The sequence below is a fragment of the Scomber japonicus genome, chromosome 18 (assembly GCF_027409825.1).
Source record: "Scomber japonicus isolate fScoJap1 chromosome 18, fScoJap1.pri, whole genome shotgun sequence".
Classification (NCBI taxonomy): domain Eukaryota; kingdom Metazoa; phylum Chordata; class Actinopteri; order Scombriformes; family Scombridae; genus Scomber; species Scomber japonicus.
In genome coordinates, this window is record NC_070595.1 from 879,036 (window position 1) to 1,023,214 (window position 144,179).

Here is a 144,179-nt window from a genome sequence, read left to right on the forward strand (position 1 = left end):
CTGTGGGAGACGGAGCTGATCAGCCGCATCGAGCTGCGTATTATTAACAAACAGAATGACGTCAGCGTCTGTCAGTGACGCTGCCGTGTTGCTTTCTCGTTTGTGCAGCAGTGTGATTTCTCTCTGCTTTTTAAATGAGGTATTTTCTGTGTTTTGCTGTTGTTTTTCTGATTGCAACTCATTACACGTTTCTATGCCTCCTAATGTTAGCCTAAATATAGTGACTTAACCCTTTAACACACTCCTGAAGTAGCTGTAAGGATGGAGAGATGTAATCCCAACTTTTGACATGTTCATTGAGAATGAGCTTGTTCCAAATCTTAATTGAAGCTATATGATAAGAGCATTTTATGCATGAAATATTGTTCGAACATATAGCTCGAACATCATTTTATACACACATCCATAAAACATAGCCTTCTATGAAAAATGTGGGATTACTTTCCAATGACTGGCTGTACAGCATGACTTCTGAGTTATTAATGACAGACGTACAGCATGAGTTTTGACTGACAAACTCATGCTGTTAGCTTGATAGTGCATGTGGCCTTGTATTCTCCCATTTTAACTCCAAATAAACTACACATAGCGGATTCATCACCAAAAGTTGTCCTGGTAACTTGGGTAATCCAGCTTTGGTGTGGCTGAAAGGATTAACAGTGCTCCACTGATTGCACTTCCTCAAACTTAAAAACAAATAGTCCGCTCAAAGGAGGAGAGGAGACCTATCCTGACTGCAGTATGTGTCAAGCTCTAAAAACTGGAGAGTAAACTTCCAATAATGTAATTCAATAGATGACATCACTATGATATCATTAGGGTTTTTTTCTTAAACTTGACAAAGCATCTCCAGGGTATACAACAGCTGAGTGTTAACCATGACTAGTAAAGTGACTTGTTTTATTGTTGGAGTGTCCCTTTAACTTTTCCCATGTGTAGTTTTCTAATTAAAAAATACTTTTTTTTTTACATTGTATGACACTATCCAATTTTTTAAAACTCTTCACTGAGACATTATGAGTAAAATAATCACCATTGCACAGAATTCCAACCATTTAATATGTTTTAGTTGCGTCATTACATGGAAAAACAATCACAGATGTGACAGACGTTTTGTTTAGTAGCAATCACTTAAAATTGACATCATGCTTTCTTTCATTTTTATACTTTTAGGATGTCTAATGGTCAAAGCTCCAAAACATGAGGTGAATGTACTGTATGTGAAAATGCTGCCTGTGAGTCAAAAGCCAGGGCTGCAGTCTGCTCTGGATGATTCATTTGTAACATTACCTCTACTTCCTCCTCGTGATAATGTGATGATGCATACATCTGCAACAAGTACAATTGTTTCTTGGTCAGTGTCACAGCAAAGCCTAAACTTCATTGAATTATCTCCATAAATTATATGAGTTTATATAAGCTCAATAAAAAACAAACAAATGATGAGGAGTGAATCCTGTCCTTGTTCTTCTCTGGCAAGCTGTTTTAACATTTAATAGCTAGACTGGATATGTACTGTATTGCCGATATCCATAATTCAATCATTCCTAGTTAAAATGGAACATTATGTAATTGTTGATATCTGAAATGAAAGGGCAGTACACATGAAAGGCAAAGGTGATGTCATTTATGCCAGGAAGATTGATATTATAGATAACTGAAATGTTCTGACTCTGAAGAATCAAATTATGGACATCTGCAATATACATCCAGTCTAGATATTAAATGTTAAAATGAGTACTTATACTTTCTAATGATATTTGGATATCCTACATTTATTATTTGGCTAGCACAACTAAAGAAGACAATTTCTACTAGTTAGAATGTGGACATGTTTAATTGCCATTCTGAGAATACAGTTTTGACTGGTAGAAATGCTATTGTGCATATCTACAATGTAAAGACAGATATGTGTGTATGATGTGGGGTTAGATGAAATGCTCTCCTGCATGTAGGGCTGGGTGTAAGAAGAAACCCTTTTTTCACAAAAGAAGCATGTGTTCCATAAGACAATCTTACACTATCCTTAAAGGGTCATTTCACTTAAACTACAGAAGCACATGTCCATATGTTATGGTGTCAGATAGTTTTGCTTGTATTTATCCAGGATTTGAGATATCTGCCTCCACCACAATGTGATGGATGTAAATGGAATTTTATTTTTGCTCAGAGAAAATAACTTAATCACTCTGGATACGTTCATATTGGATCATTTTGCAGTGCATTATTTACACCCGGCGCCAATGTTCAGTGCTGCTGCTGCTGCTGCAAGAGACAGAGATATTTTGAGTTGCGGAGTGGAGCATAAGGGTGTGGAGGGCAGGCTGGATGTGCTAAAGAAAGTGGCAGCAGAGGTCTGGATGGCCTCCACTTCCATCTCTTATACACTCTGACTTAAGGTCAATAGACTACCAAGTTGACATGATCCAAGCCTACACAAGGTACTGGTCTAGCTTTCAAGAAGCTTCAGTGTTGTGTTGTTCTCTCTGTGAGATTGATTGATTGATTCTGGATCCAGCAGACAGAAAATACACTCTATAACTGTTGTGTGTGGTTGGTTTTCAGTGTTTTTGTTCAGAGTAACATTTTTAATGAATATTTGGGAACATGAACGCATATAAAAACTGGGAGGAAAATGTAGTACAATTGTTTTGAATGACCATCATTTTGACTTCATGGATAAAATAATACTACCTAAATACTAAAAATAGAGAGATATAAAATAATAAATACTGCCTATAAAAAACTACATGCAGTCACTGATACCATTTACAGAGATATAAAATAATAAATACTACCTATGAAAATAATTATATGGTGTAACTGATACTAAGTAAAGAGATAAAAAAGGATAAAAGGATCAGGTAATTGGATGAGAATTACATTTCAGGTGTAGTCTAACATGTAATTTTCACCATTTAAAACCACGAAGGGGAGAAAAAGCAAAAACAAACCAAAACCCCCCCAAACAAACCAAAAGGGATGACGCTTGAGTCAAATCTATTCTATTAAACTATTAAAACAAACTGAAAAATAAGGATGAAGTTTTGCTGGTATGTAAACAGCTGATTAAAGGTGTGCACATGCAACAGACCCATGTGTACACACAGCTTTATAAATCTGACAGAAAGAAAGTATATGCATATTTCTTTCTTTTTTTCATGAGTCTCCAGAAGTTATGCCTCATCTTACAGAGTGTAGTTTAAAATAGTTACAATATGGGCTGGAGTTTGATTCCATACTAAAGCTTTAGTGGAACCTACAGAAGTTTCTTAGGTATAGTTTTGTGTCCTCATGATCATATGTGACCTAAGCTGGTATACTGTATGATGCTAGGTTACTTGTTAGGAGGTCTAACAGGCTACAAAGTGTGTGAGCTGTAGCCTGCAGACAGAGCAGGAGCAGGAGCAGCTGCAGTGAACACAGCACAAATGGCTGATTTTCCAGAGAGCGCTGTTCATCTCACATAATATTTAATCCTTACCAATATCATTTCAGGTTATCATGACATATTATTGCCTTGCTGACACAGATAAGCCCAGCGGGGGAAGACTATGTCTCAGTCTGTCATGATGATCATGATCAATTGTAGCATCAGACACACTAATAAAACTGTGTGGGTCATGTTGGCCTGCGCTTCACTGTGCCTTCACTTTACTACCTCAGACACAAGTTGTCTTAACATGGATCCTCTCTCTCTCTTCTAACATCATGTATCTGTGGAGTGCTCTTACTATGACAGCTTGTTTGTAGGCTTTTCTCAATACTGAGTATGCCAAGTTCTAACCATTGTTCTTGGCAGTTCGAACTTGCAAGAATGAGAGGACAACAACAATAATATCTTTCTGATATCAGCAGCTCAGCTCAGGTGATGACATTTTAACACACCTGTACATCTGTTATCCTCAATAATAATAATAGATGCAGTACTTTCACCAAACCTCAATCTAATATCACACACTATTGGCTTTTTAATATATTTTATAATGTATAATGTATGTATGTACTAGCTGGGAAGGTCATTGGAGCTGATTTGAGATGCATTTGAGTTTTAATGTTTAACATTAAAACTAATATTAAATGTAACTGCCACTTAAAGTTAGCAGTTCTGTTAAAATTCAGTGGCTGTAATATATCAGAGAAACATTTACAGTACATTTAAAACATGGAAAGCCTGTTTCTCTTGTTTGTTGTGTTCCGCAAGCCAGTAATAACAAAAGTTACACAATGTATGAGAACTTTCAGCCATATGGTCTACATTCAGACAATAATCTGAGATTGACCTGAGAATAGAACTTAAAGGACAGGTTCATACATTTTGAAGTGTGTGTTAAACCATCAGTCAGGTGTTCATATGAACAGTAAAGAGTTTGTCCTCTCTGTAATCATTCCTCCTGTTCATACTGAATATTAAAAGATCTCCTTCAAATGTGCTTTCAATGGAAGTGATGGAGGACTAAATCCACAGTGTGTCCACACACTCATTTCAAAGTAGATGATCAGAATCACTCTGAAGCTTCATATTAGCTTCAGATCTACTTTTAAATCCATGTTTACACAGAAGGAGGACTGTGGATTTAGTCCTCCATCACTTCCATTGTAAGAGTATTATGAAGAGATCTTCTAATGGTCAGTATGAACAGGAGGAATCATTACAGTAAGAAAAAATGTCAGTGTTCATTTGGGCTCTTGGCTGTTGTTTCATAACACACTGGAAAAATAGTGAACCTGTCCTGTAAGCATGTAACGACAGGTTTATGTACATATATGGGGCAGATGATAACATCTGTATCTCTTTAAAGTTGAATGTTTTTTCTCTGGTGTTCACTGACAGCTGATGTGTTCATTTAGTCTCTTACTGTTTCATTGATGTAGTTTTCTACACAGCTCACATGTGATGTCATGATGATGCCATATAGCACTCCTGTCTTCCTCTCAGAGGGTTTATGTCTTTAGGGTGTAACAGAGAGATATTAAGTTGTTGAATGGTTTATGATAAGTGCTGACTCCATATGACTTGAAGACTCTGGCTGTAGATGTTCAGACAGTTTATCCACATCAGGGTCCTCATTAGATCTTTCTGGTGGTCCTCATCGAGTTAGCAGTCTCAAAATCTATGAATATCACATGAATATTTTAATATCTAAATTCTTGAGATCTCATCACAGCTCAATTTTGCCCTACTCCAGCCCTGGGTGTAGTTCAGCTGGTAGAGTAGGTGGATTATTAATTTAAGGTGTGGTTCAACCCCTGGCTCTACAAGTGCAAGATACTGAACCCCAAACTGTTCGTATGAGAAACTGTTAACACGAGGAAAAGCCAAAACATCTGTATGAACTAAGCTAATGATGATTGAGTTACTTGCACTTGGGGGGGGGGCATCCTGGAGGTGATGAATTCTTCAGTGACTCACAACAACATTTCATTAAACACCAAACCCGAAAACACACTAACCTCTCAGAAAACACATGATATGATATGAGTTTTGTAACCTCTCGGTACTGTCAGTGCACACATTTTAAGCTGACTGTGAATAGATGTCAGAGAAGGTTAAAAAATAATCGACTCTATCAACAAAGACTATTCATAGGATGCTATTCTCCATATGCTTTCATCATAAATTATTGGCAGTTATTTGCAATAATTATTGGTGTAGATTATTGGCAAATACAGAGCTGAACTGACTAGGATTTAGTCCAATCTGAAACATTTTTTGTTTTGCTTTCAATTTTGTTAATATGTCTTAAAATGCTGTGTTTTATGTTTTTGTTGTGTTTTTAAAAAAAAAAGGTTTCACATTTTATAAAACATGTATTTTCTGATTTGTGAATTTCTTTGCCGGTAATGTCATTTTGTTTTGGCACCTCAGGGACACCGTATTCAGTCTTACCAGCAGTTCTATGAATCAGATGGACTATGGGGAAAATGGAACTCAGTGATTCATGCAGATCTTTTTCACAGCATGTGTTGACTTTGCCTAATTTGCATCAAGATCAATCATACATCATTATTTGTAGTAAGACAGTGTTGGAGAGTCCATGTTGTTGTGGTGGCCATCTTTAGGCTCTGTTGGATAAACAATAATACTGATTCTCCACACAGTTTTATTTAGTCCAGTGAGAGTGATTCATCAGGGGAACAGGACTGTAAGCTCAGTCTAAAGTACAGTAGTGTGTGTGTGAATGTCAGTGTGTTCAGGGTGTTTGCTGGATAGGTTTTAGCACCTCATGACAGAGTAGCCAGTTTTGAAAAATGACTATGTCCTAGCCAGCATCTGAATGTGGGGCCCATGTGGGTTAAATGTGGGCCACATGGGTTCTGAGTGGGCATGGGCTTGAACTGGACATATTTTGCAGGTCCCACATGGTTTTAGTAATATGGGCTCCACATGTGAAGCCCATGTGGGCTGACTGTATGAGCCCCATAAGTGATGTAAGTGGGCTGAGAGGGTATGGGCATGAACAGGTCAGATGTATGGGCTCCATATTGTTTCAGAAACATAGGCCCCACATGTGTAACGTGCGCCAGTGGGCCCCACCTGAAACCCTGTCAGAACCCACTTGAAGCCCATATGGGCAAACACAGGTGGGATCACCATGGAAACTGCAGACCAACCCATTTGGGACCCTAATTGAACCCTTATGGGGCCCACCTGGACATGCTGATCTATAAAAGGATATAATGTTACATTTGAGTAAGTACTCTTTACAAAGATACTAAACTAATAGCTGACAGCACAGATTTACTGTGACTGAGAATCTACAGAATTCATTCACGAGAATAAATGACTGCATTCCAAAATAAACCAATCAAATCTACCAGGTAGAGGAAACGTTGATATAATGCCAAAAACAGTCAGTGCCATAAAGAATATACGTTTTATGACATATTTTATTAATGTTGCACTGACTGTGAATTGACTGCAGTTGTAACCTGCTGTTCTGTTTACAGGCTGGGATTGAATACATTGTTAGGATCTGAAAACAAGTTTGCTTCAAACCTACACAGTGATGTGTCAGTCTTCCTGCACCGCACTTTATCCTCACACTCTTCTTATTATCTATGGCTCATAGTTGTTATTCCATAGTGTGTGTGAAGGAGTATAATGGAAGAAGTATATAGAGTGATTTACAGTTATAATCAAGGAGAAATTACAGTAGACACTTTTCTAAAATAAAATGTTACCACTGTTCAGTGTGTAACTTGCTTTGAGGATCTGTAGTTTCAAACAACTCTTCACACAATTATGTACATACACATTTTTCATTTTAGATACTCTTAAAGAATCTATGTAGACAATAAATTCTGTCAAGAACAGACTGATCCATTCAAATTACAATATTAATGATGCAACATGTAAAGAGTTTGGTTGTAATATCTTTACTACCAAATTATAACAACAGACTGCCTTGTTTATGAACACATTCCTAAAAACATTTATTTTTTAGACTGTAAGTTAATACAAAGTCAACAGTCAAAAGTAACACAGAACATTTACTCAGGTACAGTACTTACAGTACTACTCCACTACATTTATGTGACAGCTTTACTTACTTTTCAGATGAAGATTGATGTACTTTTACTGTAAAACTGCATACTACAACACTCATAATACTGCAGTACTTTTACTGTAATACTGCATACTACATCACTATAATACTGCAGTACTTTTACTGTAATACTGCATACTACATCACTCATATATTGCAGTACTTTTACTGTAATACTGCATACTACATCACTCATAATACTGCAGTACTTTTACTGTAATACTGCATACTACATCACTATAATACTGCAGTACTTTTACTGTAATACTGCATACTACATCACTATAATACTGCAGTACTTTTACTGTAATACTGCATACTACATCACTCATAATACTGCAGTACTTTTACTGTGATACTGCATACTACATCACTCATAATACTGCAGTACTTTTACTGTAATACTGCATACTACATCACTCATATATTGCAGTACTTTTACTGTAATACTGCATACTACATCACTAATAATACTGCAGTACTTTTACTGTAATACTGCATACTACATCACTCATAATACTGCAGTACTTTTACTGTGATACTGCATACTACATCACTCATAATACTGCAGTACTTTTACTGTAATACCGCATACTACATCACTCATAATACTGCAGTACTTTTACTGTAATACTGCATACTACATCACTATCATACTGCAGTACTTTTATTGTAATACTGCATACTACATCACTATAATACTGCAGTACTTTTACTGTGATACTGCATACTACATCACTCATAATACTGCAGTACTTTTACTGTAATACTGCATACTACATCACTCATAATACTGCAGTACTTTTATTGTAATACTGCATACTACATCACTCATAATACTGCAGTACTTTTACTGTAATACTGCATACTACATCACTCATAATACTGCAGTACTTTTACTGTAATACTGCATACTACATCACTCATAATACTGCAGTACTTTTACTGTAATACTGCATACTACATCACTCATAATACTGCAGTACTTTTACTGTAATACTGCATACTACATCACTCATAATACTGCAGTACTTTTACTGTAATACTGCATACTACATCACTCATAATACCGCAGTACTTTTACTGTAATACTGCATACTACATCACTCATAATACTGCAGTACTTTTACTGTGATACTGCATACTACATCACTCATAATACTGCAGTACTTTTACTGTAATACCGCATACTACATCACTCATAATACTGCAGTACTTTTACTGTAATACTGCATACTACATCACTATCATACTGCAGTACTTTTATTGTAATACTGCATACTACATCACTATAATACTGCAGTACTTTTACTGTGATACTGCATACTACATCACTCATAATACTGCAGTACTTTTACTGTAATACTGCATACTACATCACTATCATACTGCAGTACTTTTATTGTAATACTGCATACTACATCACTATAATACTGCAGTACTTTTACTGTGATACTGCATACTACATCACTCATAATACTGCAGTACTTTTACTGTAATACTGCATACTACATCACTCATAATACTGCAGTACTTTTATTGTAATACTGCATACTACATCACTCATAATACTGCAGTACTTTTACTGTAATACTGCATACTACATCACTCATAATACTGCAGTACTTTTACTGTAATACTGCATACTACATCACTCATAATACTGCAGTACTTTTACTGTAATACTGCATACTACATCACTCATAATACTGCAGTACTTTTATTGTAATACTGCATACTACATCACTCATAATACTGCAGTACTTTTACTGTAATACTGCATACCACATCACTCATAATACTGCAGTACTTTTACTGTAATACTGCATACTACATCACTCATAATACTGCAGTACTTTTACTGTAATACTGCATACTACATCACTCATAATACTGCAGTACTTTTACTGTAATACTGCATACTACATCACTCATAATACCGCAGTACTTTTACTGTAATACTGCATACTACATCACTCATAATACTGCAGTACTTTTACTGTGATACTGCATACTACATCACTCATAATACTGCAGCACTTTTACTGTAATACCGCATACTACATCACTCATAATACTGCAGTACTTTTACTGTAATACTGCATACTACATCACTATCATACTGCAGTACTTTTATTGTAATACTGCATACTACATCACTATAATACTGCAGTACTTTTACTGTGATACTGCATACTACATCACTCATAATACTGCAGTACTTTTACTGTAATACTGCATACTACATCACTCATAATACTGCAGTACTTTTATTGTAATACTGCATACTACATCACTCATAATACTGCAGTACTTTTACTGTAATACTGCATACTACATCACTCATAATACTGCAGTACTTTTACTGTAATACTGCATACTACATCACTCATAATACTGCAGTACTTTTACTGTAATACTGCATACTACATCACTCATAATACTGCAGTACTTTTATTGTAATACTGCATACTACATCACTCATAATACTGCAGTACTTTTACTGTAATACTGCATACCACATCACTCATAATACTGCAGTACTTTTACTGTAATACTGCATACTACATCACTCATAATACTGCAGTACTTTTACTGTAATACTGCATACTACATCACTCATAATACTGCAGTACTTTTACTGTAATACTGCATACTACATCACTCATAATACCGCAGTACTTTTACTGTAATACTGCATACTACATCACTCATAATACCGCAGTACTTTTACTGTAATACTGCATACTACATCACTCATAATACCGCAGTACTTTTACTGTAATACTGTATACTACATCACTCATAATACCGCAGTACTTTTACTGTAATACTGTATACTACATCACTCATAATACTGCAGTACTTTTACTGTAATGCTACATACTACATCACTCATAATACTGCAGTACTTTTACTGTAATACTGCATACTACATCACTCATAATACTGCAGTAATTTTACTGTAATACTGCATACTACATCACTCATAATACTGCAGTACTTTTACTGTAATACTGCATACTACATCATTCATAATACTGCAGTACTTTTACTGTAATACTGCATACTACATCACTTTAATACTGCAGTACTTTTACTGTAATACTGCATACTACATCACTTTAATACTGCAGTACTTTTACTGTAATACTGCATACTACATCACTCATAATACTGCAGTACTTTTACTGTAATACTGCATACTACATCACTCATAATACTGCAGTACTTTTACTGTAATACCGCATACTACATCACTCATAATACTGCAGTACTTTTACTGTAATACTGCATACTACATCACTCATAATACTGCAGTACTTTTACTGTAATACTGCATACTACATCACTCATAATACTGCAGTACTTTTACTGTAATACTGCATACTACATCACTATAATACTGCAGTACTTTTACTGTGATACTGCATACTACATCACTCATAATACTGCAGTACTTTTACTGTAATACTGCATACTACATCACTCATAATACTGCAGTACTTTTACTGTAATACTGCATACTACATCACTTTAATACTGCAGTACTTTTACTGTAATACTGCATACTACATCACTTTAATACTGCAGTACTTTTACTGTAATACTGCATACTACATCACTTTAATACTGCAGTACTTTTACTGTAATACTGCATACTACATCACTATAATACTGCAGTACTTTTACTGTAATACTGCATACTACATCACTATAATACTGCAGTACTTTTACTGTAATACTGCATACTACATCAAGCTGATTCTTTTATGTCACATGTTTGGAAAGGAGTATTTTCACATTGCTGTGCTGGTACTTTAACTTAAGTATACGATGGGAATATTTCTTCCACCTCTACAATTCTAAGACAGCTGACATCAATGCATTTTTCAGTTTTCAGATGCACAAATGAAGAATACTTTTTGTCTTTTTCAAGCTTTTGTTTTTACAGTGTAGTCACTTAGATGATGGTTTTATTGTGAAGTGCCGGATACGCTATTATTGTTGGCTGTGGTGGATCACAGGCATCAGAGCCTGCAGATGCTTCAGCATCCCTACCTCCTGACAGAGACAGCACCATAGCCACATGACGGAGGAATGGTAAATATAGATTTTGCTGTGACTGTGCATTTGTTACCTTGGGATTTGGCCAAATCTTAATAAATATTATAGCCTGACCTCTGACATTTGAGTGAATATTTTTTTCATCTCTAATGGGTTTGCTCGTCTTTGTTCTGAAATATGTCTGCCTTTTTAAATGCTTCACGGGTGCTCGCTTTAGCCGGCTTAGTTGACAACATTGCTGTATTATGTAATGAAGGAACCTCAGTGATGCGACAGGGGAGGCAGAGCCAGTCTCCATCTGCTAAGGGACCGACAACAAATACTTTAAAATGATGAAATGTAAAATTCTGCCAAATGTGGTCTTATTGAAAAGTACTCTTGATAACTTGTAGACGCTGTGTATAGATACGCAGACGTATGTGTATGTTTATGGATGTAGCAGGTGTAAATAACACAGCTGGTTGTTTCAGTAGAGTGGGACAGAAGGATGCTGTTGTGTGTGAAGCCCTATAGTCAGGGTGTTGCATAACTGAGCGGTTTGAGCCTGTGAGCTGTCCTCCTGCTGCTGATACAGTGAGATCACAGAGAACAGGCTAGATGGGGCCATGAGCCACAGCTTTCATTTACACTATGATGTGTTTTCACTTGAATACACCGTTCAGCTCTGTCAAATGCAAACAACAAAGGAGAAGCAGCCTATTCAAACCGCATGCTGATGATAGCTGCAACATTTTGACTCAGCTGACTGAAAACTGCTTCTCTTAATTGTTTTATGATAGTAATCTATCAAATGAAAGTTATTAGTTACAGTTATAGAAATCAAATTAGATCACAGTTTTATCATTAATTATAAAGCTTTGTCAAAAGATAGATATTTTGTCATCTGGCCTGCTCAACTGAAAGGATCTGCTGCTTTTCTCTGTTTTATATAATCATAAATGTAAAACCTCTTTTCATTATTATTCAAACAGAATACATACAAACTGTATTGCTATCATAATTGATATAATACATATGCAATTTCATATCATTATATATATATATATATATATATATATATATTTATATATAAAACACCATATAGTACATTTTCTGAGAAATCAAACATGAGATTTAAATGTCTTTCTCGACCTTAAATACATAATTTGACAGTATACATCTTAACTCAAGGTCCAATTATTTTCATTCATTTTATTTATTGACAGGAATGAGCCAGTTTAGTTTAACTCATCTCATTAACCATTAACTGTATCTCACAATCTTCATCAGTAAATAATGTTTTCTCAGTTGTCATGCAGGCAGTGTTATAAATATAATGTATAAAGTAGGAAGTTTAGTGATGTGAAACAATTCCTGGAAAACGTTTATTTTGAGTTAATTTGTTTGAAATTGACAAATTATTTATAGAAGAAATAAATAGCTGGGCAATGTCTGCTTTTCACTAAACCAGTGAATAAAAAAACTGAGAAATCAAGGTATGTCAGATTAATGCAAAAATCATATCAATTAAGTTTCTCATTGATTTGCAAAATCTGTCACAATGATCTAATACAAGAACAGATTTAAAATGAAGACATTAAGTATTAACAGTGTGTCAAAATCTCTGACAGTTGACAAACATTTCATATATTATGCTGTTCATCTCATTTTCAGGTAGATGCAGGTTATGGACATTCATTTCACTACCATTATAAATGATACAGTGTCTGCCTTTTTAAAAAGAGCTGATTAGACATATTTGATATGTAATGGATTTCATACTGGATTTAGAGTTTGATGAAATGCTATCAACACCACCCCTATTTTTCACTTAACCCTAATTTCAGCAGTAATACTGCTTCTTTAAGTTGGATGGCAGCTGGAGTCAGCTTAAATTCACAACAGAACTGATTCCTATAGCAAAAACAAATGAATAAAAACAGACAACACTACAAAAAGAAATGACGAAAACTCCCTTAGATACTTCTCAAACGTGCCCTGCAGTAAAACACACCAGATTTTTTCACTGTTTTATCTGATGTTCTGTATGTCAGCTTACTTTGAAGTCTGATATTCAGCTGCTGGACTTGTATTAAACATCAGTAGCCCTATACATTATTCTTACACTACTTTCATCAGTTCTACTAGAAAACTGTAAGGATATTTGATGTGTGCAGGAAGGGGACTTGGTGCTTTGTTGTTCATCATATCAGTTTCCTGGGGACATCCTGGTCTACAAAAACATGTAGTAGAGATCCCAATGACAACATTTGTATGCCAGTGTATGTGGAAACATGTATACAATCATCCTCTGTCGTCCTACATTGCAGTGTGTTAGCGTGTTTGCTAAACGCACTTCACGTAAAATCTCAGTAAACATCTGATTTCAGTTTACTATGGAGGACCTGTGTAGCTACTTATTGTTAGTTTATAATGAATGTTGTCGTTGTCTTAAAGCAGTTAAATGTTTATTAAAGACCATGTAAAGTGAATTCAGACATTTTCTTCTAAACACATTAAATAGGTCATAAATGTATTTCTAAAAAATGTGTAAACTGTGTTTCAACATTTCTGTGTTCAGGATTTAGTGGGCGGGTCTGAAAATCACCTCTGCGTTAGCATAAACCCGCCCCTGCTGCTGTAGAGGTATAAATACATTCAGCACACACTACTACTACTACAGTCTACAGTTAGCCAGTTAACTGAATCAGCCACCGAGCTAGCCCCCGAGCTAGCCGCTGAGTTAGTAGCAGAAAGCTCTCAGACGTAGCGTCCATGTTTCTGGTAGAGGTGGTGACTTTGATTGACAGGTGACACTTGGTAGGGGGCGGGGTTTCAGCAAACTCGGGGACCACTCCCACAGCGTTTGGTAGCAGAGAAAAAGGTTGCTTTTTACGCAACTTTGAAGCCTAATTTCATATATTTGGCGATTTTTTTAATCATTCAAATTTGGCAGGGTGGTTAACAACACACTTTTCTGTGGTATGTCAAACTCAGAACACATATTTATTCTTACTTTACACAGACTTTAAATGAATGAATGATTCATTCTTTTCACACTGGTCCTCTTCACCTTTCTCCAACAAGTTTAACAGTTCTGGCAATCTGTCTTCTTTCACCAGGTTCCCAATGTTGAACATGTCCACTCCCAGCGAGCTGAAGTCTCCCTGCGTGACTCGCAACGGTATGGTGAAGTTGCCCCCCAGCCAGCCCAACGGTCTGGGCAGCGCAAGTATCACCAAGGGCACGCCTGCTGCCAAGAACCGTCTGTGCCAGTCATCCTCGGTGCCCTCCATCCTTCCTCCCCCACCATCCTCCCTTCCCTACCACCACCACCACCACCTGGATGGCCCTGTCATGCCCCATTCAGCAGCCTCTCTCTTGGGCCCTGACCTGGAGCCTGGGAAGCCTCTGATGGGCCTGAAGCCGTCCCTTCGTCAACTACCCCCCCTTACTCTACCTAAACCCATGCTGCTGGAGCGCCAGCTTGTCCTGGATGAGAAGCTGCTTAACCGACTGCTCTGGTACTTCACCACAGCTGAAAAATGTGTGCTGGCGCAGGTATGCAAGACATGGCGTAAGGTGCTGTATCAGCCCAAGTTTTGGGAGGGCGTGACACCTATCTTGCATGCCAAGGAGTTATACACCTTGTTGCCCAATGGGGAGAAGGAGTTTGTCAGTCTACAGGCCTTCGCACTGCGTGGTTTCCAGTCTTTCTGCTTAGTGGGCGTGTCAGACCTGGACATTTGTGAGTTCATTGACAACTACCCACTCTCCAAGAAAGGTGTTCGCTCAGTCAGCCTCAAGAGGTCCACCATCACAGATGCCGGATTGGAGGTAAGTCTAGATGTGTTTGGAAAAGAAAGAGTTTACTGGATGAAAAAATGTCCCTGATCTTGGAGATGATATTGAATTGCACATGGTGCGTAGTTCAGTGTCTGGGAGATTCCTAGTTATACTCAGATCTGATCAGATACTCTCCACCTGTTGAGAAAGCTTACAGTCTGAGCAGCCATTTAGGTTACAAAGGTCAGCAACAATTAAAACCAACAATTAATATGTTATGATTATTTGTGAAGTATGACTTATTTCTCCTGTTTTGTGTTATATTTGACCTTATATTAGAAGTCTCCCTGTTTTTGATCTGCTCCCGTTTTAATTTGCTGTTGATAATAACATCTACATTTCCCCTGCACTAATTACATCAGTACAACATGAGAGTCATACCATACTCTCCACTCTACTGCTCTCACTTTCTGTTTTTAGTACACATTCAGTGGCCTTCCAGTTGCCTTTTTTTGCTCTCCATGCTATAGTCAGTGAAACTAAGCACATCAACTTCCGGCACAGATGTTTCACATTAAAACATTCCAGTGACTCAAAGCATTGATTCTGTTGTTGTGGTAGGCTTTTAGTTTGAAAATTAAAAGTTGAATTTCATTAACACCATTTGAAAAAAAAAAGTGTACAAGAAATGTGATTGGAAATAATAAGCGAATGAAACTGCTCTTAGTGTTATAAAGAGAAAGTGAGAGCAGCAGAGTAGTGAGTTGCTCTGTTGGACTGCTGGTGCTGTTAAAAAAAATTGACGTTATGTTGAATTTACCCTTTGAGCCATTAAAGTACATGTTATTTCACTCCTCCTCCATGGTTTTTTATTAGTCTTTATTAGTGGTCAACTATTTGATACATTTTCATTTTTTGAATACTGGCTTTTATTAGAGAATACTCAGGTCAGTGCCATCACTACTGGGATGACACACAGGAGAGGACCTGCAAACCCACAAAAATGATTAGATTAGATTAGAGAAGATGAATACTTTTCTGCTTTTGGTTGTCAATCTGTTTATAAGTGGATTTGATTGGACATTATGTACCTTTGTTGTTTGTATTATGGTGTTATGGTATTCTAGACAGTAATAACAAGGATTGATGTGAAGACATTTGTGAAGACACTCTGATTTTCTTTTACTTCAGTTTGTATTAGCTCTGCATTTATGCTGTCATATTCCACTGCTAGGACCAAGAAGAGGCATAATACTGGCAGAGTGTTTCTCAGATGGCTCTTCATACCTGCTAGGCTAGGCTGCTATTCTGGGATGAGTGGATAGTTGCTATGGAGAATGCTAGAATTGGTGGCTGCATGATCTATATATGGACTTTCCTGTTGTGGGGTGCTGATTTGTGCATAACCATTTTGCTGCACCTTAAATGGAAGATTTCAATTTGAAAAAAGAAAATGGTGTTTTTTAAATACATGTAGGTTTTAGTTTGTCAGCAAAATATTGTAGAATAGAGTCAAGGGTATGTATACCCACAGGCTGTAATATATTTAGAGATTTAAAATGTTTTTACACTGCTGTCTGTCATGCTGTGACCATAACAAGTATATTACCAAATAATAACCAAAATCAGACTAAAGGGTTATAATATCTATATATCTGCTATTTATGTGTGAATAGAACATTTATATAATATGGATCCCTCATCATCTTTTAAAAAGTTCTTCAGACACAGACACAGAAACAGAAATAACAACAAATTATGTAACTGGAACAGAAATAACAGCTGTAGGACACAAGCTCCGAAAATGTAGCTGGTCCAAGGTAAAATCTCTCTGTGGCCAAGAATGATCCTCCACCTCCAACCTCCTCACAGTCCCACGCAACAAACTGTCCACTTTGCGCCACGGCCCCCAAGCTCTGGAATGCTCTTCAATGAACACTTCTCCTCCTCTTCTTCTGTTCAGTCTTGATTTTTTTGTTTTGTTTATTTGTTTGTTTGTTTTATCCATTGTAAAGCGTCCTTGGGTTTGTGAAAGGCGCTATATAAATCAAACCTATTATTATTATTACCAAGGCTGGATAAAATGCCTAAAATGAATCAACCAGTATCTCATAAGAGATGGGTCAAGTCAGTTGAGTGAAGCTCAGCAGCAGGATATGACCCATAGTCCACTGAACATCAATAGCCCATTCGTAGAGGAAGATAATTCATCCATGACATCTGGAATCAATCCACACACAACATGTGATGGAGAAAAAAGATATGCCTGTATCCATATGTGAAGTCCTGCAGCATAAAAGAGTGGGAAACAGTCAATGTGATTCTGAGCAAGATCCTGGAAGGACTTCAAGGAACAGCAGAGAAGAAGCTGGAGAGACTTATTTATTTTATGAATGCGGGCGGGAAAAGTTTGCACCAAGAGACCCAAGGAAGAATAGAACAACAGCAATACACCCAAGTCCAGAAGGCAACAAGAAATCGAGCGCCCAGAATGAACATGATGAAGCAAATAAAACAAAACAACTATCTCAACTATCCCTGGTAAGACTATACAGCGGAGAGAAAATCTCACAATACAATGTCAGAAGGAAAGGGCAAGAACATTTTTCTACAAAGATCCATTTTATTTGTGAAAGAAGAGAGAAGAGCAGAGCACTCCAAGTGTCAAAGAAGCTAACTTGAGGATCATTTGAAAACAATATACAAAGACAACCAGAGACATGACAGAGGAACATTCTTGACACCCATTCCTCAACCAGAACACCAGCAGGCGACAGATAACAGACAGATTTGCTCCTACATGGAACAACGTTGAAAAAGCTGTGAAGAAGGCAAGTATGGCATCAGCTCCAAGAGGAAATAGGCTGTATCAGAATGCGCCACATGTTCTTATGTTTCTGTGGAAGAAGAAAAACATAACATGGAGAAGATTTTAGATATTACTCCCCAAAGAGAAGAATGCCTTGAATATTGATCAATCCTGACAAAGAAATCTTCTAAATGGTGAAGATAATTTCTTTCGCCATTGTTGCTCAAAGGATGGCAACTTACCTGAAAGACAACACCTTGATTAACATCTTGGTACAGAAAGCCAGTTTATCAGGTTTCTCAGGATGCCTAGAACATTCAACCATAATATGGCATCAGATTCAAGCTGCAAAAAAACAAAGACAGAGATCCTCAGGTCGCATTGCTCAACCTGGCCAATGCTTTTGGATCTATCCTCTGGACAGTCTTTCACTTTTTTGTGTTCCAGTGACCATCACAAAGTGGTCAGAAGCTGTTTTCAAGATCTGCAGTTTTGCCTCACAACATCAGAGTATACCACTTCTTGGCAATCCCTGGAAATAGGAATAACGGCAAGTTGCTCCCCACTAGCCTTTACCATGGTCAGATGGGTGGTGGGAGGAGAACACCTGCATTCCAGACTATGACTACCTCCATCTGCTCTTATATGGATTACCTGACAGCTCTGACCACAACCATCACATGTATAAAGCGACTCCTGGAAAAACTTGGATGAAGTTTAAGCACAGCGAGTCCAGGACCATCTGTGTTATCAAAGGAAAGCTCAAAGATCAGAGATTCTACATTGACGGTGCACCCATACCAATGGTTTCAAAGATTCAAATCAAGAGCTTAGGACAGTGGTACAATGCAAGCTTTAAGGACTTAGAGCAGAGCAAGCAGTTGAAGGAAAAACCATAGCCTTGCTAACATAGATAAGACTACTTCCAAGTAAGCTGAAACTTTGGTGACTGAAGTTTGGATTGCTCACCAAAGTGAAGAAGCTGGTTAGAACAGTCAGTACATACATCAAGAAATGGCTCAAACTGCAATGATACCTCAGCAATATCGGCTTGGGGGACGGGGCTCTGGAACTGCCCTAGCCTTACTGAAGAATACAAACGCACCAATGTAATGCTGGACATGATACTGAGAGAAATCATATCACTGGTAGAGGGTGTTGAGCAAAACAGCAACTGGCTCTGGCTGAAAAGAAATGACAAGAACTGGGTGGCAAGATAACCATTATCCAGCAGGAGGGGTAAAAGTGGTTGAAGTGATGTGAGCCTATCAACAAAAGACCAAGGAACAAGGGTGCTCACCTGATGACCTCTGTGAAGCTTTCTAACCTCATCCCCCACTGCTGGTTATGATTTACAGTCTGAATAAACAACAGTGAATCACTGACAGAAGAAACCTAGACTTAACTGATCCTCTTGAAGTTCTGTTGCTACATGGTCCTATCAGCAAATCACTAAGGAAGGACGGTACCCACCTGATGATGTTAGGTTAAGTTAAGTGTTTACCCCTACAATATGGGATTGTAAAACAAAGTCCTATAGTTCAACATAACTTTAGTAATGGTGCTGACTTGAGTAGCCTACTATAAATTCTTAAATAAAAGCTAGTATTCAAACAATGACAGATCCAGGGCCATGGAGGCCATGGGCCAGGATGAACAAATTAAGGCTGGTTGTTAATAAAGTTATTGATCACCACAGCTCACTTCTTAAATTCAGCATAATGTACATGCACAGCACTATGTTGATCAATACAACAGAGTCATGTCATAATCACCACTCAACAGCTGTCACTCTCTCTAGAAATTTTGTTTTTATTATTGAATTATTTCAAGTTGCTTTCACTTTCTATTTTTGTAGTTGACAAAGAAAAGGGAGGCAATATGACCGTTAGTATGTAGTGTGAAACATATGTGCAGGGATGTAATAGTCAGTTACACCAGAGATGCTCACTTTGTATCTACTGATAATCTATGTTTACCCTTTTTAGATGTTACCCATAGATAGCCATCTTTAAAATAAATTATTCAGTGCCAACATACATGAATCAGAACAAGTTATGGATTTTCAAGATTGGATAAGTAACTCAAAGATGGACAACTTTATTAACTTGAAATGCAAGGTCATTGAACATGAAGTATTTTGACTACCAACAGACTACTCCAAGATAGCTTCAGTGACCAGTGTTAATGACTTCTGAACAGAGTCCTGGACAAGATTCGCACTAGACACCAAAATTATTTGCTATGTAAAAATGCCCAATGGTCAAAATGCATATAAATGTTTGGGTATGCATATGATTGAAAATGAATCAGATATAGGCAGGCTGCAGTCCAAATTAAACAGGAGAATGTTTATTTTCATCTGTAGTAGTATAAATGTATCCATGGTATTGATATTTAAAGTGTTAGTACTGGTTTTGTGTTGTATATAGGTGGTAGTGGTGGGTTTGGAATTGATTTAGAGATAAGAGCAGGTATCTAGTTGGTTCTGGTAGGTCGATAGATGGATCACTCATTCTGATCTGCCTAGACCAAAAGTTGGGTTCTGGCCCTCAGTGACAGCACATGATGTCAAATATACACCCACCTTTTCACTGATGTTTACACTGTAACTAATATGACATCAAGTGTATTCACAGATATGCTGACTCATACTACTCAGGGCATTTCAACTCAGTTAAATTAGATAGTGGGCGGAAAAAATGCTGTTGGATTGCTGAATAGAACATTGTACAAGTGTGGACACTAACTTTAGATGGAGATGGATTCAAATTGTTTACTTTTATTTTGCAGGTCATGTTGGAGCAAATGCAAGGCCTGATGCACCTTGAACTGTCAGGCTGCAATGACTTCACAGAGGCCGGCCTGTGGTCCAGTCTGAATGCAAGGTTAACTTCACTCAGCGTCAGTGACTGCATCAATGTGGCGGATGACGCCATCGCTGCTATCTCACAGCTACTGCCCAACCTATCAGAGTTGAGCCTGCAGGCCTATCATGTCACTGACACAGCCATGGCCTACTTCACCGCCAAACAGGTAGGTTGTCAGAATAATAGAAACCAAGGTATTTGATTGTTTTCAAATTGATGCACAGTGTATGTATTCTTTATGAAGTAAGAGTTCTATTTTTTATCTCTATTATTAATGAGCTAAGTATAACCCCTGTAATGAGAAAGGACCATAAAAACAAAATGCTGGTTGGTTTGGTAGAGTCAAAACAAATTAACCTGTGGACCATCTCTTATTATTTAAAGCTGCTGGAATATAATCATAGTAACAGAGAATCACAGAGAATCATCACCAATTCTGCAGAGCTTTTAGCTTATTTTAACTCAGTCTTGGTTTTGGAGCAAACTAAACTCTCATCAATCTGTGAAACTGTTTTAAGTGAAAATGCTCCACTAAACCCACTGTACACTACCTGCCCAGCACCACACAATTGCTGGTGTACATTTAGCTGCTAGTCCTCAGTAGTTGGTGGAGACCAAAACAAAACTGACAGGAGAGTGAATAGAAATAATAACAATAATAATAATAATAACTTTTACAAAGTGCTTTGACAGACCAGGCAAGCAGAAGCATTATAATAAAAAACAAGACACACAACACAGGGAGTGGTAACAAGACTGAGGACAATGGAATACAGTTGGAGATAATGAGAATATAAAAATATATTAAATAAATAAGACAAAGTAAAAATAAGATAAAATAAAAGACAGTAGCAATAAGCAAAATGAACAAACAAGCAGATGACATCACATAAAAGCTAGTCTGTAGAAATTGGTTTTGAGAAGTGATTTAAAAGAAATTGGGTTAACATAGACACTAAGTTGTAGAGTTTATATGGTGATAATGTCAATATCATTAGTGTGTTCCCAAGTGGCCAATACATCAATGATGTAACTTTAAGGCTGTAGTGTGGGGTGCTGTCTTACATGATATTGTAAGGTAACGTGTGTAAAGGAGATGCAATAACTGTTAGCAGAACATAATATGTTGATCAGTGATCTAACACCAACTATAAGTATTAAGAGTGTCAGGGTCTAAGCTGAGATTCAAAAGTTAAAGGATCTCTGATGTTTGGTATCAAGCCTGTATCTAGGAAATGTTCTGAATTGATACACCAATGTATCAATGTGGCTGGTTTGTAAATGAAAATATATATTTTCCACAAGTAGTTTAGACCATTCCCAATGCAAAAAAGAAGCTAGAAACTTTGCCTGGTGCCGCAAATGCAGCATATTTCAAACTTAAAAGAGCCCACAAAACAGGAAGTCAATTTATACAATGCCATCTTTTATAATAATGAACCTGTTATTAGTATCTTGTTATTCACTTACTTAATCAAATACCCTAAAATGATCCTCCATCCACAGGGCTACACCACCCACACTCTGCGGCTTCACTCCTGCTGGGAGATCACAAATCATGGTGTAGTCAACATGGTGCACAGCCTCCCCAACCTGACTGCCCTCAGCCTCTCTGGCTGCTCCAAGATCACTGATGATGGTGTGGAGCTGGTGGCTGAGAACCTGCGTAAGCTCCGCAGCCTGGACTTGTCTTGGTGCCCTCGGATCACTGACATGGCCCTGGAGTACATTGCCTGTGACCTACATAAACTGGAAGAACTGGTGCTTGACAGGTCAGAGTCTGTTTGTGGTCCTGTGGTTTTGGTGATACTGATTCAGTCCATCTGATCTACATCCTGGCAGGTTTATCTATAATTTTTAACAGTGAAAGATTTTAGTTATTGTTCAGATCTTGAGCTGTAAGTCTTCTGGTTGGGATAGCATACCACAAATGGATCTCCTGCTGGTTTAACCCTGTTTATTGGATGGTCCTTTGATGCTGTCTACACTGTCCACTACTATGATCTCATTGGTTTAGACCTCCAAGAACCCTCCCCCTGCTCCTCCTGCTTCACTGACTATCAGTGATTCCATAATTAGGACATGATCCACCACATCCAACCTCTTTTAAGTAAACATCTGTAAACCATAAATGTTATTATCCATGTAGGACGTAATGACCTATCTGTCTATTCCACCTATCCTCTCTCTCTCTCTCTCTCTCTCTCTCTCTCTCTCTCTCTCTCTCTCTCTCTGTATTCAGAAAGTTACTAACACAACTTAGTTATAATTGATCATTTTAATTTTTTTCTTCCTTTATTAACAGAGATGGCACTCACTAGCTCCACCAAACAGTGTATAAAACACACACTTCCATGCACAGCCTCTAGAATGCTTCGCCCACCCCCAGCTACAACTGTCAACACCTTGTCCACACCCTCCACACCCCACACGCCCCCTCAAACTGTACCCCCAACACTGCCAACACTGTCTTTCAAACTGCTCTAAGTGTACATTCTATCATCTGCTTTACTAAACAAATAGTCTTAAACATGTATTGTAAATACAGTCTAATGCAGTCCCTCAACATTCCATTGTGTTCCTACACTCTATCATTAAAACCATTAAAGCAACACTACTTAATGTAAGATCACAATCAAATAAATAATCAGTCTTAATCAGTGACCTGATTATTAGCCATAAATTAGATTTCATCTTCTTTACTCAAACTTGGCTTGATTTGAATAACGCAGCAGCTGTTCTTACTGAACCAGCACCCCTGAATTTTCATTCCATTGATGCTTCCATAGTTGATAAGAAGTAAGGAAGAGTAGCTGTTCATTTTTTAGACATTCAGTGTAGACAGAAATGATTTAGAGACTTTTATTTTGCTTCTGTACTGTAATGTTCCCCTCCTGTGTTATCCCTGGCTGTATAGACCATCAAAATATTCCAGTATCCAGTAACTAAATCTCTATGGACTATCTAACTGTCTATTTACATCAGGAGATATTAACATCCACATTGACACCCCCATTGATAACAATGGAAAAGAAGTAAACAACTTACTTACATATGGACTGTCTCAGCATGTCTCTGGGCCCATGCACGCAAATCAAGGGCGTACCTTGGATATATTTATCACAAGGGTTTTTAAATTATAATTAGTTATAGCTAATTTACTCTGTCTGATCACATCTTTGCATTTTCTTCTACTTGTGACTTTCATTTTAGACTGAAAACTGTTTTTTTAAATATAAATGAGAATACTAGTGCACTCTTAATGGAGACCTCAGCCTCTGTTAATGATCTCTTAGATAATTTCAGTTCTAAGACTGAGTGTCATTGATGTCATTGCTGCTGTAAGGATGAAATCAACTTCTGTTAAACACTGCAACTGTAAAGATTCAGAAAAAGAGTCCTGGACAGAACATCAGAAAAACTATGCGTCACATTCATTCATTGTGGCAGCTATAAAACGAGACTTCTATCCTACAATGTAGAAATGAAAAGTGCTAGACAATCATTCTTCTCTGACATCATCACCAAAAACATTAATAATGCAGACAGTATTTGCCAGTGTAGACCAACCCCCTGGCCTAAATAGCTCCTGCACTCCTATCTGCTGATACATGCAATGAGTTTGCGTCCTTCTTTAGGGATTCAATTCAAAACATTAGAGAAACTATCATTTGTTCTACATCTCACAAAAATGTGTCACCACTACATTTACATCAAATTAACTTGATGAACATGACCCACTTTAATGCCATTAACTACAAAACTCTTCAGAAATTGGTCGATGGTAAGCCTTGTTTATACTGCTTGATGATATACTTACTGGAAATAGTTAGCAGCTCAATCTTATCGGGTGTTCTTCTAAAGGCCTTAAAAACTTCAAGTATTAAGCCTCTAATAAAAAAGTAGCCTGGACACTGCTGTTAGCTAATTAGCAACTACAGACCAATATCAAATCTATACTCATGTAAAAGAATTCAAAAGTTGTCTAACAACAATTTAACAACTTTTTAACTTAATATAATGTCTTGAATTCCCAAATGAATTCCAATTGGGATTTTGACCCAGTCACAACACCAAAACTATTTTAATAAGGTTCTAAAGGACAATGAACAATATTCTGGCAAAAATTCAATCCTTAACCCTTACATACTGTTTGGGTCACATTTGACCTGTTTGACAGCTGTAATTTGATGACTTTCCCTAAAGACGTAAAGTGGCCCAAAATGCACAAAAATGATATTTTAAATGTTATACTTTTGTAAAGATGCTACAAACTTTTGTCCATTGAGGCTGTTCTGGGTCAAATGATCTCTGTATCTATTGCCATGTGTTTTAGTGAAATGAATAGTTCATAGTTTTAATAAGATAGTAGTTTTTATGATGTAGCAGTGAAGACTGATGGCTCTAGGTTCTACAATAAACCCCACACTTCCATAAAGTTCTGCTCATTTTACCTTTACATTAAATACATTTACATCATTATTGCTATGTTATATTTTCATATCTTAGGTCAAATAGGACATGATATTGTGGAGAGTAGCTGTTTTTTCTCCAACAATGAAAAAATACACTCTCTCTGCTCTCTGAAACATGAATTAAGGTTTAATTACATTTATTGATCAGTATAGAAAACTTTTTATGACCCAGAACAAACTGCAATGGTGTAGAATATAAACAGTATGTAAAGATTAAGTATCTTGAACTTAGTGCTGCGTTTCACACTGTCCACCATACTACTTACCAAGCTATAGTTGAAGCTATTGAAGAAGGCTAAAAGTTGTTGATTATGTTGATTTCCTTTCTTTAAGTCAGTACACATGTAAAATGTTTAGGGTCAGATAGCTCAAATCATGGGTCCTGATTAGTTTGACTCCCTCAGTTTCAGCCTTGCAGATTGGTACCACATCTTACACATGTGATATGTCTTCTTAACGCTGGAAAGATCACATAGTAATCTCAAACTGTATGGTGTTTCTATAAATGCATAACAGCTTGTTTTAGCACATAGTTTTAATCACAGGTGTTTTCTCCCCATCACTGACATCGTATTATGACATTTATCCACAACATCAGTTTTTTGTGAATGTTGAGTCAGAGTGTGTGAATGGCAAATGGACTGTACTTATATAGTGCTTTTTTCACATTCACCCATTCACACACATTCATACACTGATGACAGGAGCTACCACACAGGATACCAACCTGTTCACCAGGAGGAGACTTAACATTCACCCACACATTCATAGACATCAGGAGCAATTTGGGGTTAAGTATCTTATCCAAGACACATGGACATGCTGACATCATTTCTCATTGTAGCAGTTAAGGAAAAGTGAAGTTTTACCCCTCCTGTCGTCCTCGAGTCAAGGAAGGAAGGGAGGAAGAAGGAAGGAAGGGAGGAAGAAGGAAGGAAAGGAGGGAGGGAGGAAGGAAGGAGGGAAGGAAGGAAAGGAAAGAAGGAAAGAAGGAAGGCGGGAGGAAGGAAAGGAAAGAACGAAGGACGGAATGTAGGAGTGAGGGAGGAAACAAGGAAGGAAGGAGGGAGGGAGAAAGGAAAAGGGGAAGGGAGGAAGGAAGGAAAGAAGGACAGAGGAAAGAAGGAAGGGAGGAAGGAAAGGAAAGAAAGAAGGACAAAGGAAAGAAGGAAGGAAGGAAGGTAGGAGTGAGGGAGGAAACAAGGAAGGAGGGAGGGAGGGAGAAAGGAAAAGGAAAAGGGAGGAAGGAAGGAAAGAAGTACAGAGGAAAGAAGGAAGGGAGGAAGGTGGGGAAGGAAAGAAAGAGAGAAGGAGGTAGGGAGGAAGGAAAGATGGAAGGGAAGGAAAGAAAGGAAGGAAGGAGGGTGGGTGGAGGGAAGGACAAAAGGAAGGGAGGAAAGGAGGAAAAAAGGAACAGTCAAAACAGAAGGGGTCAATTTGACCCGGGAGGACGACACAAAGGTTAACTTGGCTGTGTTATGTGTTTTTTTTAGGTGTGTGCGGATCACAGACACTGGCTTGGGATACTTGTCCACCATGTCATCATTAAGGAGTCTCTATCTGCGCTGGTGCTGTCAGGTAACACAAAACATACACACAACAAGATGTGGAGTCAAATTGTAAGTCACAAATCCTGGATCCTCATAGGCTGCAGCTCAAACATTCCAGGCAGCCATTCTTTTTTTATTAATTTCTGTTTGGTATGAAACTCCATTAGCTCAATGTTATATCCTGTGATGCTTTACAGTGAACAGACGTGAGTAATGCAGTTTCAGCAGGATAAAGGCTGCACTGCATTACCTCACAACAATACTGTCAACAGAGACCACGCCAACTCCAATATGAGTTTAAAGATTTATTGTGACAATGGTAGAAGGGTTAGTGGTGGAGGGATGAAGGGAGGGATAAAGGAATGAGGGTAGAGGGTTGAAGGGATGAAAGGTGTAGTGTAAGGGATGAAAAAATGAGGTCAGAATCAGGATCCCAGTTGGATGGAAAGAGGCACGGGGTGCTGTACTGATTTTGTGGGGTGAGGTTCCTGAAATCAAACAAAAGAGAGAATGTTAGAAAGGGTTTAAATAGTTCTTGTGTGGAAATGAGGCGTGGCCAAACTTAGTTATAAAACTTCATTTAATGCAGACTTGATGTTCACTATGAGAGATTATAACAAGTTAAGAGATTACTAATTGAACATTTGTTTGATTGAAAAACTAAAGACTACAAAATGTAAGGAAGTGGCTCCTTCCCTCCCATCATATTTTTAAAAATGCAGTGTGACATGGGAGGTAAGAGGACACTGACTGACAGCACTCAGTGTAGTATGAATACATGTAGAGCTGCTAATAAGAGCTAACAGCTATGAGCAGCTGCTGTCTGTGATTAAGATTTCTCATACAGTGGTCTTTATTTGGAATGCTTGTGTGTGTGTGTGTGTGTGTGTGTGTGTGTGTGTGTGTGTGTGTGTGTGTGTGTGTGTGTGTGTGTGTGTGTGTGTGTGTGTGTGTGTGTGTGTGCAGGTGCAGGATTTTGGACTGCAGCATTTGTTTGGAATGAGGAGCCTTCGTCTACTGTCTCTAGCAGGTATGATCTGTAGCTTCATCTTTCCTCACAGAAAGTCCTTAAACATTAAAATGTGACCTGACTGACAGTATTGTATCCACACTGAGACACATATAAACTTGCAAACACGTACATAAACCTTTGGTGTTCTTGCATGGATAGGAAAATACACAATGAGTGAAGAAGCAAGAACAACTGAGTCCAAATGAGTCAAATCTAGTCTTCTGTGTTTCAATGTTACAGTGTTTTTAGTATCAAAGTCTTTTTGTTACTATACTTCCACCATAGCTCAACAGTAAAAACAGGAGGAATGATTACAGAGAGGAAAACCTCTTTCACTCTTCATATTGAGACAGAGTTGAAAAATTGTGAATCTATCCTTTAACTCACTCACAGCTCCTTTCTGGACCCCATAGTGCCATCTAGTGGCCGCTCCACTACTAACAAATGGATCTGTAGATGGCCACAACAAAAAGAACAGTTGTATCAGCTTAGTACAGAATATATTTTATGATCTAATAAGCAGTTTTTGTTTCATATAGACAGTGAAAATGAATGAATTAGTCAATAAACAACTGTTACTACTTTTTTTGGATTTAGTCTGACAAACACAAAGACATGATGTTGTGTTTTAGGAAAGTGTGATTTGTATTTTTATTATCTTTGGTCTATAATATATCAATCATGTAATTGAGAGCATCATTTAAAAGGAATTAGTTGACTAATCAATAGTTTAAATAATCATCTGTATCAGCAGCATTCTTAGCTATCAGCCAGCCCACAGCTGATTGTCCTTCCTGCTGTGTTCCTCCAGGTTGCCCCCTGCTGACCACCACCGGTCTGTCAGGCCTCATTCAGCTGCAGGAGCTAGAGGAGCTGGAGCTGACCAACTGTCCCGGTGCCACTGCTGAGCTCTTCAAATACTACTCGCAGCACTTGCCCCACTGCATGGTCATCGAGTAAAGACCACTGACCCACCCCGCCGACTGACCGACCGACCGCCATACTTCAAATCTTCCTCCTCTTAATTCTTCCTCACTCTTTTCTCAAATGCCAGCCCGGGAGACTGAACTGCTCCTACTGTACCACACCGTTCCTCATTACCGGGCCCCCCCACCCCGCCCGTCTTCCTCCACATCCCATTGAATAGACTGAACCAACAGGCGGACTGAGGCAGGAAGGCAGCTGATGCTACATGCCAGACCCAGACGATGATGGGATGGCGTTTGAGCTTCATTTAAGATGATGCTGGAGTGGAAAGCTTGGTGTGACGTCTTGTCTGACAGCAAGTTTCTTTTTTGGGAATAAACAAAAGGGTTTAGCTTATGGAGAGCTTCTTTGAAGACTTTATTGATTTTTTTTAGCTGTTCGGATACTAAAGGGAGTGACATGCACAGATCCAGCTGCAGCGCTGAAGAATAAGGAAAGGGGAAACAAAGACTCTTGTGTTTGAGCTGCTATGGTGGAACTCACACATGTGCTCATACACTGTAAACACACTCACACACATACTGTATATGGTCAGTGAAACAAATTAAGTCCTGAAGACCATCAGTACTGACGTTTCTATTTCCATCACTCTGTGTAATATAACTGCTGTTATTCTTTTCCTCTGAAGGTATCAAAGCTTCAGTTTTCTCTTGTTTAGAGAGAGACACCATACTCCAGCTGGTGAAACAGGAATCAGAGAGAAGAAAAATGCAGTTGAGGAAGTGAATGACAGGGATGGAACTTCTCTCTCTCTTTTTCTCCCTCCCTCTGTGTGTGAAGGGTGTTTCATGGACTCACAGGTTCCTGTCTTTTTGGGATACCACTACCTTTTTCCATTTCTGTGTCTTATCAGAAATCAAAAAAGGGAGAAAAATTTGAAAAACAATTGTTTACATTGTTTGTTTTTTGTGTTGGAGTTGCACGCTTGATTGGCTCATTGTTTCATAGTTTTACCCTGCTCTTCTTCATTTTTTTAAATACACATTTAATTTACAGATCTGGAGGAGAAACTGTTGTAAACTGTGAATGTTGTGTTTTTAAAGGGGAATTGTGTTGTTGAGGCAGTGCAACATGAACAAGCAGTCAATTCAATGGAAAGCAGAGTGTGCAGAAATAATTTGATGCTGGAGAGTTTTTCTCTCCACAAAGTTTCATGAATTCATACAAGGCAACTGTGGGGCTCATACTGACTTATTTATGGACTCAACCTTAGAAATAACTTCAGTCAATTAGCAGCTTCGTGCAAGCAATCTTGCAAGGTAGATCTAAAGTATTGTCAAAATTGGGGTACATCTAATTTTTGAATTAAACTGTACTTCACTCTTCTTCTCATATTTTAAATGATAACAGAAACACATGTTGGCTAGTCTATCAACTTTCATTTATGTGGTTCTGAAGCTGCACATGCATTGTGATGTCAGGTTACTTCAAAGACAAAAGGAAAGGCTGGGAGATTTCAGTGTATAGATTCAGGGGACACACAATATTTTTAGTTTCTGTGAATTTTCAAATATTTCTATTAACCCAGAGTCAGACAGATGTATCATATTTCTGTGCACATAGCATAACTTAGTTCAATGTATGAATGAATGACTCCAACAATCCATGGCTACCAATACTAAATGTTTTAATTGCAATTGGTCATTGATAGAGTAATATCCCTAACATCGAAGCCAGAGAAATGAGCTCATGTCAAGGAACTTCTGTTGCTTTTCAGCCTGTGCTGACTTGTCAGATTGGATAGATTTCTCATTCATCATTTCTTGTTGAATGATATGTTTTCTTTCCACAGTGTGCAATGTTTGGCAGCAGCCTTTAAGATGTGTTTATTTCCCTTTTCTTGAGCAAGCTGGGAGGAAACGAATGCATCCAGAGCCGATATAGAGAAACGCCATGGCTGCACCATGGAGAGCAGTTTGAAAATTAATGGAACCTGAAAAGCTGATAGGCACTAATGCAGCATAAACCACCTCTAAATCCAAATGTAATGATAATCTGATTTATTTCAACTTTTGACCTTAGATTCCCATGTTTCCATAACGTGAGCTAAGCTAAGTTAAGCTTGGTATTCAACATGCCTTTGTACTGCCAAACAGATACAAAAAGGCATCTTGAAGTGTCTGACTCTGAGTTTGAGGGAAAAATAGTAAAACGCCCCATAAACCAAAGTATATGTTTAACATGGAAAGATGTTATCGATGTTATAAAGGAAAAAACTAATCATTACAAAGCCAGTAGTCATTTTTTTCCAGCTCTTATCTGATATTAAAAGGAGATGGATGAGTCCAACAGTGAGCCACTGTGCTGCTTTCTGCCTCTTGTGTGTCCTCAGATGTGCTGACTGCCAACTGAAGGGATTGGCTCAGTGACAGCCAGTATTAGGTTGTGCCAAATGCATCCGCAGCAGCGCATAAAGTGTAGCTGCTTGCCTCTAGCTAATCGCTGACTACACTGAAATGAAGTGTACAGTACTCTGAACTGTACTGACATGGCAGACCATGCATGTTTTAGTTGGTCTGCCTTTTTATTTTTAAGGCTCATTTTAGAGGTTGTCCTGCATCTGTTCATTGTATATAAGTATATTTATTTATTTATCTATTTATTTTAATTAATTTGTGTCTTATTTACGTGATTTATTTATTGAAGAGACATTGCTTCAAATTTGGGCCTGAATAAGCTTATGCATTGATTGCTGGTTTTGTTTTTTTATTCTTTTCTGACATTTCAGACCCCTAAACGAAATAATCTACTTTGTGCTGGCAAGATATATTTACCGTCATTGTCTTGAATGTGGCAGCAAAATACAGAGTATGGTATACATAAGAACATTTTATGTCTGAGATTTACCTCTGTCATGGCTAAACAATGTTTACACTGTACTACTAAGATGACAAAGGGCAAAATTTCTGATTTGATTACGCAAGATGAGGATACTGTGGAAGCTTATTAATGACAAAACTATTGAGTGCCCTAAAACAAATTTAAACAAGTTTTAAGCATGATCCAGCAAGCTAGCTTTAGCACTAGCTTTGCTCACTAAAGCTTTGGCTTGGCAGAGTTCTAAGACTTTATTGGAACTCTATCGTGGCATGTTTTAAACAAAACAACCTGGGGACGGCAAGTGTGCCGATATGCACTGGTGTATTTTTATAATTATTAGCCCATTATAAGTATTACACTATATTTATTAAAGGATTTTTGTTATTAACTATCCACTTGAGTGTTTGGAATTTGATTTTTATGCCACTCTTACTTGACAGGTTTGCACTACTGTATTCGTGGGAAACAACTTGCTACTAGTAACTCATGACTTTCATTTGTCTAGGTCATGGAATTATTATTAATTGGCTGCAACACTTCTTTAAAATTAGTATGTATTAATTATTATTGTTTAAATAATATTATTTCTTCTCTTATTTTACAGTGAACATGCAAATGTTTTTTCATGTGCAAAAATCAAGTCATTTTAAATATTATATTTGCAAATTTGCAAACTTGTCAATAATGAATTTATAAGTGGATAATCTGGTTCAACTGAATTCCCCTGAAAACACATTTCAGCACAAACAGCCTGTTCCTGACTCACATGATTACTGATTAACTTAAATATGTTTTGTGCTCTTTCTGTAGTTTTGTCTGTAATGAGCTTCCAGAGATTAAAGTGTAAGTTTACATATCATGAACTCTGACATGCATTTCTCAACTACAAACCACTAACATCAAACCCTCTTAGGTACATCATCTAAGATACATTTTCTAAGGTAAATAATTCCTGTCACTTCTATTACTGTCTATAGTCTTTGGTCTACATCTGTCACCATTTTGTTACAACCCTTGTACAGCACAACTTTAAGTAAGCAGTAAAATAAATACTGACAGTTTACTGATAATGTTGAAATTGACAGAATTTGTGTGCTCTTTCATTTTCAGTGTATTTTGGCCACTGGTGCCTATAGTGATCATACTCTGACTGAAGACCATCTTTGCACTGATTGTGCTTTGGTAGATGCTCTGGAACATTTTATAAAATCATTGACTCATACCAACATCAAGTCTGTTGACAACTGCCAGATCCAGATGTGGTCAGCAAATGATTTGTATTTCTGGTAACAGTGGAAATGAACCTGTGCTGCTCACACATGCATAAGTCACATTTTCAATGGCAAGGTGAAATCATGCAAAGAAGGATTGATGTGGACAGATATGATATTAGTTTCCTGCAGCTCTAAAATAATAAAGTGTAACATTGAAATGTATGGGGTGGACTAAATAACAAACACCACATGAAAAAACACTAACTTATGATTAGTTACACATCTACTGACAACATTTGACAAAATCTACTTCACTCAAGGTCCACTTACTATACAAGCTTATTTTTGAGCTCATCATCATCTGCCAGCACCTAGAACATGAAAGATCAAAGCTGAGGAGAGAGGGAGGTGAAGCAGGCGCCTGGTGCACTCTAGGCCAATATGTGTATAATGAGATGATGAAGACAATCCTGACCTGACTTAAGAATGTACACTGCTAACTCAAAAAGGAACCACCAGGATCCTCCCACTAACCCTTACATGGCTTTTACTGTTACAACATCCAACCAGAGGAGTCAGCAGTTACCATAAACCATTCAACACTCTGCTGGTACACCCAAAGACAGGATCACTGAAGTGTTGTATGATATCCAACCCAACCTAATCCATCATTTTTACAATGGACACTTCTGTAACCCCCCCCCCCCTCCTCCAAATTTGTTCAGTGACAAAGGCTTCTTCAACATCCAACAGAAACCCTTTTAGAAATGCTTGCTTTCAACAATATATTTACATTGGCAACAGCAGTATAGTTATAGTTAGAGAAAGATGGCAAATAGACTGTAGCTAGGGTTCAATGAATGTAATGCAACTAAACACACACTTTATTAAGATAAAGTCAAAGGATAGGTTCACATTTACAGTCTTTTTAGCATCAAATTCCCTCTTAGTGTTTCCTGTTTCTCTGTGGTGGAAGTATAGTAACAAAAAGACTTTGACACTAAAAACACTGTAACGTTGAAACATAGAAGATGAAGATTTGACTCATTTGGACTCTGAAGCTTCATATTAGCTTCACATCTACTTTTAAATCCATGTTTACACAGAAGGAGGACTGTGGATTTAGTCCTCCATCACTTCCATTGTAAGAGCATTATGAAGAGATCTTCTAATTTTCTAAGAAAGACTTGTAAACTGTTAACCCTTCCTAAAACATTTGATAAAGTTAAGGTTTGGTTCACAAAAGGCCAATATTAAAAGATCATGGTTTCTAAACTCTGTTCACATGCATGACAGTCAAATGTGCAACACACACACAGGTACCATCTCTACCTACACAACCTTACTTTCCACTCCACTAAGGATACTTCCTGTATTGGCACTAAACCTGGGGTTTGGATATAGACCATGAGTTGCAGAAACATCCAATATGGAATTTATTGAAAGGGCTACTGTGACAGCTGAAGGAAATATTACTGCACAGTCAATCAATGAAACAATGACTCTGGCGAAGATACTGAATGAACAACAGAGATAGACATGCATCACCTGTCTGTGAATATTAGACCACAATTAGTCGCAGCATCCTCTAGGAAGAGGTAAATGATCATTGATTAACAGTCAGTGGATGGCTGGAGAAAGACAGAAGAGGGGGTTCCCATCTGAGACACTTTGCACATGCACACTGGAAGTCTTGTGTGCTTCACTCAGTCAGGTTCACTCAGTCACATTTAAATTCACAGTAAATTGAATCATAAAGGAGTCTGATATTTCCTAATTTAGGCATACTGTACATCCAATTCATAACTAACAACTATATCATTGGCTGTTATGTGTCAGGAAAACGATGACATCAGATATTGCATCAATTCAATTCAAAGTACTTTATACATCTGTCAATGGGCAATTTTAGGCAAGTGAGTTTGAAAACAAGTACACATTACATTAATTCACACACATAAAAAATATAAAAATACAAGTATGACAATGATAGAGTTGAAGTACACAAGGAATAATGGCAGTTGTCAGTCTATACCTGACCAATAATATCCAACACCACAAAGGCACATGTTACTGTATAAACTGGTAAATAAGCAGCTTTGATACAATCTTTTTCTCATTTAAAAGTGGTGTGTTTCTTATAAACTGGTGTGTCCTATACACCAGTAAAATGCAGAGAGATGCCAGATCTGGATCTGGAACTGGATCTGGTTATAGGTCATTCCACACCACTCATTACTTGCAGCCAGTAGATAGGGTTCTGTTTAAGAGCCTTAAACATCACTGGAGGCTAGAAGACTGGACAGGGCATTGCTCTCCTCTTTCTGTTCAGTCAATCTTCGAGTGAGATGATCAGCGACTCCTCCAGCAGACCAAACCTCTGATCATCTAGACCTACACTCAAGGCATGTGATGGTGCAGAAATTATGCCATTCAGTAATTCTACCCCCTCATCAGACTCAGCCCTCTGTCATCCTGCATCATAACCCCATCACCTCTGGAACGCCAGCCAGAAACAATCTCATTCAAATCTTATTTCAATTCAATTTCTTATTTCTCATTCAAATTTTATTACATTTCCAGTGAGAGAGTGACCCATGACCGGCCGCTAGTGCCAAGCCTCCAACTTGGAATTTAACCAGCGAGGAACATTTCTAGTTTTAAGGACAGGGGAATATGCCAAAAAACAAAAATACAACAAAGCAGGATCAGGGGCCATGCATCATCTGCAGATATGTATATGGTAACAAGGATGACCCCAGGAGCCAATCTTATCTTCTCTCTTCTCTATTACAATATGCTGATATTTATACATTGGACTACATGATGTTCAACAACAAAAATATTCTCTATTGGGATATCAGAGCAGCATCTTGCATCAATTGATGTTCAGCCCAAACAAGGCAGACTATCAATTTCCATGTATGAAAGTGTGAGACCAAATACAAATTATAGGAAAACATGACTGGAATATTCTATATGCCTTCATACTTGACATGCATCAAATAAACTGATCTCATATTATATGTCTGTATCATTCAATATAGTTTGTCTTATTTCCCAAGGTTTAGAATTAAAACTAGCCCATCATCAGTCCAACTTCTCATTTAATCAAACCAAATAATACAATACAACAGCAATAAAACAATTGTTTCATGACAATAATCATAATTTATTTTGATCATGTCCCAGGTCACATGATTAACACACGTTATCTTCTTCACTTGCCTTCTATCACCAATGATAGGATATCTCTTCTTGGCTGGTAATAGAATACATTCCCACACTAAAAGGTTTCTCTTCTATCTATAAGGGTCCTTAATGTCTGTGTAAAGTAAGAATAAATAGGCCTGTGTGTTCTGGCTGAGTTTGACATGCCATAGAAAAGTGCGTTGTTAACCACCCTGCCAAATTTGAATGATTAAAAAAATCACCAAATATATGAAATTAGGCTTCAAAGTTGTGTAAAAATCAGTCTCTTTCTCTGCTCCCAAACACTGTGTGAGTGCCCACCGAGTTGGCTGAAACCCCGCCCCCTAGCAAGTGTCACCTGTCAATCAAAGTCACCACCTCTACCAGAAACGCTAACTCGACGGCTAACTCGGCGGCTAATTCAGCTAACTGGCTAACTCTAGATTGTAGTAGTAGTAGTGTGTGCTGAATGTATTTATACCTCTACAGCAGCAGGGGCGGGTTTATGCTAATCAGACCCGCCCACTAAATCCTGAACACAGAAATGTTGAAACACAGTTTGTGAAGCCTAGCTCCACAATTCAAATCTAAATGGTTGAAATGCTTTTTACACCTTTTTTAGAAATACATTTATGACCTATTTAATGTGCTTAGAAGAAAACGTCTGAATTCACTTTACACGGTCTTTAACATGGAAAAGTCCTCATCAACATACATTTTGTGCAGTCACCAGAAGCAATGTATGTTACAACTCATAATTTGGATATATTAGTGTAAAAAAACATGCCATTAGAAGTAACTGAGGGCCCTATTTCACATGGAGATGCTCAGTCCATACAGGCTTACAAATATATGCAGATGACACACAGATATACCTAGCACTGTCCCCAGATGACTACAGTCCAATACAGTCATTGTGTCACTGTTTAGAGCAAGTAACAAATTGGATGAACCAAAGTTTCCTTCAATTAAATCAGGACAAAACTGAGGTCATTGTTTTTGGCAGTAAAGAGAAGAGGATTGCTGTCAGTAAACATCTCGAGTCACTCTCTCTAAAAACTACAGACCAAGTCCGAAACCTTGGCGTGCTGATAGACTCAGATCTGACCTTCAGCAGTCATATCAAATAAATCACCAAAACAGCCTTCTATCAGCTTAAGAACATATCCAGAGTGAAGGGTTTTATGTCTCAAACAGACCAGGAGAAGTTGATTCATGCTTTCATCTCAAGTAGACTCGACTACTGTAACGGTCTTCTGACTGGACTCTCACAAAAAAGCATTAAACAGCTGCAGCTCATTCAGAACGCTGCAGCTCCAGTTTTAACCAGAACAAAGAGATCAGAGCACATTACTCCAGTTCTAAAGTCTTTACACTGGCTCCCAGTCAGCTATAGAATAGATTTTAAAGTTCTGCTACTGGTCTACAAATCACTGAATGGTTTAGGTCCAGAATACATGAATGACATGTTAGTAGAATATAAACCCAGTAGAGCTCTGAGATCTACTGACTCAGGTCAGATAGTTGAGCCCAGAGTTCAAACTAAACATGGTGAAGCAGCTTTTAGCTGTTATGCTGCACACAACTGGAACAAACTACCAGCAGAACTGAAATCAGCCCCAACTGTGAACACTTTTAAATCCAGGTTAAAAACATTTCTCTTCTCCTGTGCTTATGATTGAGCTCTTTTAAAGCACTTTACATTTCAATCTTTCATTTGCACTCTATGTCCTTTTAATGATTTTAAAGCTAAGGATACAAGGATAACATCTCCTGGTTAAATGTCAAATAATATAGCAGTTATATTTTCAAAATGATGATTAAATGGGGAAAAAATCCAGCTTCTGTGCTCCTGGTCTGAAAAGTTTTTGTAATGATATTCTACATTTCATAGAAAGAGTGTGTAATCAATCTCCTCATTCAGACTGAGATACACCTGCCCCACACATGACTTTGTTTTTCCCTCCACTTTATTCAGGCTGTTGGTTGCTAGGATAGGGTATAGAACTTTTTATCTTAAAATAACTATTTCTACTATGTGATGGAACTCTATGTAAAAACCTTGTCCAGTTAGTGTTGCAGTTTAATCCGGAGCATGATCTGCAGCCAGTGTACTGTCAGCAGATGGAGACATTGAGCTGCAGTTGGACGTGGTGCTTCTTTAAAGGGAATGAAAAGGTGATGCAGATGCTTAGAATCAAAACTGAACATCATCAACAGACTGCATGTCCTTGGGCTGAATGTGGGTTCCTTACTGTCTTTGGGTTTACACATGCTTTTGAATGTAGCACATTAAGGTTTTTAATGCAGTTTTCCATACTAATAAAAGTGGCTTGCCTTTACTAATTGTGTAGAGTGTAACCCAGCGTGAGAAAACAGTAGTGTAATGTGATAAGAAAAAATAACCACCTACACTTGCTCTATGTGAAAAGTTCCTTGAGTTAACTTTTGTTGTGACTATATAAATAAAATATCAATAATGTCATCACTTTGGATTTGATATGAAAGGTTTGAACAGAGAGCCTGCATTACCAACTGGAGATGTGGCTATTTAGAAAGCAGGCAGGCATTAAGTGGTATAATAGGAAATGCAGGATCTAGAGATTAAAAGTGATCCAATCTCTGACTCAACTACTTCAATTTTGACTATCTTTTTTAATATCTTGTGTCTCCCAACTTTAAAGTTACTACAAGATATGGACCTATGTAAGCAAATGAGACCATCAGCAAGAAGACTGCCACCAGGTCAGACTGAAACATGTACAGCACATGGACTGGAAGAGCCTGTGTTTACTTTACATGTAGCATTGTAGCATGAGAGAGCCAAATACATTGCCAGGATTTGGGAAGGTTATTCTCTTTGTTTCACTTGTTGGCTTTCTGATTCATTAAAAAAGGGAGAGAGCACAAGGAAGAGAGAGAGACAGCAGAGTTTAACAAAGAGAGCGAGCTGTGATGTAGTGATAACAAAGAAGTCTGAAAATCTGAAAAATAAATAAAACATATTACAGTCATTGATGTTACATAGCAACAGTGGACACTTCTGTAAACCCCCTGAATATGTTCACTGGCAAAGCTTTCATAAACATCCAGTGGAAACATTTTCAAAATGTTTTCTATATCTTTTTGTCGGCAACAGCAGTATAAATATGGTTAAAGACAGATCATGGGCAAATGGTAAGGTCCAGCCACAGTCTATATCAGGAGGTAAATTAAAGGTAATGCGAGTGTAAACACTTCATTAAAGTCAATTTGAAGGCGAGATGACGTGAAGTGGATATCTGACATATTTAAAGTCTTTTTAGCATCAAATTCCCTCTTAGTGTTTCCTGTTTCTCTGTGGTGGAAGTATAGTAACAAAAAGACTTTGACACTAAAAACACTGTTACGTTGAAACATAGAAGATGAAGATTTGACTCATTTGGACTCTGAAGCTTCATATTAGCTTCACATCTACTTTTAAATACATTGCGTATTGCCTATTGTGAATCCATCTTTTAACTAAATCACAGGAATACCCCTTTAAATAATTTTGGTGGTTGTCATCATAGAATTTACTAAATTTGGGACCCTTGGGAAAAATGTACTGTTGTCCTACTGACCTGAACCTACTGGCCTCACAAAGGTCCCTCTACAAGTAAGAGCCATGAGTTACAGTAATAATGTCGGGCAATCCTCAGTGATTTTGTCAAATTTAAAGGTGAAAATTCCCTCACAAATGTGATATTAATATTATTAAAAACTAGATGACATGGTATGACACTAGGTAGCTTCCCACTTTGTAAATGTAATACAGCCTTAGTGGTGGTGTAGTAGTAAAGGTCACAGGTTCATTCAAAATCAGTAGGTTTATTACAAGGACTTCACACTAGACTGAGCAAGTGACAAGTATTTAATTGTAAATTAACAGCGTTAACATGTGTATCATTAATACTATAAAAACAAAGACAATAACCATATGGAAACTGTTAGTACATACTGAATAAAACACAAGGGGTGGGAGGTTGACACAGAGGTTCAGGATTCAGAGCAGAGCTGAGAGGTAAGAAGACAGTTACAATGAATGTCATGCAAACATACTGTACATACTGTAAATGAATTGAAACAGTGGAGGATTTGGTGTCATTGTGGATGATATGTGGCTTCAGCAGGAAACTGACATTTTGGACAGCAGGTAGTTAAGCCATTACTTTGATAAAAAAAGGAAGGTTCTTTGGTCACACAGTCAAAATATAGGGGCAGATAAAGGTGAGGTGAGACCGACACCATCACAATCCACACAGTGTGTCTCTAAGAATGGAAAGATAGCATCTTCTTTACTTTAACAATCATTAACATTCCACAAACCATTGTGTAAAATTCTAATGTGAGTAGCTGACAGGCCTTTTTCATAGGAGACATGTAGAAAAAGCACAGGTGTGAATAATATCAATTCTGGCTGAATTTCATTAAGCTGCTGGGAAACTTAAATAGAAAGGAGCCATCGTTAATGTGAAACACCTGAGCTTTTCCTACTATACTATTCTCTCTCCAAAGGATCAGTAAGAGCTGAACCTGAACCATACCTACACCTGTAAGACTCCACCCAACTCAACCTGAACCATACCTACACCTGTAAGACTCCACCCAACTCAACCTGAACCATACCTACACCTGTAAGACTCCACCCAACTCAACTTTAAGACCTAAACCTGACTTGAGAGTCAAAGTTGTACTTTTATCTACTGTCATGTGTTGCAAATATGACACACAGGGATGCAGATGATTGGCACAGATAAATAAACCACAATAATCAAACTTGAATCTGACATTAACCCAAAGCTTTAATGTAACATAATGGCCAGAGCTGTGATTTGAGTTGGTTATGAGAACATCATTGTCTTGTTGTGGTGGGCCTGAGAGCTACAAAGGAGAAAATGGTGTACTGTAGTGGCCCTCAAAGTTTTATGATATTTTTTCTCATGGCTATTTTGATAACTATGTTAAACTGGACTTGTGAATCAAAAGCTGTGTCCCTATGTCCAAAATGTCAGTAAGTAAAATGTTATTATTTTCATGATGGCAAAACTAAGGCACAGATAGGATACCTAATACATACAATGTGTATCAACTTATCAGAGGGCAAACATTAAAGCTCCAGCTGAGGACTGGCAGCCACTGTTAATGCAGGGAGCAAAGCAAAGGAAGCTTTCAATGGATAACAACCTTTATTATTAATTATTAGAGTTTGAGAAACTAAAGAGGGTAGATTGAGGGAAGAAAATTGGGCCTCAATAAAAGTACATCAATGAAAAGATCCTCTCAGTATATAATACTTAACTCTGTGAACTGATGATGGCAGGCTGAAAACATGAGAACATTACATAATACAACAGAAGTACAATGATTATAGAGTATACTGAGCTGACCCAAGATTATGGAGATGAAAGTGGTCAGTGCTGGATAATGAAGTGACAGTGAAGATTTAACAGGCCATGATCACACTAATGAGGAAAAATCTTAAAATGCACTTTTTCACCCACTTGGCACTGGCCTCTACTCTGAACTGGCCCTTTATGAGCCTCCATATGAAATTACCATTTAAAGAGTAACTACACCCAGTCTGATAATCCTGCTCCATGCTGTCCACATGCTGAGCACTATAAAACCTCACGGTAACACATCTGGCCACACCCAGCTGTGATGTGGTAATAAATGTGAGTGTGGAGTTTTTAATATTGGTAATTTCAATGGAAACAAAGATTTGTTGATGAGGAGAGAAAGAAGTAAACCATCCAACCACAGTCCTTATCAGACAGTGGCATCATTTTGACATTTGTAAAATGCATTAAAGGGAACCTATTATACTTTTCCTTGTTAAATGTTTGTACATGGTTATAGTTATAGGCATGTAATGTACTCTAGCATGCAAATAACTGACAGTGCAGGGAGATACTGTCCAGTCATTTGAGGACAGCAGAACACTTCTTCTACTTTCATTTCCCACGTGTCACAATTATGTCACACAATAAGCAGATAATACGCTCAACATTTACTAAACAAACTGACATCCTGCTCTAATGCTCATGTAGTGAAATCCTAATACTGTTGTTTGTTTCATGGTTTGTTGATGTCACCTCCCAAGCAGCAGGAAGTGAGCTGTGATGCAGAAGCCTGGCGTCATGGCAACATAGAATCTGATGATGTATGGGTTATGAAGAAACTCAATGTATTCAGCATTGTGGTGCATGCCTACAATGCTAATCAGAGCTAATCAGCTAAGAGCAGCCACTGATGGGCTCTGCATCCAACTGGCATCCAATAAAAAAGGACATACTTCAACTGACCACAGATGTCTGAAACATTAAGGTGAGGTGAAATGCCTGCTGTGACTGCCTGTCTTCATCAATCTGCTTTTACACACTGAGTGAAAAACAGCCATAGTCTAGTAGTACTTCTAAAATGAATGCCTTCTATTCATTTTGTTCAGGTGGAGTTCTGAGTAAGATTTTGACTCCCAGCTGATGACATAATAGGACTTGTTTTTGTGTTTGGTGTTGAAACTGGTTTTGACCATCTGTGTGGTATTTTGGCACCTACACGTGGGTGATTATAACTCTGTATTCTGCTTTTTCTATTGGAGACATGATCACAGTGCAAATGCTGCTGTCAACATCAGTTGCAATATGATGTGAGTATGCGCACATGATCACATGACCCAAAATACAGTGTTCATGGAGGAGCCACAGAGTCCATTCACCAACACCTACCACCTTACACTGTATGATTAAAGGAACGCCTAATGTTTAGTTTTGCTTTCTTGTATCTGTGTTAATTGATACATAAACTATTTCAAAACATATTGGGGTGTAGTTACTCTTTAAAAGAGGTAGCACAACAAATGAAAAATTCTTCTGCTTGTTTTGACATTTTACTAGCGTGGGCAAACATCTTTAACATAAACAATATCTTCAATTTGATCCCTGTAAGTGTGGACATGAACTAGCTAGCAGAGCAGAGCTGACACACAGCAGGGTGACGGATACAGCCTCCAAAAACCCTACAGTCTAATCATTTAGGTTATATTTTCTACAGTCAGTTTTATCTGCCATTAACTCAGAAAAGGCAACCATCTTTTCATAAAAAGCAATCTGGATCTAACCTCATCCACCTCTCCACAGAACATTGGAAGACTTGAATCTTACAGAGTTGGAGTACTTCAGATTATAGAGTCCTTTTAGAAAGGGAGTGAATGAGCAGGGCAGCACCGAGCACAGCAGCAGCTTCTTTTCTTTCTTTTTTTTTGCATCTGAAGGTTTTATGAGGAGGAGCTCATTTGTTCTGCTTTAAATGCTCTCACTATTTTGGGTGCATACCAAGTTGTTTCTCTTGTCTCTTTATTCAAACCTTTCCTAAAGCCATAACATGATGCTTTTTTCCTTCCCATCACATATAAACTCATTTGACCAAAGCAAAAATGAAATACTGCATTTCCAAACATATGTGGACAACCAATATTTGGTATTATAGCTATCCACATACTTTTGGCCATATAGTATATCATTCATCTAGCAGATACCAAGATGCTTACATACCATTGGCAGACTTGTTTATGTTTCCTGTCATTGTTCGTCCCTATCCTATATATGTCACCATGCTTCCAGAAAATATATATGAGCTTGCATTCAAAAATATATCAAGATCTGATGCATTTCTTATGCCTCGCGTAAAAATTCAAATAGAATTTATCATTTAAAAACAATCCACTATTTGGTCCCATAATGAACAAAAGGGAAAAACAATTTAAAACATAATTTCTCCATCCCATTTTATGTGGGGAAAAAAAATCCCCCCCCCCCATCTCTCATTCTGATAGGACGAGTAGCATCAGAATAGGTAGGGGGCTGACAGGAGAGATCAGAGGTGACTGTCTGATTCACATTTGTCAGCAGTTCCGTTCTCCAGCGACCAGGAGGACAGTCCCAGTTCACTGAAGTTCATGTTGCTCTCGTTGAGCCGTCGTACGCGGTAGGTTTCATAGTGGATGTTGTGTGTCACCTCTTTCAGGTCCTGCAGGTGAGACCTTTACAAAAAAAAAAACGACACACACATACACACACACACACACAGAAAGATTCACAATTTGGTATCTGATTCATGTAACACATTAATGTTATTTCCTCTTCTGTGGACCATTTCTATATCCTTCTGTAGGAAATATAATTTTCCATTTCTAATGTCAGGAATTACTTGATGCAGCGATCGATGATCCCTAATAACCACTACATACAGTTAAATATCCATATCTTCATTTGTTATCTTTAAAGACTGTGTAAAGTGAATTCAGACATTTTCTTCTAAACACATTAAATAGGTCATAAATATATTTCTAAAAAATGTGTAAAAAGCATTTCAACCATTTAGATTTGAATTGTGGAGCTAGGCTTCACAAACTGTGTTTCAACATTTCTGTGTTCAGGATTTAGTGGGGGGGGTCTGATTAGCATAAACCCGCCCCTGCTGCTGTAGAGGTATAAATACATTCAGCACACACTACTACTACTACAGTCTCAGGGGCGATTGCTCTGAGACAACAAGGGAAGCTCGCCTTCCCCTAAAATGTCATCAAATAAATTGTCACAACTGTCATATTGAATTCACACTAAAATGATAATTTACATTACATTAAATCTACACTTGAATGCGTTCGATTTTACAACTATGACATCCTGTAACCAGCTGTTAATTGCAGACGCTGTTATTTTCCAAAGTGATTCCCCTATCACACACTGGCAGTCCGCCGCAGACTCAGAGCGTCAACGGTGTTCAATGAGGCTTCTCCCAACAGCTGTTTTGGGCGGGACAAGCCAGGATAAGATGCTCATTGGATAATGCAACAAACTCTGCCCGCCCCTGGATGCTGAGCGTCTCTGGCGGTCAATGGAGCAGTGGGCGGGGTCGGACGCTCTGCTTCTGTATGATGATTGGAGGAAATGTTTTATAGGGCTCAAAGCCCTTGACAGACAGCTTTGGATAGGCTGACTCTTCTGAGTGTAGTTTTGACTTTCTCGCTAAATCTGGCGACTTTCCAACTCTTCTTGGCGACTTTTTTTCTCAAAGGCGACTATCGACAGATCTAGCAAGTTTTTCTGGTGTTATTAGAGAGTTTTCTGATGTTTTGGAGACTCTGACATGAAAGCAGGTATCACTCTGTCCTCAACGAGCAGCGGGTGCTGCTGCGAGCCCTGCCCCCGTCCCAAAGCACTCACAGACGGTCAGGTTCACCAAAAAAACCCCAAAAAACCTAGAAATCAATCTTGTTACTCATCAATGACATATCCAAGACTGTTATAATCCCCCCAAAGCAACTTCAATTTGCATTCAGTATATTGGAAATAATCACCTTTTCATAGGGTGATTATTTCACCTTTTACTATAGGGCTCTGTTACCTGGGTGGGTGAGGTGTTAAGTGTTGCTTTAAGGCCCTTTGTCCTGTGCAGGCCTACCTGGGCAGGCTAGTGGCTAGTTTTGAAAATCTTTTTTTGAGTGTGTGTTGATGTGGTTCTACGGCTTAGATTAAGCATACAACAGCCTCAATTAAACACTCCTTTTATTTGTAACTGCCTCGCTTCAATATGACAAGTTTTATGATGAAGATGTAAAGTGAGCTTCCCCTGTTTAAAACACCAGCAGCCTCCACTGTACAGTCTACAGAAGCAGAAAGCTCTCAGACGTAGCGTTCATGTTTCTGGTAGAGGTGGTGACTTTGATTGACAGGTGACACTTGGTAGGGGGCGGGGTTTCAGCGAACTCTGTGGGCACTCCCACAGTGTTTGGTAGCAGAGAAAGAGGCTGAGTTTTACACAACTTTGAAGCCTAATTTCATATATTTTGCGATTTTTTTAATCATTCAAATTTGGCAGGGTGGTTAACAACACACTTTTCTGTGGTAGGTCAAACTCAGAACATATATTTATTCTTACTTTACACGGACTTTAAGCATGCTCTGTCTTCTCACCTTAAATTGGTCTGCTCTTGTTTTCATTGAAGCATGAACTTTCTGATTTGGTGAATTGATTGTATTCATTATCTGTTGTTGTCTCTGTTTCAGTGTTGGCCATTGTGGCCTTTTTATGGTTGTTTTGTTCTGATGTCGTCATGATGTTAACTGTGGTCTGTCTTTTTTTCTGTATTTTTTTTATTTTTTATTGTTATATTGTCTTTTGTATTGTCTAGTCTATGTTTGTATGTTGAATCAATGTCTGTTTATATGTCTGGACCCCCTCGAAAAGGAGATGAGGCATCTCAAGGGGTTTATCCAAATAAATACATTTCAATATATGAATCATTAATGCATAATCTGGGCCTGTAGATATCCGGATGACAGATTCCAGTCTTGGACCTACTAGCTTCAGTGTTGATTTTCAAAGTGCTTCTCTCTCCTCTCCTTCCTCTCTCTCCTCACTACCACAACCAGTCGACCTGCTCTATGTGTAAAGTGCCTTGTGATGACTTTTGTTGTGATTTGGCGCTATATAAATAAAGATTGATTGATTGATCAGGCAATACCTGCAGAATGTGAATGATTTGTGTGTGGTATGTGTTTTATTTTTTAGAAGCCTGCTAATTATTTATTGTTATTGTTTTCTTGCACTTTCGTTGTACTTGTACAATGACAATAAAGACATATTCTATATTCTAAAGAGAAACCACAGAGTAAAAAAAACAAAAAAACTGCTAAAACTCAACACACTGGCCATCTCTGGCTTGACTGACATATTCCCAGGTTAAATAAAGCTGAAAGGAGCATTGTGTGAGTGGATTATCTCTCTCACAATGCAGTTAACAAAGAATAATAGATTTAAATTTATGGAATGGATAATCCACGATGAGCCATTAGAATCAGAGTTTAGCACACAGCTCACCAGGGATCAACCAATTAATGATCACAACAGATTCCAGTCAGATTAGTATTATTACTGAATTAAAGTTGACTAGTGCTGTAGCCTAGTAACAGCTGAAACAGCTTGCTTCCACATATGAGGATTTATTTATGAACTTTGAAGAGAAAACTGTGTCAGAGTTGTGTCTCAGGTCAATAACAACTGAGTGTCTACTATGCTAAAGGTTTTTGGCAAGAATATGTCGTTGGAAACAGCTACCCTCTTATATGGCCTCTTGTAATCACATGATAACATGATTGATGGCTATGAAAAGCTATTATCTGGACTTTTCTGTTCCACTCATGACACATCTACATGCCTCAGATTGCTTTAAACAAATCTGTTCATATGATGTATCCGCCCACCTAAGTTGTAACATTGTACATGTAAATGTGCAAGTTAAAGAGTACAGTTTAGACCTGCTCTATGTGTAAAGCGCCTTGAGATGACATTTGTTGTGATTTGGTGCTATATAAATCCAGATTGACTGATTAATACATCACATTACTTCACATTTTACATTTCAAACTCATCTTGTTGTCTTTCCTCTATAGTAGCATTATCCACTGATAAGCTTTTCATGATGCACATTTCAGCCACCACAGACCAGCCTGAGGTCACATGATCCTCACTCTGCAGGCTATAGTGTTCCTCACAAATGATCCATATGTTATATTGACCCCTGTGTAAGAGTGCAGTCTAACTCACCTGATAAGTAAATCTCTCAGGTTGGCAAACTCACAGTGCGCCACATTTTCAACTGTGAACATAGAAACAGAAGGTTAATAAAGTCTCTGTTTTCGTTTTTTTCTTGTTCTAGTTTTATTTTGATGATGTTTTATTTATACTTCAACATATGGTCAGCATATATCCAAATGTGTCTTTAATATGGCAGAATGTCCAACATTCATTTCTCCAATAACTGCATCAGACTCAGCTAAGAGATGAGGGTGATGTATTGGAAGAAATGGTAGTTAAACAGTCAATGATATACTTTTGTGTAAAAGTTCGAGTCATTCCAGGTTGGATTGAAGCAGCTGCTGCAGGTGTCAGACATGAGATCAGAATCCATGTACAGAGGCAACTGTAAGAATGAATGAGGTAACGCTGATATTAAACTGCTGCCTTACCTTCAATGATTCCCCACTTTGTTTTACGACCCAGCACCTTGTTTCCATTCACCTGGTGCTCCTTGTCGGTTCCCACCACAGCAAAGGGAATGCTTTCCTGGATACACAATATATGAGCACATCTTACTCAGAAGAATATATCATTTTATGACATGTTATACCTACAGTATCAGTGCACTGTACATAATTATAGGTGCTAATCTCACCTGATACACATGTACAAATTTGACCTGTGTTTATGATTTGTTAAATTTATTTTAATGTATTTATTTTTGTTTAACAAAATCAGCATTCAAACATTCATCATATTCTAAAATAGTGAATGTGAATGTCTTTTTTTCCATTTGATTAATCAAACAAAAGGATTAATCAAACATTTATTATTGACTGATGGAGAATTTATGAATGTGAATTGGTGTAGAGACTAATTATGAATCAGAATATGAACGGTGTTTAAGGGTTAAATAATGGTTACATGGTCTGTCACTTCATATTAGACCATCAGTTTTTCATTATACATTTCTAGAAGTGACCATCCTCATGACAGTCACACCAAGCATATTTTTAATTATATATATATATATATTTATATTAACATCCCATCAAGTACAGTGACCATGTGTGTAGAGTTACAGTTAGGATTAGAATGTGGGATAATCTAATTCCTTGCATACATAAACATACTACAAATAAAGCTGATTGTGATTGTGACTAAATGAAAGGAGTGGAGATGTTACCCTGATCCTGTCATTGAGTATGCGCTCCTCTGGATCCTCGTCATACTCTTTCTGTGGGTAAACACGAATCCCATTTGCCGTCAAGTCTTGTCTTATCTGTCAAAGAGTCAAATACAGGTCAGGGTCATTAGTTTACACTGGAGGTGATGTGTCAAGACAGTCACAGCAGACAATCAAGTCATATGATGTAGTGAGGTGATGAGAACATCAGCTAGAGGAAAAGAAAGTGATCTAAAGAAAGCAACCTTTGGATTATATGTTTGTTTGTTTGTGTGTGTGTGTGTGTGTGTGTGTGTGTGTGTGTTCCCTCACCCTCTCCTTAAACTCCTGTCTTTCCTCAATAGTGAGTGTGTCTGCTTTGGCAATGACGGGTACGATGCTCACTATCTTTCCCAGTCTCTTCATGAACTCCACATCAATGGGGCGTAACCTGGAAACAGACACAGATCTATGGTCAGTTGGAGGTCTATGGTGGCACAGTGGTGTGGAAACAGACACAGATCTCTATGAAGACTCACACCTCCAGACTAATCCACAATTTGTAGCCATGTGCAACACTACACTTTTATTATTATTATTGTTGTTATTATTATTATCATTCATTTGTTTATTTACTAATTAATTGGTTTACTCTACATATGAGTTGATTGCGTTCTTTTATCTTTTTGAGCCTTCACTTTTTAATGGTAGTTATTTGTTAGTTTGTTCTTCTATATTCCACTGAAAGGAGAAGCACTGGAATTTTGTTGTACAGTTGCTGTTCAATGACAATAAACTGTTTTGTTCTATTGTATTGTACGACTAAGTGTAACATTCAGCAGTAGTGGTCACTGCTTGCCTGTTCCTCCATAGGTTTCATTTCCTTTGACCAAATAAGGAGTTTGTGGAAACTGACAGCAATGATGGTGAGCAGCTATGGTCCAAACACACTGTTGTCTCAGTGAAGCAGCACATACAGTTATGTGATGTGCATCAAGTCCCTGGCACACGCAGGATGCAGCTTGTCAACTTTTGGGGGTTATTTCACTCATATGAGGAGTTAATTGCTCTAAATAAACCTCACTCATCCATGTGTTCTTTAAGCTCTTTAATCTTTACAAATCCATGAGTGTGGGTGATAGAAGAAGGAGATGATGTCAGAGAAGAAGTGAAGGAACAGTACAGTTGCCAGAATGTGTCTATTGAAGGTCCTGGTTCACCAACATCAGTGCACCCCTTGACTACCATGGGAGGGCAGCATCACTTCCAGAATACCTTTCAGTGTTTGATATTTGCTGTATGCTGCCAGAAAACATTTAACAAGCTCATCCAAAAAAACAAGCAGTTAAGTACTGTGATTCTGATTCTGATTCAATAACATTATGTTTGTGCAGAAGTGAATACTGACCTGTGTCCAGTGGCAGGGAGGAAGTAGATGCAGCAGTGGACTCTGGTGTCAGGTATTCTCCTCTTGCGGTTGACATGCAGCTCCTCTCTCAGGTATGTCTCATACTGCTCATTGACATACTTTACTATGGGCTCCCAGCTGGAGGGGAGCAACAGAAAAGCACCACATTATATTTTATAATGGAATGAAAATACCAAATACGATACAAAAACCAAACATTACTGTCTGACCTCTTCCCTGTCTGTAACACTCAGCATTAAGTCTATTGGTTCCTACTTGAAAACCATTTCAAAGCATATATAGTTTCATTTTGAAAAAAAGTGAAGTCAGCTGACCTCAATGGTTTTAACAAACTCAGACACTCTCTGACTCATCAGTGGCTAAATTGTAATTATGATTCAATCAATCTAATTTGTGTTCAACCTTACTTTTAATGCCAGGTTGAATTGTGGGTAAATGATTATCTATCATCAGGTTAGACAAAATCCAGGTTAAAAACATTTCTCTTCTCCTGTGCTTATGATTGAGCTCTTTTAAAGCACTTTATATTTTAATCTTTCATTTGCACTCTATGTCCTTTTAATGATTTTAAAGCAAATCATTATTTTATGCTACAACCTTATATATAATGCTCTATTCTTCTTTTATTTTGTATATTTATATTACTATTAGTGTGTGTGGGTTGGGGGTGTGGTTAATAGTATGTTTTAAGGTTTGGGTTTTATTGTTATTTCTCAAATTGCATGTTTTTATGTTTTTTTATTTCCAATTCTTACTGTTATGTTTGTTTTATGTAAAGTACATTGAGATGCCATTATGTTTCCATCTGACAGAAATGTAACAGTTAGAGTAGGTCAGTGACATGTTCACTCTGTACTCATGGTGTGAGTACTGATGTGAGTCAGAGTGCATCCACAACTAGCAAAAAGTGAAGCTGTGGGTCAAAGGCTGCAGACACTGGAAAGGAAATGCAGACAAGTAGAAAATATGATTGTTGCACTTTGTTCCTTTCTTTTATCTTTTATCTTTTATCTAGCACTTTGGCCAACTGAGGTTGTTTTAAATGTGCTATATGAATACACTTTTACTTGACTTGACTTATGTGAACTGCCTGTGCCTTCAAACTGGTGGATGATGCATAAAAAGAAATCAGCCCCAACACAATCCATCTGATGTGAATGCAAATATCTTTAAACTACAGCTGGGAGTCAGCACTGTTACCTCAGTGATGGTTTCATTTCACACAAAAACACATATCTCACTTTCCTAATGGCCTTTGACTGCACTATAGTTTCAATGATGTAATAATCTACATTCAAAGAAAACATATTTAGGGACAATTCAAGAGAAAATCCAAATTTGAATTATTATTATTTTGGATTACAACAACAGAAATCATTTTCTAGAAGTGCCTCTGTCTCCTCCTCTGCCTCCATCCATTCTTGTCTCCACTCTCGAACCACTCACCAGTTCTCATTATTTATCTGGTCTCCAAAACCTGGAGTGTCGATTACTGTCAGCTTCATCTTCACTCCCTTCTCTTCAATCACTAGACAGACAAACACAGGGAGGGATGGGTTACATGTGTACATACAAGTTTCCTTAATCCCTGACATCACTATCATTTTATGAGTTAGTACAGTAAATATATCACATGTTGGTCCTTCAAAGTAAAATTTGAAATTGTGCCAACAAAAGAAACTAGTCTCTTGTTTCAACAAAGTGAGAGAGTTTTGATAATGAAGGATCTTAATCTGTGATTCATCATGAAGTGAGAAACTTGTGTTCTGAAGGAAAACCAATTTTCAGAGTTCCTTGTGTAACGCTGGGTGTAGGTTAGCATCACCTTAATTAAATCTATTTTGGGTGGTGGGTAAGAAACAGCACAGACTTTTTTTGTGTGCAGCGTATCACTCCGCCCAATCTAAACTACGGTAAACCCTATGGACAAACTACATAGGAAGAAGTAGTTCCCAATCTAAATAACAATATAAATAATATATTTATCAAATCATGATCTATTATGGAAATCATTTTAAAACATCCAACCAATAACAAAATCATATATTCTTTAAAACAATTATTCACAAAAATAAATCTCATCTTACACTTGCATGTAGCATGTATCTTTTACAGTGTAAAGTCTCATAATTAAATAAACATTTCCTTTACTAATCTCTAGCAATTAGAAAAAAAACACAGTAGACACACCATACTATATACACAGTTTTTCAGGAAAACTGGTGCAAACAGTCATATATATTCATATTTGTGATTGATGTCTGAAGAAAGACTTGAAATGTTCTTGGTTTGGAGGTTGAGCTTGGTCGTGGGAATGCTAAATGCTTGTAAGCAGCAGTAAGACAAACGTGTGTGTGGTGTGTGTACATAATATATGTGACGATGAGATCAAAGTCATACCTTGTGAAGTTTTTACCTTCACTGAGTCAGTGTAATGTGTGTGAGCTCACGTGTGTGGTGAGGTGTGAATGTGTGAGGGGAGCTGTAGAAACAGAGTGAGGACTATCATTTAGCTCCATTGTCAATGGTGAGTAAGCACACAGGAACCTCCTCTGAGCGGAAGCATTGGAGCAAACATCTGGAACCTGATCATTAAGATTTTCACTAACCTGCAATAAAGTAGCACATACACTGTCTACACCAGTCAGCCAGTCTGGTTTCACTGGTATAGTAACACAAAGAGGAACTTTGACACTAAAAACACTGTAACGTTGAAACATAGAAGATGAAGATTTGACTCATTTGGACTCTGAAGCTTCATATTAGCTTCACATCTACTTTTAAATCCATGTTTACACAGAAGGAGGACTGTGGATTTAGTCCTCCATCACTTCCATTGTAAGAGTATTATGAAGAGATCTTCTAATGGTCAGTATGAACAGGAGGAATCATTACAACAACATAATCCCGATTAAATCATTCCATTTGATTTCTGGCTCCTCTGGTCCATATGTCAAAGTGTCCTTGGGCAGAACACTGACCCCAAATTGCTCCCAAAAGCTGTGTGAACTGTGTGTGAGTGTGTGTGTGAATGATTAGAACAGCCTCTGCCATCAGTGTATGAATGTTTGTGTGAATGGGTGAATGTGACTTTTAGTGTTAAGTGCCTTGAGTGATCAGAAGACTAGAAAATCACTATACTGTAGATAAATACAGTCTATTTAGCTTTAAAAACACACACGCACACACACACACACACACACACACACACACACACACACACACACACACACACACACACACACACACACACACACACACACACACACACACACACACACACACACAGCTTACTAGGTTTCTCATGGACTTACATTTGTTTGTAGGACACAATTGTGCAACTGTGTTTCACTTCCCAAATTCAACTGGATTTATAGGTAGTGAGGACAGAGTGGCCTCTCAGCAGCACACACAGCAGAGCACAGCAGCAGAATGTTGAGAGTGAGTAACTGCAGTATAACTCCAGAGTTGAAGCTTTAGGGAAGTTTCCACCATAAGGATTTTTACAGAGACAAGAGGCTGGAGGCCAGAGGCAGTGAGACTGTAAATGTCTCTGTTTGTCCCTGAAGCTGTGATGGTAAATATAAAACCTGCCTGCAAAGGTGTGAGTGAGAGGTATGACTGGAAAGTTAGTGAGAATAGCTATACTCATCCTGTATACAGTACGATATAATACAGAATGACTTTAGTCTTTGGCCGAGATATAAAAAGCTAAATGTCACATGGGATTATGCATTTAAAGAGAAACACAGGTCAAAGATCCAGTTTCATTCTGACAGTCCTGTCATGTGGAGGCGAGCTTCACTTCCTCACCTCCTCATCACACCACCTTGATTTCATGACCATGCTCCTAGAACAGTAGTCTGTCCATTCAGCACTGTGAGGTCTAGACTCTAGAGTGAGTGTGTTGGAGACCTTCTGACCTTTTGTCTGCAAAGATGTTCCACTGATCAACATCAATGTCCTGCTTTCCATGTCATCATCTCTGGATCTTTATTGCCATTTAAAGACCTTCCCTGTGGCTCCACCATCAAGTCTGATTTTACACTTGTACACAGGAAGTATCTCAGTATAACGGACACACTTTGCTGTGCACATTCCTGCTCCCTACATCATGATTGTATGTGATTTGCATTGCCTGGTCCTTACCCTGACTTTACCTCTGGCAAGATTCTGATAGCAAAATCATCATCAGTTTGTACAGTACAACTAGGGATGCAATGGTACTCGGTAAAATATTGAACCGTTAGTGTATAGTAGTCAAGGAATAAGCGGCAGTTTACCATTCGAAAGTGTCGTGTTTAGTAACTGTTAACTTGAAAGGAAAGTGTAAAGTGTTATATTATTCAGTACACCAGTGATATTATGAAATGCAGTTTTTGCCGACAAGCAAAATAAAGAGATAATTTTGGGAGAAAAAAAGTTGTTCTCTTTACGCACAAAACACGTACCGAAACCGAACCGAAACCGTGGCCCAAAAAACGATGTACGGACCGTACCGTGGGTTACCTGTACCATTGCACCCCTAAGTACAACACGTTCTTTACATGGGATGTAATTAATATTCAGCCTCTAGGTGTTGCTAGCTGGCTTTTCACAATAAGTGTCACCTGATGTTCAAGTCATTTCATTACAGAATTAAAATACAGAATTTCCTTAATCAAAGCTATTACTTATTATATTGAAATGCATGAAACTGTTCAGCTCCCTGTACCTCCCACTCCCATCAATGTATGGTATATTTATTGTTTATTATATATAGTATTTGGAGATTGTTTTATCCTACCTACCTATCTACCAATAAACCTTACCCTTTATTGTTTCTTTGTTATATATCACTGTGTCCTTCACACACAAAAGTGAGCCTTTAAGCATGGTAAAGTGGTAACAAACAGATCATCCCATCACCCTCACTAATCCTCTGGAGGTTAAATAGAACACAAATGATGTGATGAGCAGAAACTTCTATGCAGAAACTCTGCTTCTGAATCATGACCATATTTAGGCTTTTTACTGAGATGCTGTCCTCCTCAACAGCTCACTGTAATGTGACATTTAGACAAAGCTGGAGTTCCCTTGAGGAGTTTTCTTGTGTTTTCTGTGTTTCAGAGTGTGCAGAGCGTAAATGTGACATGCATTTACATGTTGGAAGATCCATGTGAGAGTGCTGGAGAAGATGTTTATGGAAGATGTCATGGTGTGCAGCTTCACATTCTTGGAGTGACAGTTGAAAAAGAGCATTCCTCTAACACAGAGAGACAGAGATAATGTGTGTGTGTGTGTGTGTGTGTGTGTGTGTGTGTGTGTGTGTGTGTGTGTGTGTGTGTGTGTGTGTGTGTGAGGAGGAACTTCAGAAGATAGATGTTTCATGTCTGTGGCCAGAGGTGTTCTTTTAGGCCAACACACACACACACACACACACACACACACACACACACACACACACACACACACACACACACACACACACACCACACACACACACACACACACACACACCTAATGACAGCTATGATATGTGACTTTGACCACTTTTCAACCAAATTACTCTACTAATTCTCTGAATATAGGATAATTATTTATACCAAAAAAAAGAATGTAAGCAAATGTAAGGCCAGGTAACTAGGTAACTCCCCACAGTAAACAAACAAAACAACAAAACCTTGTCACAATCCGCCTATTTTGATTAAATGCATCTATTAAGGCTTCTGAATTAAGTGCTCAGTAAGAAAAATACAGAAATCTCCTAATAAAAAAGTTTCAAAGTGTATCTTACAACAACAGTCAGGAGCCCAAATCAACATTGGAAGTTTTTCTTACTGTAATGATTCCTCCTGTTCATACTGACCATTAGAAGATCTCTTCATAATACTCTTACAATGGAAGTGATGGAGGACTAAATCCACAGTCCTCCTTCTGTGTAAACATGGATTTAAAAGTAGATGTGAAGCTAATATGAAGCTTCAGAGTCCAAATGAATCAAATCTTCATCTTCTATGTTTCAACGTTACAGTGTTTTTAGTGTCAAAGTCTTTTTGTTACTATACTTCCACCACAGAGAAACAGGAAACACTAAGAGGGAATTTGATGCTAAAAAGACTTTAAATGTGTCAGATATCACTTGATATGAATAACTCACACTGATGAAGACTCATAGAAGCTGATCATCTACTTTGAAATGAGTGTGTGGACACACTGTGGATTTAGTCCTCCATCACTTCCATTGAAGTGGTTTAAGACATAAGAAAAGTCTGGTTTCCATTTTACAGTTGGCAGCATCTTATATAAAATACTTAGGAGACCCTCAACTGTGACTTATCTAAAAGGGTTAGGACCACGCCTACTGCTTCCTAGAGAATTGGTTTTCAAAGTGAAAGGTGAGCCTCCCCAGGAGGGCTCCAAACAGTTTCAGGGGAGGCTCAGAGAATGGAAAAATATGAGAGTGGAAAAATATTAGATTATTTATCAAAAGGAGATCACGTACAGTCACATGATTTGGTTCACGTTCTGAGAGAAGTTTTGGTGAATTTGACCATTTTCGCCACTTTCCCACTGTCAGAAACGAATAAATGCCTTAGGATAGACTTTTTATGTATGTGGTGTAGTATGAAGTATGTCAAACAGCAACATTAGGCTATCTTGGCTCAATTGATGATAGTCTATGGAATCAAATAACATAATCATGTTCCCATAGGCATCCAGGAATTGAGTGAAACTAAGCAAGTAAGGAGCGGGTGAGGGGGCGTTTTTTTCCAAGCCTTCTATCTGTTTAAGTCTTTATCAAATAAAGTTCTCTCTTTAAAGGATATAATATCAGCCTGTGACTGGATGCACACTGTGAAATAACCCAATCAGGACTTATTTAATAACAGATATGCAACATCATTCAAAACTAGAGCTGGGAGTCCTGGGAAACAAGTTAAAGTAAAGTGATATGAAAGTAGGTTGTGAGAGCTGTCTCCCATTAGGTCACCTGTCATATGTCTTCACTCTAACCTGAACTGCTAATAGAAAGAGAAGGAGAGAGAGAGAACAAAAACCTACTGACTTTTACTTTTTTCAAGTGCATACAGTGTGCTTGGGTCCTCGTGGATGTCTATATTTGACATTGATAAACATGGGCATCTAATATTTGTGAATGTCGAATGTGCACGTGTGTGTGTGTGAGCTGACATCGACTCACAGGTGAACCATTATGCCAGTCGTTGTCTTCTCCATCCTACTGTATGCGTGTGTGTGTGTGTGTGTGTGTGTGTGCATGTATTTGTGGACTCACCGTGGCTGACTGAATGCAGTTTGACTGTTTTACAGATCTTTTCTTCATAGCTGGGTGTACAGGATTTCCGGCTGACTTTGGACTTGAACAGAGTGTTGACCAATGTCGACTTCCCCAAACCACTCTGACCTGTAGAGACACGAAAACATGTTTTTACACACACTCTATGTATGACTGTAAGAATATGCATGATTTATTCTGTAGGAAAACAATAAAAAGCTGTAAAAATGTTTGTTCCAAGTGACATAAAGACTTTGCATTGTGCCTGCTATTGCTTCCTTATATTTCTAATTAAACAGGCATTGGTTAGGAGGGCTCCCCCCAGCTTAAGTTGCACTAATCAATATTTTTATATGAAATGTAAAAGTGTTACTGATAGTGACAAAGCCCAAGAGAATTATTACAATCCCACTCATCTCTACTGAGCTTTTCAGCTCACTGTTTCTAGTAAATGTACCACACATTTAACTAATTCCTCATTTTCAGCAGCAGCATCTGTGTTTAGTGAAAAAGATCCAATAAACTCCCTGTGCTCTATCTGTGTGTGTAAAATATGGTCTATTTTGGTCTTATATGACACTGTACTTGAGAACATGTGAAGGATTATGTTGTTAGCAATGCAGTTAGCAGAGTAAACACGTAACATGCAGTCAGTGTCCATGTTATACAGTGATGTTAGAAACCATCAGGATGCATTTAGCCGCTACAAAGAGCCATCAGAGACCAAACCAGAGCTTAAGGAGATTGAATGTTGGACTTAAATACCATAAACATGACTCCAAATACAGCTTTAAGTGGTGAGATCAAAACCAAGATAGTAAATATCAACAATACTGAACAATTCTTCATAACCTGTGAAATGGCTGTTTTCACATATTCTCAACTCATTATATTATTGAGATAGTGACAGAATGTCCTGGGAACTTATCTCATCAAAGCAGCAAACTCTACACTCATCTTTCATAGCATATAGCAGATGTGGATTGCATTAACATCTGTTCAGGATAACACACAGTGTGTCGGATTACGTATTTTATTTCATTTTATTTATCACGTTTAAATAATACTGTTGTGTTTTGAATTTCCCCCATAGGAGGGATCAATAAAGTAACCCTACCTATCCTATCCTATACTGTACTGGACATTGCAATGAGTCATTTCCAGCACTGGAGAGGTGACATTTAGACAGGAGTGTGTTTATTGGTGTGTGTGTGTGTGTGTTGAGGAAGTGGCCCAGACACACTGTCTTACTGTGAATCACACATAATCCCACACAAAACAACACACGCACCTATTAAAATGCATTATTGACTGTATCACTCAACAAAAAGTAAGCATTTACCTCACTTGAATTAATAATAGTGTACTAAAGGTGAAGCTTCCTGTTTTCAATCAACAACAGAGGAGGTATGTAGCAGGAAAAAGCAGACAGCCCAAATCTCAAAAACCACTTCCTCCTCAGAAGAAGCATACTTCCTCTTCCTGATTGAAAAGCAAAAAGCATTATCATGATGAGGAAGAGACCCAGCACACACACTTTTATGTTTATGTGCAAATTACATTAATGATGATTCTTCTTTCTTTTTTATGCTAATTATTCTTTTTATTCCTTTTTTACCAAATGTACTGCAGAGATGCCGTCGAAAATGTCGTCATACATCGTATAATGACAATAAAGACTATTCTACTATATTGATAAGCCTGACAATTGAAAACCACTAACAGTCAGTGTGAACATGTTAAAAGCTGCCAAACATCAGTATCACTAATATGCTTTCATTTCTCGCTCACTGATGTTTATTACCAGAGACTGGCGCTTGATCAGTTCATCAGAAAAGGATTCATCGTTGTAGAGATCAAGAACACAGCCTGATAAATAAAAGATCAACAATTTCTCTCAGTTTTCATCCATAAAAATAACATCAGGTGTGTTGGAGATGTTGGAGGTCAGGAGAGACATGGTACCATACTGGTATCACATGGGTACACATAGGCCTGGGCAATAAATTGATATTATATTGATATTGTGATATTTTTTGAATATCATAATATGGTGATATGGAATAAGTGTCTTTTCCTGCTTTTAAAGGCTGCATTACAGTAAAAATGTCATTTACTGAGTTTAACAGACTGTTATCTGCCTTTATCCACTTAGTCATTATATCCACATTACTGATGACTATTTATAACAAATCTCATTGCGTAAATATTTTGTGCAAGCATTGATAATCATCCTTACAATATGGTCAAAATATCGATATATACTGTGATATTTGATTGTGCCCATATGGCCTAGTCCTACATATACATGAAGCACTTGATTACAGCTGTTGGTAACAGTTCTTTGATAGCAGCAGCAACTAAATCACTAATATGATCATGTTGTGAAGTATGAAGTATGGTGCGCTTTGTAATATCTGCCACAGATTCTAGGAGTTGATCAGAATCAGATTGTAATACAACGTGGATGATGATTTCTAGGGCTCCATAAACCAACAGCTGTTGTCGTCTGACACTCACGCAGGCACACAGTGAAAAAGGAAAACGCTAGAACCCGATGTCATCCCAGAGAACAGGTGGCTATCATGTGAGTGTTCCCATTGGTCTAACTGTAAGCTTGCCACAGTGGAGAGCTTTGCTGAGTGGCAAACAAGAGACTGACCTGTCTGTGTAGCTCTGTGATTGGCCAAAACACAGCAGGGTGGCTGGTTTGAATCAGTGAAAGAACATTTTAGCAAAGGAATGTTGGCTCACACACACATGTGCACATCTTAGTGGACACACACACATACACACACACACACACACACACACACACACACACACACACACACACACACACACACACACACACACAAGATCCAAGATGGGCAGTGTGTGTGTGTGTGTGTGTGTGTGTGTGTGTGTGTGTGTGTGTGTGTGTGTGTGTGTGTGTGTGTATGTGTGTGTGTGTGTGGCAGGTGAATGTGGTGAAAAACAACACTAGAAAGAGTTTCTTTGTTAAGTAGTTTTTAGATTTCCATAGACACTAGAAGCATTATTTACATGACTGTTAACTCGTGCTGAGCAACTCATTGTTTTAAAGAAAAAAATATTGACATGGAAATGTGTGTGAATGTATTAACAAACTGTGTATGGATTGGCAAACTGAGCACACAGATTGGCAAATCATGTAAGTATAAAGGCTGAGATAGCATGTTACTCTGTTCTGCTCTTTCCTGCACTCATTTGCATATATTTCTGTTAAGTATGAAATCCAATCACATTTTGTAAATATTACAAGCTATGTTGACCTAGAGGTGTTGTGTTGAAGGTAATTCAGGGTGGCTCAACAGTGCATATACAATCTATGCAGTATTAGCACCTTATTTTATTTGTATGGGTGAAAATCAAGTCTGTATGTTAGTCTGATTACACTTGAAATGGTGTAATGGCAAGAAACAATGTTGGCCAAGTACTGAGGAAAGCTGGGATTTATGAATGGAGTCTGGCTGGATGTGTGTTTAGATCGTATGATTGGTGGAGGACTAAGACAACCTGCTACTACATGTTGACCTGGGAGGGTTTAAACATAATATATGCTGTGCACAGCTGGTGAGATCCACCAGAAAAGAAACAGAGAAAATGTGAACATAGCTTGGTTGTGGCTGTCTTGTCTGTAGCACGTTTTGTATATGTAGCACTGACACTGCCTTGCTTCCTGCTGGTTACCTGAAGCTGCTGCTCTGTGTACCATTGTTATTATACTGCATGAAAACTAAGACTAAAACTAGACTAAAATTAGACTAAAAATAGCAGTGAAATTATAATTTTGTTAACTGAATTAAAAAAAACTAAATAAAGATGCAAAACGAACTAAAACTAAACAGAATTGCATATAAAGTCAGCTTTGTTTTCCTTGTAACAGACCATTTCAAGTTTTAATACTAAGCTCTGCTGTGGGTTGAGCATCGTTAACGGCTAAAGAATAAAAGAATAAAATATGATACCTTAATAAACAATGACTTGATCTTTTACTTGAACTTCTACAAATCAAGGCTGTCCTCCTAATACCTGAAAAACTACAACTAGTCAATTCCTCAAAATAAAAATAACAATAAAAACACTCAATCACTTGTTAAACTAACTAAAACTAAACTGAGATTAAAAAAATAAATAAATTACAAACTAAATAAAAATAAAAACTAATGCAAATGACAAAACAACAATAGCCTCGGCGTGCACACTGACATCATGACGGTAAAAAGAAAGTCATTCTATCTCCATGACAATAGTCCAAACTGCCAGAAACGAGCCAATGAGATGCAGCAGCCAAACAACAAGCATTTGATATAAAATTCAATGAATAGCAAAGCGGTCTGTTTTACTACTTTATATTCATGGAATAAATATACCAATGTCAATTATATGGTAATCTGCATAAAAAGAAAAAGAAACAATGTCTATAATAATAATTATTATAATACAGTTTCCACTGTATCACTGAGCTAAAACTATTTTCCTGTTTAGAAGTGAAGTCAATAAGAAGCATAGTATGACTGGGTTCACTTTGTTTTCATGTAAAGTATCAGTTCATATAGTTCAGTCTATCTTATGCTGTTTAATAGTAAGGAGACATCCAACATAGAACTGGAATTTGAATCACAGTATTGGCCAGAAAGAAATACTAATACAGATTTTTCTCTTGTGGTTCAGCCTCATTATGACACAGCAGTCTACTAAACTACACTTTTAACCCTTACACTATGTTCTGACCAGGTCTAAGAATCTCCTCATAAAAAGTGTCTATACCATATTTTGAACCACAGATCTGTTTAGAAAGCATCAATAGTCAAGGAAATCGACTATAACTGCTATCTTATTAAAACTATTAACTATTCATTTCACTAAAAGTCATTTGACCCAGAACAGCCTCAATGCACAACAATTTGTTGCATCTATATGAAAGTATAACAGTAAATGTTAAATGTCTAAATGGATCACATTTTACCTGAACAGTATGTAAAGGTTAACTACAATCCCCAAGTCACCTTTCAGAAACTAGTCCTTCACATTTATCTGTCTGCTTTGACTGCCGTCATATTATCACTCCATGATAATCATATTCATGCAAACTCATCCCAAACTTGTGCAAAACGATTATGTAACTGTTATAAAGCAAACACACTGACACACTGTCAAAACAGGGAAGGTCCTATCTGTAAAAGCAATAATCTAGATTCTACATGATAATAATAAAATATGTCAATGCCTCAGTGAGTCAGCGTGTTTGTGTAGAAGTGTGTGTGTTTGTGTGTGTGTGTGTGTGTCTGTGTGTGTGTGTGTGTGTGTGTGTGTGTTTGTGTGTGTGCGTGACACTCACCAACCACCATAATGTTGAACTCAAAGCCAGCTTTCATGGTCTTGCGCCTCATCTGGTCCAACACTGCCTCAATGCCTACGTAGCCAAACAGGTCGCTGCCCTGGATGAAGCTCATCTGCAGGCCTGGTGCTGACTGACACACCTCCATCTTCACCTCTGCCTCCAACAGCAACTCTTTCTCTCCTTCCTCCATTCCTTTCTCTGTCGCTTTCTCCTCCATCTCTGTACGGACCTCCACACAGTTCTCCTCTTTTTCTTTCGTGGAATTTGGGGTATCGCTGCTAGCTGGTTGTCCTTCGCTCTTGCCTTCCTCTACTTGCTCTTCTCCCATGATGCCTCTGTCTTTCTCCTCTCTCTCCTCCATCAGGGTGAGCGGGTCGGTGTCCAGCTCTCCAGCAGTTTCTGTTGGTGGAGAAACAGATGCAGATCAGAGGGGAGTTCAGCTTATTGAGAACTGATTTGGCTTTCAGGAGATCCATATTGTTGGACTGAAGCAGCTGATATTGGTATCAGTGGTTATCAATGTTTTCAATGTAACAGTTGAAAATAATGTATGGTGGACTAACGATGTCATGAAGATAATTCTACATTTTTAATCTGTACACAATCAGAAAATTCACAATTCAAATCTTGGTTTATGTGAGATGAGACCAATCTGATCTTTAAATGAGCTTGTCACTTTGGAGCCAGTCTAACCATTTTCCTCTGCTTCCAGCGTTTATGCTAAGCTAGGCTAACCATGTTCTGGCTCTGTACTGAACATACACACTGACTGAGATTTATCTATCAAACACTACACACTTTTATGTTACAAACAAAACATGGTGCTGAAACTGTATACATTTATATATATGCACTAATGTATTGGTAGTATTAGTGTTATTATATATTATAGTGTATAATATAGCATTATAGAACTACAGATGGTTCCACAAAGCTAACAAAAGCATGTTTACACACAAACATACATACTTATCAAGACTTAACTGGGCCACTTAAGTCTTTCCCCTCTCTTATGTGTGTGTGTGTGTGTGTGTGTGTGTGTAGTCTGGTCGGTGCTGTAAGAGGATTGGATGGCACTGACAATCCCCCTGAGAACTTGAAGCTGTGTGTGTGTGTGTGTGTGTGTGTGTGTGTGTGTGTGTGTGTGTGTGTGTGCATGTGTGTGTGTATTTACAAATACTCTTAACCATGACACAGACGTCTGAAACCAATATGACTAAATGTTTGTGTACATGCATGCATGTGTGTTTGTCTGCATGACTCAACAAGCTGTACCATTTTACAGGGCTCTCAAAACTTAGTTACTCTCATCTCTCACACACACACACACACACACACACACACACACACACACACACACACACACACACACACACACACAGAGGGGGAAAGAGAGGGAGAGGGAGAGAGGTGGTTAGTTAGTGTTAGTCCACATAATTTAATCAGCTATAAATATCCAAGCGTACAACCATTGGAACAGAACTAATCCTCCTGAGTCAGGACAGAGAAGGGCAGGGAAAGGGACACAGACAAGTCTTGCTTTTTAAGCATCATTGAGCCTTACATCCACAAGTATTTTACTTTAAAAACAATACGATTAATAAAGCAGAAGTGGGACTATATTTGCTAAAATATAGTTTAATTGAGTTTAAACACATCCTAAAATTATATGATAACAGATTCCTCTTACAGCTGTTTTTTTTCAATATAAGGTTCAGTCAAGCTTGCATGTCTGTTAAGCTACGTTCACACTGCAGGCCTTAATGCTCAAATCCGATTTTTTGTTTGGCTGTTCATATTACACTTTTAAATGTTTCCTCCTGAAGTGACCCGCATGCTCAGTTGATCATGAATGACGTCACACACAGAACAGTGTTTACGGAAGTGACCATGGCAACAGCAACAGCTGGTAAAGTTACTGGTAGTCTCATTTATGGTCTAATGTTAAAAACAGTGTGTTTGTGAGCGGGTGATATTAAAAAGGAAGAAGAGGAGAAAGAAAATGAATACTTTAATGATGTCTTTATGCGGAGCATTAGCTGTGTGTTGCTGTGTGTTGCTCCAGAATAACGTCAAAGTCACATTAAATGTGACCTGACTGTTCAGATTGCGGTCGCATTCAAAAAAATCCGATATGTATCCGATTCAGTACTACATTTGAAAGTGGCCTGAATCGGATTTGGAAATGTCAGATTCAATGTGACTTGTGCTGTTCACATTGTCAGAAACAACAATTGAGCAAACACATCGGATTCAGGTCACTGCGGTGTGAACGTTGACATAATCTCAGGCAGGATTTTAGTGCTAATGCAGTTAACAATTAAAGGGGGGCACTACTGATTTTATACATGAAGTAGGAATGTGCAATATGGCAAAAATATAATTTCAAGATTTTTTTCACAATACATGATCTCATCATGATTCTCTTTCATATTGGTTTTTAAGATTATTTTGCAAGTTAGTGAACAGTCCACAATATTCATAAACTCAAAAAACCCTCAAAAACTCAAAAAAAAGATAGAAATTCTCACCAACAATATAAAAACTTAAAGACAAAGTCATAAAGACAAAGTCTCCTGTGGCTGTGGAGGAGCTGAGTCAGATCATGAAAAAACTAAAGATAAAGATAAATGTATTTATTCCACAGTGGGGAACCATTCATCGTTACAGCAGCTCATAAAGATAGGGATATGACAAAAAAAAAGATCAGCTTGAACAACACAATTCTAACAGAAAACCTGTATTACAAACTGAAGGCATGGAGTTTCAGATATGTAATGTAGACCAGATCAGGAGCGAAAAAAAAATGCACTTGATTGCATTATGGGAAATGTAGGATCCAGTGTTTTTGGTGCTAAGCTCACTCTAGAGAATAAAAGTCACAATAACTCTGCCTCTGCTGCTTTAATTTTGGACATTCTTTTTACAAACCTGCCTTATGTGTGTCTTTCAACTTTATAGCCATGTATTATACACTTAGAGACTTTTAAGAGTCTGACATTTTATGAGACATGTCTTTGTGTTTATCCTAAGAGTGTATTGATGAATTCTCATAGGAATGTGTCATCAGCTACATTTTACTGCGGTTTAGACTGTAAATATTAAAAATGCATCTAGAAAAGGTCAGGTAATATTCTGAACAAATACTATGTTCATCTAATATAAATAAACCATTTCTATTATATAGCTTAGTTTTACTCATTTCCTGATTTGTTATGTACTTTGAACATCATCATATCATGAAAACGATAACAGTCTTTTGGGCACATCTTTGGTTTATGTGGTGTAATGTGATCAGCAGCTGGCTCGATGTAGAATGTAACTGTAGAAACACGAAGACTAAAGTAGAAAGAATACAGAGGGGACATAGAGACTTGAAGACAGGGAGTCCAGAGTCCAGTCCTTACACACTCTGGAGATGTATGTGAAAAGCAAACAGTGTGTCGGACCCTAGGAGAGGGAGATAGATAGAAACTCAGGCATTGTTTACACAGCGGAGCAAAAAAAAGAAAAAAAAAGTCTTTACTAAAGTAAAAGTAAAACTCCCATAAAAAATGCTCAAGTGAAAATATGAAGTGTCTGCAGACCACAGATCTTCACAAGTCAAGTTTATGCAAGCCCAGTTTCATGTCTTGGAGATAAAGTCTACTGTGCATCAGATTGTAATAGCCATGGTGCAATATTATTAGTTATTATAGGGAATGCACGTTGCTTTTTGTTTTTTTTATCTATAAGATCACTTTAAAATACTTGTTGTTATAGCCAACCAAACCACTTGATGTTAAAGTCTGTGTAAAGTAAGAATAAATATGTGTTCTGAGTTTGACATACCACAGAAAAGTGTGTTGTTAACCACCCTGCCAAATTTGAATGATTCAAAAAATCGGCAAATATATGAAATTGGGCTTCAACGTTGTGTAAAACTCAGCCTCTTTCTCTGCCCACCCCTTACCAAGTGTCCCCTGTCAATCAAAGTCACCACCTCTACCAGAAACATGGACGCTACGTCTGAGAGCTTTCTGCTGCTAACTCAGCTGCTAACCCGGTGGCTAACTCGGCGGCTAACTCAGCAGCTAATTCAGCTAACTGGCTAACTGTAGACTGTAGTAGTAGTAGTGTGTTGCGTATGATTAGCCTTTCTCCAATAGCACAGGCAATATGATTGTTTATGAAGCATCTGTGAGCATAAACACAACAGAAAAAAATGATTGTGGCAATGACATAGAAGTAGTTAAATGAAATAGGATAAAGCTTATAGAGAAGGAGACCTGTGCATTACATGTAAAACCCAACAGGACCCAACTGTTGTTAGCTCTCTCCCTATGTTTCCCAAAAAATATTATTTCTTGAATGAATAACAACAAAGCCAAGATCAGTTTCACTAGCGACAATCTATTTAATGAATTTAATGAAAGTGAATTAGAGAAAAGAAAATAATTTCCATTAAAAAAAGCTATAATCCATACAACAAGAGGATTCTGTTAATATATCAAAACCAATCCAGTGATCACCTGAATTAGATTAGTTGTTGGACTGATCAACACATGCTGCCTGATACTTCCTGTATCCGTTGTTCCAAATTAAAAACCTAGTGTTTCATACACAGTCCAGCTATGAACCAGGTTTTTGACTTAGTCTTGTTTCTATTTAGCTCCACTTTTTCAGTCTGGTTTAGCTTTACACATCAAAGTGGAGACTGAAGTCCTATTCCATGTTTCCTTGCTGTTTGAACCATTCAAAGCTGCAATGATCCAATTTCCTCAGAGGTATCAACAAAGGTGAAAGTTTAAAATGTTTTGGATGGTGACAGAACCACACTGTCACAAAGCAACATTTCTATCCCATACAGCACAGTCACAGGGGGGGTTGTTAACTTCACTATGTAACATGTTCTACCCTGTCCTCTTTACTAACTAAACTCATCATATGACAAAGATCAGATGATGACAAAGAGTCAGTTCACCCACAGCACCAGCAGCACCAGCCTCACCCACTCTGTTGTTTAGAGGTGCTAATCATCTCATGAATATCTAAATATCAACCTGGGGGGTTAAAAGAGGGGGGAGGTCATCAGCCATTACATTTTTAAAACATCTGGGCTGGGGGAGTGATTGTTAACAATTACCATACTGATTGAATTGGCCAAATGGTGCAAAGACACATTGGTCCAGTATGTCGTCTGTCATCATGTGATCACCAGGATGATGTCATGTGATACTTTACCTACTGGTTATATTGATCATGTTAGGACAATGTTGTGACTCTGATAGAGAAGTGGTTATTCAGAAACATGAATTGAAGGCTTTACAAACTTAAAAAACTCTGAGTAACATGGAAGAGACTGTGTTGCCTCATTACATCACATCATTGTGTGTCTTTGGTCAGACTGCCTGCTATGGCATGCCCAAGCCAAACTCAACTCTGCCATGCGTGAGATGAAATGAATTGAACAAATGGGTATAACAGTGCACTCTTTCAGCCAGCTGCTCCTTAAAGATGTTCAAGTGTTGGACTTTGCTGTACACACCAAAAGTTGTGAGGAGGTCTGATCAAAGAACAGAGAGATCCTACAAAATGAGCCTTAAACACATATCACAGGCGTACCCAAGGCAAACCATTAGGGGTACATGCATGGTTTTGGTCTCTTTTGAAAGGTAACACAGAGTCTACTGTGCAGCAGAAGTTTGAACACAATGAAGTAGTGTGAATAGTGTTTTTTTATTTGTGTCTCAATATATTTTGCAAAAAGATACCTGCAAATGACCTAAAGCTGGGACTTACTAGCTGGAAAACACAATGATACCACAGCATGGAGTCTTACCTTGTCCAAATTTGAATTTGATAGCAATACCACATCAAATAAATATTTGACATGTTTTTCTCAGGGTATGTTCAGCTGTTTTCCAAAAAAAAAGGCAATTTAGAAACTCCAAATGAGCCTTTCTTCAGTTACTATGAAGCAGGGGTCATTCCCGATACTAAACTTTGTGCATATCAAACAGTACAAACAAGTGATATGGTGTAAACGCAGTTTGTATAATAAGCAATTCAAAGCAAACTATTTAAATTGACATAATGTCCTTGTTGTGGCCCTTTAAAGGTGCATATGTTCATTTTCAGAATACAACGTACCAGTCATACGCACAACTTTTTCCAACTGACTCATTACACGACAGAAGAGGGGCTGTTCACTTCCTTTCAATGCCGACTCTTGTTGGCTATTTTAGGCCTTTGACAGGAAATGGAAGCTCAAGTAAGATCAAGTGAGGGGTTAATTGAAAGTTTAGAGTGCAGTCACCATTTTGATGCTAATATTTACCTGTTATGATGGAGAATACATGGAAGAGTAGGCTTGTAGTAGCTGCTAGTTCATTTGAAACAGCAGTCTGTGGGTATTTGTGGATGTCATCATGTGTTTTGGGCTAAATATTTTACTGGATTGGATCGACTGGACCGTCACCAGTTATTTTTATATATCAATCTATTTTTCTGCTTTTTGCATCTCTATTGACTAGTTATGCCTGTGCTGTTGATCTAATTATGAGGGAAGCTTATGTTACTTGTTTTTTGTCGTTATTTAAAAAGGAGTATACTGTTCTTTAACCCTGGCATATATGAATTTGTGCTGTCTTGTAAGCCCACGTGGGCTGGGCATATTTATATACATGACACCATAATAAAATTTCAATCATGTAACAAGATCGTTTTTGTCAGAGTTTCATCGATTGGTAGAGTAATATGAAACTTTTTTGTAATTCTGTAATTGCCTGTTTGTTGTTTGGTGGTTAAACAGAGGTGTTAATTGTACCTGCTGTTGTGATTGTATCTTGAAATGATTTGCATAAATCAAATCAAAAGAGCTTTCCAAAGATGTGTCGCATGAGTTCACAGTGAAAGATAGGAGTTGTGTACATACAGTAGCACAGTTTGTGTATTTAACAGTCCTCAGACTTGTGTTATTGTCCAGCTGTCCTTCAGAAACTTCTACAAATCACCAGATGTGGCAAAGAACTTTGTAGATGCTGTCAGATAATTGGACAGGCAATCTGTTTGAAGCAGACTCTGGACCATGACATGCTCAAGTCAAACCCAACTCACTCAACTCCTGTCAATGACAGAGCATGACATCTTAGAAGTAAACCCAGACTATCACAACTCATTACCCCCAAGGCATTTTAGTCCTGTTTAGCTTGACCTGACTCTCATTATGAACATATGACACATGATGAATCATGATTAATAACAGCATATGTGGAGTTCTGAGGAGGTGCCGCGTTTGACTGAAAACCTAAAGAGACAAGAGTTTGGGACAAGGATGAAGTCAGACAAGATCAGAACTTGTCTGAACAGCCAGACAGATGCTCTAACTGATTCATTTTTCAGTGAACCTGCTCATGTATGAAGCATGGATCTACATGTCTACAAGTATTGAAGGCCGTGGCTTAGAGTGAGGTTCCCTACTTCATCTGAACTCAAGCTGCACAACTACATTAAGTCCAGTATCTCTGTCACCAGCAGTTAGAACCAGCAGTTCATAATCATACCAGGGTTTGCCCTCTGACAACAGACTTCCTCTTGCACATAAGTAGGCAGGAACCACACGCACACACACACACACACACACACACACACACACTTATCCATTTTAAGAGTTTCACAAGACAAACTGTCAAATTGCTTAGTGTTGACTTGATATTTGTTTTACAGTTAGCTAAACACATCATAAATCCTCTGACAGCTGACAGTTGATTGTTTAAGAAACAGTTCATTTTCAGAGAAAATCATAATAGTCCTCATTATGATCAGTGGAGAATATTGGCTTATAATTGAGTGATTCATGATTAGTAAAACTCCATGGAATCAATGTCAGCTCCTACTTTTGCAGTGATGCTAACATGTGACAGTGTTCAGTAGTGAGACTACTTTGACCCATATAAGGGTGAAAACCAGACGGCTGATTTTATCTCTTTAGAGTTGTGAAGTTGTTGAACTGTTTATCTTACAGAAGCTTGACATTTAATATGGTTTATTTAAACTTACAGTAGATCTCATTTTTATGCTTTGGCTATTGTGTCATTCAACTTTAACACTATTGTACTCCCCAGTTTAATTACTGATATCTGGGGACTAGATGACCTCACTACAACTTAGTTAGATTAGGCAACAGACACAGAGACCATCCACAGGTTGTAATCATCTCTAAACAACTGTATAACAGTATGTAGGATTGCTACTTTTCCTTTTCCTACATTGTAGTTAACTGAATATGGTTGACTGCTGGTCAAAGTGATCATTTTGTTATCTTATTAGTCCCTTTGATCATATTTAGTAACCCTCATTGTGTTTCACTTGACTAAAGTCTGGATATTTCAGTCTTATCTTAGCCAAAGAAAACCAAAACTACTTCAGTTTTAGTCAATGAAAAACTGTTGATATTAAGTCTTTGTTAGTCATCAGATAAGATTAAACTTTTCAAACTTATTTCACTGAAGATTGTATCTCATCATTCTCTGATGAAAAACACAGGTTAATAATTCCAAACACCAGTTTAAGGAATAAATCCAGACATGAAACATGAAACATGTTCTGATTTATTTTAAACACACATGTGACCCAAAACTCTTAAACTGTTAGAAACAATGAAAGCTGAACAGACAACTAAATGTCTTGAAACAAATGGCTTGGTCCCAAATAGATACCTAAATAAATCTGAGGTCAGTGTTAACAATACCAGAACAAAAACTGTGCCCCATGGATGTAATAATGACATAAGGTTACCAAATGGATACTTCACATGACATTAATATTAAAGCATTAAACCAAGAAAAGTAATGTTATACACAGTTGTTTATACAGGCCAAGTAATGGCTCCTGTTTCACTCATGCTATATAAACTTAAACATGACCTGAAGTCTATTTCTCTCTGTTTGATGAGTGTTACTACAGTCATTGTGTATTGAGCTCTGAGTGCTTGTAAAACATGGCTGAACTACACTCAACAGTTCACCTGAACTCCTCCAGTGCTGCTGCTGACATGCTAACATGCTAACATGCTGCTCAGGCTACCACTGCTGTGAGTCTGGAACATTTGATCTCCTCTTTTTTTGTCAATTAAAATAAAGAGTTTTACTTTTTAAACTGCATTTTTAGTCTTTTTACATCAAAAATATTGCATGTTGATATCGTCACAGTATCATCACACACATCTTATCATTGTATCTTAGTTGCGCAAGACAAGGTGGTTGGCAAACATATTTAGTCAAATTTACATCAGGTCGAACAAAACAAGACATTTGATGACGTCACTTTAGGCTCTTGGAAGTTGTGATGGGCATTTTTAAAAACTTTTTTCTAGTGTTTTACAGACTAAACAATTACTTGACTAATCATCTAAAGCATCTGCAAATTAATCAATAAAAAATAAACTGTTAACTACAAGCTGATCATTTATACTATAGACTATGTTAAGGAAAAATACCTTAATAAATAACCATATGTTTGATAGATAGTAGAGAAATGAAAGAATACAAGCTTAATTGTATAGAGAATATCAGTATTTTCATATGGAACATGTTGCAAAGAGCTGAATATGGAAGCGTTTGAAGCAGGTAATAGGAAATGTGCTTGTATTCATACAGATACTACAAGTGTTCAGACTGTCCAAAAGTGTTTTAAAACCTGTCAACACACCAGAAGTTACAGCACTTACTGAGTCTTGCAAGCCACAGTGCACTTCGCTTTCAAGCTACTTTAAGGATCCGTTTGATTCAACAGTCTGTAAGAATCCAGCCAAGGCCTAACAACACCCCCCCCCCGCCCCCCGCTTCTCTCAACCCCCCATTCTGACCGCCAAAGTGGACCAGTCCTGTCAGCTTTTATTGTTAGCCCAGGAGACTGAGTGTATCCCACTGATATCCACGGGGGATACCAGAAACAAAAAAGAATATTCCTACCTTCTTTCATTCACAAAACCCAGTGGTGTGACGCCCTGGTTGGCAGCAAGGGTCGCTCTGAAAACACCAGAACAGAAGAACTCTCTCTGCTGTTTTTAAACTCCTGTTTCTACTAAGTTTGTCCGCCGCAACAGTGATGGTCCTGCACTCCTTTCAGTATGTCTTTCCCTCTCTGACCGCCTCTCTCTCTTTTCTCACTCTCTCTCTCTCTGTGGTTCTCCCTGATCAGCAGGAGTGTGAAGAGTGTAAAGAGGGCGAGAGACAGAAAGAGACATGAAGAGAGAGGGAGAGAGAGAGAGAGAGAGGGAGAGGGAGAGGGAGGGAGGGAACGTTGGTGGCTAAAAGCAGCACCAAGATCCATTCACATGCAAATGGACCAAGGAGCTTCCACTAATCCCTGGGAAGAGAAGGACTACGCCTCCCCTTCTCCTCCCTCTGCTCCGTCACAATCATTTACCCTGCAGTGGCTGAGCTGTCAGTCAGTGTGGATGGAGGTGCAGGGCTGCAGACACCATACTAATATACTAATGGCTCTGTAACTCTCTATGCGACTCTCTATATTCACTGCTTCTTCTTTTCTCTTTATAGTTATCTCTTCAGAATTGTGCTTGCATGTATAAAAATGTAAATCTGAGTGTACAGTTATTACTGTGCACTTACAGTAATGATTTGAGGACATTTCCCCTCTGGGCTTCCCCCCTCTGTTCTAAGCATGCGGTTGGTGGAGAATGTTGGGCCTGCAGACAAAATGACTGTAACCTCTACTGAATGCTTTTCCAAAATAAATCAGTGTAAATCTATGTTTGAATGAACATATTACATGTGAAATATTGTAATATTGTAGATCCTAAAAATACACTAAAGTTGAACATCAAATAAATATAATGCAGTATGGGACAGTAATGTTCAATTTTTTCAATTCAAATTTTAATTCATGAATGCATCTGTCTAGTTATTTATTTGATTCAGTGTTTTTACATTAGGTTTTTTTTGGTATATATGCGGAATGACAATAAAAGGATATCTATCTAATCTAATCAATCTATAAAGTAAATATCAATGTGTTATTGCTAAATTGCTGTAAATGCCTCTATACACAGCTGCAACAGTACACTTAGAAATGGTTTAGTATGCAAATGTAGCTTCCTGTTTAGTCAACAGTCACAGTGATCAGTGAGAGATTTAGCTTGTGCTGATCCTGCTGCTATCAGCCGACAGACATTAATCCAAGTTAAGTGCAACGCAAATAAACAAACCAGGCGTAAAATATGTCATTTGTGGTTCTTAGGATGCTCTCAGCCTTCTTAGGTCAAAGGTTGTTTTTGATAGGCATCTCTTAGGCTTTAGAAGGTTAAGAAGATGGAGTTATTTTACAATAGATGCTTATGGGAAACGCTACCTGATAATGATCACACATAAGTCAGTGGTCAGAGTTTAACAAGTCGAAATGAACTTAAAACTGAGACAGACATCTTGGTCAGGTCATGTGACATGGTTTGTGCAGTAATGGAGAAAGGCTTTGACATGGATGAGCCTCAGTGCAGTTTGTGTGAAGTTGGGGTTACTTTAATGTTGAATAATTATTTTTGAGAGTGACTTATTCTAATAGAAAGATAAGAAAAGAGATGGACATGTGTTTTAGTCACGGGACAGAGTAACACAGAAATGTGAAAGTGACAAGTCAGAGAGGTAAAAAAGGGAAATGTGAAATGAAAATTATTTCTGTAATTTTCACATCAGCTACTGTATAGTTACAGTCTCATTAAAACAGTTTCCAGGTTGTAGTTACACAGCTCATTTCCAGTTAATCTGGTGAGTTGTAAAAACAATGTTATACATTGCAAGATCATGTTAAGAGGACAAATGTTTCCACCTCATTAAACCTTGCCTCAGCCATGCATATTTCCTGCTAATTTACCCAACAAACTGTCTCATGTCTCATCTGATTACTCATCACTAAGCCTGAACAACCAAAGCTTCTCATTTCCCATCATGCACTGTAATAGTGATCTTACATATGAAGTAACATCATGTAAAATCTCATTGAAAAGATGAATTATATGTTATTTACATAGATAGATAGATAGATAGATAGATAGATAGATAGATAGATAGATAGATAGATAGATAGATAGATAGATAGATAGATAGATAGATAGATAGATAGATAGATAGATAGATATCATCACTATTGAATCACATTAGTATTATTGCAACACAGAGCAGTAATTAAGCAGGCAGGCAGCAAACTGCTCAAACAGCACTTTGAATTTCTGTTACATGCTGTTACAGTAACAAGTTGTTATTGCAGTTATTGTGTAACTTTCTGGTCATGAGATTCTGCAGCAACCAAGAATCTTAAGATGATTTATCACTGTGCTACATGTTTTGGAAGATCTCACCTCTACCATGCCAACAAAAATCATCTAGGCATAAGTATTACAAACCAGCTCAGGTTATATTTGCTGGTCTATTTTATGTACTTGTCCCTTAAAACAATTAACAACATTATCAATATACATCTTTACCATCTCTTGACATGTTTAAATATGTTAAAATCTGTTTTTACAGAACAATGTTATTGCTTTTAACAAGTGGCATGAATCTATATGTGCCACCAGTCTTTTTAGCTCCTGATCCCTCTATGTGTGTGTTCATTTGTTTTGTTTTGGTATTATTTTGTTTTTTTTGTCAAATTCTTTTGTCCTTGTATGCACTTTAACATGACATTAACTTATAAGAATAGAATTAGTTTGATTGTACGATATATTCAAGCACAGAATGGCTGTTTCAGCAGCTCAGGGTTGCTCTTCTCTTTTTTAATGAGTTGGTGTTAACAAGCTATCATCTATCAGGTGGCATATTTCCCTTTAACTGCAACATAGAACTCAAACTCAAAAGTTGGCTTTATGTGCAAAAACTCAAAGCGTATTTAACTACAAGTGAGGTAGAAGGTGTAAAAATCACAGACATATGTGCTCTGACTTGATTCAAATCACTGATCAGAGTATGTAATATTAACATCAAACTATTACCTTTGCATTGTTTTCAGGTCCTGTGCAATTAGTAGCTATGGACAGCTGATCTACACACACCCTTACATCTCACTAAATATAAATCATCTTTACAGTAGAATAATAAAAACTAAATCAAATCAAATAATGAGTATCTTCAGTAACTACTACCATGAACTCCAATTACAATGAATGAAAGCATATAGAAAATACCTCATTAGATGATCAATATTTGACAGTAAAAGTATTAAAAAGCTCTAATATCAGTATACAGCTGAAAGATCAGTATACTGTCTCACTCTGTGCTAAGATGCCAACATGCTCACAGCTGCATGCAAACTAGTTTTCACATGTTCAGATCTGAAGTGTCAAACCAGAGATACTTTCATCACAGAGCAACAAGTGCCAAACCAAGCCACATAAAGCAGCACATGAAAAGAAAGAGACCACTGTGGTCCAGTTACAAGCAGCTCAGAGAGGCTAAAAACAGGAAGGGAAGAGCAGTTCTTTACCTGGTGTGGAGACACAGCAGTCAGCAGTGACACACATATACAACTAGGCAGGATGTCATATCGCTGCCTGTGTGTGTGTGGAGGGGCGTGGCACTGTGTGTGTAAGTGTGTATGTGTCAGCGAGTGACACATTTCCTGGCCTGTGGGGGAATCTGTTTCCTGGTTAGATCTTCTGCTAACTGTACAACTCTGTCTCAACAACAACACACTGTTTGATTATCCAATGACAATATTTCTCAATACTATGTATTCAATGAGAGTTATGGAGTCACTCTGTGCCACAGTGACCATGCAGCAGCTGATAATGACTAGTAGTGGGAAACAATCAAATTCAGTTAAATTCAACAAATGAATACCAACAAAACCTCTTCATCTTCCTCCATTTATTCTTCACAATCTATTTTCTGGCTGCCTGGGAGCAACATTCTCCTTTTAGGTCTGATTTAATCTCCAACAAAAAATATCTGTCTTCTAAATTCTCTATTTAAGTCTCTACCTCTGCCTAGTTAGTAGTGTACAGAGTGTGTAGACTGAAAAAGCTAAACAGACGTAAAAAAGAGATTCATAAGGAGCATCAAGGCAGCGTTAGTGAAAATTCTCAGTGGATTTATCTCTATGGGTGACACAATTAACATTAAATATTGAGATGATCCATTTTCTCTACTGAGAAATATTACTAAGTGCAGCTTCAAAGTTTAAATCCTCCAGATTTCAATCCTTGTTGATTTGGCGCCTCCTGTGTTTACTGGTGGTAACTGCACAGCTCAGAGTTCCATTCCAAATGATGTTCATTGACTGCTGGGGGGAGCAGACATACACTGAGCTGCTACTCAGTTGGAAATGCAACAGTGGAAGAACTGCTGGTGTATTTGTCTTCAAAGCAGCTAAGGAAACAGCTGGCAGAGAGGACACACATACACACACACACACACACACACACACACACACACACACACACACACAGTCAACAAGATTTTTTGACAAAGTAATTGTAAACATATAATCCAATGTTGTCTTCTGCATGATGTGAAATGTGACCAAGCATTCATCTCCTGCATCATATATATACATTCATTATTCCATGTAAATCTTTTATGCATGTGAGAGTAATCTGAATCTTCACAGACATATTGTTATTCATTATTACTAAACACACTGAATGCTTGCTGAAAAGTCAAAAAAATGAAAACCTTCATGACTTTAATCAGATTTTCAAACACATCATGTATTGGGGAAATCCGATTATTGGCAGCATTTGTTGGCTTGGCATTACATTGATCTTGTTATCAACAGTAATCTGATTGTACATGCTCTTTACACACTAACAGTGTAGCTCTAGCAGCAGCTCCATGGAGCACACAGACTTTAAGTGTGAGTAGTGGCCACGGTTAAGGTATAATTAAAAATGCTAAAACATAGTGTAACATTAATTAAAGTAGAGATCAGTAAATAGTTGAATTGACTTAGTATTGTTAGTCACACAACAATGTGAAGTTTACAGAAACCACAAGCTGCAAGTAATACAAGACAAGAACCCTTTAAAGGCAAAATCTCTGAATGTATTGTTTCCCTTATGAATGCATTTTAGATATGAGAGGAAGACTGTCATCCCTTTTTAAAATGTACTTGGTCTTGTTTTTATATTCTTTACATGTTGAAAACTTTACAACTATTTGTCTGTTTTTCCACTTTTTTAAAATCAAATATGGCTCATAGTACTACCATTTTGCATTTCCCCCCTTCCTTGTCTTTTTTCTTATTTTTATTCATATATTATTTTGTTTGCACCTAAATGTTCACCTGAAAAGCATTAAGTGGGACTGACACATCATGTGACAGGTGACCATGGCCTTTTGTGGATGTAAAATGACAATTTTCTAGTTGATTTTTACTTAATTTTCATTTAAATGAAGCAGCGCAAAGCCAGTTGTTGGTATTTTGGTGGAAATCTACTCCTAAACTTTAAGAATAGATTACTTAGAACTACGTGTATGTCTAGTGAAATGTTAATCCACTGACACTACAGCGATTTTATCAACAAGAGGAAAGTAAATACTTGTAGCAGCAATAACAGAATACTGCCTAAAATATGAATACATTATTTTATAAATGATCAAACAGTCCCAAACCGCTCTGCATTTAAATCTGCATGTGATCAAATCAGTAATGTCACTAAATCAGTCTGCATTGATCTATAAATGAATATGACTGATTCCTATCTGCTGTCCACAGCTGCTTATACTGTGTGAAAAGGTTATTCAGCTTCTGATAAGCAGCATGGTGTTTATCTTCATTAAATCACCTGAAGATGTTTTTCTCACTTATCTCTCTCTGTGTCTCTTTGACTTTCTTTCCTCAGTGCAGTGATGAATATCAACACATATCCAGTGTTCAGACTGTTGGACCTTTTTCTTCTTCCAATAAATGACACAGAGTTGAGTGAAGGCCCTCTCTGCTGGCTAACCCAACACTGAGAGGTGACAACATTCCTAAAATCACCCACATTATACGATTCCCAGACACTTCACATTCCCATCCCACTCCTTCAGCCCACACCACAGATACAGTACACAGCTGCACCATGAACTTCCCATGGATGATCACATGTGCTCTACCAAACACAATCACAATTTAACAACATTTCTTTCATCTCATAATGCGATGACCCACACATGCATGTTTGATAAATATGAAAAAGAGGTACCTTAGATTACACTAGCTTTAATTATACTCTTAACTGTTTCTAAATTGTGTTCCATCGCAATATATAGTTGAAGGACAGGACAATTTGTTGCAGTACAGTGGTGAGGTAGTGCCACTAAGTAGTACTGCTCTCTAGATTGGAGATGTATGTGCTGCCTCAGTCTCCAGGCTCTCCTGTGCAGAGCTTACTCTTTTATCAGTATTTCATTAATGACAATATTAAATAATTGCATAGCCCTAACACACACACACACACACACACACACACACACACACACACACACACACACACACACACACACAGGTTTGATGACAGTCACAGACAGGTTAGTAGAGGAATGTAAAGTGTGTGACTCCTAGCAAGTGTTTACATGCAAACACAAAAATCCATTCAGACCAGTTTTGGTGGATCATCCTGGGAGAGTCCCATCATTCAAACTTTGCCAGATTAGATTATAAAACTTAATTCACATATGCTCACTGTCAACAAATCAGTGTGTATGAGGAACAAGCATCAGTAGAACACATGCATACAGTTCATTTCAGGTTCTCTCTACTGTCTGTTGTGTTAGTTAGCAGAATGAATGAGGAACACTGAACAGATTTAAACAGCAAGGTGCTTGGTTTTACAAATATCTGTGTTTATGAGCCATTAGAAACTGCCACCAACAATATTTTTATGATAACTTCTGCCAATTGACTCTATTGACCTGTTTTCATAGTTCATACTTGTATAAATCCTTCATTTTCCTTCAGCAGAGGTGAAATAAAGACAGTCTCCACTAACACAGGCAAGCTCAGACCCCTGCACTAAAAAGTTGCAGGGTTCAGAGGGTTCAAGCTTTCTTTGAACACAGCAGGGTTTAAATCCAGATAAAGATTTAAAACTTTTCACCTTTCCTGTCTTCTGTAGGGAGATTAGTATCAACAGTGTCAGTGCTTCCCCCTAGTGGTAAAAAAGCACACCTGCACACTCTGCCTCTGTCACACCCACCCACACAGACGCTAAGAGACGATAGATAAAGGCATTCAGCCGCTCTGCTCCACATCTGTTTAAAAATGCCCATTCTATCTGATGCCAATTGCTTTGTCACTTTTATATTGCTTTTATTTCTATATTTTATTTGTATTGTTGCTTATTTTTAATGTGTTTGTAATTTCTGTAACTCTGTACGGTTCCTTGAGTGCCAAGAAAGGCGCCTTTAAATAAAATGTATTATTATTATTATCTAATTTCCTGTAAATTGTTCTGTAAAAGCTTTTAGATTTGAATTTGAAGCAGGACATGTTGGGTTTGCATCTGCAGTAACTTAATGATTGATACAGCTGAAATCAATCAGCAAACAGTAAAATAAGGCAAGATATCTGAATGTAAAAAAAGGATTTCAGAAAGAAGGAGCATAATATTTTCCTGCTGTAATCTTTGTTGCATATCTCGGATCAGATTTAATCTCCAACAAGTTCAGATGTATTTGAGAAGTTTATATTTTGAGTAAAGAATGAAAACAAGAGGCAAGATATGAGTACAGTAGTTTGTTTGTGTTGGCTCCAGAGTCTTCTCACCGGGCTGGGGGAAGCTTCCTGAGACTGGCCAATCAGAACAGAGTGGGCTTTTGGGGATGAGGGTCTCTGTTTCAGAGAAAGGCTAAGCTAAGGAGCTGCACAAAGGGTCAGTATACCTTTAAAACCATGCCTTGCCTTTACAAGTTATGAGTCCCACCCAAAATGTCCTCACAACGATAGAAAGACACACACACACACACACATTCTCTCACAGGATGAGTAGAGACGTCACAGATTGTAGATGAGATACTGTATGCTCTGTACACTGAGTTATCTAAATGATCTGTAAACTTTCTGTGGAGCAGAACTAAACTATCTCACACTTCAACACCGAGACATCAGCACACTCAACTTGATTTATATAGCACTTTATAAAACACAGTTCCAAAGTGCTTTACAAAAATATAAAAACTGCTGAAATGACCAGGTGAATAAAGGTATAATTGATACAGTAACAAGTGAAGTAAGTTACTAAAGCAGACTAAAAACAAAATGAATAACTGATTCAAGGATATATGGTTCTATTTTCTTTGGTGGTATATTGTATTATTATATGTGCTACTAGTGGAAGAACATAAAATGGTAAAGTCAGTCAGTGTGTTCACATCATAATATATATATATTGGAAGCTACTGATCAGTAGAAAATGCCAAATGATTTAGGCGACCTCTTGTAGCACAAATGCCTTAAACCATCAGTCAGGTGTTCATATGAACAGTAAAGAGTTTGTCCTCTCTGTAATCATTCCTCCTGTTCATACTGAATATTAAAAGATCTCCTTCAAATGTGCTTTCAATGGAAGTGATGGAGGACTAAATCCACAGTGTGTCCACACACTCATTTCAAAGTAGATGATCAGCTTCTATGAGTCTTCATCAGTGTGAGTTATTCATATCAAGTGATATCTGACACATTTAAAGTCTTTTTAGCATCAAATTCCCTCTTAGTGTTTCCTGTTTCTCTGTGGTGGAAGTATAGTAACAAAAAGACTTTGACACTAAAAACACTGTAACGTTGAAACATAGAAGATGAAGATTTGACTCATTTGGACTCTGAAGCTTCATATTAGCTTCACATCTACTTTTAAATCCATGTTTACACAGAAGGAGGACTGTGGATTTAGTCCTCCATCACTTCCATTGTAAGAGTATTATGAAGAGATCTTCTAATGGTCAGTATGAACAGGAGGAATCATTACAGTAACAAAAACAGCTTTACATGTTCATTTGGGCTCCTGACTGTTGGTTTAAGACAGACTTGGAAAATGGTGAACCTGTCCTTTACCCTTTGATCCTTTGATTTAATAATGTTTTCATTAGTTCCACCCTGATAAAGATCCTGTGAGTGTGTGCTCGGCTAAATAAAGGCTTTTTATATAACTTTTATCCCTGCTCTACGTTCCTGAACGTTTTCTTTTCTGTTACTTGTGATAAAACCTTTCCTGCAGTTGTAGACATGTTCAGGACAACAACTGATGAGGGCTTCAGGTTTCCTTTAATGGGCTAATTTGCATCTCATGATTCTCTCTTCTCTATCATACTCTGTGTCATATCAAATTATTTTTTGGCATTTAAACCATGCTGATTATGCCTAATTTTCTGATCCTCATGTTTGCAAGTATTCTCAACAAACATGTGGAAGACAGAGGATCTGAGGTGTTCATTGTAGTGTAATTTGCAACCAAAGCCAACACATTAACACAGTTTCTTATTTCTAGACATGCCGACCACAGTCACATTATGTCAAGACAAATATTCATACCTGAATATCACATACCTGCTTATTCCTACTGGCTGGGGCGTATCCCAAAAACACTCGAAAGTCCACCACAGGGATAACACAAATATGTACAGAGTGGACATTCTGGCAAAGAGGCTACAGTCAAAATTGCACATCATGTGAGCATGTCATGTTTTTGTCCTGGAAACAGCTGTCTGAATTAAGAACTTCCTGCACAAATTAAATAGATTCATGGCAATAAAAGGGCAACCATCAAAACCACCATTCAAGTGTCTCAAAGGAGCATAATCCTATAAACCCTTCACTATTCATGCATATGTTAAATGTGCTGCAAAGATAAGTGACTTCAATAAGAATTGACTAAATATACAATGAGCAGCTTGAGTCTACACTAACAGCTGCTGTCCCCTATGTACATGGAAATATTTTTAGTGGAATATCCCTTTGAGGCTTTTCAACATCAGCTTCACCACTAGACAGTGACTGGACAACCACAGAGCCACTGTACCTCCACACAAAGGAGACCAGCTGAACCTTCACCCGTGGAATAAGAAGACAAGTGGAATCTGATTGAACCATGACAGGAAAAACAAGATTCAACAAACCATTGAACACTTTGTTTCCATTGTGTGTGTGTGACTGAACACAATTTGCTTTGTAACATTTGTCTTTTGTGTGTGCTCATGTTTCAATATGCACAATGTGTACTTTGTGAGAGGTTCTTCTTGTGTGTGACAGAGGATGAGACTTTTGTTCTTGGACAAGCAGAAAGACTAAAAAGCTGACCTTAAAGTTAATTATTTCCCTGATGTATTCTCACACAGAGGACCAGAGCTGGACAGAATGACAGATCAGCATCCTTTGTTCACATGAATGTAATGGACACAGTCGCCGAGCAACACTGAAGCAGCTATGAACAACATTACAATTACATTATCCTTTAACTATCATTCTAAAACTGATTATGTTACACTGTTCATCCATTAAGCTTCATTCTGTTGAATATCCAACAAGCCCTCCAAATTAAACAAGCAGATCTGAGGTTCTGATCATGTGACTCCAGACTGATACAAAGGGGTGTTTACTAATCTGATGCCCCCTACTGGCAGGACAACATCACCTGTCTATGCTTTCCAAAACTAATGTGACAACGCTGTGATTAAGGTCTGGTTAGGGTTAGACACTTAACATTCAGGGAAACATCATGTTTTGGGTTCAAATGGGTTAACATTACATTACACTTTACATCTTCCTTACAGTTCCCACATTCATTGTCATGGCAACAACAATAACCACTGGTTTATGGTTGGAAATGGGAAACCAAAAGCAGTTTCCATTGAGAAATCCACTAAAATCTACTGTTGGGTTAATCCATCCAAACATCTCAACTTGTACAAACTGTGCCACTACTCTGGATCATAATTACTATGGCCACTTAATGTCATCTGTCATTCAACGCAATTGAATTTCCTTTTTGGGCACCTTGCATTATGACATATTATGTTGTTTTTTTTTGGGAGGACAAGACTCTCAGTTTCAGTTGATTCTTAGAGAAATGGAAGTGGTGATAGATAAAGGTCAGTGGACCACAAAAAAACTGAAAAATGGAAACCAGACTCTGTAAACTAGGCTAATAAATGGAGGATCATCTGAGAACAACATGGCAGTGCAACCCATGCTTACGGTAGCCTCTGCTGACACTAGCTTTGTCCCTGCCATGTAAAGCAAATGGGCCAAAATATGTTTATACTACTTATTACTATAGAATCAAATACTACTATTTGATTCTATTTGAGCGCAATCTTAGTTTATTTATTAGTGCTCTCATTTAAATACTAATAAATATTTCAATACATCGATATTATATTGATAGTGTGATATGAGACTACATATCATCTTAGAAGTAGGATATCGTAATATCGTGATGCGGCAGAAGTGTCGTCTTTTCCTGGTTTTAAAGGCTGCATTACAGCAAAATTATGTCATTTTCTGAACTTGTTCTAGCTGTTCTATTATTTGTCTTTACCCACTTTGTCATTATATCCTAATTACTGAAGATTATTTATCAAAAATCTCATTGTGCAAATATTTTGTGAAGGCACCAATAGTCATCCCTACAATATTGTTGCAATATCAATATCGAGTTATTTGGTAAAAAATATGGTGATATATGATTTTATCCATATTGCCCAGCCCTATGTGGATGTATTATGAGGCCTACACTGTAGATGACACAATTACCAACAGAGGCTATTTGCCAAATGTATAATAAAGAGTGAGACTCTGCAGCTAACCAAGCACATGAGTGATACAGCCGAGGCATCAAATGAGCAGAGCAACATCTCTACAACTTCATCTGACTGCCTACTAAAGGAACAGTGCATTTGTATGATTAGATTGTAAAGCAGCTGGATTCTTGAGATCACAAGATCAAGCATTCACATAAGAATCAAATGATATGCGTGTGTGTCCAAACCACAGGTGGTTCAGACCAATCAGCATCCAATTCTCATGTGATCTGGTGAATGCAGCTACCTCACCAGGTGCTTCCTACACTATGGTATGGTGTATGGTAAGACACTCTCTGGTCATATAAACTGATGACACTCATATTGACACATGATGGGATTTAGGATGAGGTGCATAAATTAAATGTTAGTTCTTATGTATTTGAACTTAAACAGTTCTACATGCAGGTCAGGTGCATTAAGATGCAGAATCAGATAGTTTCTATGTTTACGTGGGCAGAGGGAAACTAAATTGGTTCAGGGAAATGTGGGACACCTTTATGCAATTCCTGGAAAGTGATTAGACTGGAATTAATGAATAATAATTATAAACTATATGAATGAAATGTGATTGACAACATCTATGGAAACTAACATGCCTCTTATCAATATATATGATATTTATTTTTTATTTATGTTTTTATTTTTTTTAATGTCTGTAACTTTTTTCCTTTTCCCAAAATGTATATGTTGTTGAGGGTGGGAAGGGGGTGTTCTTAAATGTTGTTGTACTCGTTAATGTACATATTCTAAGCCAAAAACAATAAATATATTGTTAAAAAAAAGATAGTTTGTATGTATATTTCAAGCAAAAGACTTAACAGGAAGAAAAAGTTCACATTCTCTGTTGGCAGTAAAATAGCTAAAAAGCAGCATGACTGTGTGAAGGTCAAAGAGTTGATGTGGCTGTAGAGAACACAGACACACACACACACACACACACACACACACACACACACACACACACACACACACACACACACACACAGACACACCCAGGACCCTGCTGATACAGAGGAGTATGTACACATGAAGCTGCACCTCACTGCTGACCTACAACACACACACACACACACACACACACACACACACACACACACACACACACACACACACACACACGTACAACATAATACAAATGGCTTATCTTGGGTATTTCCTCATAGTCAGGAGGTTTTGCAACCTATTGACCTGGCTGACTGCTTATTTCCTCTCTGTTTCTTCAGCCACCCTTCTATCTCTCTATTATTTTCTTTCTTTCCCTTCCTCATCTATGTGAGTGTGAGTTTGCTGGCTGAAAATGTCATAGTGTCCCCTTCCCCATAGTTTGATGTTTGCTCAGTCAAGTCCATTATCTGAGAGTAAAGCCAAAGAGCCAGGGATGAACATAAACATACACATATACAATACACACATCATACACTCAGACATGACTGCGTGGTGTATAAAAGAAAAGTAATAAAGAGAAAAATGTACTGTTATGATAGCAGTGCTGTTTTGGGGTGCTGGGTTATTGTGTGTTATCACCTGAAGGTGGCAGTAAGGTGCTTTGGGGTGCTCAGAGGACACATTTTCACATGACTCTTAATGAAGTAGCCATGTCAGTCAATTTCACCACAAATACAGTTTATTTCTCTACAATGTCTTGTGATACACAACATTTATACTGCAGCTGCTTCACTGTTTTTTTACTAGTTAACTGGCAACAGACAACTGTAAAATTGCACATAGTAAGACCTCCTTAGGCCAGTCACCTTTTCCATAAAAGGCTCTCAAATGTGTAACACGTTATCAACCGAGATAAAACTGATATTACAGTTTTTAACAAAAATGTGAAAGTTTGGCTGAAGCAAAACCAGAGATGTGAGCATTTCTAATGAATTATTAAATAATGTACTAAGACTATGTGTTGGAATATAAATATTTTCTTTTTTCTTTATCATTATTGGTTTTGTATGTAATATTAATATATGTCTTTTAAAAGCCTAACTAGGGACAGAAGATGGGACAATAGCTATAATCTCAGTTACTGCAGCTCATTAGTAACAAGCTGAAGTTCTACTATGTTCATTTGCATTGTCCTGAACAAATAAATTAGTAAAATGAATAAAGAAACAAGACTAAGAGAGATTATATTTACTACTGTAATTTACCTTCAGGGTTGCAACATTTGAACTCACAGCAATGTCTCCATTTTGCTCCTCAATGCTGAGCATGTTGTGTGTATATACTGCATGACCTTTGACCTATTCTCAGTGGTTTTGGTCTGGTGTTCACAGACAGCTGAACTGTTCATTTAGTCTTTTTGTTCAGGGTCATTGCTGTTTCACTGATGTTGTGCTCCATACTACTGCCACATGTGATGTTGTGATGATGTTGTTGATACACCTCTCCAGTCTTCCCCTACAGTTTTTCCTATTTATTCCATTTCATTTGCATCTTATTAAAACTCTGACACCTGAGTGTGAGTTCATTTAAATAAACTATAGTAACATATGTTTGATACTGTGTGTAACTTCAGATGCTGTAGCTAGTGTTGCATTAATATTCAATAGCATGCAGAAGAACTTAACATGGAGAGAATTGAAAAATCTGATTGAGGTCAAAATATCATCACTCCAATATGGGTTGAGCTCCAAAAATACTGGCTCCTGCATATAATGTAACTCGATGTTGTTCTTTCACTGGATCCTACCTGCCTGATTCCTCCTAGTGTAAACTAAAAGTCAGGACATGAACAAACTTTTTTTACTAGCTGATTAGTACTAACCATGATGGGTAAACCTGCTTTGAAGTCTAAAGTTTGTGGAGTTGTCAGCCCATGTTTCCTAAGTGAAGGACATCAGAGCGGAGCCAGTTAGTCCTTTAAATGTCTCTATACAATTTGAACTCAGAGAGAACCATCATTAAACCAAATAGGTTTCTAACAAACAAGTATCTGTGTCTCAGCCCCGACCGACACACACACACACACACACACACACACACACACACACACACACACACACACACACACACACACACACACACACACACACACACACACACAAATATGAACATACTCACCTCAGAGTGTCTATTAAAGATGAGTCAGGCTCTAAAGCTTTGCTCAGAGTGGTATTTGAAGCTTTACAGTTTCCTGTTGATGTCAAGTTAAGTACAGTACTGTGTGGCCCTGGGCCCAAAACAAAACTACACACACACACACACACACACACACACACACACACACACACACACACCAGCTGGAGAACCTCCAAATGTTTGATAATTCGGATCACAGAAAGCACTCAGCATGCACGTCTGTCAAGATTTGTTATTTCAATTAGAAAAGTTTAGAATCTGCCTCCACATGAAAATACACAATGCTATCCTTTTTTTTAAAGCCTAAACCCCTGGGAAGATTAGGCTCTTATACAAAGAAAGAACAAATGCTGCTGCACTGTCTATGACAACATACTGCCACATTTTACAGGTGTGTCTGTAGAGTGGATGTGTGAATGCTTTTACATTTTCAATGCATTTTAATGAAAACATTATTAAATCAAAGAGTCAAAGGGACAGGTTCACCATTTTTCAACAGTTCATTCGTTCGTCCTCTTCCGCTTATCCGGGGTCGGGTCGCGGGGGCAGCAGCCTAAGCAGAGAAGCCAAGACTTCCCTCTCCCCAGCCACTTTGTCCAGCTCTTCCCGGGGGACCCCGAGGCGTTCCCAGGCCAGCCGAGAGACATAGTCTCTCCAGCGTGTCCTGGGTCTTCCTCGAGGTCTCCTACCGGTGGGACGTGCCCTGAACACCTCACCAGGGAGGCGTCCGGGAGGCATCCTGATTAGATGCCCGAGCCACCTCATCTGGCTCCTCTCGACCCGGAGAAGCAGCGGGTCTACTCCGAGCTCCCTCCGGATAACTGAGCTTCTCACCCTATCTCTAAGGGAGAGCCCAGCCACCCTACGGAGGAAGCTCATTTCGGCCGCTTGTACCCGCGATATTGTTCTTTCGGTCACTACCCAAAGCTCATGACCATAGGTGAGGGTAGGAACGAAGATCGACTGGTAAATCGAGAGCTTCGCCTTTCGGCTCAGCTCTCTCTTCACCACGACGGATCCGTGCAGAGTCCGCATTACTGCAGACGCCGCACCGATCCGCCTGTCGATCTCACGTTCCATCCTTCCCTCACTCGTGAACAAGACCCCGAGGTACTTGAACTCCTCCACTTGGGGCAGGATCTTATCCCCGACCCGGAGAGTGCACTCCACCCTTTTCCGGTTGAGGACCATGGCCTCGGATTGGGAGGTGCTGATTCTCATCCCGGCCGCTTCACACTCGGCTGCGAACCGATCCAGTGAGAGTTGGAGGTCACGGTCTGATGAAGCCAACAGGACCACATCATCCGCAAAAAGCAGTGACCCAATCCTGAGGTCACCAAACCGGACCCCTTCCACACCCTGGCTGAAGTCCTGTCCATAAAAATTATGAACAGGATCGGTGACAAAGGGCAGCCCTGGCGGAGTCCAACCCTCACTGGAAACAAGTCCGACTTACTACCGGCAATGCGGACCAAGCTCTGTCACCGGTCATACAGGGAACGGACGGCCCTTATCAGGAGGTCCGGTACCCCGTATTCCCGGAGAACCCCCCACAGGACTCCCCGAGGGACACGGTCGAATGCCCTCTCCAAGTCCACAAAACACATGTGGACTGGTTGGGCAAACTCCCATGCACCCTCAAGGATCCTGCAGAGGGTGTAGAGCTGGTCCACAGTTCCACGACCTGGATGAAAACCACACGAAAACCACACCCAAATCAACGTAATGATTCCTCCTGTTCATACTGACCATTAGAAGATCTCTTCATAATACTCTTACAATGGAAGTGATGGAGGACTAAATCCACAGTCCTCCTTCTGTGTAAACATGGATTTAAAAGTAGATGTGAAGCTAATATGAAGCTTCAGAGTCCAAATGAGTCAAATCTTCATCTTCTATGTTTCAACGTTACAGTGTTTTTAGTGTCAAAGTCTTTTTGTCACTATACTTCCACCACAGAGAAACAGGAAACACTAAGAGGGAATTTGATGCTAAAAAGACTTTAAATGTGTCAGATATCACTTGATATGAATAACTCACACTGATGAAGACTCATAGAAGCTGATCATCTACTTTGAAATGAGTGTGTGGACACACTGTGGATTTAGTCCTCCATCACTTCCATTGAAAGCACATTTGAAGGAGATCTTTTAATATTCAGTATGAACAGGAGGAATGATTACAGAGAGGACAAACTCTTTACTGTTCATATGAACACCTGACTGATGGTTTAAGATACATTTGAAACATTGTGAATCTGTCCTTATAGGTAAGGTCCTTAATCATTTTTTCTTTTAAAAACCTACTGTAAATATAATTTGCACTTTCAATCAGCTGCCTTCTACATCCAGTACAGCTGCTCTGAACATGAACAGCAGGAGTAAAAGGGATTTAAGATACAATTTATGATGTTATAAAAGCAATTAGTTACAGCAGGACAGGTTGTTGAGGTTCCCTGCAGCCCATACAGTATATGTCACTGATAGGATCACACTAGAGAGGATTATAAATCATCAGGTTTTCCACTCTATATTAAAACACACACACACACACAAACACACACACACACACACACACACACACACACACACACACACACACACATACTGTATGAAGGGGTGAACACCATTATGACAGGGCCAAGTATTCTCGTCAACTTCTGACAGAACACTACTTCCCCTGTGGCTCAAGAGGAAATAAATGAATAACTCTCTTTTCCAATAATTCCTTTCATCCTTTCACTAACTCATTTCTCTTTTGTCAAATGCTCTGTTTATCTTTCTTCTTTCTGCTCTGATTTCTCATCAACTTTCTTCTTTATCCCTCTGTCTGTCTTAGAGAGGGATTAGAAGTGAATGCTGGCTCCCTGGGGGTAAAGACCACATTTTGAGGACCTGCCGATGCACATCATGGGAATGTCCTGTGTGTGAATCTCATTGGAGAAGAGATAATCGTTAGGAATTACGGCAGCTATGTAGTATAGGGTGGGGTGGGCATGAAAAAAGGTCAGACGGAAGATGAAGAGTTAGTGATGTGACATATGTGAAACATGCACAGATGCACATTCATGACTGAGATGATCTGCCTTTAAGGAGATTTCACTGTCTATATGATTTGATGCTTTTTCTCATTTTCCACACTGATTTTGGTCTGGACATGCATCTACTGTATCAAAGCTCTGAAGCACACTGAGAAGTATGCTAAACAACCAACGTATGAGTACAAAAGTTATTCTTATAACAAAGTGACTTTTAATAGTTACAAATGTTTTGATTGTTCTGTTTGATTTATTTATGATTTATTCTTCTTTTGTGAATTTTTGCATATCAATTAACAGTAATTAGCACATACATATATATTATAAAACCATTTAAATCCAGTAAATGTAAAAATTCAGCTCATCATTACAAAATCTTATTTTATATATTTATTTTGTTGTATGCCTAAGGAAAGAGGAAAGTAAGAAATAAAAAGAAGAAGAAAAAAAAGGAAGAAGGAAGGAAAAGAATATAAGGAAAATATGTGTTTGTGTGTATATATATATATATATATATATATATATATATATATATATATATATACATATATACATATACATATATATATATGTATATACGTTGTTTTTTGTTGTTGTTGTTTTTTTAAATTTCTATTTCTATTTTGTTGTTGTTTTTTTTTCTCCTATAATTTCTATTTTGCCGTAAACCACTGCCTATTTGTTTTGTTTCGCTATTTTAACATGTTCGAAATAAACTTAACTATTTTCATTCTTACTTCTTTTCACATGTGAAGCTCAGGAAGACTATAAACCTTAATTATTTTAATTGCAGCTCATTTATATTTTGTTGTAAAACATGAAATGTGATGAAATGTGTTGGCGGTGTCTGGTAGTGATGAACCTACAGAGAATGATCAATGACTCTGCAGCTCCTCTCAGCTTCACAGAGCTTCATAACAACTTTCAGCTCATTGTTGAACTGTCCAGCTGTAACGTTACTGTTTTGGTTGACTCTCAGCTCTCTCATAGTGTCATTTTCAGCTCCAGCTGCTCAGCACCAAGCAGCAAACACACACAGTTAGCTTTAGACATAGTGGAGCATTTAGCTGCTAAAGAGCTCTCAGGAGCTGGTGGAGAGCAAAAACAGAGCTAAAAGAGAGTGAATATTGGACTTCCATTAAGCAGGTCCATAGAAAAATGACTCCAGATGAATGATAATGTTGATCACTAACTGCTGGATGTGGTAATAAGCAACATATCAACTTAAAAGCTGATGATGTGTCGATGTTGTGTTCACTACTTGTTTCTGCTGCCCCAAAATGACGAAAAAAAATCAGTTGAATTACATTCTCACATTCAAGATCCTTCACAACCTGGCACCATCATATCTCTCTGAACTTATCCACATCTACACACCTTCCCGAACTCTCCGATCCTCCTCTGCCAACCAGCTCTTCGCTCCATCTGCCAACTTAACCACCATGGGGTCAAGAGCTTTCAGCCGATCAGCCCCCCGCATATGGAACTCTCTCCCACCTGACATTCGCACTTCAGACTCTGTCTCCACCTTTAAATCCCGCCTGAAAACACACCTATTCAGAGTGGCCTACTCTGTCTGCCATTAACTATGCAATCTTCATTCGTGTTTATTTATTATATTAATGCACTTTGACGTCTCGTTCATATTTATTCTTCTTTATTCTTTATCTTTGTACTAAATGTCACCTGATTTGTATTGTTTGATGTACTGTTGTTGTGTTATATGTGCCTTGTAAGGTGACCTTGAGTGCTTTGAAAGGCGCCTTTAAATAAAATGCATTATTATTATTATTATTATTATTAAATGCAGTTCATTCAGTTGTGACATTTGAAAGAGGCATGATCAAATTTTCATTTTATTATTAGTTGTCTATCTTAGCCATCATACATCCATTAAACAGATGAAAGTTAAAAGGATCTGACAGCATGAACCAGTCAGATAGCAAATAATGAAATAATACATGGAACATAGAGCTATAGCTTCTTGTGCTGGCAGTGTTAAAGTATAATGGCGTTCTAAATTAGCTGTTTTCTTGCCTCCCAAGCAACCTTTGCCCTATTGAGTGCTTCACTGCTGTGTTTAACACCTGCGTGACACCCACTCCACCTCTGCCTTAAGCTATTTATTTTTAATAATACTGTATGATGTAACTCCTGGTGCATAGAGGCAAAATGTAACACATAACACTGAAGTCAAATGTAGGAAATATATTATGAGCCATGCTTGGCCTTAGCCCACTCCTAGATAAACACACAGGACTGTTTCCATAACTCCTGCTTTCAGTTGGACAAGTCAAAGGGCAGCTATGTTAAGACAGCTGAACAGATTGGAAGCAAATCTGAGCCAAACCTAGCTGCAGGCGCCTGATGCGGATCCACATGCAGTGACCAGTCTGCACACGCCTCCAAACAAAAAGACATCCTTCCTTCACACATGGCTGCAAATGAGTGAGAGAGACACACATCCATGATGAGGTCTGTGTTTTCTGACCCTTAAGACTAAAACATTCTCTACAAAAAGGTTGAACCTACCACTGGGACATGTACTAACCAGCCTTTAACCTGCTGTTTGGCCAGCAAACATGTGAAAAACAAAAGATCCCTCATCAGTTTACCAAACAGAAGGGAAGAGGGAGGAGAGGAAGGTGAGGGAGGAGGATATCCTCACTGCTGACTGTCCTCCACTGCTCTGTGTCACTCTCCTTTCTCTTCCCCTCCTCTATACACTATACAATATCTATTTTCATTACACTGCTGGACAGTTTGTTTACCTCAAGAACATGCACAGCTGGTTAGCATGCAAAGGCAGCTAAATAGGGAGGATATGATGTCATTAACAGCTGTACAATCTCCCATGATGGCCATTTACACCTATCTCAAGCTTGCAATATTTATATTATACTGCCAGTGAGGTGCTTAATGTATAACATGCAGATTGTGCACTTATACTCTTAATTATTGCTTTTGGAAAACTGAACTATAGGGTCTTGAATGCCTCAGACTTTATCATTCATCAGCCTTCTAAAAATCAACATATTCATTGTGAAAATATAAGACCTGTAACTGAATATGGAGAGATTGTTTGGATCATTTGCCTCAAACTCATATCTCACCCTCTCAGACTAATAAGACATTACACACACACACACTGCAAGAAATACGCAATACTCACTCCTTCCAGTCAGTAATGGTTTCCATGTCCAACACTTACATAGAGATCATGTCAATAGCCTTTCTCATCTGGGCCTCATCTACCTCTAATTTCTACATAGAGAATAATGTGATATCAGCTGATTAGTCTCTACACCTAAACTTTAATGAAGCTGTCAGAGAGCAAACTGAGTGTATTCTATTCATTTATGAAAAAAAATACATTCACAATCACTATGTTATGGTCCAGGAGAACATTTTATAGAATATGATGAATACAACTGAATTTTGTAATAAACACAGGTCAAACTTGTACATTTAAATATATAAAAATGTGTATGAGCTGCACAAACATTTAAAAAATGATGCATTTTATTTCCATGTTTGTATATTCGGGGTCACATTAGGAAAAATCCACCTAGAAGAAATGTGAATAATTTTTTGTGTGTTTTTTACAGCTCTCAAATGTAAACATGGGTGTAATTTGACTCTAAACTGTATATAAGGGTTCACTCTATTCATTTTTTAATCATTGACAGCTACATGGCTTTTGTTTAGATTCAGTTTATACTAACTTTAAATTGTTTTAATTTGATAAATGTACATACATGGTTCAAATGCTGCAGTGGAGCTCAATTCTTTTATTACTCATGTGTATATATAATAGTATGGCTGGCAGCAGAAAACAACTGAACAAAGACAATGGGGCAGTTTAGATGATTTAAGCTGTACCTGCCTCTGGTGTAGATGACAATACAGATGCAAATACAGATGTTTATGTGATATGAACAAACCTTGTCAGTACAGTCTGCAGCTCAGCTTGCCCTCTGGTGGTCACACTACCTGTCCTTAAACTTCTAACACAAAGCATTGTTTGTCACTGAACATTTTGTCACATGACACCATTTTCCTATAGTACAAACAAAACTGTGGTATTCACAGCCCAAGTTATTGTATAGTGACAGAGGTGCATGTGCAGACACACACACACACACACACACACACACACACACACACACACTGACCTTTGTGACTCATCACCACATGATAGTTGTGAAGAAGTTCTGCTCTTTTTAAGCCTCTAATCCACCATTTGATTTGCAGTGCTTTCAATTTACTACCTTTACCTATTACTGCTTCTCATGTCACATCCACCTTTGATCCACAAGCCACAGAGTGATTCATCTTGAATTTTTCCTTTCTTTCTCTCCCTGTATTTAAACCTGAAGTTGCCTTTAAAGAGCATTCAAACAGCTGATGTGTGTGTGAGCTCTTGTGAGAACAGTTCTACAAAGTGAGCTCATTGTGACCCTCACCTTGTTTAAGGTTAAGGTTAATCGCTGAAAGTCTTTCAACTTTGCCTGTCACCTCGTCCATTTACCAGTCATCAGTGTCTTCATCACTTGTGCATCCTGATGTGTGTGTGTGTGTGTGTGTGTGTGTGTGTGTGTGTGTGTGTGTGTGTGTGTGTGTGTGTGTGTGTGCTCATATGACAAGTCAACCTAAACACCCGGGGCGAGCTAATCTTATCTGGCACAGGAAACACATTTCAGGGCCTTGCACCAAACAACTGGACAGGAAACGGGGATCTAATCTGAGCTGGTGGGAAGGACGAGCGAAACAGCAACAAACAGCAGAGAGGAGGTTCTCACATGAAAAGATCTGATTGGCTGTTTTCTTCCATTATTTGTATGTGTTGGAGCACACATTTCTACTCTCCTGACCTCAAAGACGGGCACACAATCACAAACACTTCATTCTCCGTCTGTTTCCTATCATAGAGCCACACTGTACATATGAAAACATGTATATATCTATAAGTAGTCTGATGACCTTTGACCTCTTCTCAAAGGATGCTGTGAGTGCTTTGGTTGATGTGTTCATTCAGTTTCTGGTTTAGGGTGCTTACTATTTTTCGATGATGTAATCTCTAGCCAGTTGCTTTAACTCACAGGTAGGCATGGGCCGGTTACCGGTTTCAAGGTATACCACGGTATGAAAAAGTCACGGTTTCAAAACCATTCAAATTTTCCGTGATACCGTTCCTGCGCTACGAGCGGGTTTTCTTAATGTGACGTCTGGTCAGAGAGAGAGTGGAGGTCCCTCAGGTTGTGTGCAGCTGCAGTGTACAGTAGCCCTCCTCTGGCGCTCCTCCGGTTGCTGTTACAAGCAGGTAGCTCTGCAGGCTGTTTGATGGCTGACGGAGCCCCCCCGAACTTTCCCCCCCCGTCTAAAAGGACCAAGTCGGCTGTATTTATACTTAGGCTACCGTAAAAAGACAGACGGCCGCGGCTCGGAGGAAGAAGGTAACGGACAGTAGCAGCGCGAGGAGGCAATACATCCAATATGATAGTGAGCAAGTCTCCAAAAACTGTTGAGATTGTTTTATTTATATTTATCTTAGATGTGTTTTTACTTTTTTCAATTATTAATGTTCTGATCTTGAGCCACAGGTTAAGTGATTGCATTTATTTGCATTTTGTGTTTTTTTCACTAAAAATAATTCATTTATGTCGTGACTTGAGTTGCAGGTTTAGCCTCAGTTAACCACTTAACACACGCCCCTATTTTTTATGTTGTTAGCCTAAACGACATGCCCAAGTTGTGAGCATCACAGATCCCACATAGTTTGAGACTCAGAGATGTGTCTGGTATCATTGGAAAGGAAACACTCTCAGGATTCTTGTAAAAGTGTCTGTGTGATTCTGTGACTTACTGACAAAGAGTGGCAGAGGTTACAATGATGGGGTTGTTTACTCGCCCATAGGTTTGCCTTTACAATGACATGTGTACAGACATTCAGGGACCTCTCAGCAGGATATAGACACAATGAGGCCACAGCCACAGGTCTTGGCTTCATGCAGTCCAAATTTGGAGTCAAAAGACCAAAAGATGAATTTTTCAGAGTTATTTTTCAACAGGTATGTCCATGCGTTTTCCTCAGGTCCTTTTTGGAGACTCCAAATGGACACTTGGTTACCAAAGCTGTATAACCACAATCAAACACCTATAACTTCACAACCCATTTGCCTACAATCAAAATCTTGGTCTCTAATGAAAGCTGACGCCATATTATTATTATTATTAATATTATTATTATTATTATTATTATTACATATAAACATATTTTTTTGTTTGGCCATATCTATCTATCTATCTATCTGTTTATTTTGGTATAAGTCATATGTTAAGTCGAAGAAGAACCAACCGTGTACCAAAATGCCGAGTGCGTAATGATATATGGTTCAACTCTTTTACGCACAGGGCGCACGCCGGTTACGCTTGGAGTTTGTTTATGGACAACCAAACCTGATAGCTTAGTGTCATACACCGTTGGAAACCTCTGACTATTGGCTAAAAGGTTATCAACTTCATTTCACCGAATATTTCCATAGGCTGGAACAGCAGTCAATCAAAGCCATGTCGTCATTGTTGTCGGTCACATGTCCTCATTGGCTTTGGAGACATGTAGGCTACTGCCTAATCCTAAGCACTGATTGGCTTGTGTGTGGTGTCGTCAGAAGCAGAAGAGGCTCACGGTCGTAAACATCTAGTCACGTGTACTCTGAGATGGACGTGCAGGTCAGGAAATGACGTAAACGGACCGTATATGGTTTGTTATTTGTGTTATTACGTTACGTGTTGGACTAAATACATGTTGACATATTGAGGAAAGTATTTCGGTTTTATGGAAACGGATTTCATATTTCACAAGAATGGATACTTGGTGAGCTGTACAGAAAGTCCTGAGTCATAAGATGATCGTTGTGGATAAAGGGAAGACTTTGAAGGTATATAGGCATTATAGCTTTTCTTACTTAGCTGAGTGGCTAGCCGAGCTAATCGCTAATACTATTACGGCAGTGAGCAACCATATAAGTCGTGAGTGGTCTTGAATGAATCAGGACAATCTAAGCTTTCCAACGATGTACGGCATGAGTATATATGTTTAAGGGTTGGTGTTTAAAACATTCAGAAGAACTTGTGGCTACCTCCTAACATCCGTCCCGTCCCGTAGGAGGAACAGCGTGCGTTAAGTGGTTAAAGGACTGCACTTATTTTTTTTTATTATTTATTTAGAAAGAATTCAGTTATTTTTTATTATTATTTATTTAAAATACATATTTACTAATGTTCCATCATGTTCTATATATGTTTTGTCCAAACATCCAAACATTCTTAGCAATAAGAAGAACTAGTCAAAAATGACTCAAAACATACTGCAAGGGTGACTGTGTCTGTGTATGACAACTTTGTATTCTAGTTTGAGTCATGATTTTCAAAATCTCAAATAACTTCAAAAGACAGAGGACATAGACTTGAGTCATTTCATGGCACAGGAGGGCCCACCATCACCCTAATCCACCCCAAAGATCCACAATACCAACACTTTAACTCTTCAACATCCTGCAAAAGTCCTCTCTCTGTGACAGAGAGGATAAAAAGTGAGGAGAATAGAATGGGATGGTGGTTTAGACATCTGCTGTGGAGGAATTTATTCCCTAAATCACTGTCATTAAAGCTTGAATCAGAAAGAGAGAGGGGATGGGAGGGGGAGTCCAGACAAGCCTGGGCAGGACAGTTAAAGAGAGAGGAGGTTGGAAAACAAAGAAAAGAGTGAAAGAGCAGAGAAGCAGGACCGTAGGAAATTGTTCTTGATAATGTTGGTGGTGTTTGGACACTACAAAACAGCATTTATCATGACAGTCATGCTTACTGTACGTGTTTAGTTGACATACGGGACGCAGCATGACGTGAGAGGGGAAGATATATCGGAATGCAAAACCAATGAAGCAAAGAGATGTGGAAAAAATGGAAGAAGAGATAAGAATGCTTTCCCAGGGAGGAGATGAAACAGATATGAACAGGGAATAGTAGATGGGGTGAGGGCAACAGAGAGAACAATACTGATCTTTATTCGGTACATGATGACATACAGTGTTGACAGCATTAAGTTAGAGGCTGGATTCTTACAATTTAATTACTGGCTGATAAAATAAAAATCTGTATGTTCTATTTTAAAAACACTTGACTTTAAAAACTCCCTGGTTCTTTCTTTTAACATCTGACAGAGGTGCAGAGGAAGGGAGTAGAGGAAAAGGCCCCGGGGCCTCTTTTCATGCTTTTTATGGGAAACAAACCATCTGAGTAAAGCACTGGGTAGAGCAAAACAATCATTTCACTGTGAACACCCATTACCACACATTAGCCTGTTATTTACAATGTGAACAGAGATGACAGCGGTAACGTTCACGTGTGCACTGATAAAAGTGTTGCCAAAGCACCGACTCTAGCTGCACATAACAAGAACAATGTTATGTTAAAATCACAACATGGCTTTGCTACAGAGTTTCCTATCCTCTAGTCAAACTAAAAGTGTCATGTTCATTCCAGTTAAAACTTTAGTTCATTACATATGACCACCTGATCACCTTTATAGTTCTAATTTAGAACCTTAAATCAACATTACACATGCTACTAAAACCTAAAACTAGCGTTTCTGTCTTACAAGATATCAACAGCTAATTATGGATATTAACAGATCTGAGTGTTAGTTATTATAGTACAGTATAACTCCAGTAGCGAATATTGGAAGATTAACATAAATGATTCAGATTGGATAAAATGCTCCTGAACCCAAACACTACTGCATATTACTTCATACAGCTTTAAATCCTTAAGATCAATCAGTAATTTATTGTGTGCAATTAACTCTACGCAGACATCTCTCAGTCTGCATTTGATGCGTTTGTGTATTACTGTGTATGTGTGTGTGTGTGTGATTAGGCTCAGGAAACCATTACTACGGGTGTGGCAACTCAACTCATCTGCTTCCCTTGACTTGTCTTCCTACACTGACATGAAAACAGAAGGAAACTCCCTGTCATCGTATGTGAAACAGACCTTTGCGCTCACAAACACACACACACACACACACACACAAAATGGACCCTAGGATTGTGTTACAAGTGTGTCAGTGTTTCATGATATGTGTTTTCCATGTTTTGCTTCCTTAACCTTGTCAAATGGTTTGTCAGACTTTCCAGGCAGCAGCAACGCTTCCAACAGCTGCATGTGCAGACAGATGGATATTTGCAACGCAGCATGTAATATCAGTTACGCAGCAACATAATACATTTAATACATTTGTGTAATTAGTGTAAAATACATCATCATAGTGATGATTGTCAGCTTCTACCACAACAAGAGCAGAATGTTATTCTAATAAATACAAAATAGGAGTTAAATCAAAAATTACAGGGGTAAAAGTTGCTTTAAACACTTTTAAACCATTTAATTTTTATTTACTGTGTACCTGAAGATGTTGTGACATAAATAGATTTTTATCTTCAGTGGACTCATGTCTAAATTCAAGAGTAAAGACTTTTTTGCAATAATGATACCAATGAGGGGCTGACATGGTAGCTACTTTCCTACTGTAAAATTTACAATACCATTACAAACACACATTACACTAACCCAACATTATTTTGGAACCATTACTTACAACATTTTAGTATACTATTAATAAAAGAAGCTACTTATTGTTTTAGTTGGATTTAATCACTACATGTAATGATCTTTATTTTGTGCCACTACATTACTTTCCTGAGTCTGAAGTCTTGCTAATGCCTGCAAGTGAAAAGCTCATTAAAACCATTTACCTTTATGCTTGACCAAGGAACTGTTTCTCTAATCGCCTATCCTGATTTCAGAAACCAGGTTTCTTGTTTACTGTGAATGACATCTAACAAAGATAACTGTAGAAAACCAACTGTATACCCTTTACTTAAGTGCATAAAAACATACTGATTGCACATGTTTTTTACAAAAAAAACTAAAATTTAACACTATATGAACCTGCCAGAGTGTGTACATATTCCTACATGTGCATACACACAGCAATGATCTTAGGACCAGGTTAAGCTAGAAAAGTTCATAATATGTGTTGTCTGCAAGGCAGAATCAAAAGTCGGTCATCTTAAAGACAAGATGCCATAATAATTAAATATTGGTTTAATAATAATCAGCTGTGAGAATTAACGAGCAAAAACTTAGAAGGTGTTTGGCCATGTGTACACAATGTATAAACTGGCACCGAGGTCTCTGAAGCCATCAGAATAACAGAACTTCCCTTTTCCCAACAGACACTCACCACCAGTCTTGATTAACCGAAATAAGCCTCTTTGAGTTTACTCAAGAGTGGCTTCCCACGGTTTAACCTCACAGTGGGTCTTATCTGTATTAGATGCAACTGCTAACTGCCCCGGGGGAAAAAAAGAAAGAAAAAAACACCCACACCAGTCTGACCAATGGCCAGTCTGTCCAGGATACTCACTCATACAAATCATTACACAAAAAGTGCTTACAGACATTGTTAGAGAAACTCTACTCAAGTTCAGATGTAGGTAAGGTGTAGGGGGAAAGGGTTTCACTATGACCATCGAACCAGCAGTTTGGATGGAATACACTGGCGTCTTTACTTTGAAGAAAATGTGGTACGTATAGTCTTTGTGTGACATTGTAAAAAAAATGGACAGATGTTGCAAGGCAAAAATGCTGGTTTACAACAGACTACATACCAAAGACACACAAAAAGGAAGGAAAAGGAAGCCACATTCACACAGATATATCTAATCTTATTCCACTGTCATAAATTATTTACCACGCAACTAAATTCCTCCTGCTCTTTGGCTTTGGATTGTCCCATGAGGCATAGGAACATAATGATGCACATGCAATCATTTATGGCATTAAATGACAACAAATGTGGCTTTCCAACAAGCATCTTGTCTTACCTTCCTCTTTCTTCTTCCCCTGTTTCCATGTGGGCACATGTCTGGTTTCAGCAGGACCCTCAAATGCAGATGACAACCCTCCATTACTTTGGATTTTAGGGGCCTGGGTAACAGCTGCTGGGGTTGCATCAGTGGTGACCGGCCGGGAGAAAGAGGCGATTCTCTGTAAGATGGAACCTACACTATCTCTGACATTGACTGCGCCATCCTCCAAAGATCTAATGACTCTGGGGCTGGAGGGGCTGCAAGAGCTGTTGGGAGGGCTGGGGACCACTTGAACAACCTGGGATCCTGAAATGATGTCCAGCTGGGGGGTCTGGGCTGGTGAATGGGGCACTGGTGAACATCTCACCTCTGGGACGGGGATAGAGCCATGTGAGGGACTTGGAGAACATGGGGTGAAAGGCATAAAGGGATGATGGAGAGAGAGTGGTGGGGTGTCAGAGGAACTGTCCAAGCTACTAAGGGAGGCTGATGGACTGGCTGAGGTGGATGGTGAGTTGGTGTAGTGTTGAAGGCTTCCTATGCTTCTCGGAGGAGGCTTGGGGGCGTTAGGGCTCAAGGATCCTCCATGAACCTTGGTGGGGGAAGTTGTCGAGGCAGTGCTCACCAAGCTGTCCAGGTCCAAGGGAAACTTGTTGAGACGTGGAGTCTCTTTGGCCTTGGGCTGGGGAGCCTGGAGGACCTGGTGCCCTTGCTGCTTGTTGGAGCCACAGTAGCCCTCCTCTCCAAGGGCATTATGAAGACGACCATTCCAGTTGGCATTAGCATTGGTATACCTCAACCCTGGAGACATCCTGCCTCCGCCTCTTTGCATACCCATCATTCCTCCTCCTCCATCACGAATATGGAGGTCTAGGCTGGGCATGGAGCCATGATTAATCCCGTGAGGCTCTGGAGCCACCAGCATCATCTCTGGCCCATGTTCCAACTCAGAATGGAAAACGCTTCCATGGGAGGAGAACTTCTTCAGATTGTGGTTGCTTCCCAAGTTGGTACCTCCTTCTCGGTGATGTTGTGCGAGCTGGGGCTGAGTTTGGTGGTAATCACCCTGTGGTGGAGGGCTGGGATATGCCAGCTTGTTTAGATGGAGTGAACCCCCTCCAGAGTACTCCAAGCTTGACGTGGAGCTGTGAAGGCTATCGTTGTCACTGCCTGGCCCAGAAAACATGGAGTAACCATTTGGGTTCAACCTGCCTTGGAAGGATGCAGCTCTGTTGATCGAGGAGCCATTGTTGTGGATGACTGGCTTGTTCATGGTTCCTCGATTGAAAGAAAGACTGCTGACCACCGTGCGGGACTTGAGCACTGGGCTGGGATTGGAACTCCGGCTGATGCGAGAGTGGTACGCTGCAGTGCCGAGGCTGTTGTTGTTATTGTTGAAGGCTAATGAAGGGGACTGGCCACCTCCTCCTCGCCCCTCACTGGTTTTGTTGTGGTTGAGGAAGAAATGGGAGGGAGAAGGGCAAACTGGGGAGGACGCAGGGGAAGCTGAGGAGAAGGAAGGTATGTCGTCCACATCTTCAATGTCGAATGACCTCTTCAGTGCTGCGGGTGGGAAGAAAGAATATATGAGTTCATAATAAAATAAATTCTAACTGCATCATGGTGTATGTCATATAAGTGTGGACTTGAAATAGAGCACATCTGATCTGTCAGATGGACAAATTATAGATATCTAAAATGCTCCAGACACACTTCTAAAAGGTGGACTGGCTTTTAGGAGACAGTGTCCCCACATAGCTACTGTTTATCCATGTGTATGTCAATCTTATGCCACATCAATGTCATGTCAAAGGCACTGTCATTTCCAGTTTCTAACCTCAATATTGTTCACATCAACATCAAAGTCATAATTACAACAAGGAAAAAAAAATGACTCCAGGTGCTTAATAGAGAAGTACATGAAAAGCCAGGCAAACATAGATGTTTCACATCAACCAAAATGTATCACTTGAAATTGATTAAAGTGTAATACTGTATATGTTTTAGTGGTACGTTCCAGTTGTACTCTCTCAACTCTGAAAGTTGGACGTACCCTGATGGCAGCCCTGTGCATCAACGGTGTGAAAGTTCTACTAATATCCTGTTAAATAGCAGGGACTTCACTTTTACTGAATGACACAAACTTGGGTGTGGCATCATTCCCAGCTCTGACTTCCAACTTCTGAGGTATGGAACAACCAACTCTGGCATCATATAGCTACCTTGAGTTAGCCTATGTCATATGACATGAACTCTACATTAACATGTCTCCTGCTGCATTGCAGCTACTCCTCCCTGCTCCTACTGAATACTAGACCTCTCACACCATCACAGCTTCCTGTTTCAGCCTTTGTTGTTGTAAATCTGGGCTTGGAGAAGATGGTCCATTTTACGAAATTGAAGCAAATGACATGTTCCACACTCTAGTGGGGAATGGTCTGTAAACTGTAATGGATGTTTGCAACAGACAGTTAAAGTAATCATTTTATCAGTGGCCTTCTTTTTCTCTGTCACATAGGTTTGACTAACTTGGGATTTTGTTTACAGTCTGCTTAACTGATTTAACTGTATTAACAAAACTGTCTACTATCAGAAGATAAAACCACACTGGTTTTTAATCACCTGTACTGCCAGCCACAACTGCTGCAACAGTTGTAAAACTCAACCTAGAAATGACTCATCTGTATATAAATTGAGTATTTTCAGGATACATTATATATGGGTCAATGATGTGACGCTACTTTTTTGTGTCCCTGTAGTTTAGTCAAATTTAAACGGGTTAACATTTGAAAATAAATGGATGAATACGTTGCACACATTCTTTTGTTGTGGACCGAGTATAACATTTCTGCTTTTAAATAATTTTGAGAGAATATATTAGAGGATTATCATGGCAAAAATGTCTAAGTGGTATAACCATCAACACTTGAACCAAAAAATTACACTTGCTTAAACCCCCCAAATTTTTAATAAAACAGTCAATCAACTAGTTTGGCATAATCTTACATTATCACTCGTTCATATTAAGGAGAGGTTAATGGATTACAATTGTTCTAAATATGAAATATAACTTGGGGAATCATGTCAAGTCAAGTGAACCATGATGATGTGATCCATTTCTTCAACAAACAATGTGTGGACTGTAGAAGGAGTGTATCAGATTTTTATGAAAAATACTGGTTACATCCATTGACGCAACCCAGTGTCAAACAGGTGTAACCAGTGTTTTTTCATAAAAATCTGATTATATACAGGAAAATAAACATGAACTAAAATGTGGGATAAATATAATCCAATTTTGCAATGCAACAAAATCGGTTTTGACCCATTTTAAAATGAAGTATTTGTTTTTAAAAATGCACTTAAATACACTGTAGGTGATAAAATATTTAATATGTATCATTCTCTTGTGGTTACACCATTTGACATTTTCAGGAGCATTCAGTCTTACTTTTGGTAAAAAATGGTGCAAATTTCATTTCAAATGACAAAAATACAAAATGTACATGATAAACCTGATGTTGCTTTTAAAACTATTTTAATGACATTTTTGAAATTCTCATCTTGCCAACTCTTATTTGTCACTGACCCATACACAGTACTGTATGTGTCTCTGCTCACAAGATTACATTTAATCTCCCTCTCTCTCAGTTTCTGGGCCCTGAATGATATTGGCCTCTTGCCTTTGTATGAGAAATGTGTCCTGTTCCTCTGCTACACATACTCACACACACACACACACATGCACACACACACACACACACACACACACTATTCCTTCGTGCTGCAAACACAAAGGATGGATTGAGGTCAGAGTTGGACTTTTGGTGGGGTTTTGTGTTACAAAAACCAACCAGTGCAACGTGACACACAATGAAAAGGATTGGGTGGGTGGGTCACAGGAGCAGCTACACAGCTGCTACCTGTAACATTTTTCTGACACTAATTCATCACAGTTGGCTAAGCTGTTTTTTGTTGTTGTTTTTTTTAAAGTATTTTTTTGGGGCTTTTTGCCTTTAATGTACAGGTTAGTAGAGAGAGAGACAGGAAACTGGAGGCAGAGAGGGGGAATGACACGCAGCGAGGACTGCAGACTCAACACATGGGGCGGGTGCTCCACCCACCGAGCTATGCTCAACCCCGGCTAAGCTGGTTTACAGTAATATTATCTTCTTTCTTGCTCTGTTGGACATCATTTTAGCATTCAGAATTGAGTTTGTTTAGTATATTATCCTAACACAGAGAATCAAATGTCAGAACACTATAAACAATAAAAAACCTAATACAGCACAAATATCCTTTGAAGCACCGCAAAACACACAGTGAACAGCAGGGAATTCACACTGGTTAAGATGAGGCGAGAGTGAATGTATGCATCCATACTACTCAGCTTAGAAAGAGAGGCTGTAATTACAAGGCTCCTCACATGTCATTAAGACTCAAAGACAGTCTCTATATGCTGTATGACCAGACCAATGACCTCTCAGTGACACACACACACACACACACACACACACACACACACACACAGTATTCACTGGGTGTTGAGTGCTGTCACCAATGCTGGCCTTTGAGCTGCCTCTAGAGTGTCTTTGTTTACAGAGGTGTATTCACATCCTGTTTGGCAATATTACAGAATGTTGAATGAAAGCTGTTTAAAAAGAACTGAAAGGGACTGAAGACTGATGTGAACAGAAACTGTATTTGCATTGGCTCATTTTCCATTAAAGAATTTGAAATTCCCATATTACTGACTTATATGAACTGACAGTTAGCTGTGAATGAGTCCTCACAGCATGCGTATGCTCTACTGTTCTGATTTGTTACCGCTTTAGTCACGAAGTCCAGAAATCGGTCAGTATAGGTAATGACACAATCTGATTCCTCTAACAGTAACTAAGGTCTTTATTTGCCTCAAACTGCAGAGAGTGAACACTCAAAGGTGTGCTAGGACTCCCTTCAAAATACATTAAGGCAGACAATTGGAGGCAGTCAAATCTTTCATTTTTTTCCCCCATTAGTTTCGAATTTATATATAAATATATATGTACATATATACATGTAGTATTCCATTATAAATAGAATATCTTAATGTTTTGGACTCTTGTTCAGTCAAAATTTAAGTGGAAACTTGTAAACAGCTGACAAACAAAATCAATAAAACATTGGTTGCAGTCAGACTTTACATCACACATCTACTGTAAAAATGTAGTTGCTACCTAAGCAGGCTAATAGCTCATGGCCCCAGTAGGCTCCAGGCAGACTGGGGAGGGGTATGTGTGTGTGTGTGTGTGTGTGTGTGTGTGTGTGTGTGTGTGCGTGTGTGTATTTGGGGGGAGGGTTGTGTGGACTCGGCTGGGTTCGCTGAGGCTACAAGTGTGAACCTGCCCTCCATACAAAAGATAAGGAGCGCTGGTATCAGGTAATTGCTGGCACCCAACACTGGAGAAATAATTACGGTGGCAGTAGTGTTCCCCGTCTCTGCTCTGCTCTATCTGTAGTGTGTGTGTGTGTCTAAGTTTGGTTCCACTCCCTCTGTTCTCACAGCTGTGCAGACCCTAATCCTCTCCTCTTACACAATGCCTCCTAAATCTGATAAAGAGAGATGCTCACACACACTCTCTCTCTTTCTCTCTCTCTCTCACACACACCAGTTCACACCCAAGCATGCTACATTCACTCACAGCCATATCGGAGTTTCTGGGAAAGTGTATGTATGCATGTGTGTTCATGTGTGAGGCATCCTTTTATGACCACTGCAGGTCAAGTCAACGTGTGCTTGTTGCTTATGTGTGTGTGTGTGTGTGTGTGTGTGTGTGTGTGTGTGTGTGTGTGATAAGAGCCTCCTGCAAAAACAGTCTTGCATGTGCACCTTCTCATGCTTTGTGCTTCATACGCTTCCTTTCTGCTTCATTTGGGAAGTTTGTTTTGTAAAGTTAAGCAGGATTTTAATAGAATTTCTGAGTTCATGATTAGAGAAAAATCACTTGGTGTAAGCTTCTTATCACAGAAACATCCGCTCTATACACTGAATGTAATGCATACACCATGCATCGTCATCAGTCAGCTTCATTTGTGTCTGAGATGCTCTAACTCAAGACAGACTGTAAGCTCTCCAGCAGCCATGGTTGATATAAGCATCATTAACCCGTTTTTTTGTGCCCATGTTGTTTAGTCAAATGTAAAGGGTTCAAATGTGAGAATAAACATATGAATAACTTGCACACATTCTTTTTTGTGGACTCAGCATCACATTTCTGCTTTTAATCCATTTTGAGAGAATATATTAGAGGATTATGGCAAACATGTAAGAATGTGAAGAAACAGGATATAAATCAGAGTTCAAGCTATGACATTGACAGAGTGACCAACCTACTACTTTTTAGTAAAGACATATATACATTGTTACGTAGCCTATATGTTCCTAATGTTCCTTATAATAATATGAGTGTTCTCTTCTGTATCATCTTTTTATCAACTGCAACTTTATGTCAAATTGAATGCCCTGCTTTACTGAACTTTCAAGTTCAAGGAGACACTTATGTGACTTATGTGTATTGTAATATTTAATGCTCAGTTCCTCTTTACAGCAGTGCAACCAGACGTGCAGCAGTAGCCTTTATGTTGTTCTGAAAGGACAGACATGTGACATCTGACTTCATCAGATTGTCATCGGGACATTTTTACATAAAGATGTTGAGGTTGCTTATTCAGACATGACACCACCATGCACTATTACCATTTCATTGACGTAATGAGGTGCATGTCTGAAATGTGTCTTCTTCCTGTGACGTCAGTAAACACTGCTGAGTGAAGAGCTGCAGTTGTTGCAGCTTTTGGCAACGAGCCAGAACTCCAGAAGGAAAACATGGAACAACTGGCCAGTTGGTCAGGATCACATTCCCTCCAAGAGGAAATATGCCATGTGTGTGTGTGTGTGTGTGTGTGTATGTGTGTGTGTGTGTGTGTGTGTGTCATGTATCTCTATACTTATAAAGACTTAATGTCCCCTACATTAGAACAATGCAGTAGAATTTCACAACAGATTTTCTCAATGAGATGATAGAGTGATGAAGTCTGAACAGTATAATCATGTGTTTCATAGTATCTAGTGAGTCATTACAGTGAATACATTAATATTCACTCAGATTAGGTCATTCCAAGAGATAAAACAACAGACATGGGGTCATCATTGGGGTTGTTTTTATTTTACACAGAAATCCTTGCTGTTTTCACTCAGTCAACATTCTTCATACTTACTCTGTGACATATGTGCTTCTCAATCTCTGTATGTTTTAACAATAATTACCATATTAAAAGAACAACAAAAAAAGATTTTTAGCTGTTAACTTTAACATTCAGTTCAACCCAATTCTAGATTGTTGAGTCGTTTTAAATACTACTCCAAATACTTTTACTACAAAGTCAGACATCCTAATTCTCCCGCATATTGATAGCGGCTCCTTGACGGCTGCAAATTAGATCCAATCTCCTGGAATCTGGAGCGTTCAAGCAAGAGCGTGCTAGAGAGTGACTGCGTGTGTGTATGTGTGTGTGTGCGACTATTAATGCAGATAATAAGTTTCAATGTTTTGAACACTCTTTAAAATCTCCACTCTACTGTCTTGTGTTGCCATCTAGCCACAAAGGTTCAAAGCACTTATTGTAAATAGCTTTGGAAAAAAGCGCCTGTCCAATGTATGTTATCTAATGTACTGTAATTTCCTGACATCACTTCCTGTTTAAGCTGTGGTTCCTTTAGCTTCTGTAACTCAAGACAATGTCACACTGACTGCTGTGTTCTCACAACAGCTCTCTGTCAGAGTTGAGGCACAATTCTAAAACATGGATATCTCAAAGCCAATGCAAAGCAAATAAAAAAGCCAATATTTCAGAGGTACTTGTACTTCAGAGCACAGAGTATTTCTATGCTACTTTCTACTTCCACTCCACTACATCTCAGAGGGAAATATTGTACTTTCTACACCACTACATTTATTGAACAGCTTTAGTTACTTTTCAGATGCAGATTTGACACAATGGATAATATAACAAGCTTTTAAAATACAACACATTGTTAAAGATGAAACCAAAAAGCAGTGTGTAGTCGGCTCACATTTCAGATGTCTATGAGTTGTTAACAGCTCCATCAAATAGTGATTTTTACCTCTGAACTTCTCACATGCTTTCATTTCAATAAATGTTCAAATGATCCAATATTTCAGCAAAAATCAAAGATTAGAGAAAAAGTCCAAAAACTGAAAACACATTTGTTTTTTCTTCTTTCCTCTCCCATTAATCATCTCACCAGCCCTCATATTTATCTGCTGACCCTTTGGAGGGGCCCCACCCCTAGGTTGGGAACCACTGGACTAAACTAGTTAACTGTATATAAAGTAATGTAAACTAGCTAACTTAACTGTAATACTGCATACTACATCACTATAATACTGCAGTACTTTTACTGTAATACTGCATACTACATCACTCATAATACTGCAGTACTTTTACTGTAATACTGCATACTACATCACTCATAATACTGCAGTACTTTTACTGTAATACTGCATACTACATCACTCATAATACTGCAGTACTTTTACTGTAATACTGCATACTACATCACTCATAATACTGCAGTACGTTTCCTGTAATACTGCATACTACATCACTATAATACTGCAGTACTATTACTGTAATACTGCATACTACATCACTCATAATACTGCAGTACTTTTACTGTAATACTGCATACTACATCACTCATAATACTGCAGTACTTTTACTGTGATACTGCATACTACATCACTCATAATACTGCAGTACTTTTACTGTAATACTGCATACTACATCACTCATAATACTGCAGTACTTTTACTGTAATACTGCATACTACATCACTATAATACTGCAGTACTTTTACTGTAATACTGCATACTACATCACTATCATACTGCAGTATTTTTACTGTAATACTGCATACTACATCACTCATAATACTGCAGTACTTTTACTGTAATACTGCATACTACATCACTCATAATACTGCAGTACTTTTACTGTAATACTGCATACTACATCACTATAATACTGCAGTACTTTTACTGTAATACTGCATACTACATCACTATCATACTGCAGTATTTTTACTGTAATACTGCATACTACATCACTCATAATACTGCAGTACTTTTACTGTAATACTGCATACTACATCACTCATAATACTGCAGTACTTTTACTGTAATACTGCATACTACATCACTATCATACTGCAGTATTTTTACTGTAATACTGCATACTACATCACTCATAATACTGCAGTACTTTTACTGTAATACTGCATACTACATCACTCATAATACTGCAGTACTTTTACTGTGATACTGCATACTACATCACTCAATACTGCAGTACTTTTACTGTAATACTGCATACTACATCACTCATAATACTGCAGTACTTTTACTGTAATACTGCATACTACACCACTCATAATACTGCAGTACTTTTACTGTAATACTGCATACTACATCACTCATAATACTGCAGTACTTTTACTGTAATGCTGCATACTACATCACTCATAATACTGCAGTACTTTTACTGTAATACTGCATACTACATCACTATAATACTGCAGTACTTTTACTGTAATACTGCATGCTACATCACTCATAATACTGTAGTACTTTTACTGTAATACTGCATACTACATCACTATAATACTGCAGTACTTTTACTGTGATACTGCATACTACATCACTCATAATACTGCAGTACTGTTTACTGTAATACTGCATACTACATCACTATAATACTGCAGTACTTTTATTGTAATGCTGCATACTACATCACTTTAATACTGCAGTACTTTTACTGTAATACTGCATACTACATCACTATAATACTGCAGTACTTTTACTGTAATACTGCATACTACATCACTATCATACTGCAGTACTTTTACTGTAATACTGCATACTACATCACTCATAATACTGCAGTACTTTTACTGTAATACTGCATACTACATCACTCATAATACTGCAGTACTTTTACTGTGATACTGCATACTACATCACTCAATACTGCAGTACTTTTACTGTAATACTGCATACTACATCACTATAATACTGCAGTAATTTTACTGTAATACTGCATACTACATCACTATAATACTGCAGTACTTTTACTGTAATACTGCATACTACATCACTCATAATACTGCAATACTTTTATTGTAATACTGCATACTACATCACTCATAATACTGCAGTACTTTTACTGTAATACTGCATACTACACCACTCATAATACTGCAGTACTTTTACTGTAATACTGCATACTACATCACTCATAATACTGCAGTACTTTTACTGTAATGCTGCATACTACATCACTATAATACTGCAGTACTTTTACTGTAATACTGCATACTACATCACTCATAATACTGTAGTACTTTTACTGTAATACTGCATACTACATCACTATAATACTGCAGTACTTTTACTGTGATACTGCATACTACATCACTCATAATACTGCAGTACTTTTACTGTAATACTGCATACTACATCACTATAATACTGCAGTACTTTTACTGTAATACTGCATACGACATCACTATCATACTGCAGTACTTTTACTGTAATACTGCATACTACATCACTCATAATAATAAATAAGTTTACTCTAGGGGATGTTTCATGCAGGAGTTTTACACTTATACTCGAGTTAGGTAAAAATAAGTTCAGTAAGTAAAGTAAAAATATTCCTATCACTGACATGGTAATTGTTAAATGGACTGCATGTTCTAGTCCACTCAAAGAGCTTTACAACACATGATTCAACCAATTTTCACCTACTCATACAAACAATCACACAATGATGGCAATGTGCCAACCTGCTCAGTTGGGGTTGACAAGGCACTTTTTTATCCAAAGCACTATACACATACATATACACACACACTCACATAATTTGGAGTCCAGTATCATGCTCAGGGACACTGAGTGGGAGATGGAACCACCAACCTTCTGTTTAGTGGATACCTGCTGTACCCCCTGAGCCCAGCAGCTGTTGTTAACCATGCTACTACTGATGGTGTTGAACAGTGAAGATATCATGGATCTAAACTATAACTGATAGACAGTGTTGAAATATTTATTTATACAGCATTGTCAAACTAGTTGATACACGATGAAGAATGATTCAAATACAGAGGAAAGAATTCTCTTTGTCCTTAACAAAACAAACCCAACTCATGAGTAACCAGCTGTGGGCCAGTGAGATGGGCTGATTCAGGAACCAGTAAGCACTGGAGGACTGGAGGCCCAGTCTGTCCTGTGGACACACAATGAGGGGGAGGCCCCGTCTGGGCATGTCCACATCTAACCCCCCCACCCCACCCTGCACATTCCATACAGGTAGAACTCTGACAGACAGCGTGTGCATCAACACGCGTGAACACACGCCCGCACACACACACGCCTACAAACCAATACAATACTGCATCCACACTCTGCAGCCAAAAAACTGTAATATCACTCAGTCACTCTCTCTGTCAGCCACACACACACAGACACACAGACACACACACACACACACACACACACACGAACAACACATATTAAAACAACTTCCACTTACTAAAAGCACATCTGGAAGACACATTCCAAGCAGCCGTTTGCAATGTTGTAATGTTGAAAATAACACAGTGCCAAGGGACTCATAAACACACACACACACACACACACACACACACACACACACACAACAAACTATCGCTTACATCAGTGTTTCAGATGTCTGGCTACTATTTGCCTCATAAGCACCTGTTGCCTGAAAAATATTAGACAGAAGCTGGAGTCTATTAAAGGGGCAGTGTGTTCAGATTTTAACTGCCAGTGCTTGACTGTTTCAAGGAGAGGACAGCACAGTGGTTACAGGCAGATGTTTCATAATTGTCTCTAACTACCCCCAGCAGTACTCAGCCATGTAAGAAACCACACCACCCTGCAATACAAGGAGGTTTTCATTGAGAGAATAACACAGCTGGTCCCTCTAAATAGACATGGGTTGATGATGATTCTAATCAGCCTCTCACTGAGTGTGTATGCACCATGTTCCAGCTGCACTACAGTTTGGCTCCATCCGCTACACAGCGTATTAGCCCACCATGAAGCACAGCGTAGTGTACTCTGGGCAAGCAATCCACCTTTTAAATGAAGTTGTACTGTTAATTACAGCAGCCCAATCAAATCCAAACGAGTGCCTTTAGGCTAGCAGTAGCAGCACAACAAAATGGCCCTATTATTTTCCCAACTTTAGTTGATTTGGTCATTTTCCTTGATTTCTGTGCTTCTACTGTGGGTCAGTCAGCTACATAGTTAAATGGTTTCTTCACTTGTCTGTTTTATTTGTGAAAATTGACCAGATTTGTTGTTGTGTGTTGGACTTCTTGCCCAGCTCAAACTGCTCTGTGGAGTTTGACGTAGCTTTGAAGCGGCTTCCATCAAAACTCGTTGTGTGTGTGTGTGTGTGTGTGTGTGTGTGTGTGTGTGTGTGTGTGTGTATGTGTAGTGCAGCTGAGCAGAGAGCCGCTTCTGAAACGTGTTGCGGCGCACTCAGTGTAGTCACAATCATCAAGGTAGCATTCTGCTCCAGAGGTGTAACAGAGCCAGAACGCAGTGCATTCATGCCCAGTGGAATCAAGAACAGGGAGCTGCCATCTTGTTTGTGAGATGACATTTGGAGCCAGAGTCTGCAAAGAAGAGTTTGGTGGCGCGATGACGGCCCACAGAACACGCCCCTCAGCCATCCTGCTGCCTCACAGATGCTTGAGAGCAGCTGTCAATTTTCTTTTTTTTTTAGTTTGGCTCCTATGTGTTGACATGGAGGGGGCAGGATTTATGACCAATGCTACAGTGAGCCACCAGGAGGCGATCAACTGTTTTGGCTTCACTTTTGAGGATCTGTCATGACATCCATCTTTATGATCCTTCCAAATGGTTTGCTGTCTGATTGTAACTTATTATTTTTTTATTTTTTACAATTTTCAAGTCACTTGCCCAACAAGAATGACCAACTGGTGAGCATGTATTCTGGTCACATTTTCAGATTTGGTCCTGATTAGCCATAGCAGCCTTTTATTTTACCAATAAGTGTGTACAAATTACAAAGTCCAATGTTGATAGTGAATTTGAGCATTACTGCTTTACTTCATTTCTGATCATTTAAATTGGAGATGATTGTTTTCAGAGCTGAGTCTTCATACTTTCCCCTGCAGTAACAGTTTTGTCTCCATTCTCTCATTGGTTCATTACAAATGATCCAGTGAGTTTAAGAGCCCGACAGCTCCAGACATGTCTGAGTACCAAGCAGCCTGCACTGATGTCTTGCCAAATTCTGATCCATTATGGAAGAATGACTTGGCAGCAAGCCACATCAAGTGCTACCTGTGTGTTCGTATATGTGTATGTGTGTGTGTGTGTGTGTGTGTGTGTGTGTGTATGTGTACTTGTATGGCTATCATTATGAGAACCTATTTGAGTTTTATACCTGGGAAATGAGGACATTTTAGGAAAGTGAGGACATTTTGGCTTGTCTTCACTTTCCAACACACTTTCCAAGGGCTGTTTGAGGGTTAAGATTTCGTTTTAAGGTTAAAGTTAGAATTGGGTTTAGGTTCAGTTTAGGGTAAGGGTTTGGATTAGACATTTAGTTCTGATGGTTAAGGTTAGAGGCTAGGGAATGCATTATGTCAATATATGTTCTCACTAAGATAGTTATACAAACCTACATGTGTGCGTGTGCGTGTGAGTGTGTGTTTTATGTATGACAAAACTCTAGTGTTGAACAGAAAACACACACTGGCAGGTCTAGGTCCTGGATTGTTGTGCTCCACTGCGTTAATGCAGGCTGGAATGTTAGAGGGGGACCAGCACTTTGTTTTCGATAGAGTACCACTTGTCATGAGCAAAGACAACGGTCTATGTGTGTGTGTGTGTGTGTGTGTGTGTGTGGTCACTGGGTCAGTAAGTCATGGGACTCTCTCTGATCTCTGCAGAGTTTACACCCAGCTTGGAGTGCCGTACCAGGATGTGACAGGGCTGGGAGGAGGAGCTGCTCTTACCCCCTCTGACCTCATCTAATCTCCTGTGTCACCCAAAGGCCCAAACACACACCTTCCACTATCTTCACTTAGCTTTTTCACTATTTCACGAGTCTCCAAAGTCTATTATATACAGCACCAAAACAAGAGTCCCTGATTGACCAAATACCATCAACATTCTGATAAGACATATGCATGGTCTCTGCAGCCAGAGGACTGAAGAGCACCATGTTAATTAAAGTCCGTGTAAAGTAAGAATAAATATGTGTTGAGTTTGACATACCACAGAAAAGTGTGTTGTTAACCACCCTGCCAAATCTGGATGATTAAAAAAATCGCCAAATATATGAAATTAGGCTTCAAAGTTGTGTAAAAATCAGACTCTTTCTCTGCTCCCAAACGCTGTGGGAGTGCCCACAGAGTTCACTGAAACCCCGCCCCCTACCAAGTGTCACCTGTCAATCAAAGTCACCACCTCTACCAGAAACATGGACGCTATGTCTGAGAGCTTTCTGCCGTTAGCTCTGCTGCTAGCTCAGGGGCTAGCTCGGCTAACTGTAGACTGTAGTAGTAGTAGTGTGCGCTGAATGTATTTATACCTCTACAGCAGCAGGGGCGGGTTTATGCTAATCAGACCCGTCCACTAAATCCTGAACACAGAAATGTTGAAACACAGTTTGTGAAGCCTAGCTCCACAATTCAAATCTAAATGGTTGAAATGCTTTTTACACCTTCTTTAGAAATACATTTATGACCTATTTAAGGTGTTTAGAAGAAAATGTATAAATTCACTTTACACAGTCTTTAAGCGTGTGCATTCATTGCTACATAATTATGATTTAGTGATAGAGTGACTGGATATCACTTATAACCTTACAATATAGGCAAAGTGTCAGACATTAAACTGCCACACAACAAAACTCTTCTGGTAATCAGTAAAGAAAGATCAGACTGTTTTTATTAAACCAGTCATACACAGGCAGCAACAGTAACTACATATGTATGACTTTCTGAACAAAGAGCACACTGATATTGGACAAGCCTGGAAAATGCCAAATCACATCTATTGACAGTTTTGATTGCCAAGTTCATTTTTACACACACACACACACACACACCCCGCCATCTTAACTCTGTTCCTTAAATCACATGCCTTTAGATAGTGGCTCTTATCCCTCTGATTAACACACAAGTCGGCACTGGAGATGAGGCGCCATCTTTCACCCAGCATTCCACAGCTGGCTGGCCAGCCCAGCATCAACAATCGCTCCACTGTTACCAAATCTAATTTAGAGCCGTCACATCTGATGATCTTCTCTCTCTGCTTGGACTCTCGGGCCAAAAGTACGTTGCTGAGAGGATAACTCGGCGGGAGGTAAAGCATCAGTGACTGTTGAGGATGACAGGAGTTGTGTCTGTAGCACAGAAGATCAACGACTGTCAAATGTTCAGAGTTGAAACCGTGTGTTTGATTCTCAGTGAATTTTGTTGATTTGTTCAGACATTAGGGTTTTGTATCTAGGTAGTACTGCTTTTAACCTTTACACACTGTTCATATCCTACTCCCTCACTGTATGTCTGAGAATCAGAATAAAAAATGTCTATATCAAATGTTGAAGCACAGATGTGTTTAGAAAGCATCAATAGTCAACCTGACTGATCAATAAATGTGATTAAACCTTGATGGATGTTTCAGAGAGCAGAGAGAGTGTATTTTTTCATTGTTGGAGAAAAAACAGCTACTATCCACAATATCATGTCCTATTTTACCTAAGACATGAAAATATAACATAGCAATAATGATGTAAATGTATTTAATGTAAAGGTAAAATGAGCAGAACTTTATGGAAGTGTGGGGTTTATTGTAGAACCATTAGAGCCATCAGTCTTCACTGCTACATCATAAAAACTACTATCTTATTAAAACTATGAACTATTCATTTCACTAAAACACATGGACATAGATACAGAGATCATTTGACCCAGAACAGCCTCAATGGACAAAACTTCTATACAGCATCTATACAAAAGTATAACATTTAAAATATTTTCATTTGTGTACATTTTGGTGTACATTATGGGCCACTTTAGGAAAAATCATCAAATTTCAGGGTAAAAGACATTTGGGGCTTTTACAGCTGTTAAATGTCAAAATATAATCATTGCCCCAAATGATAATGCTTAATCTATACAAATATTTTATTCCATTAACTACTTGGCATTTATAGAGTGTAAAAGCACCAGTTGACCTGTGTGACAGTAGTTTGAGGTGTCTAACAGACTTCCACAGAGGTGCAGCAGCAGCAGGTACAGTGGCGGTCTGTGGCTGAGGGCTACACTAATTTGTTAGAAGCACAGATCAACACCTGTCTAAACACAGGAATGTGGAAAGGGAGGAGGAATGAAAGGAGAGAGGGCATCTTTTGTTGCAGTGTCCCTGTAGGGTCCCAGGACATGATGGATCACCCTGAGGAAGTCTGTCCATTCCAACATGGTGTTCTCCTCACTGGGCCTCATGCAACAAGCTACCGTACAAACACATGTTCTCTTAAAATGATTGTAATAGTGATCAAATACCAATTTTCTTGAATTTTGAACAAAATGTGTCGTGAACAGATCATCTCTGTCTTTTCTCACTGGGGAGAAACACTAGATCGATTTACGATTATATTGAATTAATACGATACCAAAATTAACAATAAAATTAACATATATATGAATAAATAAAACAAACTTAAAGGTTGAATATGTAGAATATTTATTAAAAGCTAGTACAGAATGAAAGTATTGCTTTTCCATAAAAATAAAAAAAAGTAGTCTGAATTAATATTTTTAAAAATTTTTGACGGGTTCCACAATGACTTTCTGACACGTTCTGTTTACATTGTACCAGCCAATAGCGGGTTGTCTGGGTTGTCTGTTGTTCCGGTGCAGCTACTGTAGGCTGGCACTGGGTGAAATGGACTTGTAAACAAGCAGAGCCGTGTTGGACTTACTAAAACCAGCGATTTTTGCTCTCAAATACAACTTTTCATCACAAAACTTCGAAGGTAAGACAGAATATCTGTTAGTCGCTGTAAATAAGTGGTTGTTTACCTTTGTATTCTTTGGCTGCTGGTTCACTGAGTTTTTAGCGCAATAATAGTGGTACTGTTGAACTCGGCAGGGTCTTAGCTTTCATATGAGATGCTATTTGTTTGTGTACCATGAAGTATCAAAACGGTAGCAATGGAAATGTGGAGAGTGGGTTGACTTTCTGACGCTATTCGGATTTTGATATTTGATCATTAATATGCTTGGTGTTTGAGTTGTGTTTGGTGTGTGTAAAAATGACTTGTATGTGCTTGTAGTGGAGTTTCTCCTGTTTAATTTGATGTGCAGTATGACTGTATTGCTACATCATTAGGGCAGCGTTTTATGCCTTTTGCTGCAGAGAGTCTCAGGGTCCCCCAATTGGGGGGGGACCTTGGAGTTTAACTGCTACTCCCACTGCCGTTACAATGTAACCGTTACAACTAACATTGGCAACGTTAGTTCCGCTATATGACCATACTATATTTCGCCAGTATATATATCAGTTTACCCATCATTATCACCACACCACTCTCCACCTCTCCATCTCTCCATCTGCCTTCAGCCTCACTGTCACTGCTGTGGAAGCTGCTGGTCTGCTCACGCCGATCAGGCTACAGAAACGAGGAATCATTTTGAGTTGAGAGCTAGCTAGCTAATCCATTACACACCACTCAAAGAAAGACTTCCAGTTGAAGACTGGCTAACGTTAAATACTGTTGTAAAATTAATTGGTTGAAATTAGTCGTTACCCTGTATGATTCATCACTTGACATGGCGCTGGCTAATCGACTGACACACTCGGCACCGGACCTGGCAACCCGACTGCTGGAATTATTTTTGGTTGTTGCGACTACGATCTATTGTGCTCATTCTCCATATTCAACCTTTAATTCAAACTTTATATTGTATAGATTTTGTCATTTTTTTGGCCATATAACTTCTAAATTTCAGCATCAATTCGGAAAGTTGAATCTCTGTCCAGCATCATGCTGTGTTGCAGCTGACAGTAGAACATCATCTGTAGATTATCATATTCTCCTCTAATATCTGTGGAACTGTCACATGACCGCCTCCCATCACAGAGTGCTTTGCTTTAGAAAGATGTTTTTAGCATCTGACTTCCTGTTGAAGCATTCCCTCTTTATTTCTGTATGCAGTGTTTTTACTCTTTGGAACTTTTTGTGAATAAGCGTGTATGTGACAACTGAGACATTGATTATGCTAATAATCACATCTCATGAACAGGTAACATTCACCAGGCTGAAACAAGCGATTTACATCAAATTCAGGTAATTATGAGAGTTTTGAATCCTACATAGGATTATTGCTTTGTACAAATTAAATATAAGATAAAATTAAACATTCATGCATGAGGCTCACTGTTATCAGATGCTAAATATAAACATTTTTTTCTTCTTACTTACAGGTTTCCCTTAATCTTTGCACTGCTTTAAATGTTTAAAATGTTTAAAAATACAATTAATAAGTTGACAGCAGCTGTATTCTGTAATGGGTTCTACTGAAATTCAAAATAAGTGTTGACAGGAAGCATGGCTGGGGCGCACGTGTACACTGACTATGTTTGTGAAAGGTCTTTAACATGACAAACACATCTCATGTCATCATGTAGACTATGTCTTATTTTTCTGTGTCAAGTCCTCCAAATCACATCATCAAATATAATATGAATGCAGGCCCTCTACAACAACACAACAAAGTGAATTTAGATCATGGTTTGTGAGTGTAACATAATGATCATGTTAACTTTAGGAGATTGGGTTGAAGATGGGAAAGGAACAATGATCATCCATAAGTGTGATGTTTTGTTGACCTAGCTGTCCACCCCAACATCCTCCCTACAGACCTCCACTGCATAACTGTCACCTTACTTCACCTTACTTCCTTCTTTGCTCCAACGTCAACTAAATGTAAACTTCCTGAAATAATTGATGATGTCATTCTTTTTCCTAACACAGTGCTGCAGACATGGACTAGATTGTTTCCCCATAAAATTAATCAAACATTAATTAATGACTAATGGTGAGTTTATGAATGTGAATTGGTGTAGAGACTAATGATGAGTCAGAATATGAACAGAAAGGAAGAGTTAAGGTAAGAGCAGATGAATCAGCATCAGTCAATGATTTTATTAGCATCATCGCTACTGTGCAGCTTGTCTACCAGAGAGATTGTAAAACACTAATAATCAACATAAATGTATCAGGGCTCAGCTGACTGCTGCTCATACAGAGCCTCTTCTGTTTATGCAACTTTCAATTCATTCATCTAATCTAATATAAAGCAAATCATCTGTCTGTCTGTCTGTATGTATGTTTGTCTTGAGAACTGTCCATCTGATCTACTTCATATCTACTGGATGTATTGCTGGCAATTTGGACACACAATATTATATATATACACATACAGTACTGTGCAAAAGTGTTAGACTACCACCATCACACAAACTGAAAATACAGGAACTATGTACACAAAATGTAGTTTATCTTTTGTGTGTTTTTAACACAGCATACACATTTCCTGTATTTTCTGGTTGTATTCTATTATATAAGATACTGAGAAACAATTCTATATCATCATTATAGCATTGCTAAAACAACAAGTCTAATGGTGGCCTAAGACTTTAGCACAGTACTGTATATCTGTGGACTATAAGCAAAGTGATGAGGGACTTTGAGTGTGTCAGCTAATAAACATGATGTGGAAATGTCTGATTTTTAACTGAATTTGACAGATTTTCCCGCTATTTACAGATAAACACACAGTCCCCTCTGACAAGTCTGAGGCAACATTAGATTAGTTGTTTTAGCAATGCTATAATTACCATATAGAATGATGTATTATAGAGAGGGGGGGGGGCTGAGAGCAGGAGAGAGAGTCAGAGAGATAGCAGTGGAAAGCTGAACTGGTTTACACTTTATTCTTGGTTGAATTAAAATGTATAATATAATATTACTTTAACAGCTCAGGGACATTCGAGCAGCAACATGCATTTTTTTGCAGTCAATTTGAAATAATGTTCTGTTTTTGAATTTTTAAAAAATCTAATTAATCGATTAATCAAAATAAAAAACGACCGATAAATCCATTATTAAAATAGTTGTTAGTTGCTGCCCGAGTTTGATGTACTGTACTATTTATGGGAAATAATTAAAAAAAAAGATCAAATAAATGTTTAGCTAAGCAACTTCAACTTAGTGCAGTAAGCCAAGTGAGAAGCTACCAGGAGGCTAACAGCCAGCTCATTCATACAGCGCACGCACGCGCGCACACACACACACACACACACACACACAGAAAGCTTTTCAAAGCTTAGCTTACACTGTGTTATTAGTGCTGCTCTCTTACCTGTACAGACTGTTTAGATCTGACTCCAGTAATTATACTGCAGGTCTGCCTCAGAGGCACAAAACACACACAACCAAACAGTGTGCAGTGATTCTAACAATAAATGAAATCAACTGAAATGTTTGTGCAACAGAAATGCAGCAAAAAGTAAGATTCAAAAATATGTTAATCATTTAATCTACATTTTCTTTGCAGAACAGATGATGTGCTGAGTTGCACAGTAAGTGTTAATACATAATACATAATACATACTAATCATTTGACAGAAAACGAGCCTGTAGCCAATTGTTTTCTCAGCTGGTTATACAATGTAAGAAGAGCAATCTTTCTACACTGAAATTTTCTGTTAACAACTAAAAGTTACATCAAATATTTACATTTTTATTTAACACAATGTTCTGTTGATACACTCATCCAATAATCGACTAGTTGTCTCTGCTCCACTACCAACAAAAAGCAGCAATACATTTTTATTGAAGGCTACTGCTGGTTGCTTGCTTGCCAACAATGAGTATATGTGAGTATTATTAAACACCTGTCAACAAATAGTTTGATTTAGTAGGAAAACTAAGAAAGAGCGTCAGCACGCTGCAGGAAGCCTCCAGCCTGTTGCACACAACACAGAGAGGAACACAGCCTGAAGACACTCATTTGCTTTTATTACATGCCAACAAAACAGGCAGCAGTAAAGTAAGTCAATATTACAGTCTACATACCTTCAAAATCTGATAAAATCCCTTCGAGGTGGTCATTCACGGAAAGTTCCGACATCCTGTCTGAATTCCGCAGGCTCAAAGTCTGATAAGAAAACTGAATTCTGAGAAGAAAAAACAAAACAAAAAAAAACCTTGAATTCCTTCTCGAAAAGTAATAAAAGTGTTCCAGCAGGAGCAGCAGGAGTGTGTGCAGGCGGGAAGCCGGCAGAGCGATGCTGTATCCTGGCTGTCCTGTGTGTACTGTGTGTCCTTACTGTCCAACAGAGCAGCAGGAGCATCAGTGAAACCCAGCCCCCCTCTATCCCCCCTCCCCCCCTGCTCTGCTGCTGCTGGAGGCTCGGACCCGGGGGGGAGTGGGCGGGACAAGGCTGACCGATGGGCGTGGCCAAATGCAACACCTGGTAAAAAAAACTCCTCAGTCAGATTCTTCATTTCTTCGCTTTCTTTCCCGCCGGCGTCTGGCAGCCCTCAGGGGAAAGGCGTCAAATGGACCGAGAGGTTTCTCCAAATCACAGACGGTTGAGTTCAGAGTCCCACCCAACCGAGCTGCAGTGAAAGCCGCATGTATGTGATGGGCCTACCTGTCCTCTACTCATTTTAACTGGTTCATCTGGACACATATGAAGCTGCAGGATGAACGCTGTGTAGCTACAGACAGTTTAGCAGCATAGCTCAATGGGCCAGTTGATGATGGTAACAAGTAACTCCCTGACCGTGAGACACGCATTTCAAGCAGTTCACACGCTCTCACGCTGAGAAGTGATAGATCCCACCGCACAGAAATGAATATATTACAGAATGTAATCCAGACATCCCAAATGTCCCGCATATTGACAGTAGCTCCCTGACGCCCGCAAATGTGATCCAATATCCCGGAGTCTGGAGCGAACGAGCAAGAACACGCGCTAGAGAGTGACTGCGCGCGCGCGTGTGTTTGTGTGACTATCAATGCAGCGCGTGTGAGAGAGCAGCGTCCTTATAGCTGTGTAATCTCACGCCAAACTTTTCATGAAACTTGAGAGCACTGGTAACAACAGTTTTGATGTGGCATTAAACACACGCAGAAAGGAAGTTCAGTCCTGGATGTAGACACAACTTTAGTTTTTACACTATATTTTAGAACCATAATGAATGTGATCCATGTTAGAATCTACACACTGTAAAACAACAACAACTATTTAGTTTTCCATATTACTTTTGTACACACACCATTACATGGTCCAGTAAATTGTATACTGGACCATGATGACTCCCTCTCTCTCTCTCTGTCTCTCTCTCTCTCTCTCTCTCACACACACACACACACACACACACACACACACCAGTCTCAGTGCAAATCATGAAAACCCACAGTGACATTAATCCTCCCCAGTTCAGAGCCACAGGGCTAATGAGAGCCCCCAACTCTCAGTACTATCAGAGGTGTGTGTGTGTGTGTGTCTGTGTGTGTGTGTGTGTGTGTGTGTGTGTGAGAAAGAGAGAGCAAAAGACTGGAATAACTTCAATAATAAAATGATGAGGTGTACATCACATCTGTAGACAACTAGTTTATGGTGTGTGTATTTCAGAGCGCAGGTAAGTGTGACTTAGTCTGTGTGTGTGTGTGTGTGTGTGTGTGTCTGTAAGCGTGAGCATGTTGTGGTGCCTGTGGGTATTCAGTCACATGAGTTTGGCTCCACTCTCTCTCTCTCTCTCTCTCTCTCTCTCTCTCTCTCTCTCTCTCTCTCTCTCTTTGAGACTCTGCTTAATTGGTCTGTTTCCTGTAATAGGCTCAATGGTTCCAGACGGTTCTTCTGTGTGTATATACATGTCTGAGTGTGACATGTCATGTCCGGGGGGCTCCTCCTCTGTTTCTGAAAAGCAAATTCTAGATTAAAATACAAAAAGTGGTTGAAATAAACCCTTAAATTTGAATTATCATTTATAAAATAAAATATATTTTCTCTTTTTCAACAACCAAAAATATATAATATGCAAATTGTGAAACTGACATTCTATTTAGGCCCAGTCCAGATTTCCTGTTTTCAGATTGAACTGAGCATTAGATAGCTACTAGCATTAGCCACACATAGCTAGTAGTAGCAGCTCTTTTGGACTCTTAACCAGCAATAAAGTTCTGTTAACAAACTACATGATTATTATTAAATGACACATTCTGATCAGTGATTCCAGAGAGCAGGAGTCTAACCATGAACAGCTGATCAGAGTCAGTTCAATCACTCATCATGTTCCCTGTGACTTAAGCACATATGATACTGCGATTCACCATGGCAACAGGTAAATTAAAGGCAGAGCTTCCATTTGAATCCAGTGGATGTAGAGATATCAATGCATGTATATGTGAGCATGTGGATGATAAAATATGGTAGATTTGAACATTTTAAACATCTATTAAACATGCTGCTTGATCCTGCTAACTCAGCAAAATTAACATATAATCTGCAGCAATATAGAAATGATGCACTGAACATAACATAACATGTACTAAAGAAATGTCATTGATTGGTTTTCATCCTGTTCTCTGTAACTTTATGAGTCCCAAGCTGGCACTGATGCATGTGTGTGCGTGTGCGTGTGCGTGCGTGTGTGTGTGTGTGTGTGTGTGTGCGCGTGTGTGTGCGTGTGTGTGTGTGTGTGTGTGTGTGTGTGTGTGTGTGTGTGAGAGAAAGAGAGAAAGAGAGAGAGAGAGAGAGTGTGTGTTAGCTCGTGCTCTGACTCGCCTGAAGGAATCTTGCACAGTGGTTGATGTCTGAGGTGAATTGTCGGGGCTAAAGAATTCAGGCACCACATACCAGTGTAATTTAGATAGGCTCATAGATATGATGGAATATGATACATGAAGCATTGCTTTAGCTTAAAGGAACATTCCTTTTATTCCTTTATACAACCCGGGGCCTTATTGTCACAGTTCCTGCTATCATGTCTATTGGATAATAAAACCTAACCTACCAGTTTCATTACACAGTTAGTATATAGGAACACTACTATAGGCTGTATATAGGCTGTGGGATAAACACAATTAAAGCCAATTATCTAAAGCTGAAGCCGACCTTTTAAAGCCATCAAAAACTGCTAATAGCTACTTCAGCAGACTTTTAATGGAGAGTTTGCCAGAATCTACACAAATATAGGTTAACAAAAAAATACATTAAAATAAATTAAATTAAAGGCCTCACAGCTTAGTCCACAGTTAACTCACTCAGTCTGATTGTTATACATCCAGTGTTTACATCCCCCAAAGCATTATGGGAACTGTAGTCCCAAAACTGAGAGTGTAAGAGAGAGTAATTATAGGAATGACAGAATCCATTAATAAAGCCGAGGAACAGAAAGTGTCCAGAGCTTACAGGATTTGATATCTGTGTTTTGCAGTTGATGGATTTCTGCTGGCTTCACTGCACTCCACTCATGAGGATGGTCTGCAGTCCAGAGTGATATATATACTATATGAGAAGGCAATCAGGAACACTGCAGGTAAAAAGAAATGTCTTAGTTACAGGTGAAAGTAAGATAGATGAGGACATAGATGGATTGGTGTACCCGAATGTTGAACTATGTCCCAAACCTCACCTACCAAGTAGCTTCAAAGAAGAAAAAAGTAAGAGAAAACTAACTTACTGGATGGATCAGGAGCTTAAATGAACATTAAAGCTGTTTTTCTTACTGTAATGATTCCTCCTGTTCATACTGACCATTAGAAGATCTCTTCATAATACTCTTACAATGGAAGTGATGGAGGACTAAATCCACAGTCCTCCTTCTGTGTAAACATGGATTTAAAAGTAGATGTGAAGCTAATATGAAGCTTCAGAGTCCAAATGAGTCAAATCTTCATCTTCTATGTTTCAACGTTACAGTGTTTTTAGTGTCAAAGTCTTTTTGTTACTATACTTCCACCACAGAGAAACAGGAAACACTAAGAGGGAATTTGATGCTAAAAAGACTTTAAATGTGTCAGATATCACTTGATATGAATAACTCACACTGATGAAGACTCATAGAAGCTGATCATCTACTTTGAAATGAGTGTGTGGACACACTGTGGATTTAGTCCTCCATCACTTCCATTGAAAGCACATTTGAAGGAGATCTTTTAATATTCAGTATGAACAGGAGGAATGATTACAGAGAGGACAAACTCTTTACTGTTTATTAAAGCACCTGAGTGTTTTAAGACACACTTGAATACATTTTGAAGTACCATTAGAAATGTTTGAAGTAGCTTTTACGTTCTCCTTCAGAAACACTAAATCTATGTTTTTCTACTGTATTTGGTCATTCTGCAGTAATGAACTGATGCAAACATAAAAACAGAAACGCCTGCTTATGAATCAATTCAGTCAATCAATTCAGAGAGTGGATGTGTCATCTCCTATGCAGACATTTTAGCACAGCAGCTCAGTTATTGATGAACAGATACTCTCCTGTAGGCCCGTTTTGTGATTGAAGCCGATTAGACAGCTGGATTTTGACATAAAAATCTTACCTGGAGCAGCTTTACAGTGCATAAACAGCTGCTCAGAGGCCTTGTAAAAGATAATAATAAATTCCTAACCTCACACACACTTCACACATGCTCCTTGTATGGACTGTACATATGTAAATAATCTCATGTTGCTGTCCAATGACATGAATCTAACTAGAAATGTCAAGAACTAAGTAAGACTAAACTTTACCCTCTCTGCTACTTTGTTTTTAAATAATTCATCTTTTTAATTTTTCATTTCTCAGGTTTTGACTTTTTCTTTTAACTGTATCAGCAGATGAAATGCTTCCAGTTCAAGTGAAACTAACTGAAAAGTACCAAAGGGAGAAGCTTAACAATGCCTTACTAAAGATCATGGAATCAAAATATATATAAAACATTTTAACTGTTATTAAGTCTTCCATGCTCAAATTCTATCTATTGTCCATTAATGTATCTATTAATGACTTATTTCAGAAAATACACATGTTTATATCTACTTTGCCATATGTTTGCATGTCTTTCTTTGCAATACTATAAACATATATGTGCATGTCCATCCATGTGTACATACTAGTAGAGCCTAAGGTGTCATTCTGCTGGGAGATGCAGAAGTAAAGAGACCACAGCCTTAAGAAGAGTGGGATTCAACATTTGTTTTATAAAGCAGCAGCTACCATGACTCAACCATGACTCAAAGCTGAAGCCTGGGTGGAAATATCTTAAACTGCAATGTCATAATGCTGGCTCCAACTTCTCTTTTTTTCTTTTTTTTTTACCTTTACTAACTTTTTGGGTTAAATTTGACCTGTTTTGATATTTGACAGCTGGAAAAACATCCTAAATGATATTTCCTTAACTGGCCCAAAATGCACAAATGATCTCTGTATCTATTGCCATGTGTTTTAGTGAAATGAATAGTTCATAGTTTTAATAAGATAGTAGTTTTTATGATGTAGCAGTGAAGACTGATGGCTCTAATGGTTCTACAATAAACCCCACACTTCCATAAAGTTCTGCTCATTTTACCTTTACATTAAATACATTTACATCATTATTGCTATGTTATATTTTCATGTCTTAGGTCAAATAGGACATGATATTGTGGATAGTAGCTGTTTTTTCTCCAACAATGAAAAAATACACTCTCTCTGCTCTCTGAAACATCCATCAAGGTTTAATCACATTTATTGATCAATCAGATCCACTATTGATGATTTCTAAATGCATCTGTGGTTCAACATTTAGTATGGAAACTTTTTATGAGAGGACCTGCTGCTTTCCCAAGATCCAGGACTCACACTGACTATTTCACAATATTTCACTAAGGTTAGTGTTAGCTCATTATGATACCTGCAATGTTAGCATCAATTAGCTAAAGTAACTAACACTAGCTCAGGTACTAGCATCAGCTTGGGTCTGAGGTAGTGGTGTGTGTTACTAGAGTGTGAGAGGCAACATGGAAGGACCTGGCTCCACATGGAAAAGATAAAGCTGAAAAAACACACTATTTACTAATCATGAAGGGACTGTAAATGTTTGAGTATTTATATTTAAATACAATTTGATATGGGCACAGAAGTCAATTCAATTCAATTCAATAGGCTTTATTGGCATGAAATTTGACATGTTGAAATAAACAATGAGTCAATACAATAAACCAGATAGTGAAATAACAATTATATAATACATTCTTAGTTCTTTGTATAATGATCATAGCACATCTCTACAGTTCTACCAGAAACCTTTTTGTGAACTCTGATTCCATCAACCCTTAAGTAAAAGAAAACAATGTCTTTCAATTAGGAATCCCAAAGTGCTTGTTGGTTTGAGTTGACTCTAAAGAAAGCACAAGCTGAAACACTTTGCTCTCATAATAAAATGACTCTCTATACTATAAGTTTTTACCCCTTCAAACTAGAACCAATCATCATTTCACTCTTGAGTGTTTCCTGGAAGCCACCCAAGATGTGTTTGCATCACTTTTCTCCAGGCCCTTAATGGATAACTGAGGCCTACTGTTAATAGTGCAGTATGCAGGCTATAGTATACGCTTCTAGTTTAATGATCAAACTCTAGTTGACCTCCAGTGTGTGTTAGTGCTAATAGCCTATTTAAAGATCATTGGAAACTTTGTGCTTGCTGTTACACTGCACAAACAAGTGCTATCACTCACGCCTCACTACATTTCCCACACTAGTAATCCTACAGGAAAATCTCTAACTGCAAGTGTTTGTGCATATTTGGCCTCACTGGAACTTTTCTCAGTTCAGGCTACAGAAACACCAGTGTTAGAGGTATTTATGCATGGGCACGCTAAGAGAAACATGACGCCATCCCTTCATCATGATGGTCAAATACAGCATGTGTGTGTGTGTGTGTGTGTGTGTGTGTGTGTGTGTGTGTGTGTGTGTGTCTGCGTGTGATAAAGACAAGTCAATGTTAAGATATTGATGCATAGTGCTTTATTACGAACATTAGATAAATCTATCTAAACTCTACAACAAAGAAATGAATAAAGAAAAAATATAAATCAAATATCAGATTGCTTTAATCGTAGTTGACAATTCTTCACATATGTAGTCCCTATTTGTATAGTGTAATAATAACAAATATCTTTGGAATTGTGAGATGATTAGCACTAAAGCAGCTATCAGTAGATCAAACTATCAAGACACTTGGCTCACTTTAGTCACTGGCTTGGAAATATTAATCCTCCCCTCTGTCTTCAATCTGAACTCAGTGTCACCACAATGTGTCAAAGTGTTACAGCCACGTGTTGGATTTGACCTGATATCCAGGACAAATGAATAACATAATATAAGGTTCATGCCTGGATTTACAGGCAATCTGGGCAAGTGCCTTGGTAATGTTACTATTTATGCTCTTGTAACTGTAAACTGTATTGTAAAATCAAAGGTACTGCTTATATGTGGGGAATGTACTAAGGTAAAAACTGCTAATGTGCTAGTGGTTATTGTACAGGGAATACTATACACAATGTAAACACACAGTGATTGTCTGGATGCCAGAGTGGAAAGCCTGATATGTAACAATAGAAAAAAGATGATTCTTTAAGGTTAACCACTGTGTTTTTGTTATCTTGAATGTGCACATTATGTCAAAGCAGTGACATTTACCATAACACAAGATCTATCCCAGGACTTCTTCCTGATCTTTTAAAGTCACTTGTTTGCATAATTGTAACAGCTACTCTACCAGAGTCCCTGCAGCTGTTGTGAGGAATGAACTGTGTCTCTATTTTTAAAGTGTAACTTGGATCTTTTCTCTAAACTTGTTATTTGTCAGACAGTTATTACCATATTTAGGCATTAAAATGATTGCCAAAACCTTGAATAATCTTTGAATTTATACTCAAGAGATCACTGAGGTCAAGTCTCATTTACAATGACAGTGGGACAATTACAAAGACAGAAAAGGAAAACAATAACAAAAAATCAAATCCAAGAGAAAAAGAATAAACTAAAAATAATCATAATAAATACATAAAATAAAATACAATTATACAAACAAATTACAAGTAGATGTTGGGATGTTTAAGATCAAATGTTTTAAATGTCCTAAGGGCAGTTTTCCAAGTTCAGATCGAACTCATGGAACATGAAGTGAAAGCTGGTCAGTAAATCAGGTTTGGTAAAGTCCATCTGGATGACAGAGCTTTAATATCTGATGTTATCTGTTGGCACTGTAAAACAAACATAACTTGTGGTGCTCAGAGTCATGGTTTAGTACTTGAGGTAAAGAATTGCACTTTCACATTTTCTTATTCAGGATGTGATAAAAATGAACAAGATGGTTATGGATTTCACACATAACTAACTGTCAATTAAGATTTCATATCAAATGTTAATCTCAACAGTGTAACTAAACGTTACACATCCTCTCCAGACATGAAGTAGGACATGAAGGGGATAAAAATGCTGTTATGTGTTTTATAAGGATTTTCCATGAAAAATGAATATTTACCACTTTAAAATTCTTAAAATTGTATCTCCTTCTCCATCTATGAATATGCAAAAATGTTTCATTTTAGAATTTGAACTGCTGGATACAAGATGTCTCTTACTGGTAAAGTCCATTCTCTGTGTATGTGCACTGAAGGTTACACGTTTCCACACCATATTTGTGTCAGCTGATTACAGAACCATGATAAGCCTCTAAAGTAGTGGTGGTACATGGATGTTTTCCACTTCCAGCAGATAAAATAGGTGTCAAACTCTGCATGAACATCATTCTGCACAGCAAAGCTCAAACATCCAACTGTAGGAGCAAGAAAAAAAAACATTTTCAAGTAAAGGGGGATACCTGTTGTAAACCTCTTGATACATGTGATTGCAGGCTCTTGGAAACAATGTTAAATAGTGTTAGTTAGATTGACTGTAACAGCTAAACCCCAGCAAAGTGCACACAGCTGGTATGTAATCAAATGAAAACCAGCTGTACTGTTACTGGTAAAAATGATCAGCTGGGCTTAATTAGGAACCATAGCAGGTGTGAACCCTTTCAGACATTATACACAATATTTGATGAGGTATACAATTCCACATTCACACTGAAGAACTGCCTTTGCTGCCTTCTCCTACTAAATGAGCATAGTATTTTCTCTGAATTGTAACCAGCACTTGACTGACAGGAGGATAACAGGATTTGTCAGGAGTGTGGACTGCCCAACATTTTTCTCCAGATTACTGTGAAGTTAGCAGCATGTTCACAGCCCTCTGGCTGCTAGCCCCACCTTAGCTTACTGCTAACTGTCTTCACTTTTGAAGAGGAAGATTCTTTAAAGATGAAGCCAAAATAGGTTAAGATTTCAGTTGTAGGTAGTATGTATAACACAAGACAGAGTGTAGCTTCTCTAGCCAGGGCCAACTGATCCTTAACAATCAGCTGATTGTTGGCTGGACCAGCCTTATAAATGACTCACTAAGTGAGGTTACTTCATTGGATGACCAAAGGTGGCTGAACCTAAGAATGCATTTTGACCAAACTGGCACTTGATGTTAGATATTTGTATTGGTATTTGTAAGTTTTAATATTTTTTCAAGCAAGACTGTAACCATTTAGATTCTCAGTATATGGTCAGTTTATCCAAATAAGGACTATTTGGAAATGTAGCCATCAGCCACTCAACATCCATCATCATCTTGAGGAGAACATTATCCCATCATTTTTTCTTTGCAACTCTTTTGTAATGTATCACTGGCTCTAATGAAGGATGTTAGTTGATTTTGTTTTTGATAGACCAACACAATCTCTCACCCTCCTCCACACTGATTGGCTGCATATCGGCCTCAGTCATTTAGCACACCAACTGGGTGTAGTTATTACACATAGACCATAGGATTATTACACATAGACCATAGGATTATTACACATAGACCATAGGATTATTACACATAGACCATAGGATTATTACACATAGACCATAGGATTAGTATGCTAGGCTAACAGTCTGTCAGCTGTGTCCATATCCACACTGTGAAATCTTTCAGAGCACACAAACACACTCACAGAGCACAGTGCTTTAAATAAAGAGCATTTAAAAGCTTTTTATAATAAAATATCTTTGATGATACAAATGAATGGTGCAAAATGCTTGTGTTAATATAGTCTAATATGATTACTTATTATGATCTGCAGTCCAGTAGCAAACACTACATAGTACCAAGTTGTAGCCTGGTCATTAAAAAAGACTGATCATGTTAAAAAACGTTTATTGTTTTAAGATGAAAAACGTTCCTCATGTGAAATAAGTTTCATGATTTAACAGGGAAAGTTTCTTCTACTAACAGAATAATTGGTATCTAGTAAGAAGAAAATATGTCAGAATAACATGACTCAATATTTAGTTATAATGTGATGAGGTTTGTGCAAAAACAAGCTTCATGTTTTCATGTTAAAGTGAAAAACTGGTGGCAGCAAAATGCTACTGTACAACAGATAAAACCACTGCCTAGATCAATAGTGTGTGTGTGTGTGTGTGTGTGTGTGTGTGTGTGTGTAGTTATACTGTAGCCTATACTATATTATATCTTTACCAAGTAAGACTATATAGTAAATAAATATTAAATAAAGACAAAGTATACAAATACCTCATTATATAATCTAATTGTAAAATATAAAAAATATATTTAAGAATTTCTAATTTCACTTTATCTACTACATGTTCTAATAATAAAATGAATACTCTAGGGAAGGTTGTTTATATAGTTATATAGTCATTAAGTGTCAGTTGCTTGTTGCATAACACAAGTACTTGAGATGTTTAGTGAGTTTAGATATCTTGACACGTGTGTGTCTGTGTGTGTGTGTGTGTGTGTGTGTGTGTGTGTGTGTGTGTGTGTGTGTGTGTGTGTGTGTGTGTGTGTGTGTACTGCCAGGTGTTGTTGGCCTTCTTCTCAAGTGACAGTTGTTTGTTTCCAGGAGGTCAAAGGTCACAACACCCTACATACCTATCCTGAGATTCTGAACCCATAGGCAGCTGAGTGCAAAGGTCAAAGGTCACCTATTGTCCAACTAACCTGATATAACCTGATGGAGAGAGAAGGTTAAATGTCTTCTTCTGGGTCAAATTAACAACTACTAGCTGTAGATTGAGTGAACTGTTTGGGTTAAAGTCAGGTAATGTAGTCAATCAGGGCCCAGCCAAGAACCTGCAATGTTGTGCTCATAATAATTAATACTAATGTAAGAATTCTACATTGCACATTTCCACATCACATGACCAAATCAACAGACCACTTGTGATTTGAAAAAACCTCCAAGCCTCGTTTTTTTTTCCTACCACAACCAATGCCTCTACAGTGGAGCTTTTGGGAGAGAGAACATGGAGTATGACTCATGTTTCATCTCTATAGGTGTAAGAGGTTGTCCTTTGTTTTTCATTAGTCATCACTATGCCTGTTATTTGCATTCAATCAGAAGAATACAAATTGATGTTCAGACAGCTAAAATGGACGTAATCTACCTCAAATAAAGAAAAGGGCACTTTGAAAATGAAACTATATTTTTATGTTAATAGTTTATTTTAATGGTCTTATTGATTGATTTTATTTGGTGCTAATGTTGATGTGATATTTAATAAGGGCTAAAAATATGGAACTGAAGTATGCCTATATTTTCTTTTTTATATAACTGAGGCCATGATTCATAAAAACATAGCACTGAAATAGAGCTATTTTATTAAGTGATGACTTTTCATAAAAGAAATTGATATTTTCTTCCAAGTCACACAATTTTACAGTAAAAAGAGCACATAAAAATGGAACGTGTGTGTGTGTGTGTGTGTGTGTGTGTGTGTGTGTGTGTGTGTGTGTGTGTGTGTGTGTGTGTCTACTCACAGCAGAGTTATGAAACTAAAGTTTACCAGTGCAAAACAGGCATGAACAACACCACTACAATTTTTATGGAAGACTTTGATTCCGAAAAAGAGAAGTTTGACAACTTTTACAGACTGTGTTATTGATTTGTCACACTGTAAAGATAATTTTATAAGACTGTAAAGCAGAGCTGATCCATTATAGCCTGAGGGACCTATAAGAAAAAAAAAAAAAAAAAAAAAGAGGCCTTCATTGCTGAAAATATTCCCAAATACTACTTCACTACTTTTCTGCATTATGTAACAGAAGCCTACAGGATCCTTAGCTGTGTGTATGTGTACATGTGTGTGCATGTATGGTATGTAGTGCCTGCATTCACATGTACACTTCATTTGATAAGAAACACCAATCATCAATCAAAGCTGACAGGTTGTATAGGATGAAGCCACAGTATCTCCTCACTGTTTAGACAGATTTCCATCTCATTCTGCGTGCATGGCCAGGTGCATTCCTACACTTCTATATGAGAGGGATGGGATGGGATGGGGTGGGATGGGGTGAATGATATTGTATCTTTGAACAGAAACAGGAAATTAGAGGTGAGGGATGCAACAGGTAAACAGGATAGAGTAACAATTTACACCAGGGCTGGGCAATTAATTGAAAAATAATGGAAACCGACATTTAGAAACTCTAATGGACTTAATATTGCTCTTGTCAATTAATGGTGGTGTTCACTGTTGCCATGACAGTAAAGGTTGCATATCTTTAAGGAGTTTGAAAACTTGTCTCCAGTGATCATTTGAACCCAAACCATGATCTTTACATAGTTCTAATCAAGTAAACTAGACATTAACCACAGCTTAGTCACACCTTAAAACATCTTTATTTTCACTCCCTAAAGATCCTCATGTGTGAGGGCAGCAGTGGAAAATACTAAACTAAAGAAACTGTGAAAATACATCATTGTTCATCAAGGGTGGAGATAATCCTTCATTAATCATAATCAAGGTTAAAAGTTCAATTAATCATGATTTAGATTTTTGACATAATCGCCCAGCCCTAATTTACACCACCGCTGAGTAACTGTGGGATTAGACTTTGAATCCAAGTCAGCAACAAAGACTCATTTAGCAACAAGTGACAAAGATGGTAATAAATAAAATGAGACGGCATTTGAACAACAGTAAAGACCGGTCTGGATTTCTGCAATTTCCTCCAATTAGATCCATACAGTTTGCAAACTTAATTAAATGATTTGGAGCCAGCACTTCAAAGAAGTCACAAGAATGTCATGTGGTACAAATATACAAATTTATAATCACTGATTCATGACCAAGTGACAACTACCACAGCTTGAAGTACCTTAAAGTGCAGTCCCAATGATAGCTGCTACAGTATATGCTGGCTCCAACTGACTCCCATTTAAAAAGCTGAAACTTGTCTTTAAATACAGGGTCTCTAATAAGTGTGCTGGTGTCATTTTGGAAATTATTGCTCCATTAATACAATTGGAAGACTTATAATAGCTTTAATGGCTGCTGTGTGGGTTTTGATTGACAGCTGTGATTAGGAGTTGGTCACACCCCAAACATCCCACACTCCTTATTTAAAAGGAAAACAAAAAACCTAAACGGAAAAGACTCTGGCCTTTAAACCAACATTTATGGTTTTGTACAGTAGAATCTATGTTAGTAACCAATGGCCACTTCTTTTAAATAATCAGTGTCTATCATGCTATTAAAATCTCCATTTCCTACATCCAAACTGTTCTGTAGTTTTATCATCAAATCATATCAATTGTCCAAGGATAAACGTAATCCTCTGACCTTTTCATCAAGCATTTTCTTCAGGTTATCTTTCATTCCATCGTTCATTCTGATGATTGTTCAGTTTCGTAAGTTTTGAGTGACAATCTGATTTAGGTTTCATTGAATTTTTATCAGCAAAGTTTTGCAGATTCTTCTCACTTTTCTCACTCGTTTTTTTGTGTTGTAATTGCAGATTCTATGGCAAATGAGTTGTACTAGAGCCAATATGGAATCCAAACTGTGAAATGTATTTTAAATACCAGTCACAATGGCACTGACACAGTGTTTAACCTGAAAAGGTTCCTGACTCATGGCCTTCCTCACCAGCATCCCACAAACGGAGGGAACATGGTTATGATCAACTGATGACCCTTTAACCCTCCTGTTGTACTCACAGGTCAAATTGACCCCATCTCTTTTGACTGTTCCTTCTTTCCGTCCTTCCTCCCTCTTTCTTTAAGTTTTCCTCCCTCCTTCCATACTTCTTTCCTCACTTCCTTCCTTCCTTCCTTTCTTCCTTCCTTCCTTCCTTCCTTCCTTCCTTCCTTCCTTCCTCCCACCTTTCCTTCCTCCCTCACTTCCTCCTTTCCTTCCTTCCTTCCTCCTTCCTTCATTCTTTCCTTCCTTCCTTCCTTCCTTCCTCCCTCCTTTCCTTCCTTCCTCCTTTCCTCCTTCCTTCATTCTTTCTTTCCTTCCTTCCTTCCTTCCTTCCTTCCTTCCTTCCTTCCTTCCTCCCTCCCTCCTTACTCCTTTCCTTCCTTCCTTCCTTCCTTGACCTGAGGACAACAGGAGGGTTAAGTAAGTTAAGTGAGTAAGATAAAGGAGGACTAAGACTGTTGCTTGGTAAGTGAATGTATAGGGTTTGAAACCATGTCACAACACCTGTTCAGCTCATTGAAATATAACATTAGTGACATACACTGAAGAAAAGCTGACTTAATTTAGAGTGTGGTCTAAATGTATTACATTCTGTGTCAAGTATTTAGATGTTGTCCCTGACCATTGCTTTGATTCAGTAAATGTCTGTAAGTGTGTCTCTTTTCTGGTTTCCTTACACACACAGTGAATAAACAGTGATACTATACTGCCCCCCAGTGGACCACCAGACACTCACTGATACACTGTATGTGCTATGTGATGGGTTAGAAGGGTGTAGAATATGAACAGTGTGAAAGGGTTAAATATTTTTATCTCATTTTTATCTTATGATGATGGTAATTTGTGAAAATGTTTTCATTTTATTTATTCTTCAGTTTTTTACTGTAAAGCACATTGCAACTTTGTTTTGAAAGGTGCTACATACATATCATTTTTATTATTATTATAATATAGTAGTAGTAGTAGTAGTAGTAGTAGTAGTAGTGGTATGGCAGGACTGAAGATAATGCTATACTGCAGTGTTACACACGTGTTACATACATAAATTAGTATTCCCCTCTTTCACTGTTTTAGTTTTTAGAATGATATCCTCAATTGCCAGATATCTGCTGTGAAGAAGATAATTGAGACATACAAGAACCTATTGTGATGTGGCTGCATAATATCACTGTGCATAATGTAAACCCAACTACATGCACTAAGTGGCTCTGTTCATTTCTGAGAGCACTGGCTTGCTTTAGGTTTGTGTACAGGTACAATGGCATCCTCGCTGTGATGACAAGAGTTCATGAAGCCTGGAACTTCCTCCTAATACCACACATTGTTGGACGAAACACCTAGAAAGGAGAGTGCTGACCTGATGACCCCAGTGAAGCTTGTAACCCCACCCCCCAACCCCACCCCCCACCCCCCACTGCTGGTTATGATTTACAGTCTGCATAAACAGGACTAAATCATGACAGAAGAAACCTGGATTGGACTGATCCTGCTGGAGTTCTGTAGATGATGTACCTTCTGGACAAGCAGAACTGTCTGACGGAGGGTGACAGATGCTTCCTGACATGCTGCACAACACAATGTTAGAGTTCTTTATGTTATTATGAGAAGTATAAATGAGGAAGAAGACATCACCTCCTGCATGAATGACAGTATCACTAATGAGAAGGAACTTAAAGAATTCAAATAGATCCTTTAATTGCTTTCCCAAGGAAATAATAATAATAGTCCATTAAAATAACAACAATAACAATGTTTAGTATGCAGTATGCACACAATAACCAAAGCTTTTCTGGTTATGTAAGCAAACAGCATGCATAGAAGCCAATTTAACCCTGTGGCTCAGCTGACCTCACAGAGTACACATACTTTAAACAACCAATTACAAATAACTTAATTAGTTGTCATAACTTTATTGGCTGAGGACCTTTAGTTTTATATCTTTATTACCTTGTTCTATAAGTAACATACTACATTATCTGTAATCCTATGAGAAGAGGATCCACAGGTATTATATTTACATATGATTTACCACTTTGTGTAGCTGATAATTGTGTAGAAATACACTAAAGCAAGCAGTATCATGGAATGATATGTGCATGTGTTTATTATTATGAACTTTATTATCCCACTGGCCACTTTGCAACAAAATGTTTAATTAAAAAATGTAATTATCATCAAGGGAAGAAACTATGCTGTAAAGATGCCCACACATATGAGCATATGCAGTAGGCTTCTTATAGAAGACATAGGTTCAGCATGATACAGCCCATTAAATAATATGATAATATAATAATGAAATAAAATAAAATAAAATACTAATACTAACAGACTATAAGAGTGAAATGCATAATCTAGTGATTATGTGAGTAATCCAGTTTGATGAAATGTATTAAAATGACAAGTGCAGGGAAATAATGAAGGATGTGAAATGTAAAGTTGATGCAGTGTAGTGCAAAAACAGGGTTAGGGAAGGGCATTGTGTTGTGGGTGGACATGATGTGTTCCTTTACTGTTTTGGCTTGTCTGCTGTGGGCGGGCTTCATTCCAATTTAGATTGCTGCCAATCAGCTGCAATCAGGAATCCAAACAGCACTATCTCTATCAGTATCTCTGCTTGGCTCTAAGGACAAAGTGGCACCAGGGTGGATCTGGGACAGGTCAGGTTGGGACAGCTGGGTCAGGGCAGAAGTTTTGACATGTTAATCTATATTCATTGAGCAAAAACTCAATGCAGACAGACCAGTGATGTCTGTAAAGCCTAAACACTTGGTTCCCTCACCTAGTCTTGCAGCCAGTCCATGTAGAAAGCATCTACACTCCAAGTCTATTTTTTTCACCTGTGTTAAGTGGAGTGAAGCATAGTCTCCACAGATAGGCTACATGTTTAAATCACACACACCTGATGCTGTTCATGTTCTGAACTTATCAGTGTGTATGTTGATTCATGTGTGGCTATGAGCTCATTTAAAGTCCATGTAAAGTAAGAATAAATATGTTTGACATACCACAGAAAAGTGTGTTGTTAACCACCCTGCCACATTTGAAAAATATATGAAATTAGGCTTCAAAGTTGTGTAAAAATCAGCCTCTTTCTCTGCTCCCAAACGCTGTGGGAGTGCCCACCGAGTTCGCTGAAACCTCACCCCCTACCAAGTGTCACCTGTTAGCTCGGTGGCTAACTCGGCTGCTAGCTCAGCGGCTAACTCGGCGGCTGGCTCGGCTAACTGTAGACTGTAGTATTAATGTATTTATACCTCTACAGCAGCAGGGCCGGGCTTATGCTAATCAATGATTTTCAGACCCGCCCACTAAATCCTGAACACAGAAATGTTGAAACACAGTTTGTGAAGCCTAGCTCCACAATTCAAATCTAAATGGTTGAAATGCTTTTTACACCTTTTTTAGAAATATATTTATGACCTATTTAATGTGTTTAGAAGAAAATGTCTGAATTCACTTTACACGGTCTTTAAGTTTCCTTCATTCACATAGTCTCTCTCTCTCTCTGTTTCTCACTGCTCAGCTGAAGATGATGAGGTGTCTCCTGATGTGCTGCAGGCCCCTGGGGAACAGTCGCAGCTGCCGCCCCCTACAGGACCACAAAGGTCACGATGGGTCGAGCCTACCCCGACAGGACCACCACCTCCTGCACACAATCCCTGAGAGAGAACAGCAGAGGGAGAGGCTGCTCCTGCCAAGACGATGAAGAAGAGGAGGACACAGACTGGTTCATAAGTTCAGTTTCTCTGCTGTATTTTAATCAATAAACCGACTATGTTGTGATGTTAATCAGGCTAATCATTAAAATAACTCCAGAATGAAGCGAGGATAAACCATTTTTTGAGGTTTCATTCAGCTGAATTTAAGATTTTCGGTGTGAAGAACAAAGTGATGATCTGTACATCATGTCTGTTTGTGGCACAATGTCAATTCTGCTGCTGTGGTGATTTTATCAACAAGATCAAACAAAATTCTTGCTTATACTGTAGTATCTGTTGTCCACAGCTGCTTTATACTGTATGAAATGCTTCTTCTTTAGTTCAGTTATATAGACATCACATGTGTGTGTTCATGAGCCCAGACACTACTACTCAGCTGTTTCAGAGCTATCAGAGCAGAGATGTGATGGCCCAGACCTTTTGCAATTTGCACTGCTTGCACATACATGAACCAAAACAGCAGGTGTGCATGGAGATGCTGTGCTTATTTATACCCTTGCACTGTTAATAAAGGGTTTACAATATGATACACAGAGTACAGAGGCTTTTTAAAAAATTAGTCTAGCAATCAATATTTTTCTTCTTGTCAACAAATTTAACATTTGGCACCAAACTAACATTGAACTGATCTACTTGCAAGCATTGTGTGTGCACCCAAAGCCTGATATATTTTATTTCTCTGTGCTGTTGTTGTCCTAAAACTAGTTGATGTGCCACACTGCTGCACTCAGTGACATGTATCCTCACCACAAAAAGTTTGTTTAGAAACTGCTCCGGAGACTAACAGATCACATGTAAATGTCATAAAATCATGTAAATGTGTTCCTGCACATGCCTAAACAGCAAGTGGATTTCACATTGAAGTCTGGAGATAATGAGTGAAGAGTGTGTTATTTCACACTGCTTTGTATTGTGGTTTTATGAAGCTGAAAGGAGAGTCGTCTCTCCCCCCCCCCCCCCCCACCTCCGCGGCACAGTCTATTGACACATAGAGGTGTTCAGGGCAGGACCCCCATCATCCATGAGAAATTTGGGGCAGATTGGACAATAGATACTGAAGTTACAAGGACTTCCTGTTTTATAGCTAGGCATCAAAATGTGTTGCATCACCATGGCTACCAGGTATAACGGATAACTTTTCATCTCCAAGGTCTTAAGGTGACACTGAGTGAATTTGAAGAAGGTCAGGTTAAATCTCTAGGAGGTTCCTATTCAAAAAAACTCCAAAAGACTTTTTTGTGTGCCTTTACATGATACATATGCTTGCCAAATGTCATCTACATCAAGCTGTAGCGAGGGGCTCAAATTTTCTTAATTTGCCTAGGGGGCAACACAGAGCCATTTTGCACTGCCCATTATTGCAAACCATAAAAAAGCAACATTTCAAACTAGTCTGATGTGTGTGCAAATTTTCATGAGTGTTCGTGCAAATTTTGCATGTACCCCATGAACGCCGTTTGATCATTTTTAAACTTAAAATCTCAGAAAAACTTCATAAAACCGAATGAAAACTGACTTTCTGCAATGCATTTCAAGAGAATGTCCGAGTGTATGGGAATGGCTATACGCAGAGCAGGATATTTGTCGTTCCGTCTTTCCTTCTGTCCGTTCACCTTTCGCCAAACCCCTGACGTATGCATAGAGACGCCGTACGTAGGGTGTGAATGACGGGAGGAGAGAGACAATAGACAAGAGAGGATACATTTATCCACCGTCACAGACATTTTCAACATGCCTAACAAGAGCAAATCACTGTTGGAAAATACTCACGATGCTGCCAAACGCCGTATGACATTAACACAAGGTGGCGAAACTCCAGAGAAGTCAGGTAAGAAACCACAAAAACAATCCACACAGTAGCTAATGCTAATACTACAGCTACAGTTTGTTAACTACTCACCCATACAGCCTTCCAACCATGTAATTATCCTTCCACGGCATGAATTCAGGCATTATGTTCCTCTTTGTCTCAGGGTTAACATTCTTTTTATTCCACAGTTAGATAATAACTCGCCTAACAAAAACTTTGGTTTATGAATGATGGTCATGTTCTTACCAAGAATACACGCGTTGCGGAGAAACACACACTCACACACATACAAACACTCACACACATATACACACACACACACACACACACTTCTGGCGGAGGTATTTTTTTGGTAGTTGGATAATGCTGGAAGTACAATTATTGTTGATCTCTAATTTTTACGAGAGGCTGCGTTCATGTTGGTTACCACTAAACAGCCAGACTACAAAGTAAACAATCACTTTATCTATAAAGTATATATGTCAACACATTTCCTTTTCAACTGTTCTTTAGATTAGGGAGGGACGTGAGGTCTCCTCTGAGGTTAAAGTGAACTTCAGGTTTATAAACTTGAGCCAGCAACACAGGTCACCATTTCTGACAGTCACAGATTTTGGTGTAACACTGGTTAAAACAAGGGAAAATATATTTTTTCAATACTGGCATAAAATATTACATTTTTCTGAGGTAATGGTCTATCATTACCCATCCTCACCAAGATATATAATTACTTAGATTTTAGTTTTAACATATGACTGTTTTCATTAGCAACTAGATCATACTTCACAATGTGATTATGCATGTAAAGCCTAACCTTTTCATGCATTGTGTCCACTATATTACTATTTAGTCTGTGTATCATAGCCTATTTTTCAGAAATCCCATTATCAATATATATTGACTTTATTAACCAGTGTCATCATGCATTATCTCATTTAATCAAACTGTCTTGACTTTTCAGCAGTGTGCTGTGAGGACAATTGCCACAGAATGAGACAGCAGAGGTCATTGGACCTGCCTGAGACTACAGGTACTCATACCTTCTGATTAACCCTTTCATGCTTATATACCTGTATGCATATATTTCAATTAATGTACAAATAAACATAAACATATTGCTGCTTCACTTTCTTACCTACCTGCTATTTTATTAGCATTACCATGCTAATAAAATACCTACCTATCTAACTAATTCATCCCACAGTAACTCAATAACAATTCTCATTTACATACACCATCTCATTCACACATGGCCTAACATGTCCTTGGTTATGTGGATCTCATTTCAAACAACTATCTGACTCAATTAAACTCATAGATTATAATTTACTCAACTGCTTAGTGTGTTTGGGGCACATACTTACTGTGACCTTCATATACTAATAAACATTCTTCTCACTA

The 144,179-nt window shown here is 38.3% G+C and overlaps 2 protein-coding genes across 4 annotated transcripts; one reads left to right on the plus strand and one right to left on the minus strand.

Moving 5' to 3' along the window:
• Window positions 1–14,723: 14,723 nt before the first annotated feature.
• On the plus strand, window positions 14,724–29,059 carry fbxl16 (F-box and leucine-rich repeat protein 16). Its single transcript, XM_053338736.1, has 6 exons — window positions 14,724–15,434; window positions 20,986–21,228; window positions 22,569–22,834; window positions 27,031–27,115; window positions 28,054–28,117; window positions 28,911–29,059. Exons 1-6 carry the CDS (start codon window positions 14,727–14,729, stop codon window positions 29,057–29,059), a joined length of 1,515 nt encoding a protein of 504 aa, XP_053194711.1. The 5' UTR covers window positions 14,724–14,726.
• Window positions 29,060–43,873: 14,814 nt separating this feature from the next.
• On the minus strand, window positions 43,874–102,325 carry septin12 (septin 12). Of its 3 annotated transcripts, none has more exons than XM_053337755.1 (10): window positions 101,995–102,325; window positions 63,149–63,550; window positions 57,787–57,915; window positions 51,957–52,038; window positions 50,490–50,627; window positions 49,415–49,532; window positions 49,103–49,198; window positions 48,366–48,462; window positions 47,944–47,995; window positions 43,874–44,374 (listed from the first exon to the last, which is right to left on the minus strand). In XM_053337755.1, the coding sequence occupies exons 2-10, from the start codon at window positions 63,510–63,512 to the stop codon at window positions 44,209–44,211; spliced, it is 1,242 nt and encodes a 413-aa protein (XP_053193730.1). In that variant the 5' UTR covers window positions 63,513–63,550; window positions 101,995–102,325; the 3' UTR covers window positions 43,874–44,208. The 3 variants fall into 3 exon arrangements, with proteins under 3 accessions (XP_053193730.1, XP_053193731.1, XP_053193729.1); XM_053337756.1 differs by lacking the exon at window positions 101,995–102,325 and adding an exon at window positions 76,631–76,642; XM_053337754.1 differs by lacking the exon at window positions 101,995–102,325 and adding an exon at window positions 73,105–73,179.
• Between the last annotated feature and the right edge of the window lie 41,854 nt (window positions 102,326–144,179).

What these genes read in the sequence shown, in the direction of transcription:
- septin12 (XM_053337754.1), bottom strand. An exon ending in GTTCAACATTATGGTGGTTG is followed by an intron (nt 57,916 to 63,148) that starts GTGAGTGTCACG and finishes GTGTCTCTACAG; the next exon opens with GTCAGAGTGGTTTGGGGAAG. An exon ending in AAAGTGGGGAATCATTGAAG is followed by an intron (nt 47,996 to 48,365) that starts GTAAGGCAGCAG and finishes CTATGTTCACAG; the next exon opens with TTGAAAATGTGGCGCACTGT.
- fbxl16 (XM_053338736.1), top strand. Translation starts at nt 14,727, where the DNA reads ATGTTGAACATGTCCACTCCCAGCGAGCTGAAGTCTCCCTGCGTGACT. An exon ending in CCTACTTCACCGCCAAACAG is followed by an intron (nt 21,229 to 22,568) that starts GTAGGTTGTCAG and finishes CTCCATCCACAG; the next exon opens with GGCTACACCACCCACACTCT. An exon ending in TCGTCTACTGTCTCTAGCAG is followed by an intron (nt 28,118 to 28,910) that starts GTATGATCTGTA and finishes GTGTTCCTCCAG; the next exon opens with GTTGCCCCCTGCTGACCACC.